The sequence below is a fragment of the Amblyomma americanum genome, chromosome 5 (assembly GCF_052857255.1).
Source record: "Amblyomma americanum isolate KBUSLIRL-KWMA chromosome 5, ASM5285725v1, whole genome shotgun sequence".
Lineage (NCBI taxonomy): Eukaryota > Metazoa > Arthropoda > Arachnida > Ixodida > Ixodidae > Amblyomma > Amblyomma americanum.
The window spans coordinates 89,312,343-89,456,521 of NC_135501.1; the positions used below are offsets into that span (position 1 = coordinate 89,312,343).

Here is a 144,179-nt window from a genome sequence, read left to right on the forward strand (position 1 = left end):
AATTTTGGTTATGCCGGTTATTTTGCGTTTACTTATGAGCTTTGATAGCAATGCCATCTCTATTCTGTCTGTGGGCGTCGCGCTTTTATGCTTTGTCGTTTCTTACATAGGCTTTTTTTCAGCTCAAACTCAATGCAGGTACCCTGTGAAACCGTCCTACCGCCTATTTCTGCGCACACAGTAATGATAGCTCTGATATTATCGTAAATTGCTCGAACATAATATCTAGCATCTTCAGTTAAAACTGAATATTTGTTCTAACGTGAGATACTGCCTTCCTATATTTCCCTATTTCCACTTATTCGTGAATGGGTTCTCGCATGACTAGTTTTTTCATTTCCCTCTTCAATTTAGGCTGATTCGAAATCTTAAATTCTTGTGAAAGCTATAATGCTGTTTTTTATATACCTCCAGATCATGCACAATGCCGGACTTAGCGGTACATTTCTATCACGTATGATTTTAGTGCCACCGTTGCTGATCTTCCACGTCCGCTTCCTGCTTTCGTTTCTAGAAGAAAGTAATCATGATCCGTAAATTATTTCTGGAAACTCTACCATACAACGTCGAGTCCTAAAACCTATACCGCACTCGCCCACTTCCTTATCTCCAGTCTCTTTTTCTCCTAATCTCGCACTGAATTCGCTCATGAGTAATGTGTGCTACGTTATGACTTCAATCACTGCCTTCTCGGCGCATTCATATAACCTTGAGACCAACTGGGCATCATACAGGATATAATCGCACTGGCCTGCACCACCTTCTTGGTATATCTGTAATTTAGCTTTACCATAACTGTCAAATTTTTTATCGCCGCAGATTTTCTTTAAGTTGCCAGGTATTTACTCGCTGAAGAGGAATCCCATGACTATTTTCTTCGGTCTGCTAATCTGCGACAGCATAATAGGAGCCTGCTGTTTATATCTGCCTAAATCTGGTCTGTTCGCCAGGTTGCCACGTTAATTATTCGTAAGTTCCTCGAATATCACCACCAGACTGCTCTCAAAAAAAATCTAGTGTTAAACGTTGCGCGATTTAGTATTTGAAAGCTAGCCTGTCAGGTGTCCGAGATAACTAGCACCCTCCGCTTTGCCGCAGACCTGACCACCGCCCTGCTGTAATGCTTGACAGCCGCTGGGGACGGAAGGTCGAGGGTTACTTGGTTCATTCATATAGGAAAGACAAGTTCTACGCCAGGGTCCATAAATCCTGTTCTGCTTTAGGAGTGCGTTGTTGGTAGCGGTCACCGGCATCAACCTGCACGTGAGGTCTTGTTAAGCAATTCCATCACCAGCGGATATTTTTTATACGTTAGAGAACTGAGCGGCACGGCGATTCGATGCTTCGTCCTCTTCCACGCTAGGCGAATGCTCTGCCTCAGCGTAGCGTCATAGCTGCACCCCTACCGCAACAAGGGCTCCAATCATTTTCGATGGTTCTTGCACCAGTGCAAATAACGTCAGTGGTCACTTCTGCAACTAAAGCAAATATAAATGTAGAGGGAAGGAGCTACTGCACAGGAATTTGCATTATAACGTACAAATGGTAACTCTAATTCATCTCCCTGTTAAATGACAGCTTGAACGACACAAAAGCGATTTGTAATTGTGGGGATGGTGACTGATCTAGGTATGAATGCCGCAACCTGGTTCCAAAAAGTAATTTCCCTGCACTCCGATGCCGGCCTGATAATAGTGCATGTTTTTTAACAGATATAAATCGCAAGGGTTGCTTCATTCTCTTACAGTGAAGTGAATCGCGATTTGCTTTAATATTGAAATGCTGTTCATGACATACCTCATACCAAATATATTCGTGGGGCACGCCGATAATTGCTAAAATTGACTTTTAGGTTAACAATAATGCTTGTGCGCAGTGGCAAAAGCAAACCTGCCGGACGGTATGAAATCGGTGAAATTGTGCATTAGCTGGTGACGTAAACTCCACGTCAACATTTTGAATAACTGCTGAAATGTGTCTAGTCTGATTTAAAACTTCTATCTGCTGATAATATTGACCATATCAATTTATAAAATATCGGAAACGCGGTTTGGCTTGGGCCCAGGAACGTCGGGTCAATTCTAACACACTTTCACACGCGCACGCCGCGATGGCACGCACAGCGACTCTCGCCAGGGAATGTCATTACATACAGCACGTGTTGTGGGACCTTCATACAGATGGCATAGGTGCAGCTGCGAGGAACTGTTAACCCTCTAGCGCAACGTGTAAAAAAATGTTTGTTTGGTAGATGTCCCATATAGTAAAGCGTTTTCACGGGCGTCGAAGTGCGCTCACTGCAAGCGCGCAATGTTCGCATAGCATGAGAAATGGCCAATGTTTCCGTAGCCAGGCCGCTGGATCTCATTGCGTGTGCCAAATTGTAAATACTAACTTGGCTATTCCTAATGCCCTGCTAACAATTTCTACTTTACTCAAGGCATCGATCTGTAACAGTTAAAAATGTGTATTTAAAAGTTGGGATCATGTTTGCAGGTCAAACAAAAAGAGAACGTGTGTCCGTGAAGCTGCGAGTGACATATTACTTCACTGAATAATAGTTTTAACGCCACCCGGATCTCTATACTCTGTCAATTGGTTCTGCTGCGATTTAGATCAAAATATAAATGTTATGGCCACTTCTGGCAGTGCTTTTTTCTGCATTTTCATATTGCCTTCAACTGTATTCTTGTATTTGTCGAATCTTAAGCGATAAAATATTTTTGTGGGGAGAACCAAACGTATGAGACGTCCCGCTATTTTTGTTAACGGTTTCTCTCTACTATACGATTAGCGCTTATTGAATATGCAAGGGTTTTATTAATCCTTGATTATCTTGTTAATATTGCTGGTGAAGACTGTCTGGCCGAAGAATATTAAACTCGTTACCCTACAAATATTTTGTGATTTCTAACATCTCATTTCACGCCTTTCAGTTGTCAAAACTTACGCTCTGGCGGTTACCGAAGTGTATGGTGGTAACTGAATTTTTAAAAAAATATTTATCAACATCCTTTTTGAGAGCCACCTACCACATTGCACTGAATTTTAATAACTGGTTTCTCTCGATTGTTTTTCATGAAGATGGTCTGATTCTAACTCAAATTTATCTTATTGGGTAAAAAATATATGCATATCCAAAAGTATTCTTAGCTTACATTTATCTTCAATTTTACAGACTTGCGTTCTGAGAAATATGCCTTATTTCGTGTAGGTTATTGTGAACATGGGCATGCGCAGCGGGGTATCCACAGTTTCGAGGTATTTGTTAGCTTTGTAGCGATATAGGTGAATTATGATCTTCATCATCAGCAGAAGATTTCCGAGTTCTTCCAGCTCAAAATCTTCGCTTCCGTGACACTTTTTGATGATTGATTACTCAGCGACGACTGTATTTCAATTGTGTAGTTTGTAGCGTCATGTTTCAGACATCAGGCATCTGTTTCAGATATCGCGAGCGCAAACGTGTATATTTCGCTTCTAAAAAACGAGCACTTTTATTATTTTTTCGAGCAATTTATATTCAAGAGAGAACTTCAGCAGCCAAATATCGCCACATGTTACGTTGAGCTGTTTGAAGGGCCGTCATAGAGTAGGAGAGAGAAGAAAAATATTGTTTTTTTAGGCTGTCGTCAAGCAAACGCCTATACACTTGGTACCCCGGAAGAAAAAAACCTCAGTCTCTGTTAGAAAGAGCTACTGGCTCACTGAAAATTTTTAGCCCCAAGGCAGTTTCTACCTTAATATCTGGGCTTCTGTTTCTGAGCCAGCTTAGCTTGGGCGACAACCCCCCGATAGATTAAATATGCACGTAGTGTTAGGTACGGACAAACTTTTATAAAGTAAATGCTGTCGAGATACACGATTGCCTTATGAGCCGCCGAACTATATTCGCAAAATGCAAACAGTAAACAGCCGAATAAAACACAATGCGTGGTAAAGCGCGATATTTTGTTCCATATGGGGCGATACATTACAAGCGTGCAAATAACTAAACTTAGCTGCTGGGACATTTCATATTGCCACGAATCTTTGCAGTGTTTGTTCTTTCTTTAAAACTGCCAGCACGCCGTTTTGTAGCCTTTTTTGTGATGCAAGACACGACACCATGTATCCCGATTGATCGCATCCAGGCAGAGCTGATTCTACGTTGCTCCAGAATGTTGTAGTAACTTTGCACGCCCTATCTATGCACGCACGTCCGAGAGCGGCAGGCATTCTGTTCGATGGCTGCCGAGCATGGTTCTCGCTTCGCCGCCGCCGAGTCGCTCAGTTCTTTGTGGGCGCAAGTAAGCCTAATAAAGAGCTTCGTTTGGAAACCTTTCTCCTGCGCCCTCAACTGCCGTCACCACTATTCGTGGCAGTGTGGCCAGTACGACTAAGTTATTGTGTTTCCATACTGATATTTTCTAAGCAGAGGAAAAAATATAGCTGTGTAAGCTTTCTTTTGCATGGCTACGTTTCGCAAATGCCACACACACTGCCAAAGGAATTATCTTTAGGCGTCGATATAATGCCCGGTGCCCGATGGGGCAGTTGCCACCTGCCACGGTGGGCAGATTGTTATTACATCAGCGGGTCACATGGCCTGCTACGTGACATCTGTCACGTGTCAGCACTGACGCTGCCCTCTCGAAAACCTAGCGTAGGGAAGCTTTCGCTTCAAAATTGCGAAGTTAACATTAAATTATTAGTAAGATTACTTTAAATGTAAGCTTGTTACAACTGGATGCTGGTCTTCTCTTACGCGAAGATGAATAATTTTGACCCCCAGAGTTTAATCTTGAATTTTTCCTAGCCCGAGGCTAAGGGGCAAAAGGCGACATGGCGGTGCTTTGAGAGAAATATCTAAAGAAAATGCTTTGCTCTCTTGAGTTTTACACTCACAAATAGAGTCAGGCTAAAAGATATGATGCAGTGGAGGGCTGCCGGCAGTTTAGACCACCTGAGTTTCTTTGATGTGCACTCACATCGCACAGTACCCTGGGTCAAGCATTCCGTGTCCATCGAAATTCAACCACCGCAGCCAAGAGTGAACCTTTGTCTCTTGGGCCAGCAGCCAAGCGCCGTTACCGTTAAGCCACCGCGGTGGCTTTAGAGAATACGGTTTCATACTTCTCTAAAGGTTAACCTTTTTTTCTGCTAACCAGCGAAGTCTACTCCTCAAAGAAGTCAAGAAATGAGTGCAGCCCATGGCGCAGAGAAATATGAGTTCTGTGGAGGAACACCAAGGAATTTGCTGCTCCTAAAAGCCACCCGCCCAGGGCAGTGAAAAAAAAATGTCTAAAGATGATATCGGCAGAGAAATTAGGCAGAAGTATAAATATTTTTTTTTGTGTGTGAACCGCCGTGCGAATGTCTATATGGCAGGATAAATCAGCTGATTCGACAACTTAATCAGCGATAGGAGCAAGTTTTGTAAGGTTTTCCAAAAATCCCATTCAAAAACTCGTGTTCGTGAGTTCGGAAACCAACCAAAGCTTACGTATTATTGCCAGCAAAAGCTTCTGGGATGCGGGTGTGCGGAAAAAATTTATTCCTGTACAGTCATGCAAGCCAACTGCTTAAATTGCATTAAGATACCAAGTGACTACATGCTTCTTCCTATGGCAACAATATGAGGGGACTGCATACCAAGGTCTGGCTACAATAAATATTTTTCCAGGAAATCGCGGCCCTCCAACTTTTGCTCGCTACTATACCTCCAACATCGCTGATTGAGAAATAACAGTTGTGCTACTAATTCAGAAAAAAAAAACAATTTTGATGAAGGAAAAAATAAAAATATATCATGAGATCAAGCTGCACTAACATCCCGGATGGAAAATTGAAGACTATTCAGGCATAAAAAAAACAGTGCTTTCTTCGTTCCTTATACGTGTCTGTCATTCGAATAAGCTTGCAATGATTTGTTTAGAAGTTCATGAGGCCTCATTCATGTTGACATGTTTATTTATTCCCCGAAATAATTAATATCTTAATTTTGGAATCGCATCAGTTTTCGCACATCAGGATAAGGCCTCCTGCGACATTTTATATTTTTAAATTTGAATATGTTGTAATCTGCTTTTCTTCAGCTCCTTGCACACATTTGGTGAGCGTGATGCCAGGACCGTCGAAAATGTTAGCAACGTCTCTGATTTTGATATTGGTTAATATTATAATGAAGGCAACCATTTAAATAGCTTCGCTTGAACTTTGCCTTCTGATCTCCTGAATGACGGTTATATATAAACATGGTTTCCCAGCTAACTTTTGCCAGGGTTTGAATATATACCGCGGCACTGTACGGTGACGCGACCAAGTGCATTTTGCTGGCAGTTTATGAAATAACCCATACTAATTTTCGTGTTGTGTATAATTGCGTTGTACCCGAGGTTAATTGAAAAACTTCGCAAGAAAACAAGATACAAGAAAATTCCAATGAGAAAGTTGTAGAACGGTCCGCAAAGCGTCCAACTGAAGACTTTCTAACTTGCCATCTATTATGTATCGGCTTTTTTTTCGCTCAGTGAAGATGCCTGCGAAATACAAAAAAAAAACACGTGATATTTCAGCTTGCGCGCCGCGATTGCAGTGCTCCCAAACGTTCCGCGTAGTAGCGAAAAGAATATTTGGCCCGGTGTGCTGCAGCTTAAAAGTTGAAAGCGCAGCGACTCAGCAGCTGCTTTGCGATACAGGGAAGCGGTCTGCCTCCCTTATGGTTCTTTATAGCGACAAGCAGACACAGTCCTTAGCGCTTGCGCTCGCGCAATTCGCAAAGCCAGCGCCTTCAACGCAGTCCAATCACATTTTTAAGCAGGAGCATACCGAGCTAAATGCCCTGTTCGTTTCTACCAGGAACGTTTCACAGCACTACAATCGCGGCGCGCAAGCGGGAATGTCAGGATTTTTTTTTAATTTCGCGGCCATTGCAATGAGGGAAAAAAACTGAAAACGTAGAAGATAGAGAGATAGAAACTGTCAGTTGGACGATTCGCGAACCGCTTTACAACTTTCCCGCTGGACTTTTCGCCTTTCTTCGATGCTTCCAATGTTGGTTTATTAGTCTTGACCAATGATGCCATTAAGCATGATACAAATATAGTTTGAGTTGCTACATACAATAGCCAGCAACATGTTTTTGGTCGCGTCGTCGTAGAGTGCCGCGGCATATTTTAAAGCCGTGGCCAAAGTTAGCTTGGACACCCTGTATGTATATGAAGGAAGCCAACAGTTACCGAAACCAAGGTGCATAGGTGAATTTTAGTATGGTGTGGGTGCGTGCTAGTTGGTAATGGACTGTACGAAGAAAAGCGCGAGAAAAAACATACGGACGCAAAGAAAGACAAAGGACAAGCGCTAACTTCCAACTGACGTTTATTATAAACATCGAAAGATATATAGGCACATGATAGGGGAAGACAAAAAATAACAATGACCGCAGCACACAAAAAGTCATGTCATTCGATTCGCGCTCAGGCAGGTTGTCCCTTTTTTTGAAAGGCGGACTGATGGCGTGCTTAGGCAACCTCTGCCGGTCCTATTATACTCCAGCGCCTCCAATATCTCCCTTTTGATTTGCGAAGGATGCCGGTCGGTAATTACAGATTGTGAATATGATTGTGGCGCCCATTGCGCTCCGGGATTTTCGACAATCTGTGCGGAAAACGACTCCAGCTGAGACACCACTGCCGCTGATCCTGGTCAGCGATGATTTGCGCCATGGTGTTATCGACAAACCACGCTGCTCGTGCAAAAGTTTCTGTACGCATGGATCTGCTGCGCCACAAATTGACAAATTAGCACGTAGTGAACACGGCGGACCATAGAAGACAAGTGTAACACAGTAGCAGTATTACAGTGAAAAAGCTTTAGACAAAAAAAAGTCACGCACGACGAGTTCAATTCGCGGAGCCGTGAATACGTTAGCATTTTTTTATCCCGCTCTGCACGTGCTTTCTGTCTTGAAAAAAAGCACAACCTTCAATCAATATGGTGTAATGCACAAAACTCTGCGTTATTTAGGCATTATAATATTATTGGGTGCAACACGCACATGCGGAACATGTCAGACTTTGCTTTCATTGTGGCTCTCTCATTTATTATATATTAGTACTTTACAGAGCAAGGACACGAAGGCAATGAAAGTCACTTATTTTTGTACTCTGCCTTTAGGAGAGCAAGGGTCGGCCCAAATGCTGCGGACAGCGGAAGCGGAAGGGCCGTGTGAGTGCGACGGTGAGCCTCAGGTCGTATACAGGTGGGGCGGTGCATAAAAAAGAACCTTTATTACAACCCTCATTAGATTCCCTTCACAGAAAGCAATTACACAATTTGCAGGGGGATTGCTGTAATGGATGATTTTATTGCTTGAAGAAACTCTTAATAAGTTATGATAAGCATGCGAGTAAGTTAACTAGCAACACAGTACAAGCCAGAGCGTATAACGGTGCGAAACTTATGATATTTTGAGAAAAACGTACACATGTTTAGAAGCCTACCACCTCGTTTAATACAAATCATTTCAGCGCACCCCTAAAAGCAAACGCCCACACCACCCTTATCCCGTGTCCTACTATTTTGTCATCTGCACAAACTCCGTGATTGAGTTTACATAACTCGCCTCATCAGATGACTTTTAATCTTTCAGAGCAGGTAGCTAATTATGTCTAAGATTTTCTGCTAAATGCATAAGGCACATGAGTAAAGCTCAGAATAGGCGCAGCATTTTTTTCTTTCTTGACGGCGACACAGGAATCGCCGTTGTCTGCCTTTTTGGGCGTGCTTTATTCACATTTTGAGGAGTGGCCTCTGGACGGTTAGGGGAGGGAACGAGTAGAACATTATTCAAGTAGGAAAAAAAAAGCAACGCGTGCTTCTTCGAACGATATCTTGCACGTAAACTTCAGCATAGCAACCTTCTTTCCTTCCTTTCATGCAGGTTTCCTTCCTTTCTAACACCTATCCAAATCCCCAATTGTGTAGCTTCTATTCGGAAGGACTCTATTCAAACAAATGCAAAAATTGTGATGTGAAAGCCGATCTAAATCATATGATCTGGAACTGCCCGCAGTCCCTACCCGCGAGTCACTTCATTACCGACTCTGCTCATTGGGAGGCTCTATTGCTCAGCCCCGACCCGGGGATACAGATCAAGCTCCTCCAGCTGGCTGAAGACGCCGCCGCTGCCCAAGGGATAGGGGCCGCCGTTTAAGCGGGGGGCGACTTCGTGTCGCTCCTCTATATCCGCTGGTAATAAAGTTTCACAACCAACCAACCTTCCTTTCTAATGCTAAGCGGGATACCACGCTTCGCGGCTCACGCGGTTACTCGAACATTTTCATATCTGAGGAGTGATGATGAGGCTAAGTGCACCATATGCCCAACATGGCAAGCTCGCCTATCAGTTTTCGGATTGTGACCGATGACTTTAGACAACATATAGCCAACGAATGTTTGAGCCTGTCTAAAAAGGTATATTTACATAACTACTATTGGTGCATATGCACAGATTCGAAACATGCATTTGGCGTGCTGCAGAAACTAGTCGACGTAAATAGGCATTTAGGAGAGTGGATGGCAGCACAGCGCACGCTTAATGTTCACAATCACCAAAAGCACAAAAGTGCCGAATAGTTTCGACGGACGACGCATCATACTCACCAAATGTGTAGAGGCCACCTAAAGAAAAAATTGGAGGACTCTTAAGCTTCGCCTTTAAGAGTACAACGCGACAGCTTGTTGCAGCACTGCCAGGGAGTCCACGAGACGCCATCGCCCGTTCGGTGCGACGCCTTGCCCGTTAGACAAATCGCTCCGCTAGGTACGGTGAAACGACGCGCGGAGCGGCGAACCACGTAGAAGCGCTGCCAGGCGCCTTGCCGAAACGCGCGGGACTCAAGTTGCAGTCGTAGTTCGTCGGCACACCGTTCTCGACAAACCCGATGCCACAAACACCATCATAGCCTCCGCGCCGAAACGAACGGGCAGCAAGCCGCAAGCTTCGTGGTGAACGCGCTTTAGATGTGCGCTGCCTTGTTCGCCGCTACCGCGTGATTCTTACGGGCCCGCGCGGCCCCACTGCGCCGGAACAAGAGATATGTCTGACGCGTCAATTCCGTTCCTTAAAATCAATTTTCATTTCATTTTCCTTTCCAAACGGCGCGGTTCGGGTGTCCACAGAGATGTGAGACAGGCCTCACTTCCTTTCCTTAAAACCAATTTTCATTTCATTTTCCTTCCATTACTGCGCGGTTCGAGTTCTCGACCGAAATATGTGCCAGGCGTACCTTCCTTTCCTTGCGCTGCCGTCACGCACTTTCTGTTGGGGCAGTGGCGTACACTGGGAGGAGGAGGAGAGTTTTTCGCTCACGGCCGACGCCGACAACACCGGCTTTCCTGCGACACGAGCTCCTTAACGCTGTCGCCTTAAAAGAAGTGAAATATAGTTTAATTTAAAGATTCAAATTATATGTATGCGTGCTTATCCGGATATTGCGAAGAGAGACGCGCGTCCAGAATTCTTGTATGACTCATTGCTGGGTATAAATGAACATGAATCTGGGATCATGCACTTTTAAATAATCATTGGAATCCTGTTCTGACGGACACTGTGCCCGGGCCCAACTTACCAAACTTCTATTTGCATAGCCGACCAGTCTAATGGGTTCTGTGCTCGGTGTGTATGTGGAGATGGGCCAAGCCATATATCTCATTTCCTTCTTTCAAAGGAAGCGATACCTAGTTTTAATGCCACTGCTGTTACTTATAGCTCAGCCATGTTGAATGTACTTGAGCTTTGGTTCAGTTCATAGGGCATGAACTCGATGTTTTGAACGCGATTTTATGTCAAACAGAGCAGAACTTGCTGCTATGTCCGAATAATCTATGGAAGAAGCTGTTTTATCCCGCCATATAGACTTTGGCACGGTGGTTTTGAAATCGGCTTGAGTCACTTTTTTTCACTGCTTTGTAGAGGGTGCCTTTAAGAGCACCAAAAAGCTGGATGTCTCTCCAAAATATTTTTCGTGTCTTCTGCGCTCTGGCCGACATTCTTTGCATGGCTTTCATTTCTTTAGATGTCGACTACACCGGCTAGCAGAAAAAGAAAATTAAAGATATTTAGAGAAGAGTAAAACCATAATCTCGAAAGCGCGTGGTGGATCAGTGCTTACGGTGCTCGGCTAGTGACCCGAGAGAGGAGGGTTTAATCTTCGCGGCGGTGGATTGAATTTCAATAGAGGCGGCATGCTCGACGACCGGTACTGTGCGATGTCAGAGCACGTTACTGAATAACTGGTGCTCAAGATTATCCGGAGCCCAACACTGGAGCATCATGCATGGCCCGAGTTCATTCAGGGCGGTGAACCTCAAAAATAATAAAGTATATTTTTTACATCACTTCCTTAGAATGCCTCAATGCGCATTTAGTCCCGCGTTTATCCTGGACAAGTAAAATTATCTGATTTAAACGTGAGCTGCAGAAAGATCAGCAACCGTTAGGAATAACTAAATATTTACGTTAATCGAAGTACACGTTGTGCATGATCAGCACAGTTTTAGTAGTCGTGGTCATAATTTCGCCCTTTGCGACTGCCTTTAAGTATTCTAATGCACACATCGCAAATTTTTTTCCTTTGCTTAGAAAAGGCCAGTGTGGAAATCCATTAACTCAGTTGTAGTGGACATGCGGAGGATCCAAGGAGATAAGTATCCATTTGGCGTGTTTGCATTTTTATAACCTATGGCCCGATAAGAACGTAATATCTGGTTATGACCCATAATATGCTTTAATCGGCTCATTACTATATATATTGTCCTAATATAGTATGGCGCTTCATAAGCCAGTTGTGTATTTCGACAAGTTTTATATTTGAAATTTTTGACCACAGCTAACATTACGTTATAAATCAATAAATGGGATGTCGGCCAAGCTGACATGACTCAGCAACATGGAAACCAGTATATGTACGTAGAAATTGCCTTGCTGCCAACTTTTTCCCTCAGCCAGTGTGCTTTCTGACAATGAGAAAAACAATTTTCTTGCGGTGTACGAAGTCTGTAGACGTTTTTGCTTTACGAAATCCTCGAAACGTAATATTTTATCATTGCCTCATAAACTTAGACTGCCGTTCAGAAAGTTCAAAGTAAGAGGTGGTGACATTTGGCTGCCAAGTTTTCTATTGTGTCAACTGCGCACGCAGAATCTTGAAAGTATTTTTTTTTGGACAAAACCAGAAAATACGCTTGTGCGCTACCGTGTCAGAAAAAGATGCCCGATGTTCGAAACGTGCTGCTCAAAACTATGCATCTAATATACAGTGGACGCCCCGCAATCATAAAGCACAAAAACTGCCTAAGAAGCGAAGAACTTGAGTTGAACAAAGAATTCAGAATTCTGCTGATCGTCAAGGTTATGGGTCACCTCTCCAGAGACAAGTTTTCCAACCATCTATGAGCTTTGAATATCCGCCTGCGCATTGTGATTTTCGCAAAATAATCTATGAGGCAGGCATTCTTTATGAAACGACGAGAAAAAAAGAGAAAAAAGACATGAATTTTTTGCTACATGGCTAATTAGTTTTTGATCCAATAAGATAAATTGCAGTGCGGGGAGAAGTTCATCGTAAAATTATAAAATAAAATAAAAGTGACGACCATGTAAAATGACGTAGAGAAGTTGAAAACATTTATTTAAATGCAGAGTAATTTCGTAGCGGACCGTCGACAAGGCTGGGCATAACTATTTAAAAACACTTATATCAACATACACTTCGCTAAGAAGCAGAGATTACTGACATTTTAAATGTTTGAAACTCACGCTTAGAAATGACGTAATATCAAAAAGGCACGGAGCTTTATATTCTTCGTGTACAGTAGTCTCTAACGGCAATATCAACCAATTTATTAATCAATAGAAAAACCCTTGCACATTGACCCGGAAGATTAGGTAGCCCTTGCATTTATATCTGTTGAAAAAGATTGACATCAACATCTCCCCGACACTGGCGTACAGGCAATACAGTTTTTATAACCTATGTCCGTGGTTCATACATCGATAAGTCTATACTTATAATGGTCATCCTACCGTCGATACCGATTTAACACTGGCTTTTTCGTTTATTCCCCAAGTATGACAACCTACCTAATTCCCTATTGCCTCCTGTAATGGCTTAACCTCCATGGGAATGTCAGTACCTTTTTCGGTTTGTTCTTTAATAAAACCTACCCTATACATTCCCATGTTCAGCGTTTGTAAGACATAGCCTATCTAAAATAGGCATGCCACAGGGTTTCATATCTCCAGAGGTCAATATTTTGGAGCGAGGGAGTGCGCTTCAAAGTAAGAGCTGCCTGTGCACTGTGCTGTTGGAGGGCAGATTTATTTATTTATTTATTAGTTACCTGCATCGCCCCGCAGGGCATTACAGCAGGGGGGTACAGACTTCATTTATAGGTATAAAGCAATTATTGCAGTGCATGGAAAAATGCTTCCTTAGATGTAATACATACAATGCTCGATGGCAAACTGTTCCAGTCCCGAACAGTTCTAACAAAAAAAGAATAACGCAAGACGTCACCCTTGCATGAAAATTCTCTGACCTTCAAGCAGTGGTCCAGTCGCTTTGATATATAATGAGGTGCCTGGATATATTGTTCGCGGTTTATGCCAGTTTTTGAATAATAAATCTCATGGAAAAATTTCAATCTGATGTACCTTCTACGGTCCTTCAACTCTTGCCAGTTAAGTTTTCGTTTGCTTTCCGCCATACAAACTTGCCAATTATAATTACCAAGAACAAATCTAACTGCCCTATTCTGAATTTTTTCTAATTTTCCTACACACTCAGTTGTGTGTGGGTCCCAGCAAACACATCCATATTCAAGTATGGAGCGTACATAACTGAAATACAGCTGTGTTTTTAAGTTACTTAGTAAATGGCTAAAATTCCGCCGTAGAAAACCCAAACGTGACGCTGCCTTATTCGCAATATAATTAATGTGCTTATTCCATCGTAAGTCCGATGTAAAAAAAGACGCCTAGATATTTAAATGACTTGCTTATGTTGAGTGTAAGATCATTAATTCTATACCTATACGGATGATTTGCACGTTTTCTTGTGAAGGTGGCGTGAACAGTTTTGTTTATATTTAAGGACATGTCCCAACGTACACACCAGTCTGCCACATGCCTCGATCTAATTCCGTCGTTCATACGTAGAGCAGTGTAACCTTCAATAATTATTCTAAAGTCAATAGAGATTTAATACTGCCTTTCCCGTCCATTCCGCAAGTATGACAACCTACCAATGCACTGGTATTTCCAGTGTTGGGGAACCGCTGGCTTGACCTACATGGGCGTTTCAGTGCCTTTTCGTTTATGACTATTATGAAACTTTCCGATTATTTTCGCATTTTGAGCGTTTGTAAGCCAGTGTCTTATCTTAAAAAGGCACACCACTGGAACTTGTATCTTCAGAGGAAAATACTCTGAAGTAAAGGAGCGTACTTAAGAGTAGGAGCCGCACACGCACTGTGGTCTTCAAGAGCATTTCTAAAGCTAAAGCTAAAGAGCACATGGCTGGATAGCCCGAGGAAGGTCAGGCAAGTGTGACTCTTCCTTGGGTGATGGAATAGAGATTACGGTCCCTACAAGGGCTCCCCGTCTTGACGATTGGAAAACCCCGACAAGCGTTCAGTGTGGGAGTACGAGCACTTTTGGTCTGTGTGGGCGGGAAAAGTGGCTGGACGCAGTTCGGTGAAATTATCGAAAAGTGGGCGTGAATATCCTTTACACACCTCCTATAAACCCATCCCGAGACAACAATATAGCTCCTTCAGGCGCCAATTAAATCTGCAGAAAAGAAAAATCTTTTTTTTCCTTAAATGTAGATCAGCAGACTAAGGAGAAGTTATATGCAAAAAATTGCACAAAAATATTTATATTTAAGCATATTTTATTCCCGCCCACATTTGTGGACATAGCGCCTTAAACCGGATACATGAATGTAAACACTGCTACATTGCCTTGCCTTTTCTAACTTATTGTTAGATTTAAATAAATCTTTGTCTGTGAGAATATATTCTTCAGGAAGTGATTCTGTAGTTGATGAATTAAAAAAAACAGATGAAAGCAGTTATGCTCTTACGACAGGCGGAGGAAAATTCGGTATTTCGAGAGCGGTGCGTTGCTTTTAGATGTGCAGCCTTCACGTCGGCACCATTGTGTAAATAACATGTTCAGAAGTTGGGAACAGTGGTTGCTTTCATCATAAGTAATGCTTCCAGTTCGGCTGCATCGAAGGGGTCTTCAGTGATCTGAGCACAGGTCAAAATGGAGAGAGATATAGCATCTTGCGTTCTGTTTTACACATGGCTTTTACAAAAATGAGAAATCATTTTTAAATGTCGTTGTCTGCTCAGTTAAAGTAAGAGACCTGAAAGAAACTTTCCCCTCGCTCTACCAGTGCAGTAGTAGTAGTAAGTGGGTTTTGTAAAAATAGTAATAAAAAGGAAGGAAAAGATATTTCCTACACCGGCATCTGCCATCGATACTGAAGCACCTGAGCTTGTTCAGCGGAAATAAAGGTCAGCAGGCAGAATGAAGAAATGAATTGAAAGTTGAGGGGACCGGAAGAGAGGATAGGGGGAGAGGTAATAAACGCAAAAAATTTACACATTGTGCTGATTGTTGTATTTGTAGCCCTAGAGATGGGCAGCCACTGCCACTTTGTATTTTGCACCGTATCTGGTTCCATAAAAAATGTAATGATTGTTTCTAAAAGCAGCAGCGAAAGTTTCAAGACGGTAGAGAAAAAAAGGTTTTGTCTGCCACTGAAAATTGTTGCTTCCTCTGGATTCATGTATCAGCAATCTAGCACGGTTGGTTTCAGATACAATTTTGAATATTGGTAGGGTGCCTAAGACCCGCCTAGACCTCCCTTACTTTAAGCACTGCTCATAGCGGCTCAGCTAAGTGATGGTCTCTTGCGACCATCTGCGGGTCTTCAATGCTCGGTCGGCGACACTTCTTTGGAGGTGCTTCTACATCGGCTATTTTCATGAAAAACGGTTACGCGTTAGACTCGTTCAAAGTTCTCTTTGTACAATCTTAGTTTTCAACGCCCGTAAGCAGTAAGCTTATATCCTATCGTACGTGCACAAAAAAAACGGCGCGTTGTGGCAAGAAAACATCACTGATATTTTCGACATTAACCTGCGATGTAGACGTATGTGGACACGCGGTTTCGAATATTCATCTTCTTCTGTGATGATGGGAATTGGTGTGTCGTTTCTACATTAACTTCTAGACATATTGCGAGCCCTGAATTGCATTATTCACGAACATTTGTAAATATGGAATGAAAAAAAGAAAGCTATTTTTCATCCCACTAAAGTATGACGTGATTCACATATTTCCTTTTTTTTACAAACGCATTCCACCGTAGCTGCAAAAGATGGCGCCACAAACTTGACAGGGATGGCCAAAATTGTAAGAGAGCTGTATTGAAAGGTGGAAATACGCCTTCTGTACGAAAATATGAGGAGGCGTAAATCGCGTCCACACATCGGTACCAAGTGCTCAAAGGGGATAATTTCCCTGCATATTGTTCAGGCTGTAATGCAAGTACGGTATTCAAAAGCGTCACCCCTTGGTCGGCAACGGCAAATGGGCTAATGCAGAGAATTTAGTCGCGCACAGTTTGCGAAAATATGCTCGCAAAACATTTTTATAAAAGAATTTCTAAAGGATGCCTAATAAATAGCGCAAATTTAAGTGCAAAACCTAGAATAGAATTTACCAGTTTTGCCTTTCACACAATGTCTAATTTTCAATCTTACCTTGCCTTGTCACACCCTGAAATACATATTAAACTTCACAAAAGAAGATAAAAATAGTGCCTAACAGAAGTGAATCTAATTTTAGATTTCATATCAAACTTTCGTCTTTATACTAAGTGCTAGTTTCTTGCCTTTATTCAAGTAAATTTATCCAATAGGTGGTATCTCCTCTCTATGGAAGAAAATACAATTGTGAAAAATTTTTTTTTTAAGGAACAACATATTTCATGCAAAGATGGCTTGCGCTGTTCTGCAAAATGCGTTGAATGCGTGAAACTGAGAATCCTTTTTTTTGAAAAAATAAAAGCAAGCAGTTAATCGAAGTCGCTCCGCATGCGTGTAAGATTGGAGACGTAATTCTTTCATTAAAACCTCATAAATGCACTGTTCTGATAGCCTATGAGTGATTAATTCAGAGACCGCAGTATGAAAAATTCGCTGGAACCAGATACTCCGCACCTTCTGGAACGCCTACAAGTGGCCAAGACGGAGAGACACGGTATGGAAATATTGCCATAATCTGGCAGGCCTGCTGGAGTCGAAGAATAAGCGTTTCTGATACCCATCTTGAAGAAACTATAGACCACCAATGTCTTTATGAACGAGACATGAGATGGGCCGCATGACACTAAACCTCTGCGAATGAAACAGTAGTCAGGATCGGTAAATTCATTTCGCCACAGACGAAAAATAAAGTTATCACCATTCTGGCTGTATTTCTTTGCGAACGACGTCAAGCTAGACATTTTGCAATGATCGTTGGGACACAGAAGTTGTCCCACTGCTTTGTCGCTTTCTCCTTTCCTACCTCACAAAAAAGAAGGTTGGCGCTTAGTCAAAGCAGATATTACTTCAAGAACCATGATCATTTCCGAACGCATCTCAAGATAAAATTAGAGTGGTACTCAGGAATAGAATTTTGCCTGCACGGCTACTGAGTTACGTCACAGTCCTCAGAACGTCATTATTGTGGATTTTCGCATGCGGAGACTACGAATGGCGTCAGCTTGAGCGTGCATGCTTCCTCAGTGCGCTGGTTGTATTCGCTGCCTTGACGGCCACAGGCGATACTCGTTCAGGGATTGTCGATGACAAGAGAAGAGGAACCGACAGGTTCATTATAGTATTTTTCGGACAGTTATTCTAGCAAGAGAAAGACTAGCTGAAAAAAAGGCTACGGAAAAATCCAGCGAAGGTAATGAGTGGCGATGCGTGTAGCTGGGTGCGAGGAATTCGAATATCGGAATTCGTAAAATCAAGAAGAAAAATGACAACATGGGGGGGGGGGGGCTGCTCTTTTCCAAAAATGGGGCTCAGCTAGGGCAAAAAGCGGCTATATGGGACTTGAAGGAAAGAGGGATGGGTGAAAAGAGTGAAAGGTTTCCGGAATTCATGGAGGCTACGTCACATGCTGTAGAGAAGGTGAACGCAAGCAAGGCTTTGACAGCACTAACATGTCAAAGAATTGTCTGACTGCAAAAGGAGAAGGAAGAAGGAAGAGGGAGCCTCATGTTCGGTGCCCCAAACGGTCGAAGCGGAAAACGTAGAGCTTTGTCATCGATGTTGCAAAAACGACTCCAAAGATTAGCGTAAGGTCTGCGGTCATGTTTTTCTTTGGTTTAAGATGAGATAAAAGTGTTAGTATAATAATACGAAAAACATAAAGCAACAGTTAAAGTCAGGATGGAAAATCAGTACTCTTGAAGTGTTTCAGTTAGGATACATCTGGCAGACAAAGAACTATAACACATGTCCAAGCAGCACCATTCAATAAATCGATCCAATGATTCGCTGGCAGAGCGCCGAATACTCTACTCTTCCACGCAACAATGTAGACAGGTCGGCCTGAGCCACAGTCATGTGGTTGGTCCGTGCTTGCCTGCGGTAGCTCGAAAAGACGCGACGCGCTCCTCTGCAATGAACCAATTCTGATTCATTGGTATTTAAGCTTCGCGCAAAGAGAAAGTAAAAAAGAGTAGAATTGCGATTGGTAAAAACTTCCGATCTTTTATTAAATAAACCAATGTTTATAAAAAAAAAACATATGCGAGAGTCATCAATCAAGAATACCCAAATTCGCCGTGAAATAAACAAAAAACAATTCACGACATTAAAAAGCGAGCCACCTTAGGTTCGCGACTTGAGGAGGCAGAGGCAATTTCTGTTTCTTTTTTTATTCTAAGCTTAATCTCAATTTTCTTTCTCTTCACTTGCCTCTTCAGGCAGTAAATCTGAAGCAAGTTGTCCACGTCTGCTGTTGTTTGTTTGCATTGAAACCTAAATCTCACTTTACTCAGATAGTTTCATTTATACAAATGCGCCATACAAACATTCCTTACCTAGCTTAACACCAGTAATAAAATAGCCAATTTGTCGGCTTTGTCTAGGTTAAGGATCATGTGGGTGAGTCAATTTATCACGAATATGTTCGTCTTTGTGTTCACCGAGCTAAAAGTACATTTCATATCTTCAAAGGCAGTGAATTATTACTAGCTCTGTAAAACTGCACGCAGCAATCTTTTTACATACTATTACCTCCCATACTGCGGCAATAGTCTGCCGACGGCATCTAGAGTCTTTTCGTGGAACTACAGATGGCTCCAGGTAGTAATATCATAGGTGGAATTATGCATCGCTCTCAATCGAAACAATCTGAAAAGCAGTCTCTTTAGCCCCTCTCCTATTGGTCTGCCGTAAGCGGCGCCCATTTTGATTTTTTGCGTCACTGGCTTACGTCCTAAAGAGAGGTGTTGACGTTGCTCACCTAATTGTCCGAGCAGATTGAGACGATTTTTGAGAGTGCAAAAAGTAGCCTCGAAGCGTTTGAGGCTGAAAATGGCGGCTGTTTAAATCGCCATATACGCGGGTGGGCGCACGAGCAACAGCGTAGGAGTGTGCATGAAGACAATTTTGATGTGTGGGACGAGCTCTTTCGACGCTTCGACCTAGGCAGGAGACTGCCCAATGACTGTGCGACGAACTCGGCGATTAACTGGGAGGCGTGCGTGTGAGTACGCTGTCAGTGGAGCGGCAGGTGCTACCGGTGGGTTTGAAGGCGCCGTTGGAAATGAAGAAAACGTCGGCGCTGCCCTACCGATTGTGAACAAGTGTTTGCGGCAGGTGGCGAAGAACACTGTCAACGTTGGGTCGCAGAAGGGGTGTGTTCCCTTTCCGGGGAGACCCGAAGAGAAGGCGGCGGCGAAGGAGGGCTACCTTTGCCTAAATTTTCGCCCCGGCATCATCTCCGGCGTCGTCGGGTGTGTCGATTGGGCCGTCATCACTATCAAAGATTCTGGCGGCAGTGCTGCGAATTAGCCGCAAGCGGTTCTACGCTACGAACATGATGGTGAGTTTACCTCGCCCACTGTTTTTGACCGCATGAGTTCAACTACAAGTGTGGGTCACGGCAGAGAGAGTGAGTACGGGCTGTGTGTGTTTTTTTTTCAGATCTGTGGCGCGAACATGCTCATCCGGGCCGTGGACTCGCGCTGACCCGGATCCTTCCACGACGCGGTCGTCTGGCGGCACTCCAAGGCGGAGGAAGGCCTGCTGGACGATGGTGAGTTTTTTTCTGGGTAAGCAGTAAAAGAGCCGTATCATCCGTCGGACGACTTCAGTCGCACATAGTGAGCTCCAGCACTTTGAATTTGCCCGGGTCTGCTAAAGCTACAAGGATGAGTCTGGCTAGTTACTCCAATGCAGGCACGCTACAGTATGATACAGTGTATTGCCGCCCTTTAGTTAATTATAATTGCAGCAGAAACACAAGACACAAATTACATTGTTAAAATGCATATATTTTCCTGTCGAAAAAACCAAGGCAAAATGCACCTGACAGCGCTTGTGTTTTGTAGGCAATAATAGCGCAACATTTATATCAATATTTTGGTAAAACCCTGTCTTTACAGCAGTGATCCCTTATACATCTCAATCCTGCGTGTCTGTATGCTCTTGAATGTCATATTCAGCAAAGCCTAGATGTGGGCTACTTGGCATGAGTCTTTTATTGTGTAGCAGAGCGTCCTGAAAGGCTGTTGAGATCACAGAGAAAGTACATGCTTAACTGCGTCAGTTTGTTTTATGTAGGAGACTGTGCCTACCCACTGGAGCCATGCGCGCTTGCAGTAGTTGCGTGGCATCACAGACCTGGCTCAGCAGAAGGCCTGTAGAACACACCACATGCTTTCACACAATTTGTGGTTGAGCGCTGTAACGGTGCGTTTAGAGGTGCTTGCGGTGGTATCAAAGGCACCGGTTGCACAACTGCCAGTGGGAGAGGACAGTGTGCGTCATCACTGCGTGAGCCGCACTTCACAACCTCTGTTTGGATGCGCCCATATTAGCAGAGGGTGCAGACGACACTTCCTCTGACACAGATAGCAACAGGCCACTTCTAAATGCTGGACACCTTGTAGAGACAGGATCCCTCCTTACCTACCTCCAGGGGACAGCAATGCGGTGCTCTATATTCAGCCTCTGTATCACGATCTGTCTCCAGAGGCAGGCGTACCTAGGGATGCTGCAGCGACCGTTGCGGTGGAAACTAGTGTCTAGTGACGATTCACCATGCTGGCGTGGAGAGTGATATCAGCCACTGCCCTTGTTGCGACTGTCATTGCGTTGTGCCAGTGCACAACACACATCTGCAAGTGTCTGAGCAACTGTGTGATGTGGTTGTGCCCTTGGCCAACCTATGTGCGGCCAGAAGCCTCCACTGACAAACAAGCCTCCCCACCCCCCCGACTGCCACTTTATTGACAGTGTGTTTCCCAGTATGCCTCCGAGTTTCTCAGCAGCGTGTTGCACAGTCTCTTCCTGAGGGCGGAAAAGGTGTTGAAACAGCTCGCCCAATATGCGAAAGGCATCATTTTGCGCTCTCTTTTCCAAATGCTTATGTCAGCCCGCCTTCCCTTTCTATGCTATCTTCTTCCAGCTAGGTGGATTACGTGTGGTCATTATTCGCATGACGAACATGCATAAATCAAAAGTGTAGTGCTGGAATAAGGCACGAAATATTTGTGATGCTTGTTGGAATCAAAAAGCCACATCAAAGTTGTTTTCTAGGGCATCATACATGCAATAATTACAGTTAATTCTTTTAGGCACAGCATTTGACACGACTGTTTCTATTCCAAAAAAACAGTGTACATACAAGCATACTTTACCTTGTTGTGCAATTACCATACGGCATTTTCATGTGCAGTTAAGAAAAAAAATTTTGTAAAATTGAGTTTAAAGTGCCTGTTTTCTTTCATACAGAGCCTACCTGTACACTAAATACTGTATGGTACGGTGTACATAATGCATTTTCAGGACTAGGAAACATTTTGGCACATATAACGTGTGTAAATGCCAAAGCTAGGCTTTTAGCTTGATGGCATGATACTAGGGGCTTCAGTCAGTGCGAAAAGCTGTACCTACTCCAAGGAGACCGCTGTACAACAATACAAAATGAATAATGTAAGGTGCAGTGGCTACAATGACTGCTGAATTACTAGGACATCTTCATTGATAGACAAAGGTGTGTAAACATCACAGACATCATCGAGGAGATTGTGTGTCAGTTGAGGTTATTTTAAAATAACAAAACATGCAACACTTTTACTGGGAATGCTCTACAGGTCGAAGAATATACAGGCAGCTCCATTGCAGGAAATTTTCAGTACTCTGCTATTGCCCCATAACTAACACCTTGCTTGATTTGCGATAACTCAAGACTATGAATTGTTATCCATGATGACACGAGACTGTGACAAGGCCAAATGGTCCGAGAAGCTCCTTATGCTACCGCATATGTGTGACAAGTGTAACTGTTTTCAAGCTACTTTTCTCTAAGTATATACTATCCTAGTCATTTCCAAATGGTTGTTCTTTCCTACTGGAGCGGTCTGCATACAGGGTGCCTCAGATAAGATGAACGACAATCTAAAAAAACGTAGTAGCTGAACCAAACCCACCTAAACCAACATCACTCCGCCTGCTGTGCAAAATACAATAACGTATTACACATAAACTGCCCTGCCCTACCTACCTCATTGCCCTGGATCATACACAAACTTGTACGTTGCCTCTGCACACTCATTGCGGAGAATTCAAGTGCTGTGTACAAGCGAACTTGAATAAACTTGCTCAAATTTCTGCTCCGTTGCTATCAGCCTCTACATAAGCCTTACAAGCATCTTCGTGCCTGGTTGACCCCGGATCTATTAGAAGATCGGCAAACGACGTTAATGGAACAAGCTCGTTCACTCCTCGGTGACAATAGCAAAGTAACCAAATCAAGTGGTTCCTTTCTCTCCATACAAAGTGGAGCATAAACATCGCAATTTATGCACCTTGAACAGGCAAAGAAAAAAATGCAACTGCCGCCACAACTGAACATAACCAAACGGAGCAAACAAAAACACCAACGCCATATAAAGTGCCTAGCCCGATGTGGGCGACATCACTTGGTGACGAGGCAGAAGAATGATTGTTGCCACAGAGGAAAGCTGTGTCAGCTCTTATTTTCCGCAAAGAGATGGCAAGGTATCAGCAGCTGTACCTGTCTGCTCCCGTCTGTCGACAGTTGCTTCTTTGTGATGCTTCATGGTTGACTGGCATTTTCTGAGCAGAAATAAACACAACTACTGGTCACTCGGTCATCCATAGTAGGCGCTGACTGAGAACACAATTGTCTGCGTCAATTTTCGAGCCGAGCGCTCCTTGTAAGTTGATCTCCGCAGGCCCGTAGCATTCAATGTCCTCAAAAAGATTTTTCCCGCACTTAAGGCACCCGCAAAGTACCTTGAGTTTAGACAACACGCAAAACAAACTTGAACTAGGCATGGAATCAGCTGTTTTCTTGCAGGCCGCCATGTTCACGCGATACCTCTGGCTGCGCGCCCTCATGCCGAAATAAGTCACCCAACAGAAAATTTAGTTGCAAAACTGAAAACGCTTCTAATTTTCTCTCGTGTTGTTCAGTTTTCGACACAGTTTATTATAAAAAAAACATTAATCGTTTTATTCATTGCGTTTATATTTATTTTTTAACTGACATGTTAACGCTTTACCGCTGACAGCGCACCTTCACGGCAACAAAAGTAACAGAACAGCAAACTTAATTGCAAAACTGAAAACACTGCTTTCTTTGCTTGGTGCTGTTTAGTTTGAAATACAGTTCCTTAGCAAAAGAAAATATTACTTGTTTTATTCACTTTGTCTTTACAGCAAAAAAATAGCCCATGGTCCCTTGTCGTGAAAATAAATGGCTCCAGTGCGGAGCCATGCTATCAGCCACCGCAACCTTGCTGCTAATTGGCTGATTCCGCTCTCGGCATCTCGGGGTGTCGTCATATGGACCCCACGCTTTCAAAATTGAGACTGTTTTGGAGAGCGATACGCAATTCCGCCCCATATCTTGTTTTATGTTAAGCTGCGGACGAGACAGTGGAGTGGCGGATGTTTTTTTTTTTACAGGCAGTTTTTTCTGTACCTTGCAATCCCAGACGATGGAGTTGGAAAATATCCAAGATGTGATGTTGGCTGGGTTTTATTTACGCCAAAGTACTTACATGCTAATATACTTAGAATATTTCTCTACATACCTGTTAATCTTAGTGGGTATAAACATTAAATAGGCTGGAATAAAAGCACATAGGTTAGTGCAGCTAATAAGCCGCGTTTACGTGAATCCCCCAGCAGTGCATAGTATCACCTTTTCCGGAGTATCGCTCTCATGTAGACAGGAATAATGCGGCAGGAAACTGTTCTAATCTCCCAGTTAGGAGACTGATCGAGAAGTTCAAGTAGACTCGACTGTTGGGGTGAATAAAAACAGTGGTCGGTAGGGCGCCTGTATGTGCACGCTCCTCCTCCCGAGATACGCTCCTAATATCACCTCAGACGGATAAAAAAGCACACCAAACTCAAGATGCGAGCCGCTGCCCGTATTAAGCAGCAGTTGCCACTATAGGCTGCCCACGAATTGGAAATAAGAAAAGAGTAAATACCAAAACAGAGATAGAGGAAAATCGCAACTGAAAGTAGCAGGCACATCTTTCGATGTGTCATGAAGTCTTATTGCCAATGCAATGAAAACGCCGGACAAGTAGCGCCATCATCGCGGTTGCAATGAAGTGGCATTGCGAATGTCGGGGACGCAGTGTATAAGTACAGCGTCATTGCAGATGTAAAGATGTGGCATTGCCAGTGTGGGGGATGCAGTGTATAAGTAGACCATCATTGCAGATGCAATGATGTGGCATTGTCAATGTGGGGGATGCAGTGTATAAGTAGACCATCATTGCAGATGTGAAGATGCGGCATTTCCAGTGTGGGGGATGCAGTGTATAAGTAGACCATCATTGCAGATGTGAAGATGCGGCATTGCCAATGTGGGGGACGCAGTGCATATGTAGACCATCATTGCAAATGTAATGATGTGGCATTGCCAATATGGGCGCAACAGCGGACCAGTAGGACATTCATTGCAAATGTAACGATGTGGCATTGTCAATATGGGGGCAACAGCGGACCAGTAGGACCATCATTGCTGGTGTAATGAGTCGGCATTGTCAGTATGGGCAAAGCAGTGGACACGTGGGGCCATTGTTGGATACGGCACAGACTGGAAATGCCATTATGGAAACAATGCAGTAGCACTGGTTCTATATAAGGCCAGAAATACCATATGCATTCCCAAAATTGGGCCGAGAGTTTGCGCTGCCTGGGAGAATGTACATCTTCTATGAAACAAAACTGTACACACGAGAACAATATCATGGTAAGTAAGCGTATACACACTGAACTCGTATCCTTTCGTGCGAAAAAGAAAAAGCAAATACAGGTCTGCAGGTCGACGGTAAAGTGGTTATGGAACATTAGAAAAGGAAGCACTGAAGGCTGTTAATGCACTGTAATGAACAAAATGCAAATAAAAAGGAACACACAAGCGAAATACAGCGACTGGAGGCGACATTAGTAGAGATTGAAGAAAGCATTCACAAAGGTATGCATTTCTTTGCCGAAATAATTGAAAAAATATTTGTATGCAACCACCACTTGACGATAGTGGCATTGTGTATAAGATCATTAGGCCAGAGATGGCAGACCGAAATAATGTCTGTACCAAAATGCAGTTTGCCAATCTCTCGTCTTTGTAGTTAAGTACAAAAAATGTTTCCTAGCTCATTTTCCAGTTACATTATTTTTTTTACAAAAATTTTGTTTCATGTTCCCAATGAATAAAACCCACAACCTGGATGTTTACACAGCTACATCACTCGCTTTGCCCCTCTTCCGTTCTTGCCATTTTGCAAAACCGGCTAATGGTCAAAGAAAGAATTTTTTCATGTGTACAATTTGTCTACCATGACTGTAACTAACTTTAAATATAAGACGCAGTGTTCTAGGTGAATGAAAGAAACTGACAGCTGTTTAAAACCATGGCGCCACGCGTATAGTAATTTGCTCTGCGAAAGCTGTACCCTCGAAGGCAACGCGAATATACTTGATTTTGTTAGCAGCCCGCATGAAGCCTCCGCCCCGGAATCTACCAGCCGCCACCCGTCTGCCACTTGGTATGGGGATAGCCGTCAACAAACTACCTCCTTTAATACAACTCTTCACCCTTCCTTCGCCATCTTCACTATCAGGAAGTGCCATTCAGCACCTAACAGCCATCTCTAGCCTCTAACGATAGCCATCTAACTTCATTTTACATATTTTCACTCTCTATGATGTAACCTTTAAGAGACTCCTTTGAATTGCCGATTCCTTTCCGCCTTCGTTTTTTGTTACGCTGCTGCGTGGGATTCGAGTGGATGGAGGCCATGCAGCGGGCACAATCCGGTTGAGCATGGAGCAAGGCGTCAGAGGACGTTATGCAAGAGTATTTCATGGAGGAGCGTAAATGGGTGGCAGTGGGAAAAATGGGCTTTCCCCTGGCCCATCGGTTGCGTTGAGGAAATATCTGGTGGATGATGCTTAGAGAGGGCGAAGGATTCACTCTCCGAAACTAGAGAGGTTTGCGCTTTGGTATTGTGGAGCTAGCACTGCTTTTCTAGTAACACTGTGCTGGTAGCACTGACAAATGCACTAATCGCCGGAACGCTGTCTCCGAAAGGGCTTTGAATTCCTAGTGGGCTTGTGATATGACTGAAGCAGATATTTCCCTCAGATTTTCTGGCACTTTAAGTGGCGGTGGTTTCAAGACAAGTATTTTGAATTTTTTTTGTTCCTGCGGTTCAAGCATGCGTTCTGAAGGGACGATAATAAGGAAGCACGAACACACACACGAGATTTCTTCCTTACTTTGCTCGTCCCGCCACAACATACGATTTCAACAGAGTAACAAAATAATGATATTCCAACTAGTACACAATACTGCCATTTTGGGTATCTGCCGCTTCTTTTTCTTTTTTGGGAGGGGGGAGGGTTGGTTAGATATTCTAAGTAGTGATAAATATTGTTAATATTTTCCCTCTGGTTTCAGTTGTAATGCAATTAAGAACTGTCACTTTTTAACGAAGGCAAAGATTGAAAACGTAGCAAGTTAACACTAAGAGATAGCAATAATAAGTTTAATGAGGAACAGCAGAGGGTCAGGAATACTTGTGGTAAAGATGCCTGTAGCTTGTTTAAAATACTGGCTTCCGTAAGAAACTTGAAAATACTTTAAACATCAACAAGGGCTTAATCACCTAAAACTAACATGGCATGCACAGCAATGTATTCATTGTAAAATGATATTTTTCTCACTCCTTCAAGTTCTCCACAGGAAACTGTAGTGTGGTTCACAGTGAGTTCATCACTGGACATTCGAAGAGAGGTTGGTCAGTAAAAAGTTGTACTTAAGGTGTCTGTGTCAGATGTGTGGTCGACATAAAGTAACTTTTGCAAAACTTTACTGATATCTACATGATTTCCATTATTCCAAAACTGGCTTTGCAGAATGCATTTGTTTTTTACCCATTGTTCCCATCCAGCATGCCCCCATTTCTAAGTTTATTGCCATTAGCTCCAGTTTATTCCTGCGTGGTAGGTTCACATGTTGTATGTGACCAAATATTGCGGCACACGAATTCAGCGTATGTGATGCTGTTTTTCCGTTGCCTTCTACTATTCCCTGTACACCTAGAAATATGGCATTGCACAAGGCAATAAAAAGCGATGCGCGCTGCGGCTGCCGGATCAATGTTTCTATTCTGCCTGGAATTATTTCGCTTCCAACAAGCACATCAATTTTGGAGCCATTAGTGTAAAATTCAGTGTGTCTTATTTCTGTTGTATAGTGTAAAGAATTCCTGTAGTATGTGCTCACGAGGTGCTTCTTTTCTGTTTAATTGTGTAATTGCGAAATCACAAACAGCGGCGAGTCTGTACCACGCTTGTTAATATTCTTGATTTCGCTCAGTTTATTTAGGGATTCTAGTGCTGCTAACTCTTCGCTTTTATCTGCAACACGCCGCACTAATATCATGATAAAAATGTGGTTTGTTGTTGAGTAATCTTCTGGACACTTGGTGAGAGTAAAATACCGCGTTTTTTGGGGGAGAGAACAGGTTTTTGAATGTAAATGTGTAAATATGACTCTTCGACTCTCTAGAGCAGGCTGATTTTCTTCAACATAAAGGCTTGTTACCGGCGATATTCTGTATGCTCCAGATGATAGACGCAGACGAAGATTATGAACGGCGTCTAATCGTTTCAGGTAGAATGCTCTTCCTTAACCATATACTACGAACCCGTCGCTTATTCGCTACTATTAGGCACCAATTGAATTTCTGCATTAGCATCTGAGTATTGTCTGCCCGATACTAAGGTCCACAATCTGGCCGTAGATACGTTGTCAATAAATGAAATATGGATAAGCGTGAGGCTTAGCGATCGCATAGAGGTAGAGCGTCCGCCTCGAGTGCATGAGGACCGGAGTGTAAATCCCGATGCCGAGCAATTCTTCACACTGGTTTGAAAAAGGAAAATAATTCCGTGTGTCAATGCAGTTTCATAGCAAGGCCTGGGGTGCCGCCTGATCTCGGTGACCAGAACCGGATTAAAACCAGAATTTGACTACCCTGGTGTACTACTTGGCCCCAACCTTCTATGAATAACGAATTAACCTCCTGCCTTCAGGCCTCAGCGGCTGCGAAGCAACTGACCAAGGCGGCGGCCAGACCTGTGGCGCAGCGTAGGGTGCAAATAATCTCTGCCTCTGAACAGGCCGCCAATGGAATCTGACCCTGGTAACGTTTAACGCTAGAAGCTGATCTCGTGAGGCTAATTTGTGCTGTTAGAGGAACTGGCGGGCACTAAATGCGTTATCATATTGCTTAGTAAAATTTGAAGGACAGTTGAGGCACATACAGTACTAAAGGACGGGCACGTAATGCGCCATCACGTATTAGCGGATAGACGAGAACTAGGTGTAGGATTCCTCATTAATAAGGATATAGCTGGCAATGTAGAGGAGTTCTATAGTATTAACGGGAGGGTAGCAGCTATCGTAATTAGGCTCAATAGGAGGTACCGGCTGAAGGTGGTGCAGGCCTACGCGCCGAAATCGATCCATGGAGACCAGACAGTTGAAAGCTTGTATGAAGACGTGGAATCCGCAATAAACAAAGAAAACTAACAGGACACTGTACTGATGGGCGACTTTAATGCGAGGGTAGGCAAGAAGCAGGCTGGCGACCAGGCGGTAAGCGGCTATGGGATAGGTTCCGGCAATAGCAGGGAAGAGTTATAAGTAGAGTTTGGAGATAAAATAACTTACGGATCATGAATACCTTCTTCCGCAAAGGAGAGAAGAGGAGGTGGACCTGGAAGAGCCTGAATTGTGAGAGTAAAAATAAAATGGACTTCATTTCATTTCATGGACTTCAAGTAAGGTTTATTTCTAACGAATATCAGCATAACGACTTCCCAACTGAACGCTTAAACAAGGCAAATCTCTCCACTATTTGTAACGGTGCCCGAACCTCGTGCCTTAAATTCGACTTTCTCCTCGTAAATGGTGCTCTAAAAATAAATTCTGATCTCTGCTTAGTTACTTCACCAAAACGCAACACCAGAATGAAACACTCACAGCACTTAACAGAGTATAAATTTAATACTGACATCTTTCGTTATTCATTTTTACCGCAAGCGATTAGGGAATGGAATATGTTACCTGAAAACGTTAAGTCTGAATCTCTGAGCAGTTTTCTTATTAAACTGTCATAATTGTTTATTTGAACTTTTTAGTCAGGCATTCCACGAGCCTTTTTTTTTTTGAGGCAATCTTTTTCCACACTGGGCTTTATATTGTGTTGCTTAATATTGCATTAAGTATTTTGAAACTGTCTCCTATGATTATCCCTTTTACAGTGTTTTTTCAGTTGTGTGAACCTTCTTTGTGATTTTGTTTTCCTTTTTGACGTACCTAAAAAAGGAAACCAACCTGTCCCCATTCCTGCAACAGCCTCGAAAGAGGCTAGCAGTATGTTTCAAATAATAAAAATATATGCACTCAAACTGGCATCGTTCAGGATGTGAACACCCTCGGAAAGGTGAACTGTAGCGTACACATAATGGTAACGTATCGAATTAGCGTAGCCTTGACGAGAGAACAGAAGAAGCTAGTGAAAAGGAAGTCCATTAACGAGTTAGCGGTAAGAGGTAAACTAGAGGAATTCAGGATATCGCTGCAGAAAAGATATTCTGCTTTAACTGAGCAAGACGATCTTAAAATTCATATAACGGACGATAATCTGACAGCTACCATTACGGAGTGCGCAGTAGAAGTAGCCGGTAGGATGGTGCGACAGGATACCGGCAAGCTATCTAAGGAGACGAAAGGTCTGATTAAGCCACGTCAAAGCATGACGGCGTCCAACCTAACAGACAGAATAGAACTATCAGAGCAATCGAAGTTAATTTATAAGCGCAAGGTAGCCAATATAAGAAAGTTTAATATGGATATAATCCAGCATGCACTAACAACGAAGGTAGTCAAAAAGCGGAGAAGAGGAAACTAGGCATCGTTGAACACCAGACGTATGCTCTAAGAGACAAGGAGGGTAATGTCTAGCAATATGGATAAAAATTTGGAGGACGCTTAAACTTTGTCTTTAAGAGCGAGACGCAACCGCGTGTTGCAGCGTTGCCAAGGAATGCGCGGAACACCATCGCCCGTTCGGCGCGACGCGTGGCCCGTTGGACACTGTAAGGAAAGGATGCCTGTCTCACATATCGCGGTGGACACCCGAACCAGGCCGTAAGGGAAGGAAAATGTAACGAAAATTGGTTTTAAGGAAAGAAAATTACGCCTGTATCACAATGCTCACTGGACACTCATACCGCGCCGTAAGGGAAGGAAAATTCCTTTCCTTTTTGCGCGGTTCAGGTGTCCACCGAGATGCGCCATATTTCGCTCGCGGCTCACGACGCCGACGACACCGGCTTTTCTGCGACATGAGGTCCTTAACGCTGTCACGTTAAAATAGTTGAAGTAGCCGATGAGTTCTACACAAAACTATTCAGTAGCCATTGTAATCATAATGTTAATGAGAGAGACAGCAGCGGAGAGTAATGCTTCATTCAGCCAGCAACAAAGGAGGAAGTAAAGAAAGCTTTAGTAGCATTGGAAAGGGACAAATCAGGTGGTGAGGATAAGATAACAGCAAATATCTAGAAGTATGGAGGAGAGATTTTTCTAGGAAAACTAGCCACCCTGCATAAGCAATGCTTTATGACCACGACCTTAGCAGAAGCTTGGAAGAGCGCAAACCTTATCTTAATTCACAAGAAAATGACGCTAAGGACTTCAAAAATTATCGACCGATCAGATTAGTGTCCGTTGCTTACAAGGTATTTACTAAGGTAATCGCAAATAGAGTCAGTGTAACCTTAGACTTTAATCAACCATATGATCAGGCGGGCTTTCGTTAAGAATATTCCACAATAGATCTTATTTACACTATCAATCAGGTGATAGAGAAATTTGCAGAATATATCCATCCCCTAAATACAGCCTTTATTGATTGTCAAAAACCATTGTTCTCGATTGAAACCTCAGCAGTCATACAAGCGTTGAGGAATCAGTGTGTAGAAGAGCCTTACGCCAAAATACAGGCGGATATAGGTATATTACAACTGCACAGCTGCCATAGTGCTCTATAAAGTCAGCCGTAAAATTTCAATAAGGAAGGGCGTCAGCCAAGTAGACAGGATCACTCCATTGTTATTCACCGCTTATTTAAAGGAGGTGTTCCGAGGCCTGAATTGAGAAAAGTTAGGGATAAGAGTTAATTTGGAATACGTAAATAATCTGCGGTTCACTGATGACATTGCCTTGCTGAGTAACTCGGGAGACGAATTGCAAAGCATGGTCAGTGAGTTAAGCAGGCAGAGCAGAACGGTAGGTCTTAAAATTACCATGCAGAAAATCGAAGTAATATTTAACTCTCTAGCAAGGCAACTGCAGTTCACAATTGCTAGCAAGATGCTGGAAGTGGTAAAGGAATATGTCTACTTTTGGCAGGTAGTGACAGCTGATCCCGATCGTCAGAGGAAAATAACCAGATGAATAAGAATTGGGTGGAGCGCATATGGCATATAGATCATGAATTGAAGTTTACCAATATCGCTCAAGGGGAAAATCCGCAGCAGCATACCTTACCGGTACTCACCTACGGGGCAGAAACGTGGAGGCTAACAAAAATGGTTCAGCTTATGTCAAGGACAAAGCAGCGAGCCATGGAAAGAAAAATATTAGGCGTGACGTTAAGAGACCGGAAGAGGGCAGTCTGGGAGAGGGAGCAAATGTGGGTTAATGACATCCTGTTTGAAATCAAGAGGAACAAATGGGCTTGGGCAGGGCATGTAATGCAAAGGCATGATATCCGCTGGTCTGTAATGGTAACGGAGTTGATTCCAAGAGAAGGCTATCGTAGAAGGGAGCGGCAGAAAGTAAGGGGGGCGGATGAGATGAAGTTTGCAGGCATAGGGTGGGTACAGCTGACAAAGCACAGGGTTAATTGAAGAGACACAAGAAATGCCTTTCCACTGCAGTGGGTGTAGTAGAGCTGATGATGATGCTGGTGAGCTATACAAACAATGATGGCGGCAAGCCGACGTTCCCCCTTATGTCTGGACTCGCGCTCTCCTTGTTATCAATACCCTTATTAAACTCCGCTGTCAAGAGTGTTCAGCCAAGTCTCGATGATTAAAACCAACTATCAAAGTACAATGCATAACTAACCGTTGGAAACGCTCGCTCACGTGACGTTTGACCTCGCCAGAAATTGAGGTTTCTGCAAGGATTTTAAACTGGGCCAAGAACGTTTGTGCCGTTTCAGCTCCAACATTCTATATGGATCAAGCAGTGCCGCTTCCCAATCAATTCGTGATGCCTGAGATCCCTCGTAAGCCCATTCCCTATTATCTATTGTGCAAGATTTTGTACGAACTCTCATATTTTACTAAAGTTCGTGTTGCAATTAATTGTAGTGCTTCACTTTTTATATTGTGTTGGGGGCAAATGTCGTAAGCTTGAGCTGTACTCTATGGCTGAATGCATACCTGTGCTGAGTTTTCTGTGGGGTGCTCTTTGTGATTTCTTCTTTTTGTGATTTTTTTTTGTGTTGAGAAAACAAAATACGGCGTTTTGATCTACACCGCATTTGCCTTATCAGAATTACCTTGCATTCCTGTGTTGGTTCACCGCTCAAAGTGCTCTAGCTTTTGCTTTCCGTGGCACATAACGTTAGGGATGCTGTGCACGTGGCGCAAAAAACATGCTATGGCCTCCGTCTCCGCCTGCCCTCTCTTCCTGTCTCCTCACCTCTTTCATTTCATTTCTGCATTCTGCCTGCTACCCTTTATTTCCGCTGCAACAGCTCAGGTGCTTCAGTATCGATGGCAGGTGCTGGAGCTAGCAAGTAGCTTTTCCGTTGTTTTTTTTATTATTTAAAAAACCGCTTACTGCTACAACTACTCCGTCTCATAGGCCCCGTGTGGAAAAAGTAATATGTTAATATCCTGGCATACAATTAAATATCATACCTATCCAGAAAAAAGAAAGATTTCTGGCTGCTTTTGGGGTAATTAAAAACTTCCCTTTTGGCGGCATTTGGGCTAATGCGGAAGCCAATTTAGCTTAATTTGGCCGGAGGGATCTCGAAACCCTAAATTATGCTTCTGTGAGTAATTCGTGCTGCGAATCAGACGTGACTGGAACCACCTCCCAGCAGAAGTTGCTGGTATTGAAAATCATGAGCAGTTCCGCGCCAGTCTAGCTAACATTGTATATTAAGGTGCTAGTTAACCTTCTTTTAACAAACTCTGTTTCTTTCTCTCCGTTTTTGTATATTTACCACTAACCCTATGTAATGCCACTAGGATAAAAAAAAGAAGTGAATAAAAAAATAAGCGCTCATTTTAAGGTTCTTTATGCGTGCTGCAAATCGGAGTTTTTTGTCATAAGGGACGCATAAAAACTTGTGTTCGTGTTTATTTAGTTATGTCGTATGGTACAGGCACAGATTAGGATCAACCTGGAGACCCCGTCGCAATGATAATATAACAGCTACCCTTTTTGACGAGAAAACTTAAATCAATTTCTGTGTGCCCCAGCAGGCTATTTTCTATTTGGGTACATATTTGTCTCTCACAAGTAGATATGCTGGAGCAAGTGCACGCTATTTGTACATCGCCTACACAAGTCAAAAGCATTATGAACATGCGTATTATTTTACCTGAGCAATTGATTTTTACGATGAAGTTATCGTGCATAGAATACACTCCGTAGGCATCTGTTGAGTGAAAGTAATAGACTTCTTCTTAGCTCTAATCAGAATGTGCGGTTATCTGGTAAATCGTTCAAGCTGTTAAATGTGCACTCAAGAGGAGTCTGAACTCGTCTTTTTACTGCCGGAAATCTATCTACACGTTCGCGGAATTCTTAGAAACTTCGAAATATTGTGCTGCGCGACCGACTGCCCTAATTAAATTGAATTAAACATCCCGGCTCCCACCTTCTTTTTTAAGCCACCGCGGTAGGTAGGAAGAGTCAACCACTGCGTCAGCCACTCCTGTGGCGTAAATCAAAGCGTACACGTGTATTTTTATTTCCGTGGACCTAATTTGTGGCTACATTGTCTGTGACAGTAACTGTTTATTCAATAAAACCTAAAAAACAAAATAAAAGCGAAAGCGAAGCAGCCACTAGACTGGCACATATGCACTCCACGCGTTGGGTGACTCTGCCTAACTACCGCGTTAAGTTCAGCAAAAGGCGGGAGCGGGACGTTTAATTCGATTTAATTAGAAAAATTGGCCCCACAGGGCAAGAATAAGAAGTTTTGTAAGAATGCCCGGAACGTGTAGATTGAGTTCCCGTGGCTAACAGACGAATTAATATTCCTCTTGAGTGCACCGTTAAGCATCCTGCCGCGGATACCTAGCTCTGTTTGGTCAGGTAGGGGGCCAAAACGCCACGTGGCATCTTGGGCCTTCTATAGGTCGCAGAAGACCGAGATGCAGTTTTGTTTTGTGTATGAACGCCTACCGGTTGTGTTTTCTAGCGGGACAAGGTGATGGGTAGCGGTACATGCTTTTCTAAACCCATATTGATGTATATGTAAAAGTCGGCGGGATTGGAGGACGAAAGTAAGTCTAAAGTTTGGAACGCTCTGAATAGTTTTGCAACACAGCTGGTGATGACTATCGTTCTGTAACCACTATGACTTATTGGTGGGTTTCCGAGTTTCAGAAAAGCGCAACAGCTGTTTTTTTCACGCCTAAGGTATTTTCCACTTACCCAAATTTTATTGAAGTATTTCAACACTGCCTTAACGGGCGCTTCAGAGAGATTGGTGAGCGTAGCATAATGCACAATGTCTGGTCCTAGTGCTGTCTTTTTCTCGGAGAAGAATGACCTAATTCTTGCAATGTGATTGGCTGATTGCAGACTTGATGTGTCTGCTCCGGAAAATTTAAATTTAAATTTGTTTTTTTGGGGAAGGTAATGCGCAGTATCTGTCTTACATCTTGCGGACACCTGAACCGCGCCGCAACGGAAGAGATAAAGGAGACAGTGAAAGAAGAAAGGAAGATAAAGGTGCTCTAGTGGATGTGTCTGAACTAAATCGATCATCTGGGAGATCTTTTACGTCCACTGACATCGCACAGCACACGCGCGCTTTAGCGATTCGCCTTCGTCGAAACGACGCCTCCACGGTCGGGTTTGATACCGGGTACTCCGGATCATTAGCCGAGTGCCCTAACCACTGAGCCACTGCGGCGGGTTGTGCTCCTGAGCGATGTTTTTGTTTTTGTTCTATTGCTTTGTGCTTTTGGAATGCGCTTGAATAGCTGAACGAACTTGAGGCTTCAGCAAAATGCTCGCCTGCCGCCCCGTCGACTCAGTGGTTATGGCGTCGGAAAGACGCTACTTCGATCTCGGCAGCGGCAGTCAAATTTCTATTAAGGTGAAATTCTAGATGTTCGAGTAATGTGCAATGTCAGTGCACGTGAAAGAACTTCAGGTGGCTGAAATTTCTCGAGCCCTTCAATACAGCCTCCTTCATAGCCTGAGCCGCTTTGGGACGTTAATTCTCTATAAACCATAAAGCAAAATGCTCGCCTTTTTTATAAATATGTTTTTCTGCCGGGTGTTGGCAACAACGGAAAATTGAAATGGGTGTTGTCACCAGTGATTTTGCGAACTTCTCACAATGAAAGAACTTTTTCCCACATCTTGATGGATATCGTACCAATATCCCTCAAGAGAAAAGTATACAGCAGCTGTATCTTCCTGGTGCTCATCTACGGGACAGCATTCTTGAGGCTAACAAATAGGGTTCAGCTTAATTTGAGGACAACGCAGCCAGCTATGGAAACAAAAATAATAGGTGTATCGTGAAGAGACCAGAAGCGGCCGGAATGGGTGAGGGAAAAAACACTGGCTAAAGACAGCAATTAGGTAACGAAGTGGATTCCAACAAAAGGCAAGCATAGCAGCAAGCGGGGATGGGGGCAAAAGTTAGGTGGGTGGATGAGATAAAGAAGTTTGTGGGGATACGTTGGACGCAGCGGGCAAAGAACTGGATTAATTATAGAGATATGGGAGAGGCACTGGGCGTAATCAGGCTGATGATTTGATGGTGATGATGACGATGCCACATTTTTTTATGGCGTGGAAATGTTTATAGAGGACACAAATTCCTTGTAGCGACCTGTGGGCTGTGATGAAAACAACGATATCTAACTATGGTCACAATGTGCGGAAGTTTTGAGAGTTGTACGTTGTTTTGTACTTCAAATAGCAAATCGCCACTTGCCATTCTGTTCGTTTTTAACCTGGGCCCAAGGCGTCTGCCGAGGACATTGATAATATGATCAGGGAGAAAATTTTCTGTAGTTTTTCTACTCCTTCATTGAGTACAACATGGTATTTTGGAAATGGTATAGTATTTTTGTGGGAGAATCTTCAGCCTCATATCACCCTCTTTTATGAGGGCTCTCATTCTGTGGAACAGAGATAGCGAAAAATTTTATCTAATGTTGGTTTGTGGTGCCAATCAGCTAGCACTGGGCCGAAAGAAGGCACGGGACAAGAACTTGCAAAAAAGCCCTGCCCACGCCAGCTGTACATCAACGTTATAATAAAACATATAAAACTCATGGCATTTGGTGACGCAAGGCTCAATAAAGGCCGCGTTTGGGTGAGTTGATTTTCCATGCTTAGCGTAAAAGCGCAAGAAACAAGGACGTAGAATAAGACAATAAGACAGACAACACGAGCGCTCATGTAGTCTGTCTTATTCTACGTCCTTGTTTCTTGCGCTTTTACGTTCAGCGACCCAAGGCTATCCCTTGCAGACAGAAAAAAAAAACGAGGAGTCAGTAGGAGGCAGGAAAGTTTTGAGAAACGGATAGGAAATTAAAAGATTGAAAGGGCAGGACAGGAAAGGGCTAACTGCCGATTTCCCTCGGTTGGGTCAGGCTGGAGGTGCCGTATACAAAAATAGGGGGCCAAAGTGGTGTGGTGACTCCACTGAGGGGCTTTAAATCTCCAAACTCTCAGCATCGCCTCAGCCACCAGGATCCCCCTTTCCCCGGAGACGGCTGAGCCACGTAGGGAAAAACGTGGGTGCTCGGGTTCGTGGTGACATACTGCTTAAAACCATCACCTGGGGGGATGTCCATGCCTATGCTCAGGAACCCGTGGTGTCGCAACACACCAACTTATCAACATCTGCATGTAGAGATGTCCATACTGGGAAGTTAGCACTAAGAAATATCCAACATCTGATAATTAAAACATATGGCAGACTAAGCTACAGAACTCTACAAAACAGAGTTTGTTGCAGACGCAATCGGAGATCCGTCTTTTGAAAATGGATAAATTTAGCGAACAAATCTCATATTCGTCAACGACAAAACACATTCTGTCTTCAGCTTTTGAAGAAAGCAACATGAGCTCCAACGCCTGTTTACAAGCCCCCTGCCATGCATTCAGTCATTTTTTATTTATGCGGCTGTTAGCTTTTAAATCTCGATCTGTCGCATTGTTTGTTATTTATGCAGTTCGTCCGCAAACAAACACGTTCTACGACGTCCCATATCGCGTATATATATGACAATATCTTTGTCCGTGCTGTCGTTTTCTTTTTTGGCTGTCTTTTCTACCGCCTGACAAATTCTTCTTAGCTTGTTCGGCGTAAACAACAAGACGACAAATTTGTAACCCACAGCCATCTTCTTAAACCCATGAGCCGCGCTATGAACGTAAAGAAAAACAACAAGTTTCCTCTGATTTCTGTCCTCAGGAGCCCGCTTAGATTGTCAGCTGAAAATGTTAGACCACTGTAGTCATCCTCTTCAAAGGCCAGAAATTCACGCTGTCAGGACAGCTAGCAGTTTATAGCCGGAAGACCTGATTTTTAGGCCTCCGTTCAGCGCACAGCTACACGATTTAAATAATGCCGCTGTTATGCTTTTATGAGTGATGCTATTAACAAGTTTCGAGTGGCCTCGAGTGAAGTGCAGCAGTGCTATACCTGACCTCTGTTCGTATTATCAATCGCCTTGGTACGGCGCAAATTTAAGAAGGTAGAGAAATTATAGCACGTTTCCTTCATAGACCTCAAGAAGTATAATTAGGCTGAATGCTCTTTCCTTAAACACCTTTGCTTACTCTACTATAATGCTGCTGAACGTGTCTTCACAGCAGAATCTACGTAGTCGTCGACGAACTTGAACACTTTGAACACTATTTCGACGTTCGAATAAACGGTTCACTTACTAGCGACACGAGCAGCGCAGGCAATGACACAATGTTGGAAATATATTGGCAAAGACCGGTCCTAAAAAGGGCCAGAGTAAAACCATCCAATTACATTGTTACGCCGATCATTGCTCTTTGTGGAGTGCCTGTTGAATAGGCGTTCCTCACGTGTCTCGTCTTTTTAGCGGTGGGCTATCGACGATTATGAAGATCTTAAAGGACAGCACTGCGAACATGCTTAGGAACGAAGTGTAGAAGGTAGGGACTGGTAGAGATAATACTGCAGCGGTAAAAAGTGTCATCACAGAGGACGAGCTAGGCCATCCAAGAGTCGGAAGGGTCGGAAGTGAACCTGTTGATACTGTGGCGGAGCTCTGCATCCTGACGCCTTTTTTCGCAAATGTTAGCAAATGCGGAGAGCTAGAACAATCCGGCACACCTGTTACTGGAAATAGTTTCAGGCGTGGTAAAAGCAGGAAGCAGGCATTTTTTTGACCCCGACAAGACTTACAGACCACCGCGTCAAAATACTGTTGCAGCCGTAAAGGAAAGCGACATGGCCGTTACGTAGGGTGTTTCAGAGATGAGAGCTAACAAAGTGAATGGTTGTGTCTGAGAACCGTAAAAGGGCGGCTTTGTACAGAAAAGCGAAATTTCCGAAGTGTCCGCAGCAGTTCAAAGACGTTTCCTTCGGTAAAGGAGTACCTGCGCTCTTACGTAGAGAGGAGGCAGCTGGTCTAGGCGATGTACGGTCAAGCCCAGATTTCCGCTTAGAAAGTACAGCGTCTGACTGCACCGATCCCTTGCGTCAGTGCGGACTTGAGTGGAGGCGGCTACAGGGAAATGTGTTTAGCCTGGCCAGGTGGTAATCTCAAATATCAGCCCGGCGCAGGCACTTGCTTGGTAGCGTCCCCCTGTAGAAATCGACGTTCTCCTTTAGAAGATCCGTGAGAGGGTGTGCGATGTTGGCAAAGGCATATCAGGAAAGCAGCGTTTTATGATAACTAGAGTCAGTGCGCTACTCTTTGAAGCTAGGACAGGGTGTCTTAGAACGCGCAGCTACAAAAATAAATTTAAGGAAGATGACACATGTGCTGTGTGTGGTAAATCTGTAGAAACAATAGAACACCTCATTCTAAAATGTGCTGGTATCCATCCCGATGTCGATGCAGACACAGTCCCTCTTCCTGACTTCCTGAGGCCCTAGGGTTAGAGATAACAATGGGCAAGTAAAAAATCTGCGGTGGAAATTAGCAAAAAGAGATTTCGAGATTTGTGGCTTTAAAGCAGAGAGGTGATATAAGGTTAAACGTGTAGGAAGGCGTACTAATATAAAATGACGAATTTTATTATTTATAACAAAGTTAAACAAAAATAAAGAAAAAAAACAGCATGGTGGCAACCACCATCACCCTATTTCATAGGGGACGCTCCTACCATCCATCGATCTATCCATACATTCGTCATACACGAATGGACAGTAATACGAGGACAGCCTTACGAATTTCTGGACTTCGTTACAGGATTGCGGCAAAGGGAAATCTTTCATGGCCCCAATTTTAGCTGAATTAGGACCCTTCGAGCACAACAATAGCTTGGTGCAGGAGGATGGTACTGTGGTAGAATATGTAAACAAAAATTCCACATTGTATTGACGCGACGCACTAAGGGCTGTAATGAAATCGCTGGCCATAATTGTCGTAAATACGGCCGTTGCAAGAGCGGGACGCCGGTAATGTATAGCTGGTGCCGAGAACAAGGCTGGTGTCAAATGCAGCGGCTATGCAAGGCACAAGTGCATACATGCAAATATCGGATTGGAAAACCAGGCCTACTGTGTTCGCTTAGACGGCGGAGGCGGTATGGGGTAGGGCAGCGTTGGAGATGTGGAGGACATTAATAATATGTACGATAAGGTAATCTCCATCGAGAGGAAGACATGATTGAGAGGGTTGCGTCAGTGCTCGAAGGTTTGGGACGCAGGCGAGCATAATCTCCCAGCGCAGATTATGTTCGTAATAAAGTATTGGGAGCCCCAGTGTAACGACACCATGCTTGTGGCCGGGGAGGGAGGAACGGTCGAACAGACAATTAATAATGAGAACTGAACCAGGGAATTGTCAGGGTACCTGTCGCGGTGACTCAGTGGTTACGGCGCTCGGCTACTTATCCGGAGTTCCCGGGTTCAAACCCGACCGCGGCGGCTGCGTTTTTATGGAGGCAAAACACTTAGGCGCCCGTGTGCTGCGCGATGTCAGCGCAGGTTAAAGATCCCCAGGCGGCCTAGATTATTCCGGAGCCCTCCACTATGGCAACTCTTTCTTCCTTTCTGCTTTCAGTCCCTCCTTTAACCCTTCCCTTACGGCTCGGTTCAGGTGTCCAACGATATGAGACAGATACTGCGCCATTTCCTTTCCCTAAAGAGCCAATTTTTATTATTATTATTATTAATTGTCAGGCATAGTCTAGAGGAGCAGTGCGCGTCACAATTCGCGACATGTACTCTGCACGTTTCAGGCATGAGGACCTTGAGGAGACAAGTGCAAATATCAGCACTCAACATGGATACGCGTCAGTAAGTGCTCGGATTGAGATATCATCCACTGTTGTGTGCCGTAAGCTCGGTCCAGTGGTGACCAACTGATTTCAGGCCCGGATGATTTATGCAGGGTGATTTCCAGCAGCTGCATCAGCTAGGTTTTCCAACTGGAACGGACCGCAGGGTGCAGCAGTCTGAAGGCAAGACACCTGCGGAAAGTGTGAGTGAATGGCTTGCGGCAACGGCTAAAGGGGAAATTGGCTTGGTGGGCGGACGGCCACTTCTGGGGAAGTGCTTGGCGCAAGAAATGGCAGGGAGAGTCGGGATGATTCCAGAAGAAGGAGTCGGCTCGGCGGAGTGGAAGAGGAAGTGCTCTTGCAGTGCCGAACGAAGTGGCAGATGCGAGAGGAGCGAAAGCAGATTGATTGGTCGAACGCGATGTGCAACCGATCGAGATTGCGTTAACGCGGAGAAACAATAGATGGGACGGAAAAGGAAGGTAGGTGCCAGAGAACCGGCCGGGCTTCCAATGGCGCACAACGGCGTAGGGAGGTTCAAGTTTTCCGTTTCTCGCCGCTCGACGGCCGCTGTGATCCAGCTGACGGAAAGAGAGTGATCAGAGGTGTTCGACCGGGGCTTCACACGCGCAGATGCCTCCTGTTCATAGCCGCCGCGGTGGCTGAGTGGTTATGGCGCTCGGCTGTTGGCCCGAAAGACGCGGGTTCAATCCCGGCCGCGGCGGTTGAATTTCGATGGAGGCGAAATTCTACAGGCCTGTGTACTTTGTGATGTCAGTGCACGTTACAGAACACCAGGTGGTCGAAATTCCCGGAGCCCTTCACTACGGCGTTTATCATAGCCTTAGTCGCTTTGGGACGTTAAACCCCTATAAACTAAACTAACTCCTGTTCATGTCGAACAATCCGTATTATTTGCTCCTGACACCGTGGTATCGGAGTGCTCGCCTGCTTGTAGTCGCTATTTCTCAAGTATACAAGTGACGGCCGTGTTAGGGAGCAGAGAAACTCTTGTAGAATGCGGCGATTTTTAACTTTCTGGAAGCTACTGCATTACTTGATAGCAGTGCTGAAAGCTGTCCTGTCTTTGCAGACTTGCGAATGAAAAGCACAGTCAGCAACTCCTTTCGAAGTGCTAACCAACTTATCAGGCTCTGTTATGGCGTCGTGCACATTGCGTCCAAGGGTGAAGACGCCTTGGATATCGGCGATGCAGCTTTCCGTCGAAGATAGGGCGCGGGACACATGTTGCTATTTCGTGAAGAGGTTCCTGTGATTGAACCATCCAAAATCTGCAGTTTTCCTTTATTGGTGGTACAACGTGTTATTTTAACGTCACATGTTTCGTGCCACACCATGGACGTGCCCTCACGGTGAAAGATGACATTTGTCAGCATTGGGGAAGGGTCACTCTCGCTGTAGGTGCTGACTCTTTCGTTCAAGCTGAGCCAGTCGGCGACATCGGCGCTGTCAGTGCAAGCAAATATGCCGGGTACACACGGATGAACCATGACCACAAAGGGAATGACCTGTGAGTCGCCAGGAAGAGCAGTAGCCGCAGTCCTATCCTGAAAGCCGCTGCTAAGCTCCGCGAGGTGGCGAGCGTACACCCGACAGGCGTGGCAGGCATCGATTCAAGACTAGGCGCAAGAGCTTGAGGAAACTTCAACGCTAAAACGTCACCGCATAAAAACCTGCAAAACACAGCGCATAAAGCACGTCCAAGCCTAACGCTTCCTTGTCACAATTGTTCGAATCATTTTTTCGATACATCACTGTCAAAATACCTGATATGTCTTCGTGTTGAGTGGGCATGCAGCCGGGCGGTAAATCGCGCTAAGACACACCTTTATGAGTGCTGCGCCGCAATGGAAATTAGGAGATGTGCAAATGAAGTTATTATTGTTTGCGAGCTACAGCCTAACGTAAATATATTGCTCGTTGACATTGTCGGGTCAACACTAGAGATGTTTCTTAATAAGCTCTTGCTGCGTTTATTGCAGGCAAGCAGACTTTATGGCGCGAAGAACTGATGAAGCTGAGTGTATGCAAGGCACTGAATAAACTTCACCAATGTTTCGATATTCCAAACCGTTTTGATCGTTTTTACAATGTTTAGATATGAACTCCGGTCACCATAGTTTCCAGACAAGTTTCCTTAGAAACCGTAAGCAATTTCTGACTGTATGAAACAAATTACATCATTGTAAGAAACAATAATATCACTAATCTGTAGAAAATCATCTGTTTGAACAGCAAATGATCCATTAGCACAACAGGTTTCATGGGTGGAAAAGGCAGATATATTGGAGAAAAATTTGCCATGTCTGCTAGCGATAAAAATTTCCTTCGCTTTTACTGTGTTTCATTGCGCTTGCAAAGCATAGGGGTCATAAATTGTGTTAGCGATAGAAATAAAATACTCTTTAAATGTATAACCAATTCTTCATCCTTAACAAGCTTTTAATCAATTCTAATAGGCTTTACGAAAGAAAGTTAGCGCTTCCATTGCGCGTATGCATTTCTCTCTTAGCCGCTGGCGTCGAAGGTTCTGCTCCGCGTCTTGAGAACTTCTAGGCAGCACGATAGGCTGACTTTACCAAACGCTTGCTCATTTTGCATGATGGCTTCAATTTCCTGCTACTCTTTCTCTTCTTCATCTTTTTATCCCCTGATATTCTACTAGATATTCTTCCGGTAAACCTCCCTTCCTTTCCTTCCTCCTCTTCCGCGATTTTAAGAGTGCGTGCTCTTGATTTTGAGCAACGATAGAAAATTTTTACTCCCGTTCATTTCGAAATTTCTTGTGATCAATGTATTTTTCTTTGATTAAACTTTGGCACTCAATTTATTGAAAAGTTTAAGCATTGTGTATTGTTTCATTGCTTGCGAACCTTTCTTTGCTGCTTCTTCCCTATGTGTTAAAAACAGGTATAAATGCTTAAGAATCTTTGAATGACATTCATACGCTATTTCAGCAAATTCATTACGCAACACTGATTAAAGTTCCGCTGATGATAATATATTTGACAACTACTGGAGAGTACTATAAACTTGTTTGAACACCTGACACGATCACGTCTTGCAGCTGGGAACTTATTCCATATAGAAATATTAACGGTATTACTGCAAAACTGTTGCACATGCGAATATATAAAATGCACGATCCAAAGGGCATATTGCTAACGTTTGTGGGGAAGTGATCAGGTATGATCGACGCTTTAATCGAGTGCGTGTCACTTGTTTATGTCTCTTAGTGAAAGACGTACTTTATAACGCCTACTAAAGCTCAGATAATTGCGGCTGGTCAGCTAAAGATTTATAAAGGAATCTCTTCCAAAATTTAGCCGACACTTCTCATTATTAGAAGGAATGTAAGAAGTGCGAAAGGAAATGAACGTCGCGACGTTTCCGCCGGGTATTAGATATATTACAGAGATAAAGCACTGTCTACGAATTACGAGCCGGTCTACAATGGAGAACACTTTAAAATGCCCGCTCCTGTTGGTTGCCGGCGACGTGTTGAAAATTTGCATAACGGGAAGCTGTAATGGCGCCACGGATGAGAAAAACAGATGGCGTTGAGCACCTAATTACGCCCACAGTTTTAGACTGTTTTTGCGAGCGCGGAGTGCCCGTCTACAAAGTTTTAGAGGAAAAATGGCGGCGGCGGCATCTGCTGTCTATTAGTGGCGGAGGCGGCAATTTCGGCGCCAGCAACGACGAATGACTTGTGGAACGAGCTGTTCCGGCGCTTATTTCGACTGAATAAGGACAAAGTTGAGTGGTTGTGCCGTGAACTTGCCTACGAGCTGGGAGGCGTACGGACGACCGCTTGGTTGGTGCGTCGGCGGTTGCTGTGCGCTCTTCGTTTTTTTTTTTTTTGCCTCCGGGGTTTTCAAGTGTGCGTCGCCAACGAGTACACCACCGGCTCGCACAACCGATGGTCAGCAAGTGCGTGCGGGGTGTAGCTGAGGCCATTGGAAATGTCGGCGCACCGAAGGGTTGGATGCGTTTCCCTGTGCACTACAAAGAAAAGGCGGCGACGAAGGCCACCTTCCTTCGCCATGGCACCATCCCCGGTGTCGTCGGCTGCGTCGACGGCACGCTGACTGCCAGCGCCGCTGGGAGACCCTGCAAACAGGGCAGCATTCCGGAGCCGCAAAGGATACTACGCGATGAACATTTATGATATTGAGTACTCTGGCTTTTTGACCGCATGTGTTCGAAAGCCGCGACCTCAACAATAGAAGTTCACAAGAAAGTTTGTCTGCCTGCGTTTCTCGCAGATCTGCGACGCTAACATGAGGCTGCCTGTGGTTGAGCCTCGCTTCCCAGGGTCTTGTCATGATGCGTTTTCTTGGCGGTATTCATGACTACGTCAGAACATAGAGCCCGGGCTGCTAGAAGATGCGGAGTTTCTCCTGGGTAAGCAGCTTGCATTATCAGGCCACTTCGACAGCATATTTTAAGCTACAGTACTCGCAGTGGCTCATACGTAAATGAGGGAGGTTACATGGAGAACACGTAACAGTATGATGTATCGTATTGCATTTTTGTGTATTTAAATTTATTACCAAAGCAGAGGCAGAAGACACATTGTTAAAATGTAATTCGTATTTCCTGCGTAAGACACTAAGGTAAAAGGGGTGTGCGCATCATAAGTGTTGTGCAGAATATCACGGCACATCGTTATGCTAGAAGACTGTGCTTACAAAGGTACCATTTAGTCATGCATCTTCTGCATGCCTGTGAATGTTATGTTCAGCATGATGGCTGTAGGCTAGCTTGGTATGAATCATTTATTACATAGAAAACAACACGCTTCACAGCGCATTTTGGTTCGGGAGGAGGCAGCAGATATCCACTAGAGCCCTGGCTGCTCACGCCAGTGTCAGGGTATCCTGGTGCAAACAGTTGAGTTGAGTTGAGCGGTTGTAAACTACCGGTGGGATTAGCCTTGCAGTTGCTGCCGGCAATTGCTCCACCGTAGCGACACCTAAATAGAAATCACAGAAACACTGTCCGCAAAAAAAAAACAAATAGACACTCCTGAGGTCACCATGTGGAGGCCAAAGCCGTGTCCTGCAGGTATAGTATAAGAAGGCGAGAAGCATCCCTTCTACTCGACTGGCTCCCGCGCGGGAAAACAATGTCCTGAAGAGAACTGTGAGGAACTCCTGCCTTCTTGAGGGATTCGAATAACACAGCCCGTTCCGCGTTGTACAAAGTACAGCACAAGAGGTAATGCTCTATGTCACCACACACACCACACGTTGAACACAATGGTGACAACGCTAGGCCAATCTTATACATCCACGCCGGCGTACGAGCAGAATCCGTGCGAACGCGGTGCAGTAAAGTGGCTTGGTACCTTTTGAGAGCCTTGGTCACACATGGCTGATGAGGAGAGCTCCACAAAGAACTGAAGCGGCAAAACACCACATCTCTGAACATTTGCTTGACTTCATGAGGGACTCCATGTACTGGAATCCCGGAGAGAGCTGTATGGGCGAGGTTGTCTGCTATCCCGTTGCCTAAGACACCTATGTGCGAGGGCACCCATTGAAAACGTATAGAGAAGCCTTTGCTATGTAGATTCTGCACCCAACGTAGGGATCTAAGACTCAAGGCATCAGTGGGGAACCCGTACTCTAAACTTTGAAGGGCAGAGTTTGAATTCGTAATTATGACAGTAGGTTGAGGCGTACAACACCGTAGCTTCTATAGAGCAGCCTCAATGGCAACGCTTTCGGCCATTGTGGAGGACACGACTTTAGTAAAACGAACAGACCAATCGTACTCCAAAGACGGAATATGAAAAGCAGCTGCACTAGATCCTCTGACCTTGTCCACAGAGCCGTCTGTAAAAATTTGAAGATGGCTGGCATATTCGGTCTCAAGATGTTCCAGTACGAGCGAACGCATGGCCGCTAAAGGAGAATTCCGCTTAGTGCGAACGTGGGGAATTATCAAGGAACAATCGAGGCTCGAAAAGGACCAAGGTGGCTTCAACGTCTTAGGTCGATCTCGAAGGTCGAGACCCAGAGAACGAAGAGTATTTAAAGCCAAGTACGCCCGGGACTCAGATCTCTTTCGAAGGCGCTGTAGAAGCGCTCTCCCGGCAACAGTCTCTCTGAGGCGGCCAATGTGCAGCAAAAGTCTTTGTGAAGCGGCTAGCCGAAGAGGTTTCGATTGAGACTCACAGAATTCCATTGTTTCGAGCAGCCTGCGGAACGCCGAGAGCCCTCCTTAGTCCCATTCTGTGCAAAACCTCAAGGCGTTCCAGCTGCGATACCGAGGGGGAAATTAAAGGGAGCTGGTACATTATGCAACTTGTCACCAGGGCATCGTGAAGCCTGATCATTGAAGCAGGATGGTTTCCCCATTGCTCACTAGCAACTCTACGAAGCACATTGAGACGCGAAGATAGTGAAGCCACAATCGAGTCCACAGCTCGTCGCCACTGTAGACGTGAGTCAATAGTGACGCCCAAAAAACGTATGTGGTTAACCTGACGAAGGCAAGACTGATCAAGGTCTATGCTCAGGCGCGCATACCGTCGTCCCCTACCTGGAAACAGGACGAAGCCAGATTTTTCCACCGAGAGAGTCAACCCAACACCTTGAAGGTAACTTTTAACTGAAAGCATGGCCTGTCGCGCTAATAGAGCTAAGCGTTTGTGTTGATATCCGGTTAACCAAAGACAAATGTCGTCTGCATATATCGACATATGGACATGCCTACAATGTTTTTGCACTTTTGCGGGAAGACCAGCCATGCCAACATTAAAGAGCGTTGGGGACAGGACACTATACTGAGGTACCCCTCGCGATACCGCCCTTTCGGAGCTCATTGTACTGCCTAACCGCACTCGAAATTTACGATCACTGAGAAATGAGCGAATGAATCGCAGAAGATGCAAACACTGCAGAAGGGCAGTAGCGAGAGTGAGGAGGTTTGGGACGGTTGGAAGAATGAGACATCTGGTGTATCTCTTTAGCAACTAGTTGAAAAACGTTCTCTAAATACTCACGAGATGGCGCTAGCATATCGATAGCCTAGCTGTAATGACGGACGTCTTTGGCGGGTGCAAGTTGCTGTGGAATAAATTGTCTGATTCACGTGGAAAAAGTAAGTATCTGCTATTTCAATTACCGATTTCTCATGTATGAAGTACTCAGAGGTCACTAATACAATTTTTTCTCCGGGAACGCGCATCGGTGTCTTATATCATGCAGTAAAAAGTTTGGGCCTTAGGAGAAAACTTTCGCTCTTGAAGGTTTCTTTGGGCGATGTAGATTCGGAGGAATGGGACAGTTAAGATGAGGGTGGAACGGGACACTGTGCCATTCCTCCCGGCAATAAGACTAGTGCTGGGACTAGGGACTCTGCTGCAAGGCTGAGCCCCATTAGCCCCGAAAACAGTGTTTTTCGTTTATTTCACATTTTGAGCTTATAAATATTCAGCGCCATGAAAAAGGCATGAGATAAAAGACAGGCTGACTAGATAAAAATTCACGTTAGTACATTCTAAATGGAGAACTAAAGATGCATGATAAAACGATCATATTGCCTCCTTCACGAGCACTGATTACTGCAGTGCCCCTGCGAACGTTTCGGGAGATGGGCATGAATGGTAGGCTATAGCTATGGTGCTGTTTAATGCATGCAACGAATCAACCCAAGCCAACTTATTAGAGCTTTGTGAGGGTGCTTGTTTGCATTTGCATGATTTTGCTTCATTTGAATTTCCAGGATGTTGCAAAGGGTATACAAAAAAGCATACCGAGAGGGCTCGGACATCGAACAGTTTGATGCTGGATGCGTTTAGATTAGTGTGCAAAGAAAAGTATAAGGGCCGTGGCAGAAGATCTTAAAGTATCAAAAACATCGCTTGGTCGAGCAGTGAAGAAGTTCAAGAGTTGCAGTCAGAGAGACAGTATCTTCTTCAGCTCTAACTTTTTCTTCGGTATGGTCTTCACTGCAGAAGATGAAGTACACTTGAAAGAATATTTGGTTAAGGCAAGCAAGATGCATTATGGGCTTACAAGAATGCAGGTTCGTTCGTTGGCACGGCATATTGAAACAGCATTAAGTCGCAAGTGTCCATCATCATGGCAAGTGAACAAGTTGGCTGGACGAGACTGGTTTCTTGGCTTTATGGACCGCCATACTGAGCTATCACTTCGATTGGCGGAAGCGACCAGTCTCTGCCGGGCAACGAGCTTCAACAAGCACAACGTCGATGCTTTCCTTTCAAATCTGAAAAGCGTCTGCGACCGACACAAGTTAACTCCAGACCGCATCTACAACTGTGAAAAAACGGGCTACACAACTGCCCACAATCCGCCAAAGATTGTGGCAGCACGTGGAGAGATGCAAATTGTTCATCCCGAGCTACCTGCGTGGTAGAGCGATGTGAGACAGTATCACTGACCTCTTTGGCACAACTTGTCCGTAGAGGCAAGCACACCTGCAGATGGCGCGGCGAGTGACAGCGGCAACAGCTCCAGCGGTGCCAAGGGCAGTAAGCTCTACACCACATGGAAGCTGTGGCTGCAGTGACTCACCGTGATGGCGTAGCGAGTTCTCGCAGCCACTCTTGCTACTGGCAGTGCCGTTGCCTTGAGATAGCGCGTGAGCCCCTGTCACAGGTAGCCACATTCCAGCATTTGTAAAATGCTTTGTTTCTTATGTATACTTGAAAGAATGGAGTGCCAAGATATGAAACGCAAACACCAGCTGCTCTTTCACCGAAAGTGTTCACCAGTATGCCTTTAAGTGCATCAGCATGTCTGCTACGCAGCTACTGCACTTTCTTCTGCTCAAGTCGAAATACACGCCGAAACAGCTCGTCCGCCAAGTGAAATGCCTCCGTGCACAGCGTGTTTCGCCGTTGCTTACGTCGACCTGCCCATTTAGCTATATAGTTGCGTTCGGTCACTACGTGTTTGATGAATGGGCATGAAGGAAAACTGTAGGGTGGAGACTGCAAGGCACCAGTAAAAGGTTTGTTTTTGCATCACATTTATTCATTCGTCACATAAAATGTTTTTCGCCACGGCTGTTCATACAAGTTTCCCTACTGTAGAACAAAGCAGGGAAACGAAAGTATGCAACATTAACAGTAAATCGCATATGCCTTGACAAGTGCTGCACAAATTATGCTGGGTTGAGATTGCACGACAACAGGTGTATCTTACAATCTGGCCAAACGGGCGTGTTGTTTACACATGTTTAAGGAGGAATAGTGCGAAAGACATAGACGGAAAGCAAATGAAACACAGGACGAGCGCTCGTCCTGTATTCGCTTTGCTTTATACTAAATCTTACGCGCTGTTAGCTCTTAAAAAAGCTGGATATTGGCTGCAAGCTTGAATGCTAGTAAGTACAGGCTTGGCACGTTGTGCACACTTAGTAGGCCCAGGTTTGCACTTAACTTTTCTGCAACACATTACATAACTGGCAGAATGCGCAGCAAGTGTTACACAAGGCTGCCCTTTGTGCATTTTACTGGACTAAAAAACCATGTCACGTGTACAGGACACACGAGTATCACAGACGATGATGTCCATATGGCTGCTTTTGAAGTTGTAAAGGGACCCACAAACGAGAGCCATTAACGTTGTTGCATCATACCTTTAAAGGCGGAGCTCAAGCGTCCCCGAAATTGTTTTAGCCTGCATTCATTTCAAAATCAGTTCATAAGTGAATTCGGGCAAATGCTGAAAACCTCATTTTTCTTCGGGTCTCTTCAGAATAGAACATGTTACAATGCTGCCGCGAATTGGTAGCGCGTTCCCGACTTTCCCAAATAGAACGCTATCTCGTGCATTTTCGAACAAGAGATGAAAAAAAAACACAGAGATTACACAAAACAAAGCAAAGGCCTTTTTGTAATTTAAACGAAAAGGGACCATTAAGAAACACAGGCGCCAACAAGAAAAACAAACACTCAGGAAGTGAACAGATCTACAGAATAAAAGGGAAGAGTTCACCAGGTACTGAGCGCCCCAGGTGAAGCGGGGATGCCTTGCAGACAGGGCGGACACGAGAGGTTGTAGTGCGACGTCTCGCTGGCGCTGCGTCGAAGCAAGCGACGGAAAGGAGCCAGGTGGTATTAGGAACGAAAAGGAACACAGGGAGACGCCGGTGGTCTCCCGTCACGAGCCCGACAAACTTGGCAGCAGCAAGAAAAACGTAGCCGGGTCCCGTCGATGGCGTTACGTAACGCCAGATGCTCAAAGCAGGCTATCCAAGAGTGCCTGGCGGCAACACGGACCCTCGGTCTATCGGCTGCCACCAGCACACTTGCAAAGAAAGCAAGAGGCTTACGTCAGTTATCCAAGGGAGGTCACGGCAGCACGGACCCAACGTCCGACGGCTGCCACCTCCACGCTTGAATGACCCGACCTCCGCTGCGCTGCCTTCCTTTACACCTCGGTTTCCTGACGCGTCAGCTCTCCGCTCCTCGTGCTCGCCACGCTCTTTGTCGCCGTCGCCTCGCAGACACCCTTCACACGCACACACGCGCACCGCTGGGCTGGCACGTGCAGTGCTCCGCTGTCCAACGCACTACTGTCAACGCACCGCGTTCGCCTATCCTCCGCGGATCTTTTGTGCACCTCAAATATGCCCCCCAATCGAAAATGTTTTTTGACAGACAAAAAAATGCCTTTCGTGCACACAACACTTATGATAATGTGGTAACCAGACAAGTTAAACACTGGCGAAGACACCGCAGGCACTTTACACAGTAACACTTGGAGGCATATGGAAATGCGCACTGAGGAAACATGTGGTCAATAATAATACATCTAGAAAAAGTGAAAATATAAACCATAGAAAACATTGGGCGCAAACTTTGAACCAATCTTCATCATAAAGGTGAAAATTTTCACACTGAACAACATATAACTGGAAAACGAAGAGAAATATACAACTTTTAGACACTCCTAGACTACATTTGCGCAGGTAACCCTTGCAAACACACCGGATAGCAGCACTGTATGTAAACTCGGCATTACCCGCCGGTGATTTACAAACCACTCATGCAATCAGCGCCTATGTTTCGTGATCCTGCCAACTGCTTCGATTACAACGAAAGAAGAAGCCTGCATGGTCTCTTGGGACTCACGGTCTTCGTACGGTTTGAGCACATTGATATGAACCAGCTTCTTTGTGTGGCCCAACTCGATAAAATAATCCACGTCGTTCTTTTTTCTGCAAACCACAAATGGATCTTTCCACTGCAATAGAAGTTTATTGCGGCTACTCCAAAAAAGCATGAGGGCACGGTCTCCAACCCTCAACTGCAACTTCTTGCTGTTCCTGTCATAGTATCTCTTCTGAGACTGTTACGCACGCAACAGATTTTGATGTGCCGCTCTCACAATTTGCGCGAGACGTTCTCTTAAATCGAGAACGTAGCCATATGTCGTCTCCTTGTCTTCTCCCAGCTCTTCCCTTGTCCAGAGGCCTTTGAGCACTGCGAGTGGTCCTCGCAGATGTCGTCCAAATATCAACTCAAACAGAGAAAACCCCAGACTCGCCTGAGGCACATCTATGCATGCGAAAAGAAGCGGAGTGATATAAGGGTCTCTTGTTTTGGGCTGCTCCCTACTGAGCTTACGCAGCATCTGCTTGAGTGTGCCGTAAAAGTTCTCCATCGACCCATTACACACTGGATGGTAAAGGGTCTAGCTAACATGTTTCAGCGCCAAACGATGATTGAGCTCTCTCATCCTTTCGGAAGTGAAACAGGAGCCTTCGTCACAAAGGATCTCTCTCGGAAAATCTATACGAGAGAACATCTCCACCAAAACTTCAGCCACGGTTGCTGAATCTATCTTTGGCAGGGCCATGGCGTCGGGCTACCGCGAGGGCAAAATGGACGTGAGTGAGAGAATATCAATTCCTTTTTACCGATGTGGGCGACAGCGGACCGACAATATCGAGAGCGACCTGATCAAATGGAGTGTCGATAAGAGTCATGCGTCCGAACGCAGCTTTCCCTACTTTGCCTTTCACGTCCTTTGACATGAGTCGCATGAACTGACACACCTCATAATCTCCTCCTGCACTCCCGGCCAGCGAAATTCTTCTAGAACTGGATCTGTAGTCGTCTTAATGCCCTGATGCCCCGTCAACGGGCTATCGTGGGCAAGACTTAACACCTGCCGTCTACAAGAGTTTGGAAGTACTAACTGTCGAACCTATCTGCCAGAGGCGAGATGTTAGAGGCGGTACAGCAAACCGTTTTTAACAGCACACAAGTGCGAAGTGCAGTGCTTGCCTTGGAACGCCTTTGCTACTTTCACCCAACTCTCCTTTAACGACTCATTGTCTCATTGCTCTTTTTCTAGCGTTTCCTTGGTGAACCTCGTGGGTCCAACCCTTAAAGCAGTATTTTCACTCTTTCGTCCACAAAAACTTCCCAGCCAATACAACTTTTGGATCCTCGCCTTCATCATTTTCACTGGCAAGCTCGTCATTATCTATGCCAGGGCATAATTTAGCAGCGTCCTCCGACTTCCAATTACTGTCCGGATATAATGGCTCACGGGGCTCCGGTATATTTCCAACCATGACGCCGTACAACAGCGTCTCATGCATTTCACCAGAGCCGTGCCAGTGAAGTAAGGGGAAGCGATAGAGGACTCTGCCTCGGGAACTTCCAGACTACTGCCATCAATGAGAAACACCGTAGATGTCGAGCCCGTGAGAGCCGAGTCAGGAACTAGGGTTCTCCGCACCACCACTGTATTGCTCCCCGTGTCCCGTAAAACACGTACGGGTTGGCTTCGGAGCTCGCCCTCTAGTGCAGGCATGTGTTGGGCATATGTAGGCTTTTTCCGGACAAATCCGACCACCAGGTTATCATCAGCTGGTTCAAGGCTATCTGCCGCTGTGGACACCGTTTCGGGCGCAACACAATCTGGCTGAACACAACAGGACGATTGATTCTGGTTTTCATGCTTTGAGCAGGAACTTACATCATGCCCTGTTTTTTGTCCATAAACGCCATAAAGTTGCTTTGGCTTAGATAGACATTCGGCAGCCTTGTGTCCCGGTCGGTTACAAATACGACACATTTCTGACTGTCTATTTGATGGAACTTCCTTTTCTCTCGGGATGCCCACCTCGAACGATCCTTTGAACGAAGAAAAATATCTTTGGCGGTGGGCCTCTAGAAAGTTTTCTGCTGCCTCAGCCATTTTTTACAGCGTCTTGCACTCTCTTTTCGAGGAAAACCGCCACAACACTATGACAGATCCTCACGAACTGTTCCGCCTCCACCCAGTCATGTAAATCATCGTACGTTGTGGCCGTTCCCGACATCTCGACCTATCGGTCGAAAGGACTGAGCAAACATGATGCGTATTGCTTGCCTGTTTCGTTATAAAGCGGCTTAGTTTCACAAAACCTTTCGCTATAACCTTCTGCCATAAGCCGAAAATGTTGGAGCAAGGCTAGTTTCACCTTATCATAATCCAATGAATCTCCTGGGGACAGTCGACCGAACACATGGGGAGCTTCCTCAGTAAAAGACATACTTAGTGCTGTCGCCCATTTTTCCTTGGGCGAGCTGTGCCCTTCTGCGATACGCCGAAAAGGCTTTAATGTATGCATCTAAGTCATCCCTGCGATCGCCAAAAGGCGGAATGAATTTGTGTGGGCTAATTGGTACTGAGGGCCCCGGTGCGTGTTCTCAATTACCTCCACCAGCTTCTGCGAGCCTTACTTGGAGCTGCAATCTACGCTCTTCAGCCTCTGCCTGTCTTTTCATGCTCGCGTAGTGCCTGAGCATGCTCTTGATCGGCTGCACGCGCAACGCGTTATTTCTCTTGCTCATCGGCATCCCACGCACGCAGCTCGGCATCTCTCAACCCCAACTCTTTTCCTAATTCAACCAAATCCTTTAGAGTTGTCATCGTTTCTTTTTATGGACCTACGAAAGGGGACAAAAAATCTCACGCCTTCGTCCTTTCGTGGACGCCAATTGTCGCTAATTGGTAGCGCGTCCCCGACTTTACTAAGGGGGAACGCTATAGTGTGCAGGTTCGAAGAAAAGAACAAAGAGATCAAACAAATCCAAACGAAGCTGTATTTATAATTTAAAGGAAAGAAATGAAAAATAAAAACAGTATATGAGGCTTCCACACCTGGCAGAGCTTATAATACATTATTGGAAGAAAATAACAGTGTGTGAAGATTCTGGGCCTGCAGAGCTTACAGGAAATAAAAAAATTATGCACAGCACAATGCAGGGCTGATCTTGAATAAATACAAAAACAGAAATCTTGCATAGAAGCAAATATTGTAAATAAAAAAAAAACATAAACCAGCACTTCAAAAACACAAAGTAAAAATTTTACGTCTCTACAATGGCACAGAAGGAAAAAATGTTTTTAATGAATATAAACATATATAGCTGTTGTTTGATAAACAAAAAAACACGTAAATAATGATAATAAAAATGAAAAAAATTCAATGCGGTGCAGGTGGCTCAAGCTGCTTTTGCAAAATCACTGACATTATATTCACGGTCCAGCTGAGCAGCCGTTGCTACCCATTTGACGCAAGCACAGGAGCCGCCACCTCCCGCATAGCCTGCATGTAATACAGCTGCCATTACAAATTAATAGTGTTAATCAAAACTGAGATGTCACTTCAGTTTTATGCTAAGGGTCGGGTACTGAGATATTTTGGAAAAAGTATGGTGTAACAAACTCCTGTCAGTTTCTTAAATTCAGCTCTCCAAACCACCCCCCGCAAGAGGCGTTAAAACAAAAGTTGAGGTGTTGTAAAAATAGCAATGATATTTATGCTTAAGATGACAGTTTCTAGTCTGCAAAGTGCAGTGTGCGGGGTGAATACACACCTCCAGCGAGCTCTGCTGAAAGTCAGCATCCTGACTGTTCCGGGCCTCAGTAAGGTCCGGCAAATGCCGCGATTCTTACAGCGTCTGGAGCAGCACCTCATCGACCTCATCGTCGCTTCCCAAGAAGGCTAGGCGTTGCACGCGGTGCGTGCTGTTGTGGCAGCTCTTGCGTGGGCTGCCGAGGGGGCTCTGGTGTGGGCTGCAGTGAGGGCTCTGATTTGAGGGCTGAGGTGAGGGCTGCGGCGACTGCTTTGGTGTAGCTGTCAGGAAAACAAATGTGCTTATCATGCAATGCGGTATGGCGGGAAATAAGCAAAGCATTTAGTACAGTGTATTGGATGACATGACATGAATACATAGGGCAGTAATCTGGGGCAGCATTGTTGCAGCATATTTCATATGCAGATTCGCTAGACTACTAGGAGATATCGCAGTTTCACTGCAAGAGAAAAAACATTCTACACAGCGTGAGAAAGCGAGAGAGAGACAGTTTTGGGAATAGTGCAAAATCACTGCAGTTATTTGGCTACTGCTGCAGACGCTGCCAGAAAGGCTAGTGCTATTACTTGCAAGCAGATGCCAGAAAGGGTAGTATGCAGCATGAATAATGGCAAGTCAAGTCACTGTCTCTGGGGCTCAGTGTGTCTTGTGGACAACTTTCTCAGGCTCTCCGTTCATCTCCTCTGCTGTAACAGGGTAAAAGGTCCGGCTAGTTGGTACTGACAAACCATTAAACGAAAAGAGCACCAGCAAAAGAGAAGAAATCAATAATGCAGTGCATCAACTAGTTTATGCATTGCTGTACCTCCTCCGACACTGAAATAAATCTTAGATGAAGTATGCAGTGTTTGTAAGGAGCAAGACGCACATTAAGTTGTTAAAGGGTCTATCTACACGGGGTTGCGCACGCAGCCGCCCGTCGCCGCCATGGTTCCAACCAGCACCCTGCTGGCCAGATAGGCGACATGCTGATCGAATGGAGACTGGCCATGTGCTTACGGGTGTACTGGCGGCGTGGTGCTAAGTAAAGTCGGTGACGGGCAGCTGGCGACCATTGGCGACGGGCGGCTGGTCCTCCTATGGCAAGAAGCCATAGCGCCATAAATTCGTACACGAGCGCCTTAACGTTCTTCCCAGCAGGAAACGTTTCAATTGCCCATGACGTCGTTGCGGTTTACAAACGACAGTGTAGAGCCACTTCAGTAGCCTCAGCATCGAAGAACGACGGCCTGACGCCTATGGCGCTGTCCGTGCCTACAAGAGGGATAATACGGCCTCCCCGGCCGTCAAGCACGCCTCCTCCGGTGTGCCTGTAATAGGATGCGGCAAGGCATGTTAAACTGGCATTTCACAGAAAGACGTTAAAAGACTCACCTGGCCTGTTGGTTTAAGCGCGCTAATGCTGCCCTTTTTCGGCAACAAAGCACTTGCGAAAGGTGTCGCCAAACGTCTGCGGTGTTCATGGCCGGATTCTCGTTGTTGTGCATCAACGCGAGTAAGTTCCACATCTCACGCTTTTCAACAGCTGTGTGTGCGTTTGTTAAGTCTCCAGAAGCCGTATTAAGATCAGCTCTTTGTCGCTCCGCATTCCTTGTTTTGGCGCCATTTCAAGACTAGAATCCCGCGTCAGGAACTGCAGCAGCGAACACAGCGGGGAAAACAGACCAAATTTGTCTAGTTTCTCAAAAGCAGGGAATAACAGAGAAAAACTACGCTCTGGGTTCGGACTACTATGTTTTCACAGGAACATATGCGTGAGCTGCGCTGCAGCAACTTGTAGCACAGTGAAGAGCGAGCGAAAACAAGCAAGGTTGTTAGTGTACGCCCATCCACCTTACTTGATTCTTGCTCCTTTACAACTGAATAATTTGTGTGTGAGACGTTTATGCGGACAAAAATGTTTATGTTACCCAAAGAGCCGTGCTTCGTGGTGGTCTTGTATTTAATTAAGTAAAAGGATCATAACCCCAATTACATACTTGGCATATGGCACCTTTAACCCAATAACACAGGCTTATCTCAAGTTGTCTTCATCAAATTTTCGGGCCTGACGTTCGTTGCAGGTTTCTTTCTGAAGGCTCGTGGCCTTCACTGGCTTCGATAACTGTTCACAGCGCACTTTGGGCAACCACATAAAACCTTGATTTCAGACGACGCGTAAAAAACCGGGAAGACCGCTATGTTGACTGTTCAAAACTGCCAGCGCGCCCTAACGGCACGAAAAAGCTACCCACAAAAGCAGCCCTTTGGAAATGTGAATATTCTTCTTGTTTTGCTTCGCGTAGGTGAAAATGAAAGACATTTTTTCTAAAGAATAAACCAAACTTTATTTTATTAGCTGCGCGTTTTTGTAGAAAAGATAACATACGGTCTCTTCTCGTGCAAATAAATGCTTCTGAGGCAGCACCCTACAAGGCATTGGTTGATTCCGCGTTTCGTCACCCATTGACGCCTCGCCTAGTCGTCATGCTGCCGTCATTTTGACGTCACACTTTAGAACTTTACAGCGAGTTCCGTAATTCGGGCCCTGGTTACGTAATAACATCTAGGTACAATTATTACTGCATAAATTTCGTAATACTTCAAGAAGAATTGATCAATTTGTTACCTAGAATAACCCTTAGAAATACCACATCTCTGCCACCAATTTTCTTTCAGAAAGTGCGTGGAATAGCCAGGTACATCAAGGACTGCGTAGCTTTCACGGTATCATATCTGTGTAATCGTTTCCTCGACAAGAAAATAAAATCTCTTCTGCAGACCACTCATTTTATCTTCCTTATGGTGAACACACTGAATGCTGAGATGAAGAAAAATAATCAGTCTATTTACTGTAGCAAGATGTGCTCAGACTGCGCTGTTTAGAGTGTTTGATATTTACAAATGAAAAAAAAAGAACGCCAAATACTCCGCAACCTTCGACTTCGGCCATGTTTTATTACCCGCTGACTTCATCTGAAAGCCAGAAGAATATTCCCTGTTATGTGCAAACGTATTTTTTCCTGCACCGATTATAATCACCTGTTAAACTATTTGCATGTTTAACGGTCAAGGACAGAAGTTTATTCAGTTGTGAGCTATGCGCTCACTCACGCGCTGGGCTTGTTGCTGACCCGGCAGAAACTGCCTGCTACCAATCGTGCTTTAAGTGCGAAAGCGCTACTTATCGATGTCTAATCGGCTCGCTGAGTTTCTGTGAACCGTGGCCTTGAGGGTGACCATAGGCAAACCATAAATAAATATATAAAGCAAGTATTGCCGCCCTGGGACTGGAACCTACGGTGGTGCAAAACGATCAGTTTTGCTGCCACTGCACGAGAGCCCTGTTGTATTTTTTGAAACATGGCATTCATTGCACTAAAATGAAGCTCTATTTACATTAGCTATTCAGAAAGGTTTTGGATAACGCCAAGAAAAACATCTCAGAAAGACAAAGCAGCAAGGAACTAAAGAGTAGGTATGTCTAAGCACATCAAGAAGAGGGAGTGGCAATCCGCTTTCAAGTCTATTCAAACGCTTCCATCAGAAGATCAATCAATTGGCACAAATAACATTTTTTCTAAAGAACTGGTTAAAAGTGCAGGTTCAATATTGTAGTTTTCCATAAGCTTTGTAGATAAATAAGAAAACATATGAACAGGATCATCAACATACTGCACTCTTTCGATGTATCGTGTGGTATGAGAAGTGAATTAAATTCGTTTTTTCAATGGTTGTTGAAAGACATCCGAGAACAGAATTTCCTCCTTACAACAGATGAGTCCCGTAGACTTGTATCAGGAATATCACAGAGATGGCAGCTCAAAGATAAAACAGAAATGTCCTTCTTTTTGTGGATATTGTGGTTCCTTGATGATATTGTGTTTTGATAACGGGACAAATTTTATAGTACAGTGTCGTTTATGCAAACCCTTGCTTTAATTCTTGTGCTTTGGTGGGTAATAAATTAGCCGTAGCTTTTAGCACTGCTATTGTTATGTCGCCCTTTTAGATCAGCATGGGCTCCGCTCATACTGTTGTAGGGCCTACTTGTCAATTGGAAGCAACAGAAGGGCACTATGGTTGCGTCGGCGCAAACGGTCTCAACGCGCGGCTTCGCGGCAACCCACAATCGAACCTAAAAAGCGCGGGTTCGAGTCCGATTCAGAGGTATACGTAACCACTCGTGTTTTTTTCGGGTTTTCGTGTGGTGTGGACGTCCGGCTGGACGCACAAAAATTTTGCATAAGGGGGGCGAAAATATAGCAGTTAACTTTACTCCCGCATGTAATGCAGACTTCGCTTCAAGGCTACATCCCGCTAATATCGCCAAATGACAATAGGTCCTTAGTTGAGCGCGTAAAGCACATATAACACCGGTGGTTGTGCTATGCGCATGGAAATGTGCATTAGATCATGATGCAATATCTCCGAAATAAAAATCGAAGCCCCGGTAAATCTCCTTAGCAGTTCTAGCGGGCGCAGAGAAAACCTAAAAAAAATCGATGTTTAAAATTTATGTTGGTTGGAACGCTTGCTTCGGCAATTTCAAATTTTTTGCAGCTCACTGGTGAATGGTCTCTTCTTGCGTGGTGAAGCTGCGACGTTGATGTTGTAACCATTAATGTGCGAGGAGGCAAGCGCAAGATGCCAGTTAGACAAGGAGTGGGCAAGGCAGGTGGGTGACACCTGTGGGGGAGAGGTGGATGGGTCTGATTGGACATAATGCACCCTCCAAGGAACGTTCTTGGGCACTGAGGACCCAGTTCTATCTGTGGGCACCACGCTTCATAATCAAACCAACTTAACATTTCAGCTTAACACTTTTTATTCATGTTGCCCAGAATTGTAATGGCTATCAAAATTTTTACAGCCGACCTGGTAAAAGCCCAGTTCTGGCTGGAGCTCTCTTTTGCGCGTACTGTCATGAAAACTATCATGACCAGATGACGGAGTGTAGCGTATCAATGAGGCAAAGTGTTACGACTGGGGTCCAGGCGCGGAAAAAATTCTTTTTCAGATAGGAGATGGCACAGTAACTGTCTCACTTCTCAATCGGCGCCTCAACCACGCCACAAGGATGGGGTGAAGAACAGAGCGAAACAAAAAAGAGAGAAACAGCTGCCATTGTGAAAAGCTTCAGGGAGGAGGAGGGTGATAGAGAGGAGGATCACAGAGCGTGGAGTGCCCATATTAGTTCCTTGCACGGTGAAATGCTGCTCTCTCTTCCTCCTGCTGATCGGACAACACGCTTCATTACTATCGAATGTACTTGCTGCGGCTGGTGTCAAACCTCACCTTACTTGCGGCGATCTCCTCTTTGGAAACCTGCCAATTAAGGCCCTAATTAAGACTCCTATTAAAGGCCACCTCGCTCACCACAAGGGCACTTCGCCGCCATTAAGGTTCGACAAGAAGGAGTCGTCGCATTTGCTAATTAGGGAGCAAAATTTCTTTCAGAACTTGTCTCCACTTTGCTTTTTTCCAGAAACGCAAGGAATTCATGATAAGAAAAACATATCGCGAAGTCGACACAAAACCGAGCTGCGCTACAACTTCGTGTTATAGTTATATGCGTAAAGTTTTGTCGATCTTTTTCGTCCTTAAATCCTGATTCCTAATGCACTATATCTTTATCAAATGTAAAACCAATGAAAATTTCTCTTCTTCTCATACCCATGCTTAACGGAATAATGGCGCTGATCAAGTGACAGGACAGCAGAAGAGTACAAACACACACAAGCGCCAACTTAAAACTTTATTGTTTGGCTGCCAATATGCCGAATATATACCAAGCAACACACCCAAACTGCGACCAATTATCAAACAGTCACGCACAAGGAGGCAATGTGCGAAGTGGCAAATCATGAAATCGCACGAGGCAAACAACATGACGTGTGCACAAAGCTCTACCGCAGCACGTGGAACATCCCTGTCTCAGATGACTAACTGGCAAAAAACAAGAGGTAAAAGACGGGACGACACAAGCTAAAACCTAAACTAATCACTAACATATCACTGAAGAAAAATTATGACGGCAGGCCACGTCACAAAACCAGGGAAATGACAAAGGAGGACTAAAAGGGCTAAAACCATGGGAATGAAACCTGAAACGTCAACAGAACACGCAAAGACTCAGCCGTATTCTAAAACGCTCCTTACCTTACTAAGGGCGCCTCACGCACCGTAAGGCTACCTTATGTCAATTCTGAAACGTCCCTTACAAAGGAGCCCTAAGTGAGGGCCGCCTTGGTGCTTCCCCACGCTAAGGGAGCCGGCATGCTACCTTCATGCTTCCTAACCCCGCTCCTTTACCTGAAGGGTTGCTTTCCCACAAGGGTGTGTACACAGTACCGCTCGCAGCTCGTATGCACACGTCCCGCAGCAGCTCTGCGCGCGCGTAGCGAAGACAGCCGTCGAGCCAGCCGAGCAGGCGCGAAGTGCCTGCCCGCCCCGTCGTCTTTCTTCCTGTGGCGCGTGATTGTCGTCGAGTGTGCTTCCAGAGTTCACGACAATGCTGTCACGCGCGTACGTCTCGGACGATGGCAGCTTTGAAGCCTACGGAAGGATTTTACGACGCGCAGCTGGACTTCTGCACGGCGATGTTTATAGACCTCCGGTGTCGCCTCGGCTGCGGAGTCTCGCAGATCGCCTCAACCCATTGGAGCTCTACAACGACCACGAATTTTTAGCACGCTACCGCTTTTCCAAAGAAGCTGTGAAAGCCATACTGGCGGAGCTGCAAACTACGGACATGGCAGACAACAGAGGAGCTCCGCTGTTGGAGTGTGGAAAAGAAGGTTTGCGTGTCTGAGCAAGCAAGAAACTGGAAACCAAACTTGAAAGAACAACTGCAATCATCACAGCATGCGCAGCTCTTCACAACGTTGCCTGCTCTTTGAGGGACCCACTTCCTAATGGAGATGAGCCAGAACTTGAAGAGGATGATGAAGCAGGGCCAAGTGTTCCTGATAGTCATCTGGGCACGCAGCATAGAACCCGCCTTATCGATCGTTGCTTCACAAGGGACCAAAGTGACGCAAACGACAATGAAATGGATTCCGATTAGAGGTAATACTTGGCGATTACTGCAGTGTAAAAGTTTTGCCTGAACTAAGGAGGCTGAAAAAGGTATTATTAACGGAAAATCACATGCAAAAAAGCACAATGGAATGTCCCTGAGTCCAGTAGAAATTTATTTTGCCCTTTATGGCATCTTCAAGCCGTTGTCGTTCGTGCTTTTCACTGCTTCAAGCTGCTTGGAAAGAACAGCCTGTTTGAGTTGCTCAGTTTTTAGTTTCGCTCTCAAGACCCTAATTTTCAATCTGTAAACGGCACTTCTCTTGTGCCTTTCATCCACATATTGTTCTTGTTTTGCTGCATGCTCATCAGTAATCATCTTCATTCTTGACTTGTGTTCGATGCACCTTTGACATTTGTCATCCTCCGCAGCCTGAAGACGAGCCTCGAGCTCAGCAGACAGCGCCTGCTAGACAGCAGCAGCTCGATCTTTTTGCCTACGGCGCGCTACAGGCTCTGATACTTCATCCAGGCTGCATGGTGGTGCAACTCTTTCATCCTCAGTTGACGGCCCAGCAGCACTAACGTCAGGTGCTGGTGAGGCCAGCAGCGTGGCATCAGAAAGTCCGTCTTCGCTTTGGAAGATCACTGTAGACTCTGCAAGAATTGTAAATAAAACATTCTATAGTCCAGTTTGTTGCAGATTATTATTAGGAATTTTTTGTACTGTGCACGACTACCAACAAGGCAGGCAATACGAACTTTGTTGTCATTGTTTAAGGCATAGCAGCTTGCAAACTGCGAATTCTGGCCATCAGCAGGCAGAGGGCATGCAGTACAGTGGTGCACCAAACAAAAGCTGCAGTGGTATAGTAAATTTGTAAACTTAAGCGGTTGACAACCGAAAGGCTTCCTTCTCACACCAGAGGTGCCCCGCCGTATGCGGTCTTTCGACGATTTACGATGTCAGAACAGAATCATGACTTGAAGTTTTTTATACAGAACATTAGTTTCCAGGCTGCATGACGCGCCCTCCAACTTCGGCAAATAAATACTCGCCCTAAACGGCACGCAAAAAATAAACATTAAAATTATTTAAAACCTGCGAAATTCCTAGCAATGGCCTCGAAATGACTGGTTTCATGTTACGCGTCCAGCCCAACAGCTTCCGTAGTGTACTGTCATTCCTTCATGAAAAACGTAAACGTACAAACATTCCTCGTCGTCTGAACTGAAGGAATTTTTCTTGAGGTTGGTTGACCTCCGGATCTCCCGGTTGTTGGGCATAAAAAATTATTTGAGGGACTGCCGCCGTCGCTGACAACAGTGGCACCTGGGCCGGCTCACAGTTCACACAAGGAGCTAAGCCGTTCCGTCGCCAGCGCTTTTCTGGCCCTTAGGTTGGCACGACCGCTGCCAATTCGTCAGGTAGAAACACTCAAGGCGCTTTGTTAAGTGCACAGACACTACGCGAATGCTCAAGCGAAGTGAGCTCGCATGGCAGCCATGGACAAAGGACCGCCGAAGAGCGCCTGATCCAGATTCGCACACCGCGAGACACCACGCCGTTTCTAGAAATCGGCCCTTTCAACAGCCACCTGTTCAACGGGCTGCTCTTTGCTTTCGACGGGGCGCTTCTGGCATCGCGGTAGCCACTGTAATCGCAGTGACAAGCGGAACTGAAGGCTGCGAAAAACTATTCGACTGAAGACAAGAACGCATTCATGTCGCTAGCCAAGCGGGCGCCAAAAAAAGATTCTTCGAATATATCGACAGCAGCAAGTGTTCATCAGAAGTGGCGACCATTACACTGTTCACAAGACAAAGTAATATCATTATAATAGCACCGCCAACTACAAAATTTCCTGACTGCAGACAAGTATACTTTGGCGAACTGCATTACATAGGGATAGGAAAAATGTGCAGCTATGAAAGCAGCAACAGTAAATATATATATATATATATATATATATATATATATATATATATATATATATATATATATATATATATATATATATATATATATATATATATATATATATATATATATGGTCCAAGGGGATGACCGGCTCGACGAGAGTGACGGCGGTAAGTGCAACTTACTGCGCTGCTTTTAATATATATATGTATATATATATATATATATATATATATATATATATATATATATATATATATACATATATATATTAAAAGCAGCGCAGTAAGTTGCACTTACCGCCGTCACTCTCGTCGAGCCGGTCATCCCCTTGGACCATGCTGGCGATTATATTTTAAACGTCGGCGCTGGCTCGAGGCCGGTCACTGTCAAAAGCGTTTGGTGCCGTCGTAGCGATGTGCGGCACTATCGCTTCTATTTGTGAGAGCCTTTCATCCACCGGCTTTGATGGAGGACCACCACCTGTCATGAAACATGCACACTTCGAATTAGTACTTATCATTTGCAAAAAGCACGGAAACTTACCTGTACCCATAACTCCTCTTGATAGCCTGGCCAGTTCTTTCTTCGCCTTCTGCTTCATGTTGTCCCACAATTTCTTCAGTTGCTTCACTTCGCGAGGTCGCACGTTCGGCATGCTGTTATATTCACAGCACAACCGCTCCCAAGCTCTTGATTTTGCGATGAGTGAATCTCCGTCGGTTTTCTTACATTCAACTAAATGTTTGCATTTTCCAATCAGCTCTTGAAGAATATCTTTCTCTTCCTCGGTGAAATACAACTTCCCGGGGATATCGGCGTAAATAATAAACACAACCCGAGCACAAACGACACACACACGAGAATAGCGAAGACTGCGGCCCTTGGTACACTCCGCCGGTGGCAGCGGTTTTTGTTGCCAGACTCAGTTTGCTTCGTTGCCAAAATCAGACGTTTTAAAACAGTCAACGAAGTTTTTACGAACTAGATAGACACTGTGCTGACGAATAGCAAATAAAGGTAATTTTATGAGCAAGTTCATTTTAATTTTCGCAAATAGTGCTAAAATCTTTAAGAGTTCTTGTGCATAATCTCGACACAAGTATGGCCATGACACCTCCCTTCCTCCGTAAGGAACTCCATTCGTGAGGAAGCCCTAAGGAAGCCTTCAGCATTCCGAGCGGCCATCTTAGGCCGCCTTACATTTATGCAGCATGAAGGCCTCCTAACTAAAGGTAAGGAAATGGTGTAAGTTAACGAGCGTTTTAGAATTCGGAGTGGTATGTTCCGCTCCTGTCAAACTTTCTGCCCTTTGTAAGAAATCCTGTCATGTCAAGAAAGCGAAGCCAGACTGCATAATCAACCATGAGAACAAAATCGTAGCCTGTTCTGAAGGAGTCGTTTACAAGCTCTCTCTAACATGTGGTGCCAGTTACATGGGCCAAACAGGAAGGTGCCTCAACGAGCGTCTGAAAGAACATCGCAGGAAGTTACGTCAATTGGCACTTGAAGGCCATTTAGCCGAACACTGCAGGTCCTGCAAGTGCAGGGCGCTACTCATTAAATGCTCTGTTATTTACAAGCACAAAGATCAGCTCACCCGGGAAATTGTAGAAGCGCAAGAAATAGCGCGAGCTGAGAAGACTTGCATCAGCGCGGCATCAATCTGCCTAACGAGAAAAGAATTAACCTTCCTCACCGAACGAGAGCACTCTGGAGGTGGCAGACCTATTTGAAGGGTTTTGATTTTGTTCTCCTTTACACGTCATACAGGGCCCCAAGGTCGTGTCAGCATGTTTAGTATGTTTTTTGCGTTTTTATACCAGGTTCCTTGTTATTCACTTTCATCGAATTTAGCCGTGTTTTTGTTGGCTTTGTAGTTTTGTTTTATGGGTCTTGTTTTACACTGAGTATTTGCGTGTTCTGTGGACGTTTCAGGTTTCATTCTCATGGTTTTAGCCCTTTTAGTCCTTTGTCATTTCCCTGGTTTTGTGACGTGGCCTTCCGTCATAATTTTTCTTCAGTGATATGTTAGTGATTAGTTTAGGTTTTAGCTTGTGTCGTCCCGTCTTTTACCTCTTGTTTTTTGCCAGTTAGTCATCTGAGACAGGGATGTTCCACGTGCTGCGGTAGAGCTTAGTGCACTCGTCATTTTGTTTGCCTCGTACGACTTCATGATTTGCCCCTTCGCACATCGCGTCCTTTTGCGTGACTGTTTGATTATTGGTCGCAGTTTGGGCGTGTTGCTTGGTATAAATTCGGCATATTGGCAGCCAAACAATAAGGTTGTAAGTTGGCGCTTGTGTGTGTTTGTACTCTCCTGCTGTCCTGTCACTTGATCTGCGCCATTATTCCGTTACGCATGTCTGACCAACTTGCCCAATCCTTTACGCTTCTCATACCCACTCGTGCAAGAAAACAATCTCGTCTACATCGCGCCATTCAGGAGTGGAAATGACCTAGCCTATCGTGCCTCACAAATGGCAGACTGTGCTCTTTCCCTTGATCAGCATAAAAATGGAGAGTGGAGAGTTTCACATAGAGAAAGACGGAGAGCGGACCTAATTTAGCCTTTGAAAATTTAGATGGATGGTTTGCTCAAGACCGGAAACCACTGTCGAAGGCAGCTCTCGAAGCCTGTCCTATCAGCCAAGAATAAAGATTCTTTTCTGGATAGTAAGAGAAAAGGATATTTATTTTTTAAGGTTCGGGCAGTCAGTGTCGAAAACTACCTCGTATATGCCTGTATCGTTGCAGGCGTCGGAGAACGCCTCGGAACACTTCGTTGGCATACCGGTGCAGGCAGCAGGAGTGGTGAGCAGCGCCATACACCAGATTCCTGCAATATAAAAGCGCGCATGCGTCCCCTAAAAAACTTTTGCCAGCCTGTTTGCTTCAATTCAGATCATAGCCCACTCTACTATTTTCAGGGGATGCAGATGGTTCGCCTATAAGAGCAGGCCACATTATTGTTAATCTTTTTTTAAGTGTTTTGTGGAACCATGAAGCGTCTCTTTAGTTTTTGTTAATTTGGCTCATCTAGATGTAGGCTGCATATTCTATGCTATTGCCTTGAGGGGCGAAGTTCCTCTCTGCGAATTCGCGATAATCTGATAAAAGTGCAAATATATTGAACATTAAAAGCCAAATTTTTCTCTAACTGAGAATAAGAAAGACTATATTATATTGAAAGCATTGAATATATGCCTTTGAAAATTAGGAATCTCTTGGGTTTTGTGTTAAAGTACGTGCTCATTCAAGGTTATCCGCCATTCCGCTGCAGTGGTCTTATCTTTTGCTCGTTAGCAGCAATATGGACATTTCAAACAGTCACGCAGTGTTATCTTTTAAAATACAAAAATGTCACTGACAAGCTGTTACCAATGTCAATACACACAAATATTTGCATGAAAGCCACAAAACAGAAAGAAACACTTAACATCAATAAATAGTGCTTCATAAGAATACAGCAAAACATAAATACTTTGAATGGCGACAAAAAATTCGAAAAGAATTTCGCTGTTCTCATTCTTTTATGTACCCTTGCTGGCTAACGGTACAATTGCGCCGTATACCTAAGGTATTTTAAGGCTGCAGTTGGCTGCAAGTGGCGAGTAACAAAAGATTTGCACAAGTGCGGCATCAACGCAGAGGTGGATTTGCAACGCATGGCGGTGCAACAGCAATACAACTAGTTTGTTCGGACAGCAGAGTTTAGGAGAGTCAAGGAGACGGTCACAGGAAGTGCAAGGATGTTTTTTAATGAGAACCTAGGTTTTTAACGCAAGCGGTAAAGTTTGTAGAATACTTCACCTCTTTTTATCAATATTTCCGTAAAAAATTGGTTGCAGCTGTGCGATGGAAAAATAGCTGTGATAAAAGAAAAAGACTAGCCTGGAAAAGTTGTGATTGGGTGCTGCAGAAAGCAATAAAACCAGCAAATATACGTGGCAGTTTATGGCGCGATATTTGCGTCAGTTGTCAATGAAGCCAGTAATGTTATATAACTTTCAGGAACTTTCCTACAAATTAAGACATCACTGCACACGACGATCGGCCTATAAAAATGTTATTTGCAAAGATATGCTCCGGCCAGCGCTACATTCAGCCCAACAGCACTCGTACAATTTTTAAACTATGCGTTTGAAAAAGACTGATTCCAGCCTACCTCTCGCCAGCTGCAAATATGGGTTTATCGCTTACGCCAAATTCACGAACCGCAGTGCTGTACGCTGTCATTCCGCTGCTCTGGTCGTCTGCCGCTTGTGCTAATTTGTTTACTTGCTTCTATAACATCATTTTGCCCGCCGGTTTTTCCCACTCTTGGGCAGAATCCGCAACATAAATTTTTCCAAATTCCTGTAATTTTAAGCCCCCTAATGTCCAAGGTACTTCCGTGGAAACTCAGGATATAAGATTATCTCAGAACGGTGGAATGCTCAGTCGTTAATAATTTCTCTCAACGCGCTAACACTAGAAATGTACTGAATAAAGCATAAATATGAGTAGTGTTATTTCTTGTTCTGCAACGATTCCTGGCGCGTTTCAACTGTTCAGGCTAAATTTGCGACACCTGTTTTGAAAAGTAGTTAGCATATACCTTTTCAGACATTCGAGCCGATGTTGCTAAGAAAATATTGAAAACGCTTTACACTAGTGATGTCCTGTGCGCACATGTGTATCATCTCACGCACCGCTGTATTGCTCCGCAAGCAGGCCACAGAGCTGTCTTTGTAAATGTTTGCATAAAGCATTGATAAAATCCTTCAATCGTTGAGGTAATTGTGAAAATAATATGACAATTACCAGAAATAGAGAGAGCCTTCTTGTACAACCAATTTTGTTTCACCTTATACGTACCTCCCCATATGCCGGGCAGACTCAAAACTGAGCAGTTTTCATAATCAGAAAAAACGAGTGTGTAGTTCCTCGGGTGCCATGTTTCTGTTAGTTATAGAAAGGATAAAGAAAGCACAATCTTGAATAAGATAAATATTTAAAAAACTATGACTCATAGACAAAAACAAGGACAGATTCTAAGCATGCAGCAATAGCAGCATTGTTTTTAAATTACGTATTTATGTCTTTATTAATTTCTGGAGTATAAATGAAGCAGCCTCAGTGCACGTCTTGAATTGTGTCCAAGCGAGGAAATAAAAGCTGCGCATGATCCTCAAGGTGCAAAAAATCGCAGCTCGTTAGCTGCTATGGTTAACCGCAATAAAAAGCTAGTAGCTTGTGCGTATCCGTGAAGGATAACTTTGTCAGTAACTTCAAGCGGAGAGCTGCACCTTTCTCACTAACAAGTAGGCGATCATTGTTTCTTTTCCGAAAATATCGCGATTGGAAAAATATTAGCCAGTTATAAATCTTGTCTTTCATTTAACGTTGCAGGCAACACTTGAGTTTCGTAATATTTAGGTACGTTAATTCTTTGTTCGTAAGAATGCACAGCAATTGTTTTCATGCTAATGTTCCTAAACTTTTTAATCTAGTGATTGCGATAGCTGCATATAGTAGGAATCGAAGTGAAGTTTCAGACATGTTATTGGTGTAGATATTTGTCACAGACATCACTTAATGGTTGCAGGAGCAATATTTGAGTCCTTATAACCCTTTTAGGCGCCGATTGTGACTTACGTGAAAATCTTTTTTTTCCTAATACATACTTTGAAGGTACAAACAAAGCCACTGAACTTGGGGATCCAACACAAACCTCCACCATTCATTTTATACAGGTAAGCAAACAATTGTGCACAAAGCGCCTTGGTGGTCACTGATTTTCACAATTAACATGCCCTGTATTCAGCGCTGTTAGATTTTATATTGAGCTCGTCAGGCTCTCTGCCATATGGCAACCCGTGTTAGAACAAAAGCATGGTACAGCTTTAGCTAGTGGCTAATTGCAAATGGAATGATCAGTCTGATATATCTCATTTTTTTATTGATTTTCATAAACAAAGATGCCAGATTGAGCTGCCCGTCTCCTTAGGCAGGCTAGCACCTCCTTTGAAAATCTTTCGAATTACTTCCGAAGATTTCAGCTGCACGGCAGAAGCCGACACTTTTTAAAATGTGCCATGCAATACCGCAATGCTTGGGCCCACGCATGACTTCAACTTACACTGCAGAACAAACTGCGCGGCGGCTTCTATTCATTCAGCATGTGTCACTACAATTAGAAAGCTTTGTTCTGCATGGACATTTTTCTCAATTATTTATTTGGCATGAGAGCACCTGGCTGACACGTAATAGCCACTGTTAGAACTTCTTCATCGACGGATGCCGATGTCATCATCACTTGCAAGTTTCCATGGAGCTGCGCCTCTCGCACTGCAGCGCTTCATTTTCATTTTAAAAAATGCTTCGTTCCTTTCTCTCACGGCCTTCATGGCCCCGCTCCTTTGAGGTGTCCACACAACAGCAGGTAGACCCTGAGGTCTTTCACATGGTGCCTAAACCCGGCATCCTCACATGACGCCACCCTAATCAAAGCAAGACAGAATTAGTAAAGTCGACAGGCCCAGCCTGCGACAGTGGCCAAAAGGTTTCCTGCTGTAAGCATGGAACGCTATCGACGACGATGATAAAGCCTCCGAACCAATATTGGCACTAATATTGCCGAAGCGGACGAAGAGCTGAGCCGAGAATCAGAATTTATTCGTCGCGAGGCGAACGTTCTTCACGGGACTGAAGTGTTGTACCAGCAGATAAACAACCTGGATGAGATCTTCGAGGAGACTCCGGATGAACTGATCGCAGGCGAGTGTTCAGACGCTGCGACGGTGATGAGAACAGCGAAACTCCATCTCCGGCTCCGGACCCAAAATCTACCCAGACAGTGCGTCAAGTGGACGAGTCGCGGACGTCCCAAGCGAAGTGTCGAAATGATTGGAAGGCTGGTCAAAATTTTTAACTCAGTCAGCGATCGCAGGTGTTCAGCCGACTACCGACTCCTACAAGGACGCCATTAAGTTGCTTCAGAGGTGTTTCGTCGATTGCAGAACCTGCAAGGTCTGTTGGATCTAAAACAGATGTTTTTCATCATCCTACGTTCGTTCACAGTGCAAATAAATGATGTTGTGCAGGAGCCTATGCACAGTTTAAATGCCCAAGGAATAATTTCAGCAATGCATTGCACTATGCTGCGGGACGCTTTACTGAGAACACTTCTATCTGGCATGGTACAGCGTTTTGCTGACCTGCACAATCCCAAACCATCAACACGCCGGCTGCCTTCTTTAAAGTAAGACTCTTCTACACAGGGTTTGACAGAGGCGGAGCAGGATCTACGAGTTCTTGCTTTTTTAGGACGTGAACTGGAATGCATAGAAGTGGTGGCGGAACACAGCGCCGAGTGTCGGTAGTTTGTAAAATCGCCAGACGGCCAGAAACCAGCTTTCTGGCGCAGTACGTAGAGAGTGTGAGCCCTACAAACAACCACTGTGAGCCATCTGCAAGCACGTTTTTTTCTGTGAATCCGCACAAGCACTTATCGGACAACTGCGACTTGCCTCACATCATTGTAGCACAAAAAATAGATTTGCTGTAACATAACGACCGGAGCTTCCGCTGTTTAGAGCAAGGTCACTTTGCCGGGAACTGAAAAAAATATATAAGATGACCTAAAGGTGCACTAAGGCAAGCCATATCCATGTTAAATGCTGAGAAACCTCCTACCGAATCTAAAAACAATATATAAGCGCATGTCAACCTTGCAACTTAATAATACGGATGTACAGTGCTCCTACAGGCGTTGAAGGTTAGCAGCTCATAAATTACATTATATGGTCACTAGCGATTTCTACATGGCGGGAGTCAAAGGAGTTTTATCACTGCAGTCATACCGCGCCAAGTGGGTTGCGATATTAATGAAGAGATACTTGACAGTGGCTGTATGTCGGCAATCGAGAGGAACGAAGCATAAAAAGAGTTCGTGCAAGAGCTCAGTATAGTAGGTAGACGCTCAAAATGTACGCAGTATGCAATAAGCACATTCCTTCCCCTCCCGAAGAGAGAGGTGCAACGAATGGGTTTAGCCCCAGGTTTATATCACCTTTAGGCTTTCAAGTAAGGTAGGTCTTTATTTTACTGGGTCTGATTATTATCGGGAGACTGTGACCGGCAGAGTGAAATATCTCATGTTAAAAACGGTGGACATAGAAAAAAGAGTAGGCTGGACTGCTGAAGGCCCACTGCCTTGCTCAATCAGTGTGATATATCGTCGCACTTTCGGCGAATATGAGTAAATCTCTCATGCACTCAAGAATTTTTTGGACCTGGAGAGCATTGGCCTCAACGAAAGCGGTTCGCAAACGACAGCCCCCATCAAGGAATTTGTCAGTCCGGATTTTGAAAGGAACATTATGAAGACCAAAAGTTGTTACGTGGTAGCTTTTTAATGGAACGCGGGCGTAGAGTAAGCCAAGAGTCCTGCTTTAGCAGCCAAGCACTCTAACGCTTTGATCCGGAAGCTAAACGGCGACAACCAGTTGTTTTAAACATATGACCACACCATTCGAGCTTTTTAAGATGACCATGCCGAGAAGGCACAGCCGGCAGAACAGAACTCTCCTGACAGGCAGCATTATTTTCCTCATCGTGCGGTCATTCGTGAGGATCGAACTGCAACCTAAGGTCCCCAGTGTGTTCGACGCCTCATCGCATGAGAGGAGTGGGAAATAGTGGAAGGAGAATCTGTCGGCAGGTCCAAATTTAAATCCTGATGTCCTAGCGCTGATGCTTCGGTTCCGACAATACAAGGTAGCCCTGACAGCTGACGTCGAGAAGGCCATTCTTTAGATAGCGTTACAAGAGGAAGACAAGAACTCACTGCGTTTCCTTTGAATGAAAACACCATCAAAAAGTGATGAACACCTGCCAGAACAAGAGAATTGGCCAAGACAGCTTGCGTCCTCCATGACTCCATGCACAGTCTGTGTCACCCTTGTGTAGAGCGCTCGAGCAGTGTGGTCTATGCAATAAAAACTAAAATTAGAAAGTAGCCCACGGATTCCAAACATAGTGGGTTTTGCCATCTTGCTTGCAGGTCTATGGAGGTCTACTATTGAGCAAGCGTCACTCCTAAATTGTACAAGCTGCGGCAAGGTGTCGGTTTTCCTGGGGGAGTGTGCGCCTCTCGAGCGCTCTACACAAGGGTGACGCGGACTGTACAGGAATGATCTCATCAGAGATCCAACTGCTGAAGACGCACTTTGAATGCAGAAAGAAATTATCGAAAATTTTAGGGACGGGTGTCTGAACTTCCTGAAGTTGATATCTTAGGAGCCGGAAGTGGCAGCGGTCTTAAAAGAGAAAAGGACGCCAGAGGAAAAGGCATGTGTTACCCATCGAAAAATTAAATGGTATTCGTACTCGTCTGAAACACTATGACAGATACATTCTAATTGAGCCTCCTCAGTATGCTCAATTTTATCGACCAGCACTAAACTACCGAGAGGTTCGCACTTCTCGCTGTCACAAAATAAACGATCCGTTAGGGTTTCTTTCCCTGTTTTGTTACAAAGGTTTTTTCTAAAAGACCTCTGGAAGGCGCACCTTGATTGAGATGATAAGCTGCCACCACCTCTTCACAAATTTATTGTTCCTAGGTTTCAGGGTGGAGACATGCAACGTAGCATGGAGATTCGTACTTTTGCGGACGCACATCTGAGATATACAGCGCTGTAGCGTACGTGTGTACACATGAAGGTAACAGAAAGACTCGCAAACGTGCTGTTTGCGAAGACAGGAGCTGCACTGCTGAATCCAATAACCCTGGCGTAGATTTAACCGCTACGTTAACAACCTGATGAACAAGAAGAAGGCGATTGGACCACATTCGGCAGCACAACCTAAGAAAGCGGAGCATCACATAGTTAACAACGACCAGCAGACCCAATTTGAAGGCGAGGCAGATTCGGTTGAAAGAAAGCCACATTTTCTCTACAAAGTCGTTCCGATAACCTGCTGATGTTGTATTTTCATAACGATAGGCTGCTACGAGTCCTGGGGCGAGTGATAAAAACACAAATTCTATGCCTGGAGCACGGCATCGCATCCTTTTGACGAAGAACTCTTATTTTTTGATTAATCGTCGAACAAGTACACGAGCAGGTTTATCACTCTGGCGTTTGAAATACTTTAACACAAGTGCGCTAAGGTACTGGATTCCTCCTGCTAAGAAGCTGCTTAAGAACGTGGTCCGATGATACTTCAGCTGTCAACGACTGCCAGCAAAGCCCCTTCAACAGGCAACACCTCCACCACCCATCTACCCCACAACTAGTCTTCCCCTCTCCTTGTGAGAGGAGTCGACTTTGCCTGACTTCTGTGCACCAAACATGCCGGCCATGAGATTGTGTACATTACACAATTTACATCTCCCGTAACAAAATGTGTACATTTGGTACTTGCTGGAGATTTACAACAGAAAACTTGCTGTATGCCGCGCAAACATTCGTTCCTAAACACGGGCTTTGTGAGACAATGTACAGCGATAACGGGAAGACGCTTCCGAGGTCTGCTAAAGAGGTAAAAATGCAGTCGGAGAAAATTAAACATCCTAATGTTCACGCGAACTTCGCGGCTCATCATGTTCAATGGCAGCTTATCTGCCCTGGTGAAGTATATCCTATAACGTATATAAAAATGTTTCAATTGCGCTCACTCAGTAATGCTGCACTGAGCACGTTCCTCACATTAACTGTTGTGATAATCAATTCACGCCCATGATATACGCCTTTATGACATTGAGAAGCATTATACGGTGTCCCCGACCTGTTATAGTTGCTCGAAGGCTGATGGCGCTTCCACCCTTTCCGGCGTCATCTTCACAAAACTGTTCTCCAGCCAGATTGAGAAGGCTTTGGCGAGAACAGGATATTGAGCTGCAAGTTTTTTGCCCACACTGGGTAAAAGAGTACCTGCGTGAATTCAGAAACTTGCAAGAGATCAGGGAAAGCAACCCAACCTGTTGAAGTCTGAAACAATAATTCTTTTTGGCGACTGAAAACGTCCAAGCCTTCTCTGGTTTCTTGGAAGAATTAGACTTTCATCAAGGGCGCAAAGGCAAAATGCGCTTTTGCTCCCTACGGTTGCACTGAGGACCAACGTCAATCATCCGCTCCAGCTCGAGTACCCTATGGAAGTTAGCCAGTGTCATTTTCAGCCGGGCAAAATATTGAAGTTCCATCGACGGATGAGGATGTAACCATCATTTGAAAATTCGTGTGGATCTGTGCCTCTCGCGCAACAAAGCCTAATTTTCATAAAGTAAGAAAGAACGCTTCGTTCCTGTCTGTCACAGCCGTCTTGGCTCCGCTCGTTCGGGCCATTCACGCAACAGCAGGTGGACCCTGAGACTCATCACAGCCACATTCGGCTAATTATTTGACTGTTTTCTAGAGTCTAATGTGGCCTGCTCCAGGATCTGGTAGAGATCGTGTTCTCAAGATATTTTTTAGCCCTGTGGATATTTTAAAATGAAATGATGGCGGGAAAACATCGTGAAAAAAACATTGGTGACTTTCACCATGAAGGCTTTCACCCTAAATGCAATTACCATAAGGCTTGCATTTTATTGGCATTTGACCTCATATCACTTGAAATATATGAATAAAACCTCATAATTTCATACCCGCTGTCTCGCTTGCTTGAAAGCTGTTATATAATCCGTCTCCACATTCTGAGTGGTTGTCGACGTGCGAATTGTAAAATTTTCCGATGTATTCAGTTTTCCACCTGCGAAAGAAAATAGACTTAATGGCATTTTTTGTCCTAGTTTTTTATATAAAACATTGCAAAAACTGATTTTTGTGCGATTTATACTGAAAAAATATCCGCCGCGGCGCCTCAGAGGTAAAGACGCTCGTCTATTCAGCCGGAATACCCGGGTTCGGGCCCAACTGCGGCGGCAGCGTTTCGATGGGCGCGAACCTCAAAACGCGCCCGTGTGCTGTACGTTGTCAACGCACGTTGAAGCTCTCCAGGTATTAGAGATGAATCCTGAGGCCTCCATTATGGCTTTTTTTCTTTCTTCTTTCACTGCGTCCTTTATCATTCCCTTACAGCGCGGTTGAGGTGTCCGCCGAGATGTGAGACGGATACTGCGCCATATCCTTTCCTCAAAAAATATTTTTCATTTTGAAAAAATAAGGTTACACAGCATTTTCACCAATACAGTCTTAAGACTACACTCCCATCTGCCGTTCAATAAACCCCTGAATTGATAACTTTGGCACAGATATGGTACCTTAAAAAACACCGCCTCGACCTTTTAGGCATATTTCGAATAGCGTCACCCTAACTGTTGCGGGGCACCTTCCCCTATCCTGGAAAATATTCACGATGCTCTCCTGTCTGAGACTTGCTTCATAATCGTGTACTTGGGCTACTCGGTGGATATGCTAAAACATGTCGGGAAAACAGTGCATTCATGAGGGACACGGCAAGGCATGGATATTTAGGGCCATGTCAGCGTGCTGTTTTCCGGTCATAGTATAGTCAAAATGCTCAGAAATACAATCATGACCGGATAATAGCATATCCATGCTATAACGTATTGTGCTTTGTTTCATTCAGAATAGCCCAAGACTGAGAGCGTAAACGATCGTGCTCATTGCGAGAACTGCTTTCTCAAGCTTGTGATTCGATACCACTGGCGCAGAAAGAAACAACGCGTATATGAAGGCTACACATGCATGTGCAGCTTTTCGCAAAGAGAAATATACCCATCGGGTTTATTGCTGCGGCTTGCTGTCGTGCGCGACTTTCATAGCCAGCATTCCAAGCCTCTTGAAGGTGGAATGGAAGCTCATACTCCCTCCTATCAAGCTTCAAACCTCCATCTACGGTGGAAAGCTCCAGTACGTAGCTTATGTTCGAAAATAGCGTGCTGTGTAGTTTAGATCAAAAATATAAAAGTCGTTCCGTAGAGCGCTTGTTGTCGGAAACATTTTCTCACCGTCTTGCCCAAAACGGTTATACCTTCTATCTGGAACTACATCAAATGCTTAAGGAAAAATGATTTCTGAACACCGGTAGCACTTTCAAAACCAGGTATTTTTAGTGTCAGTAAAGAAAAAGCAAAACGTTTTTAAATGGCTTTCTCTGTAGGCTTTCTTTCCCAATGCGCGGGAGCACAACTGGAAGTTTGTTCTTGCCCATATCGGTTCTTTTCTGGTAAGAAATTTTCATTAATCTTTTATCTTTGTAATGTAAGGCGTTCAACAACAGAACGCGTTCGGGGTTTACATTTACATTTTAATACCGTTAGCTCTTATTAATCACGTTTCTCGATTTCTTGCGCTCTGCTACCACTTCTCTTCGGCGTGAAATTTTCTGTCCGAGGAATTCAAGATGGCGGCCCCCACAGTAAATCGATATAGCAACCGAATACGTGATTCATTGGTGACATCATTAGTATATCGAAATACTGATTGATTCTTAAGGTCACTGATTTCGTGGCGTCCTAATTACCTTCACGTGACTAAGTTTAATCGCTTATAACTCAGGCATTGCTATTTTGTCATGGTTATACTTGTATTTATTTGCTTATAAATAAAATAATTACCTGATAACGCTATGATCTAACTAGTAGCAATTCGTAACGGGCGCGTTGAGTAGAACATGTTAGAGACCATTATTGCCTAATTAGGTTAATATTTAGTTGTGGTTAGGCATAACATGGCGGCCGTGACGTCAGCACTCGGAAGCTCACAATTTCATACCTCAAGGTGATGGGGCACCTACAGCTTTGAGGCAAGAAAAATGGCCCCCCAAATAGTCGAAAAACTTTTTCGCCGAAATGGTTAAAAAATATGCAACCTCAAGGTGGTGGGGGCCCGCTCACCCTGAGGTATGAAAAAAGCCTATTGTCACAAAGTGGTGACTGCACTCCGGAGAGCAGAAAGCCTGAGAAAATGGTGTGGAAACAAAACTCTTTATTTTGGCTCACTTGCGCCCACAAACGACTGAATCGCTCAGCGGCGGCGTAGCAACAAAGGTGCTCGGCGGTCGTCGAACACAATGCCCGCAGCTGTCGCTTGTGCTCAATTTATAGCTGATAGCGAACTTTCGAGATAAAAGCGCAAAGTTACTAGAACATTCCGGAATTACGTAGAATTAGCTCTGCATGGCTGCGATCAATCGAGATGAATCTAGTCGCTCCTTGAGTCGCAAACAAAGCGATAAAGTGGCGTGGCGGCAAATTTGATAAGGAACAAACACAGCAAAGATTCGCGGCATTACTCCTCTCTCAAAAAAGCATCGACCCGATGTATTGAAACAAATAATGCTATTAGCGACAGATAAAACGGATCGCGCGAAAATAAACACAGCGTGAGGAAATGCAGCTTCCTTTAGCACGCATAATAGGGCTTCAGACGAACGACATCGACAACTTCTGGTCGTACGCGGCGTCGCTGAGATGCAGTCATTGCGTCAGGGATGACTTCATATGCCAGTTCACCTAGCCGACGAAGAACCTTGTAAGGGCCGAAGTAGCGTCGCAAAAGCTATTCACTCAATCTACGGCGGCGAATGGGCGTCCAAACTAAGCCTTGTTCCCCTGGCTTGTATTCCGCGTTGCGTCCTCGTAGGTTGTAACGTCTGGCATCGGTCCGCTGCTGCTCTTCGATCCTTAATCGGGCAAACCTTCGAGCTTCTGCGCGCTGAAGGTAGGCGACGGCGTCGACGTTCTCTTCTTCGGTAACGTTCGGCAGCATGGCGCCTAGCTTGGTCGTTGCCTCCCTGCCATGGACGAGCCTAAAAGGCGTCATCTGTGTGGTCTCCTGCACTGCGGTGTTGCAGGCGAAGACGACGTAATACAGGATGCGTCCCAGGTCTTGTGTTCGGCATCGACATACATGGCGAGCATATCGGCGACGGTTTTGTTCAGGCGCTCGGCCAGCCCGTTGGTCTGCGGATGGTATGCAGTTGTCCTGTAGTGGCTGGTTTGGCTGTAGCGCAGGATGGCTTGCTTTAGTTACGCCGTGAATGCTGTTCCTCTGTCCGTGATGATCAGATCGGGGGCGCTGTGTCGCAGAAGAATGCACTCCACGAAAAATTTGGCGACTTCTGCTGCTTTTCGTTCGATAGAGCTTTTATACCAGCGTAACGGGTCAGGTAGTCGGTCTCTATGATGATGCACTTATTTCCAGACGTTGACTTTTGGAAAGGACCAAGCAAGTCCTTGCCGATCTGCTCTAAGGGCTGTGAGGGGGTTCAATGTGGTTTAGAAATCCTGCTGGTCGGGTGGGAGGGGTGTTTTGTCGCTGAGAACCTCGGCAGGTTTTCACATAATGTGTGACATTGCGGACAGTCGGCACCAGTAATATTTGTCTTGAATGAGGCGGAGGGTACGAGTAAACCCGAGATGTTCAACTGTGGGCTCGTCGTGTGAAGCCTTTAGAATTTCGCGGAGACAAGTAGGTACAACAAGGAGGTAGGCTCTTTTGTTCGCTGCAAAGGTCTTCTTCAAGAGGACGACTTTCTGTACACAGAAGGAAGAAATTCCTCGCTTGAATGGGGCAGGGGGTGAAGAAACTTTCCCTTCCAAGTACTCGATGAGGCGTTTTACATCGGGGTCCGAGCGTTGCTGATGGGCAAAAAAGCTGGAGCTGATGGGTCTCAGGAAGGCGTCCTCATCGTCGTCCGCCGGCGGAGCATCTACAGGGGATTGTGAGAGGCAGTCGGCGTCAGAGTGTTTGTAAACGACGGTGACGTCAAACTCCTGGAGGCACAGACTCTATCGATCGAAGCGGCCAGAGGTGTCCTTCAGATTGGCAAGCCAACACAGCGCGCGGTTATCGCTGACTACCTTAAATGGTCGTCCATATAGTTAGGGGCGGAATTTCGACGTAGTCCAGATGACGGCAGGCGCTCCTTCGCAGTCGTCCAATTGTTAGCCTCGGCCTTGGAAAGGGAACGGCTAGCGTAAGCGATGACTCTTTCCGGCCCGTCGCTCCTTTGAACAAGGACAGCTCCTAGGCCCATGCTGCTTGCGTTGGTATGAACTTCACTATCGGCGGTTTCATCAAACTGCGCGAGAATCGGTGGGGACTGTAAACGACGGTGAAGTTCTTTGAAGGCTTCTGCTTGCGGAGCTTTCCATTTAAATGGCACGTCTGCCTTCGTCAGTTTTGTCAGGGGCTCGGCGATGCGGGAAAGTTTTTCACAAATCGTCGGTAATATGCGCACAGTCCGAGGAATATGCGGCAGTCGTGGCATAGTGGTCTGGGTGTCTGCTTCGGCTGCGGGAGGTGGTTGGTTCGAAACCCACCACCGGACGCCCACCGTTAAAAATAGGTACAAGTCAACCCCCGTCCCGGCGGCCGGCTTCTTCAGGGGTGTGTGCTTGGAGGAGGTTCCGCGAACCCCGCTGCGCCCTTTCGGGGGCAAACCCAGTTTCGAACAAGTTAGCCTGCAAAGGTGGTTCGTCTTTAACTCTCAAGTGAAGAGTTCGACTCAAGCCTCATACGCTCTAACCAGCGTCAATTTCAATGCTGAAATCTTTCGTCAGAAGCGATTCAGGGTATCACTGCGGTCGTGGGCTTGTCTGGTTTTTCGGCTGTTCGACTTTGTGAGAGAAAAAACCGCAATCGTGGCCTTGTGCTTGAGTGCTCGCCTGGGCTAACAGAGGTCGGGGTTCGATTCCCGCGGCCGCCGGTATACACATCCGGTAAATCGAATGGGAACAGGCGGTCCCCCGGCCTACTACTCGGCTCTCCGGGGGTGCTCCGCGTGGAAAGGACAACCTGCGCCTGAAAATTCTCGTCAAATGTGGACAAAAAAAAACCGACTCCCCGAAGTCCAAACCAACACTCGCACCTTGTGCGTTACAAAACATACAACGTTCACATCTGAAAGCCTCACGCGAGATGTGCACTGCACTCTCCGCTCACAAACACCCCTGGAAAAAAAAGTTGGAGATTGTGTTGTATAAGATCTTCGTCTCATCAGCCGGGCTCGGTTGGAATGAGCCTGTAAAGCAAGCCAAAGGCTGGCTGAGGTTGGGTTCTCAGTAACATGGGTGTTCTCTCACCCGAGGCGACCCTATTGAAAAAAGGGCTAATCTGTAATCTCTAAATGTGGTACGGCGCCTCGGGGCCGACGGTTTTTGGAGGGGGTGAACCGCGGCCCCAACCAGAACATTGGCAGCTTCGCTGATGACGGGCTGGATTGACTGGGCCATCTGGGCTCGGCTGCCGAACCGGAGGGTTTGGCTACCTGGTCGCAGTCTAAGTCTGCGACCGGGGCTGTGGAGTACTAGATTTGCTCCCAGGCCGGGTAACACTGGGAGGGGTAGCGTTCTCCTGTAACCAAGCCGGGGTGTGCTTCGGCGATGAAGGCCCTAGGCGTAACGCCAGAAGTAGTTACATGCTCCTGTAAACCAGTGAATTGGGGGCGACTGTATTTGGTGACCGTGGGACGGGCTGTGGCGACCTTCTCCTTATAACCTGAAGCGAGAGAGTTCATACGCAATGGCAGCTTAGGTATAGGCTGCTTTGGCCAAATTCAAGCAAAAACTCTCCAGGGGAATCCCCGCCGGCTAAAGTCATCAGGGGTAGGGGCGTCTATGTGTAACCCGAGCCCTACCATCACTTGGAAGCGCTTCTTAGGTCTGCCCTTTGTCCCTTCCGGGAAATCAGGGCCATCTCTGGGAAACCGTGAGGCCTACAGGCATCTCACTAGGCTAAGAGATCCAGGGCGAAGCGAAGGCAGAACTGGCGCTTGCGTCCTTTGAGTCTGTGAGTAGTACCGCTGTGAGACCATTGGGGTGTGGGATGAAGCCCACACTCGCGCTTCCCGGTACGTAGGCGGTAGGTCCTGACCACCAGGACCGGCGCCAAATTCAAGACGCTTAATAAAACTTGGTACAATCAGGAACTCGCTTGTGGCGCGGCACGAAGAGATTACCCGTAGTCAAGGGCACCTCGGCGTCTGGCAGGGGTGCGCCGCATGGAAGCGCACCACGGAGAGTAGCGACCTCGCCTATCCGAAGCTCCTGGGTTTGACGCAGAGAAGACCAACGGGGCTGAAGAATAGGATCAGCTCACCACGCTTGATGGGAGGGCTTTCGGGCCCGAGGATGACCAAACCTAAGTTGGTACAAGAGCAGTCTCTGGTGTGGGGTCCATCAGTTGTCGAGCTTGCTCCAACTTATGGGACTCGCTTCTTGGGAAGTGGTCTGGCCCTAGCCTACTCCGCGTGCGTATGGCTGGGGGAACTTTTGTGGCAGACCGAAAACTTCTTACAGTTGCTCTGACGGATCAGAAATAAGTTCCGCCGTCAACAACCTTAAATCCGCCTCCTGAGGCAGAAGCCCATTTGTGGCCCTTTTTTCTCAAGGTGGGGTCAAAGACAATTTTTCCCAAGCATTTCACCCTAAATAAGCCGAGCACCAGACCAGGGGAAAGCTTGTAATCATTGTATCACCGGTGGGCACCCGGCGGCACTGGAGATCGAGCCCCGCACCTCCCGCATGCGAGGCGGATGCTCAACCACTTCTGCACTGCTGCAGTGCAATGCTTTCATATCAGCTGGCGGTGGAAACGGTTCAATAGCAGCTGCGTTCTGCGCGTTTGGGCGTACTCCTGTCTCGTTAACGATGTGGCCTAGAAACAGAAGCTCTTCGTAGGCAAAGTGGCACTTCTCTGCTTTAAAGGTTAGGCGAGACGACTTGATGGCGTCTAGTACTTTTCGAAGTTTTTGAGGTGCTCATCGAAGTTCGAGGCGAAGACAATGACGTCTAAATATACCAGAAAAATTTGCCACTTCAGGCCTGCCAGTACTGTGTCTATTACTCGCTTAAACATCCCATTCGGAGTGATGAATTCCGTTGTCTTGCGTTCTCTTTCATCGACCTCAATTTGCCAGTAGCCACTCTTGAGGTCTTTTGATGAGACATACTTGGCTTTGCAGAACCGGTACAGTGTTCCGTCGATGCGGGGGAGTTGGTAGACGTAATTATGTTGTTCAGGCGACGGTAATCAACGCAGAATCGAAGTGCTCCGTCTTTTTGTCTTCCTAGAACAACCTGTCTCGTCCATGGGCTGTTTGATGTCTGGATGACGTCGTCGCGAAGCATTTCTTCCACTTGATCCTGGATGGCTTGTCGTTCTCACGGCTACACGCGGTAGGGGCATTGCAGAGAGGTCGGGCGAGCTGGTCGGTTATAATACGATTCTTGGCAATCGGCGTTGGTCGGACCTTCTGCGATGACGATAAACACTCGCTGTAGCTTCGAAAGAGATAGCGGATCTGGTCTTGTCTCTTCCTGGGCGTGGCCGGGTTGTTGTCGAAAGTTGGTGAGTTCTCTTGGTCAGGCGAATCTTCTTCGGATGGGTCGGATAGGGCGAAGGAGTCTCGTACATAGGTTATTTCGTCAAGGAAAGCTATCGTCGTTCCTCTGCTAATGTGCCGTAATTCTTCGCTGAAGTTAGCAGTACTTCGGCCTGGCATTGCGGAAATGTGCGATGCCTCTTGCAATGGTGATTCTTCGGTCTAAAAGACACTGCATGTTCCCCTAGGTGATTGCTTCAACGTTAATGGCTTTAGTGTCTCCTATGGCCATGATAACGCTAGAACGAGGTGGGACGCTCGCTTCTTTCTCCAGGACACTCAAGGAAACGCGATTTTCCAGAGTTTTCTTCGAAGGGATGGCACCGTTCGTCAAAAGCATGATCAGCTTGCATTTCAGGTCGGTGATCGCCTGATGCCCATTAAGGAAATTATGCTCAAGATCACTTCGCGGGATCATTCCGGTAGCACAACAAAGAACGCAGGAAAGGTATGTCCTTTGACTGTCACGTGCGATATGCACCGCCTAGATGTCGTAATGAGGTGGCCTCCTGTGATGCAAATTTGTGGGCCATCCTAAGCGGTCATGAATTTCCTCAGTCGCGCAAAGAATGTTTTATTTATCACAAAGTAATTGGCTCCTGTGTCGAAAAGAGCGGTAACTTTTCGGGCGTCGATAGTCACTTCTATGATGTCCTGGCTCTTACATTGCAGTTCGGCCTCGGCGTCGGGTCACGGCTTCGTCATGTATGCTAATCGCGGGTGGGGCAGGTCGTCGAAGCTTTTCTGTGTGGCGGCGTTGTTTTGAATGCAGGTCGCGTCCTGGTCGGGTTGTCATTTTAAGAGGCGTCAGAGCAACGAGTGTAGCTTCTTCATGCGGCGTAGCGGGTGCAGCGTCTTCATGGCGTGTGGTCGCTGGAGGATCTTCGGCGTTTCGCTCGTGAGCAACCTCACCTCTGGAGGTTGCTTCTTTAGTTTTCTCTACTGGGTCTGGGAGAACTTCTTCGTACCGCAGCTTCTTAGCTGCGGCGTGGCGATGCAAATCGCGAGGTTGACGGCGATGGTGAACGCGAAAGGCGGTTTGGCGTGTACTCTCGACGAAAGTGCTCGTCCTATTCCTCTGGACGTTGGCAGAAGCGTGGTCGTGGGGCATCAATGGCAAATCTTCAAAGACCGATACGTCGGCACGGGCAGTGACAAAGAATATTGCCGACCTCACCGCAAGAGAAGCACAACGGCAGGTGGTCGGAAATACTTCAGGCGTTGCATTTCCGGGGGCTTGAGCGTCGCTCATAGGCTGCGTGGGCGGGGGTAGGGAGGCGGCGTTCGGGAACCAGTGGTTCATGTCGGAGAAGACGTAGGAGTTGTCCTTGGGGCTGAGGAGTGCGTACTGCAGCGGCGTAGGTCGTGGCTTGGGGTTGTGCGGCCGTCGGGGTGCCAAGTTCCTGTTGCACTTCTTCCCGTACCACATCCATGAGTCACTGCTTGAGGCTGCGAGGAGGATGGCAGTAATTGGCATAGCTCCTCGCGGATGATTTCGTGGATCACTTCCCTCAAGTTGTCGCTGGTGGTGGCCGTCGTGTCCAGACACATTGCACCGACAGAGGGAAGGCGGTTGTACTGCCCGCGCTCGGACGTCGAGGGTCTATTCGGTCGTGCAGGCTTCATGCATGAATTTCTCCACTGTTTTTGGCGTCTGGCGGGCGAGGCTGCCCAAGAGTTGTTCCTTTACGCTGCGCATTAAACACTGAACTTTCTTTTCTTCGGTCATCCCGGGGTCGGCGCGTCGCATGAGGCGCTCCATTTCTTCCATGTAACCGCGGAGGGGCTCACTCGAAATCTGGATCCTGGACTCGAGCAGTCGTTCAGCTCTTTCTTTCCTCACGGCACTGGTGAATACCTTCAAGAGTTCCTTCTTGAATAGCTTCCATGTCCTTAGGGAAGACTCGTGGTTTTCATACCCCATACGTGCTGAGCCCTCTAGTGCGAAAAAGACGTGTAGCAGTTTCGCCGCATTATATCAATTGTTGAATGATGCCACGCGCTCATATTGGTCCATCCATTTTTTGGGGTCTTCGCCTAGGGATCCTGTGAAAGTTGGCGGCACCCGGGGCTGCTGCTGTGTGATCGGGGTACATCTTTGGAGAAGTAGTGGTGCTCGTAGCGGCGTCCTTTCGCTGTCTGGTGCGGTCCGGCAGGGTCCCGAACTCACGCTCCTCTCCCTGGAGACGTCGGCTGGCTCGCTGAGCTGCTGGCTCGTCCTCAAGTGCGAACCCATAGGGCTGGCAAAATGAATTGAAGGGTGCGTCCGGAACATGGAAGGCTTCCCCGAACCTCCACCAGATGTCACGAAGTGGTGACTGCACTGCAAAAAACAGAAAGGCTGCGAAAATGGTGTCTAAACAAAACTTTTTATTTTGGCTGATTGCGCCCACAATGGACTGAATCACTCGGCGGCGGCGTAGCAACAAGCATGCTCGGCGGTCGTCGAACAGAATGCCCGCCGCTGTCGGCCATGGTGAATTTAAAGCTGTTAACGGAATTTAGAGATAAAGCATGCAAATTTACTACAACGTTACGGAACAACGTAGAATCAGCTCTGCCTGGCGGTGATCAATCGCGATAAATCTACTCGCCTCTTGCGTCGCAAACAAAACGATAAAGTGGCGTGGCGCAGATTTGGCGAAGGAATAAACACTGCTAAGATTCGCGCCACATTCACGTGGTAATACTTAGCATTGGCTATAGATAGCGCTGCCAAACAGCTAATGCTTGTTACTTTAACATCTTACAGACGGTGGCGACATTTTTTTTCTGTTACATTACTTCTCATCGTTATTACGCACTGGCGTCTTTTTCACAAATCTTAAACGTGAAGAATTTTTCCTGAATTCATTCAGCAAAACTGTCAGTAGTTCCACAACCTGAACTTCAACTATTGTCACTCGAACGCTTGCTACTAAATAAAATTTCTTCCGCGTCCTGTAGAAGTTAAAATTCGCTTAGAAATCCGTACAACAGAGCGGAGTAACTAAGCAGAGATTTAAGCCACTGTCCTGATGACACGGCAACATACTCGGACCTGCGTTCTTCTGTCTCCAACACACCCTTCATATCGTGGTACTTTTTAGGGTTTAAAACAATGCTCCGAACCTAGTGATGGCTTGTTATCCCAGCCAACAGTATCACAAGAAATCTTTAAGCCTATAGCTGCATTGAAATTGCCCACATGCCTGTATCAGCGCTGCTAGAGGGGTGTTAATATATTGGGCAGTCCTATTACAAAACAAATTGTGCCGTTACATTTCACTCAGTCGTTTCCTAGTCCTAAGTCCAGGTTATTTGTGTGTGTTTAGTTCAAGTAGTGCGGATTTCCAGGAAGCTGATTTGCATCGTATGCGCTCAGTATGAAGCAGACTTTAGCTTTCACAAATGAGGGATTCCGTGACTAAAAAATTCCTTACAGACACCAAATATTTCTTCTGTAAAGAAGATACGATTGCGCTGCATGATATATGTTTGCCGAAACGCCTTTGACGCATATACTGGTAAAAAAATTTGCGCCGAGTTGTGCACTTTCACCAGCATTGCAACTCTTGAATCTAGAAGAGAGACTTAAAGGTTCAAAATTTCTTTCCTAAAATTCATGCTCACGTGAAGATAAGAAAAGGCAGAACTTAAGAATCTGCCTAAATTAAACAAAATGCATCGCTATTCCATCTACTATCGGGCACTAAAGTTTCCGGGACAGGTGAATTCCAAATGAGGCGCATATACCTGCTATAAACCGGTGGCTCAAGAGACTTCTGAAAATGAAATTCGAATTCACATGCTGTGAAGAATTACTGCTAGTAAAGTGACCTATTTTTCTAGATGACTTCCCGTGTGTCGTGGAGGCTTCTGTGGTTGACAGCACTAGTCTGTAGATTTTTTTTGTTGATTGTCGTAAAAAGATCTTTATATCGGAAGTAATGAACGGTACAATCGTCTAGTAAATATCAATTCCAAAAAAAATTCTAAATGCCTTTCTTCAGAACCTGTGATTAGAACAAGGTCTACATCAGTAATGGCAACCATGCCCTTTTTGGTTTTGTCCTTCACCTTCTTTTGTAATTGTTAGGGGATGCTTTTGTTTACATAAATATAAATCCTCCCGGAAGCCAGTAATTTTCGATTGCCTTCAAATCAACAACACATTTTAAAGCCTGACGTTAGCGGTAAACTAATCTAAATTCAATCAGCTGCTATTGTACCGCTCCGTAATTCCTTCGAGATTAGAGCCCGATGTAAACCATCCTTGAATGCTTTATTGCGCATTGCTAGCAGTAATGTAGGTAACAGAACGTGCCTTTTCAGCCGCCATGTAAGGGGTCACGAAAACACTAGATGTTACTGAGTAATAGAACGCCATATTTGCTCACGTGATCATCACATATTTAAAGAAAAACAATTATCTCATAACTTTTGTCGTGAGTTCAGTACCGTGTAAAACGTCCTGAAAATTTGTGGGAGTTGTCAACACGAAAAAATTCAAATTGATTGAATAAATGTCACACTTGGTACGACTGGCCGTTTAGGCAAAGTAAACCACACTTTCCATCAAGGCTATATTGCTGGAATGCACAAGCAATAGCTTGTATTTTAAACTGTATTGTGTCAGGCGCGTAGTGCCCGTAATGCAGTTCAAAAAGAACACAGTTGAAGTTGGCTCCAGCACAACATATTTCCATGTTAAGCCGACCCTGCAACGTTTCTACAGTACTGAATACGAGACATCCGACACAGAAACAGTTCTATGCAATACATGGTGCCTTTTGGACCTCGGATTGCTCAAGGCACATTCTTTCATATATATTCTTGATTGCTTCGGTTTTTGAAAAGACTACACCAGCTAGAATTCGTTATTACCAGCAGCAGAGCGCGACAAAAAAAAAATGACTGAGTTTATTACGCGATTAGACAGTGCTTCTTGAGAGCCTATGCAGTCGATGCGTTAATTATGCTGGCGAGTTCCTCGCACAAACAGCTACGGTACTATTGACAAAAAATTGTTGATGGTGTATACTATATTGTATCACTCACCGGGTACCATTTTCCATGTAGTGACTTGAGTAGTTCATGCCAGTCTTATGAAGGTGTGATACATTAAACAAAGTACAGCTTCTGTTCTTGGTATGTGATCTGTTGAAATTAACGGCATAGAGCCAATAGGTATCTGTTATGTTAAGTGCCTGAAAATAAATAAAGAATACTTGGTTACGGTTTATAATACAGTCCTGGGGTACGATTACGCTGCCAGTCCTTGCCCCAGCCGGAAAAAAAATATGTGGTTGGGTTTTAACTCATTTAATCCGAGGAGACGTGCGTATACATATGTGTTATTTTCAGGCAGATCTTTTGAGGCATCTGCATATGCACACTGCAGCGCTTTTTGCTCCTCATCTTCCTCTCTCCACTCGGCGGCAGCTGGCGCAACGCTCTCCTTCCATTGGCTACAGCTCGCGTGACGCTGCTCCAAATTAACTCGAGCTTTCTTGAGTTACTTCGATCACACAAGGCAACATTCTTGCTTGGGGTTGGTACGTCTAGAGTAGTGCTACCGCACTAATTCCACCGCGGAAAAACTGCACAAACGAGACAGTGAACAGAAACACAATGCGTGAGGGTTCTCTTTTTATAGAGATTCTCTACTGGCTGTTGTAAACAATGCCTTTCTAGGGGCAATTGAAAGCTGCTTCCTCCAATAAGCGCCTAGCTTTCCTTGGGACTCAGATACATATAAGAAATATATAACGGGCACCTGGCTATCAAATAGCAACAAAATGCAGAAGATTCCCGTTTTCTAGAAACTAAAGGGTAAGCAGATATGTCTTGTTTTCTTTGCTCTCCCGAAGTTCTATTGCTGAAATCCAACGGAATGTATACCGAGGAAAATTGTTTGACCAAAAGTGGTGCTGCTTGTAATGGTAAAGTAGAGAATTTTTTTACACATAATGCTTTCGGAGTCACTACGGAGCTGCGCTGTGTTTGCCTTGGCAGAGGGCTTGTTTCTACCTTCAGTCCTGGCAACTTTGTGTAATTTTACGCCACATAACTTTCCTTGGAGGCATTGGTGAGGTCAGCAGTTGACCTTAGCAAGCGGAGGAGTGTACTCAGGAACATAATGCGCGGTGTTTTGTCTTGCAGCCTGCTAGCTACGGATTTAAGAGTGTTAGCCCTTATTCATCACGTTTCTCAATTTCTTGCGGTCTGCTACCACCTCCCTTAGGCGTGAAATTTTCCGTCCGAGGAATTCAAGATGGCGGGACCCATATTAATTCGGTATAGCAACCCAACTGGCCATTGATTGGTGACGTCACTGAATTTGTGACATCATAACTACCTGGTCACATAACTATGTTCAATCGCTTTTAACTCAGCAATTATTGCGGTCATCATAAATGAATTAGATACTTGGAATGCTCTTGATGAGTAGAACACGCTAGACACCAATAATAACTGAGGTAATATTTATTAAGGGTTAGGCTTAAATTGAATTGCTCATAATTATTTAACCAAAATTTGTCATGATATAACTAATGGCATATTTGTAACGAGCTCGATGAGTACACCATGTTCGACACAAATATTGCATAATTAGGTTAATATTTAGGTAAGGTTAGGCTCAAAATGACGGCCGTGACGTCAGCACTCGGCAGCTCAGAACGCGGTAGGCGCCCGCTCGCCGTTAGTTATAAAAAAGTAGACTAATGACATCGTAATACTTCGCATGGACGACAAATTGCACTCTGAAACAACTAACGCTCGTTACTTCACCGTCTTCCAGACTGTGGCGGCATAACTTTTTGCCTTCTGTTATATACTTTTGAATTTCTCTTCTGCGACACTCCAGACCTCGATGACCTCACCCGTACAAAAAGAAACTAAGAAACGGCGCAGTGTTATGGGAGCCGCAAGCGAATGCCCCCAGCTACAAAAAATGATAAAACAATTATGCAAGCTTCTGGGAGTACATTTATTGCGCAGGCCATCATATAGGCGTCTGCAAAGAATTCAGGCTACACTGGTTGCGCACTGATCGAAAGTGAGTTGATCGGCGACGAAACCTAAACGGCGCTCTTATGGAGACAAATTCGAGCTCATCTCCGCCCTTACCACTCCGCCACAATCTAATACAAGGGGCTTAAAAAAGAAAAAATTATCAATACATCACCAGCCAAAAGGCCAGTTAGCGAAGACTGCTGCATTTAACGCCACCATGGGACACAAGCCTTGTAAAGAAATAAACAAAGTGTTCAGTTTTGATTGCCTCTTTCTCAAAATTCTTACAATGGTCTGCTGCTGAAGATTGCGGACCTGAACTCGTCACAGCTGTTTATTCTATTTTCAACCCGTCCCTTTTGTTTGACTTTCTATACAAACTCTGGTATAATCAGAAATATCTGATAGTGTGAGCCGTACAGTTCTCGGTTCTTCGCAGTACATACTGCATGGCAACAAAAGTGCACAATATAAGAACCAAGGATTTTTGTTGGGCACAAAATAAGGTCTTCGTGACGCTAAGCATATAATCAGAAATCCAGAGAAGTCAGCACCACTCTTCTACCATGCTTTGTCATGTCTGTAAGTGCTCCATGAGGTGTACAGGTGAAAATATTTGTTAAAAAAACAATCGGCAGGTTTACTGCACAAAGTTAAGTGCACTGGGACATTGAAGTATTAATGAGATACCAAAGAAGTTTAATCAAAAATTCATAAAAAGTTTGCATGGAAGTCTGCGCCGCCACTGAAAACGTTACTTTCAACATTGGTACGTCACTCGCACGTAGGAGCCGAAATTTAAAAATCCTGCGACAATACACACGGCCATACTGCAGGCCAACGGAGGCCACTTTCAATCCATGGGAGCTATAATGGCCACTATAATACCTCAGGTGCGTGCGTTCTATAAACAATTCAGTCTTCACATTAGGGGTTTTAATAAGACTTTCAGAGTTGCCCTTGTGGTATTAATAGCAGATGTACTTGAAACCATTTGTTTACCGGAAAGAGCACTACCTGTGGCAACGCGACTGTGGGAAAGGCAGTACACATGGGATGCAGTCACAGCTAAACATGTTCCTCTTTTGATGCTTAGTTTTGTTATTCGATCAAGATATGTTAGCAGATGGTGCAGGCGCACCAGGCCTCGAACCCATGAAACAGCATAATTCCCTCGGCAAAACTTGCAGGAAGTTTCAAACGCCGAAGAGTGTTCTCTAATGGTTTCTGCCTCTGCATATATAATGGTGCGCGGGACATTAGTGCATTCCCAGAAACAAGTAGGCGCACAGCCTAGCAGCCGTTGCGCCTACACCTCGTGGACCCGAGCACCTTGTGCCAACAGCTCAAATAGGAATGAAAGAAGTTCACAAAAGGTGCCCACCAAAAGATCAGACCTCAACCTTCTCTTCTCTCGGCCGCGCGGCCCACGTCTTGCTAAATAAGGCACGATCGGGCACCGCAGTGACGAAGGAAGTGTTCAGCAAAGAGGCATAGGAGAACTGTGTTCATAGAAAATAAAAAAGAACTGCCTAAACCAGACCCTTACCCCCACTGCGCCCAGTAGCTCTCAGTCAAAGCCTGACATAAAACATCTCATTTTGCATTGGCCGGCGCTCACCGCAGCACGCAACTACGCCAGTCCCCATACATTCAATGCAACGATGAGTGCATTTAACTGAATCAAAATTCCGCTGCTGTCGAAAGCCTGTGCACTTCTCCCGTGCATGCAGGCTGCAGCTCATAATAAATTGTGCAGGGGTGTGCAGCACTCGGACATGTTCTGCACTGCATTAGGTACTTAAGGCTCTCCTTACCTCCCTTCTCCGCCCTGCACTACCCTTACTCACGCTCTTGTTTATCGCGCTCTATATTAAAAAGAATTTATTCATTCACTCACAGAAATATTACGCGTTCCACGCGCACTTTGCATACTCTGAAGATAGCTCGCTGTCCTAAAGCAGGCACGTCCAGATTTGGCTAGATGACTGGATTGGTGAACTGTCACGATATTGAGACCTGGACATTATCCAAGAACCCCAAAGCGTCATTATTATTTAAAACGTTATTTATTCGAGCCAATATTTAGGTGCTGAAAAGATGGGAGTGCGAAAAGCAATCTGAGTCAGGTATTTTGTAGTGATATATTTCCAAACGCTCTATTTCCGTAACTACCACAATGAATGGTTGTGACACAGAAAACAATTAGTAGGCCTTCGTAAGCGGGTAAGAATCTCTGAATATTTATCGAACAGAGGAAACGTAACACCATGTATGGCAATGACAACTTAAGAAAACGCTAAAGGAAAGCGAAGAACACATCATTTTCATTATGGCAGAATGACACTTAAGCAAAATTACAAACAAATCTAAAACTAAGAAAAATGGTGGCCACTGACTATTACAAAGTATATGTTATAGCATTGTTAGTATGGCGGCAGTCGTAACAGGCACAACTCGCACCAAGACAAACCAGAAGCAGCTGATCATTAAAAGTATGAAAGGAAGTAGCCAAATCTTTAAATTAATATAAAGGACAATGCTAAGCAAAACAACCTAGACGCAAGAAAGAGCCTCTAATCTCAAGAGACAAAAGACACCGCCTGAGTCTCGTCTTGCCTTTTTATGTCGTCTACAAATTTTTTTTCACTTTGCCATCCTTGATAACAATTCCACATATTTGAATATTGATACACATGTTTATGTGTACCATGCATGGATGTGGCTTGGTCTGGGGCGGGCTTGGGGAACGGAGGGGGTAGTTCGGAGGTCCTATCTTCTGGTAACGGTATTAGAAAAGGGTAGTCGTCTTATATTTAAAAAAAACACAGCACAGAGCACTATGCAGAATACATTAGTTTCAAGTGCATGAAAACTGCACACTATTGCGAAGATGTGGGGGGGGGGGGCGTTTTTGAATGCTGGATTTTTCTAGGGTGAATTAGTGCAGTATATTTTCTTGACACACTTAGCTGTAGAGAAAATTTGCTCCGAATGAACTTAGTGCAAAAATTAAGGTCTACCACTGTCAACTTGGATGGCTGCGAACTGGGCGAGTTGGTACTGATTCATATTTGAACAGCGCAATAAAACAACGTAACACAACGAAGAATGGGCACCACAAGCGCTGTGGTGTCCATTGTTTCTTTTGTTCTGTTGTTTTATTGCGCTGTTCAAACATGAAATTGTATGGTATTTGAAGTGTTCAAAGAGTAGAAGTTTACAGTATTTGATTATATTTTCTGCATTGTTCTTGTACTTCAATTTATTAGGCTCGGGTAAAAAGAACTTTTAATTGAAACAGACCGAAAAGTGCACCCATATTATAGATAAAATTATTTTTGGCATTTGTATTTCATTCGCCGCGGCATCAAAGTAACAGAATCGTTCGCAAAATATGAAGTGCAGATATCCTAATATTCTTCTCACAAACTGGGAAGCAAGTGCTATATCAGACTCCACCGTATTATTTGGTGCAGGCCACTGCTGCACACTTTGTATTTTTAGCTTCCTGTAAAGTAACCAGAATTTTCCCTAAATAACTTTATGTCCATGTACACGTTGTGATAGCTGTGCCTTTCCGCTGAGTTGCCCCTTGTTGGTTTTATCCGTTTTACCTATGCAAAGGGTCAATATCTAGAGCGGCTCCTTACCGAACAGTTGTGTATCGACGTGACCCTTCGTGCAAAGTACGTATTTATTTCTTCCCTACGCTAACGAAACCTGAGAAAGTTTTTGTACACCTTACCCATCGTACAGACGAGTATTATGTGAGGTCTACGAACTCGGATTTCATCACCCTCAGGAAATCATGGAAAATGTGGTGATTCAATTTTCACCCGCTAACAACGTAACACCTGAAGCATCTTTCATTCTACAGAACAAGTCCTCGTATTTTCTACAAGATGGCCGAGAAGCATCGCCGTCAAAAAACATTGCTTTTAAGAAGGAAACCTTAGGAAGCTTTTTCATTTTTTCCTCCGAGATAGTTTTTTAAAGCAAACGTAAATTCCTCAACATGAGTAGCCACAAATATTAGTTTTTATCACTCGCAGTTCCACAAGGTGGTGCCGCCCTGGATAGCTGGCTTCATATCGTACTCCGTTTTCACCTGCCCTTGGTCGGGTGCAGGGTCTCGCCCGCCCCTGTATTTACTCTCCATCGTTTCACAAAGACTTCCGAGGCACGTGGACACCTTCGCATTACGGTCCGCCGCCGAGCTGGCCCGCCAAGCGCCTCTATGACCTTAAAATGGCGCGCCTGCACCTCTGGAATGCAGCGTCTGACCAAGCCCCTGCACCCGAGTACCACAGATGCCTCGCCGCTCGCCCCCTCTTCCGACGCCAATGCCGTTGTGCCTGCAACGATCGCGCTCAATGTTATGAGCGACGCCAAAAATCCCAGGCCGACAGCCATGTCTCAGCCGCTTGCGTTCAGCTCCACCCATGCCACCATGCTCAATACTGTCGCATTCAACGCTGTGATCGACGCTGAGAGCTCCGGGTCGACAGGTGCGGCGCAGACGGCTGCGTTCATCGCCGCCGCAGCGTCCACTCCTACAAAACTCCACGTTGTAAGCGAGTGCGAGACCTTAGGGGTCATAGACGCGTCACAGCTGGCTGCGTTCGTTGCCGCCGCGGGTTCCCGCGCCAACTCCAACCACAGTTATTATTGACGACAAGACCTGCAGCCAAGCACCCGCATCGCAATGGCCGTCTTTGATGCTGCCGCTCCTACCGGGTTTAGGGCCTCGCCCATGTGCGCCAGTGCAGATTCAAAGTCCGCCGAGGATTTTCCCAGTCTTCCGAGCCGAGCTATGCTCCGCCCGTCTCTACCTGTTTGCCCACTGCGTTTAGGGCTGCCGACTCGTCTGCAGACAGGGATCGGCCGCCGCCTCCGGTAAACAATATATCACTCCAACCCCAGAACAAAAATTGGCTGGAGCACCAATGGTGCCAGCCGAAAGCCTGCCTACTCCGCCCGACTCCCGAAGCCGTGCCGAGCTCATCACTGTTGGCATCCAACTTCCCCCTGCTACCTTCACATCCGAGCTGCCTCACTACGACATGCTCGCCGCAATCCTCTCCGCCCCACATCTCTACTCCAAGACCAGTGCAGAAATCACCGTTCATACCAAGCCAGCCCAAAGCATTGCATTTTTAAAAACTCTTTCTCCTCCCACCGCACACCTCCTGCTTTCTCTCACGCATCTCCAGCTTCACCGTAAGCCCATCAGTATCAAAACATATGCCCCCAACTTCCCATCTCATGTCTCGGCGCAATCCAGAACGTTGGTAGCGACTTACCTCTGCGCACATTATGCATGGTAATGAATCTTTCTCTACAGATATTTTTGTTGCTCGCATGGTGAACACCACTCGATCCGTGCTCATAGCTTCCGCTGACACCGTCATCCCATATGTTGTATATTTTAAACACGTTGCCTTCAGATGTCGCCCTCGTAAACTCAAGCTACCCTCATGCATTCTCCCGTATCGCTCCGGGACATCGTGCTCAGCAATGCACCCAGCGCAGCGTTTCGGGCATGTGCCGCCGCTGTGCGGCTCCTCCCCGCCAACCCTACCACTCATGTACGTGCCCAACTCTGATGCGTTCATTTCGAGGGAAATACCCGACCCTACCTCGACCCCACATAGCCCCCTTCCTCCTCGCTAAACAACGCGAGTGTGGCAAAGCTGTGTACCTCCGTCGCACAGGTTATCGCCGGGCCACGCAGCCTACCCCCTCCTCCTTCTCTAATCGTGAAACTCACTCTACTTCGTTCCCGTCACAAATGGGCTCCTACGCCACCACAGTTTAAGGGTCATCGATTCCCGTGTCTCTTTCTTGCACTATAACCTCTCTCCGCCTCTGACTGACGAGAGCCGCTCCTGCGATCTCCGGCTCGCAAAGGCCAAGAACGTGCATGTGGCCAAGAACGTGCAAGCCCTCCACCGTGCTGTCACCACCTGTCACTCTCACTCACCTGCGGCGCGTGGTCCCTCGGCGCTGGGGTCTGCTCAAGAGTCATCTGTGCCGAGTTGCCCACGCGCTCGCCTTCAACAAGGGCTCCTACTTTGTACCTAATGTTTCCTTCACTCAATCTCTACGTTCTCGAGATTGCCCTTGTAGCGAAGAATGTGGTGGTGGGGAAGTTGCTTTGACATAGTGACTCTCGGAATGCTCAGGCAAGTTTCAATGCGAGCCCTGATGGAGGAGCAACCATGGCGCATTTCTGAAGGTGAGCACCTACTAACAAGGTGTAAGACATCAGTTCACAAGTTTATAGATATGAAAACAATGTATACCTTAAAGAAGATTGCCTATCCCTCTTATCATTCGATAAGTACGGCGGATTTGTTGTCGTACCGAAGGGGATGTTACAGTCAGTGGCGTCAAACGCCCTCACCGCAGTTTATCGAAATTGCAGAAAGGTGTCTCTAACTAAAGTCTGAAGCACAGCCAAGAAGTTGTGCAAAAGGGCGAACTTGAAGAAACTAATTAATGCAATCGACTCTGACAAAAAGCTTACCTTAGGGGTGTTTTTCACGGCTAAAACTCCCAAACCGGAAAGCTCATTACGGGCCCTGATATCAGAAAATGGTTCAATGCAAAAACAAGTTTCCTTATTCCTCCAGCAACATTCAAGTATGTTGCCGGTTGAAGACGCTTTTCGCGTAAAAAAATTCAGAAGTAGTGGTGAAATTTTTGACGCAGAATTGAACCAAAAGGATGTACGCCCATTGAGCCGAGAGCAAAGACCTTTACTGTTCAATACCGCAAAAATAACTGATAGATTATGCCAGCAACAGTATTGATAAATATAGAGCTCTTGCCTTCCAGAATGCTAGCGCTCTAGAAGTAGAATCGTTCCTTGAGGAGTTGTCTGCCTACTTAAAGTCAACTTATATGGAACGGAATGGGGAACTTATTCTACAGAAAAAAATATATGTATGGGCTCAGCTGTGGCCTTCGTTTTAAGTGATCATTTCCTTGAAAGACAAGCTGTTAAAACAGAGCTTGCAAGAAACGAATGTGTATCAAGTCTTCAGATTTGTTGTTTTTTGCTTTGTTTTCAATTGTGACGAAGAGGAATAGTGTATCAGAGTGTCTTCTGTTCTTTCTGCATTTAATAAAGCTTTGTCCCCTTTATTCTTGACTCAGGAGCTTCTGGTTTTGAATGTTTTAAAGCTTTTAGATTTGGAAATTCACCTTTCTCTCTGTTTGGTTAGCTGGGCTTACAAACAAATGGCGAGCACACCTATCTTACTATTTATTCATCCCATGCCAAAGTGTGAAAATAATCCATTGTGGAAACTTGAAAATTTATGCTCTTTACAAGTCATGCGAACATCTGCTTTTCTTTTCAATATTTAGGTCTCTTGTCTTTAGCATCTTTCGATATTGTTCGTATATATAGCGCTCTTTTTTATGTATGCAATGATTTTTCACTGCCCCACCCCCTCTATAATGCGAAAGCCCTGAGGGTAAAATAAATGAAATGAAATGAAAGCAGTTTCCAATATCAGGTCCGCCGCCTCAGAGAGTTGGGTTATCCTCACGATGTCATTTCATCAGTCACAAAAAAATGCTCAAGAAGCTTAAGAAACAAGAAGATGCACACAAACTTCAAACAAGACTTCCTAGAACTAAATATGCTGTGATTCTAAATCCAATCTAAAGAATCTAAAGAAGGTAGGAGCAAGGGCTGGCGTAAAAGGGCTTTTTTCAGATTGATGTGGGCAAATGTAATCTCGGCCCGTAGAGAGCCGATCTGTGGTAAGAATCATGACCAGAAGCACGTCATTTGAGATAAGAGAGTAGTATATTTCATTCCACGCAACTGTGGGTCCACATACGTTGTGCAATTGGGAAGATTTGTAAATGATAGGCTGTATGAGCACCAATATAAGATGGACTATGAGCATTCTGTGCATATAAGTATTCACTCCAAAAAGCATGGATGCTAGCCTGACTTGAGCAAGACTTCCGTACTGACTAGAGCGGAAAACGAAATTACCAAGGGAAATATTAGAAACTATGGAAATCAGAAAGCGCGGTGAATCATGCATCAGTAATCCTTCGACATCGCTATCGTGAAAGGAGTTGGCATATCTAGGGATGAGCTCATGAACGGCGATGGTATTGCGGGTGTGCTCATGTTCTGTGCATGAAGACATTTTTCATGTTTTTTGTTTGGCTGCTGTAGTTTATCTGTGCAACAAGAAATAAATTGTCAGTTGCTAATGCGCCTTACGTGTGCTGTTCTTAACATTCTTTGTCTCGGTGCTGGACGCTTGAAATATGCCTATGTGGGCCTCACAAGGCAGCTCTCAACCTTTCTAAAACTACCTCTATCAATAAGGTCTTTACCGAAGGCCTCTTTTATAATCTCCGTTCTCCTCTAACTCTGCACCATGACTCACCGCTTCCGCGCTTTCTTTTACCCGTCAGGGTCAGTGGTTAATCTATCAGGTGGGTACCTCTCCATTTCTTGTCCCGTCACAACCTTTACCTATCCTATTCCCACGCCGGCTCACAATTTTCGTATCGTCACCTTCCCGACCAACATGTCCCCCCGTCCTGCACGCTGGCAACCGTCATGCGGCCGCGCATCACAATTTCCCTCTCTGATACCATGGGTGTGGCCTAAACGGACGCCTCTTTCCTGCGTCCTCGAGTTTCCCGTGGCTACGCCCAGTACCATCCCCACCTCCCTGCGCCCGAAACCCACACCAGCGGGCGGCACCAGCGCCTACCGGACGCATTGTCCCTCGAGGTCCTCGCCATTGCGCATGCCCTCCAGTCATTTGCCCTGCTTCCCTCTCTCCAAAGTACACAGTCTATTCAGACACTTATGCCGCTATCTGCCACATACAGAACCACTCCCTGTCCACTTCACTCCAACAGGAGGCCGAAAGAGCGGTCTACGCACTACAGCCTTCCACAGTTTTGCTCCCTTGGGTGTCTGGCACTCAGGGATTGACGGAAATGAGCTAGCCTATCAGCTCGCCCATCAGCTCGCCGTTGATCCCTTGGCCGAAGCCCTCGGAAGACGGTGGAAGACTCACCATGCGCCCCGCCATGAAAGTCAATTACGAGCTCCGCCTTGACAAACGTCTTTACCCCCCCCCCCCTCATCAATGTGCCGGAGGCTCGCTTTCCTCAGCACATTCAAATGAATGCAGTAATCACCCCTTCCCGCCAATTCTTATACCGCTGTTGAACGGGCCCTTCCTATCCCCACTACCCCTCTATCCATGCAGACCTGGCCCATTGCCTCTTCTATTGCCCAGCCGCTCTGCAGTCTCGTTCCTTCTCAATCCATCGCCACCTTGCTGGGCTAGCTTGGCACTGAAGAGAAAGAAGAACAGCGACGACTGGTCGCTCAAGTGGTCCACATGCTCGGCCTGTAAATTATAGCCAAATGAAGTCTTAAAGCTACTGCTATCACTCTAAGCTGCACGCGCATAGGGTGTATACGAATCCATGTCCTCTGCCGTTATCTTGCCGTGCATGTTTTCGAGGGCAGCGAGTTTCTGCGAGATTTTGAACTCTGAATACAAATCAGGAATGAACACAACAATTTGTGCTGTGTCAAATTCGCGGACACATCCACATCTAAATCCAGAAGATAGTTCGTGAACGTGTTATATCTCTGCAATTTGTTAGACATTAGCTCGCCCCGTGACGTAGTTTTTGAGTGGAACAGCAGTAAATGTATGCTAAAGTTTCTTAGTAATACTTTGTGCGAAGCAGCCACGAAGCCACTCTGACCCCAAATTCCTTTGCAATTCTACCGTCAGTAAAGCACATCTCCTTTTTGGGCACCCATGCGCCATGTCATACTTTGCCAGCCATTATACCTTTATTATTTCAGTCCTCTCGATACCGGATCTCGTTGTGATTGCACAGCTCGTATCAGGGCAGCGTACTTGTCCACACGCTTTGGTCCAACCAGTTTCAATTATTTTATAAGCTTTCCCCCGTAGTATCGACAAAGGCTGTACTCCTATAGGACCGCAACGGTTTCCTTAAATAGAAGACATGATTTCTTTTTTCCGCATAGAATGAAAAAGCAACTAACTCCATGTTCATTTTTGAGCATTTGGCACGCTCTGTCTATTTTTCTTCTGTGCCTGTTTGCCTCTAAAAGAAAAAGTGAAGGAGCACTGTGAATATCTGTATCTGTCACCTCATCGTTTATTTCTACAAATTTTGTGGGCGCTTCCAACACCAGTACATTTGTTCGCAACTAAAGGTAAATAAGCCAATCATGAGGTTCTCCTCTGGCTCATGCACCTCCCTGATGTCGCATGCTGAGGCCTCGATGCTGCGTCCCGAATCAGCGCCGTTTCTGCTCTTACAAGGAGGTCTAGCTGTGCTCGGACTAGCGTGATGGGGATTGAATAAGTGTTATTATCGAGGCTAGCTTCAAGAAATTAGGCGACAGGCAACTAAGAGTGAGTATTTTACACCGTTTATTAGGTCGTGTAGTTTCGCGAGTGAAAAGAAAGCAAAAAGACTCGGCCCCAGCGCGCCTGGGCTTATATAAGCGAACTCGAGAAAGATTCGGCGCTTGCTCTGATATGTTGGCCGGAGTTGCCATTTGGTGCGTCGCGCGCTCCCCAAAAGGTTGTGTCATGAGACTGTCATTTCATTGGCGCTGCGTTCGACATGATGGCGTGATATTGAGACTACAATAAAGCTGGCTCTCAGGCAGAAGCGCAATTGCTCAACGCTTTGGCAGAAACCCTGTCTCAAGGCGGTGGCGCAGAGGAGGCCCTGTAGCGTTATGTAACACCGCAATAACGAAGGGTGTCCGTCTATTTGTGTTAACAGAGGGGGCTTGTGCTTGAACTAAATAGCGTCAGTAGAAACAAATGAAAAAGAAACATGGCAGAAAAACGAAAATACTCCTGCCCATGGCAGTCGTATTGGTGGTCAGTGCATGTCGTCGGGGTTGTACATTCTTCTTTTTATGTACCTACTGGCGATGGCACGTCAACGCGTCTTTCTTGCTCTTTATTACTCTGTTTTTTTTGTAATAATTATCTGTTAGCCATGGAGACCCAGAGAACTTTGGCTGCACAGAGCTCGAGCGCAGGCTGTTTTTCGGTCGGCAGTTCGCCGGTGCCTTCGGCACTTGTTTGTCGTCCCGTTCAGCTGGAATTTGTTTTCATGCGAAATCATTGCATGGCTCATCAGCAAGGCAACCTGGTGGCGCTGACTAACAAAAGTTATAACAAAGCTTCTTGACATCACCATGGTCTCGCATGTAGTCATCAACAGATCATAAGAGGGTAATTGTTGATCATAAGCAATGAAGCAAAGACATTTGACGATAATGTAGTCGTTAGGGATAGCGACATCTAAGTGATACTTTTAGGGATACTGGAATGGTAAAGTACGTTAATAAATAATGGTGATGGTCATTAATGAAAATAAAAGTGATAAAAGCCTTTATGTCAGTGACCGCCAAGGTAAATGCGTTGAGGGGAATAGCCTCAAGAGCTCAACGCCCAGGATACGGATGCTCTCACTGTTCGCAAGTTGCAGAGCATCGCTGAGGCGTGCTTCTCGCCGGCCAATTAAAGGATGTTTACTTTTTTTACCAATTGAGGTCGGCCCCAGACATCCTGCCCTACTGTAAAAAAGATGAAGGCAAGGTTGGTGGCTCGCTTCATCACGTAGATACAACGTAGTGTCGTCGGCTTAAGCGGATTCTCGTAGTGCCTGACAACTAGGGAGAGGGAAGCCGATGATGCCTGGTAATTAATGACGTCTCTATGAAAAGGCTGCAAGCTAAGAGCAAGCAGACGAGATGAGAGGGCAAACGACGGGTTACAGAAAAAGTGGAACTTTCTCACCCGTCCACTGCCAGTATGTCTCATACCTGCTTTTATTGAGACAGAAAATTCCGCGAAAACTTAAAAGCTTCAGGGTACCGAATATGTAGCCATGCTCCAGCCGATCGAAAGCCTTATGTTGATCTAAATACACAGGTATGCCAGTATCAAAATGTCTCTGTAAGGAGTCTCTAGTGTGACGCGTGATATACAACAAGCTCTGGATTTCCCTTCGCGGTGTAGACCACACCAGATGGCAACCAATGAGGGAGGCCATCACACCCCTCACACGTCGGACCAGAATGGCAGCAATAGCATTGTAGTCGACATTCAGAAGTGTGATCGGCTGCCCTTCCTCCCGATGAGACGACCCGGGATAACTCCTTGACAACAAAACTATCCGCTTTCTCCCAAAACTGGCAGGGAAGTCTGACTGCTAAAAACACTGTCGAAGAACACTGGGGAGTTCCGGACCGATGATGCCCCAGAAACCTAAAAGAGTTCTACAGGGGACCCATCTGGCCCAAGCTCTGACTCACGCTTCATTGACTGCAGAGTTGCCCGTACCTCCTCTAAAGTAAGAATAGCGAAAACTGCCTCGCACACCAGCCGCCTGACCACCGGCAACCCGGCCAACATTGCATGCGTCCGTGTAGCCCACAGCCCATACATCAACCGAGATGTCCGAACACGCTCTAGCTCTGAAGTTCACCGAAAAACGCATGCAGTCATGGGTTTGATGAAGAGCAGAGGAGGGCATTCCACTTAACGCCTAGCTATGAGTGTAATAACGCCGCGCAAAGTGCAGCAGTTCCGGTTTCGCAACGGGGCGACAGAGGTACCGGCTGTACAGCTCGTCACACCATGCAGGCATCACAGCGGAATTCCAGTCTGCCCTTTGCGCAATGCACAGCTTCGCAGCCATGTCTTCGAGTTCCTGAGACACGCGGCGACACAGCGCACTGTACTTTACTGAACAATGTATACGCCAAAGTTAATTGAGCCTATCCCATGAGCTGTCGCCGCCGCCATCTATCGAATCATCCAGTGTACGCGACAAGCTCTAGCGTGAACGCGAATTGTGCAGTAGACGCACATCGAAGCGTTATAGGCGAAATGTGGCAGTGTCAAGGGTAGAGTGGGTGAGAATGGCCGGCCGGGAGTCAAATATAACCAGGCGTTAATGGGCGAGGCAACAACATTCATAGCCGTCAGGTGTGCAGAGAGCACCAGCTGCATATACTCGCGGTCAAGGCAGCTCGCCAATAAACACCGACTCGATGTCCGGCAGAACCATGAGCCATGCACTAGCTCGTGCGCGTCATGAAGCGCAAACAGCTCAACAAGGCGCTGCACGCCACGTGCGTTCCAGCTAGACCGACCCGAACCGAAGCCCTGCTCGTGAGCGTTCCAGAAATGACGGAGCCAAAATCGTCCACTGTTATGACATAGCAGCCGTATAGGTGCTATACTACCAAGTCCCGAAAAAAATCAGTGCTCTGAATTACGTTTTCCGGCATATAAATACTCAAAACACGCAATCTTAACAAAGAAAAGACGCAATATAACGCCAATACACGCCAAAACCCGTCATACATGAGATGATGGTCTCGCAGAAGCCACTATTAAAACTACAATTTCCTCCTCACCTGAGAGCGAAGTTGCGAAGGAAAAGAAGCATTCCAATTGCAGCATGCGTTTGAACACCAGTACATCAGAAAGGATTGTAAAATTTGTCACCTGCAGGCATAAAACACCGTACTGGGCTGTTCAAACTAACTCAATTATTCCAGTCTTCTTCCATTGGCTTCGATGCCCTGAGAAATCAAAAAATTAATTTGAATCGGTACATAATTTTTATACGTTAAATATTTTTAATCGTTAATTACGCTAGAATAGGCCAATGTGCATATGGGCACGTCATTTTTTTCAGCCTTACCAGGGCCTATTTGGGACCTACAGAATTTCATGTGCTCAGGTTCTTTTGGGGTAGGAGATATTGTCACAGCATGCGTCAATATGGCTGCCGCTACTGCATTCATGCCCCAAAGCGGGACCAACGTGGGCAGTATTTGGGCACGCCCGCTTTCCAGCCCTGCCAAGGTTTGCGTGAAATCTACAGCGCTTTTGTTTGTGCGGCCCCATTATGCTAGCTGTTGTTTTTTTTTCTACACAGAGCCCACATGGACGTTACATCTGTCCTGATGTACTAAACAAGAGATCCATGGGGTGTAGATGTACGAATGCGGTCTGAGGTACGCCTAGCAACAGCGTTATGGGCACCATGCAGAATCAAAGGTGAAGGCCTGTTTGGGCTGTCCCACTTAGTTCCCAGAGGGAGCCGGCGTCGGTGCTACATAGGTATGTAGGGCCCCTTACTGTGTGCTACTTGAGTACGAACAAAATAACCTGCTTTCACTGCCGGCGGTTTCATCGACACACGTGCTGTAGCAGAGGTCGGTAGAGCCTAAGAAGACACCGCCCAGACGCATATGTCAGAGATGTTTTCCTATGGCGACGAAGGCGGGAAACGGACAAGAAATAACAAGACTTATCGGTAGGGACACGGACACACAGAGCATGGTGGTCCGAAGGGGTGTGGTTGAGATAAAAACGGCCAGCTGGGAGGCCGACTTTTATCAGAACGATCGCTGCCACCCATACTCCGATCGGGAGGCTCCCGTGGGCCGGCTGCGGCCTACGCAGTGTAATCTTGAGAGCTCTGGTGTTGGGCGTCTGCTCATTAAACGACTAGCTTCTCGCATCTGGGGGAACTTTTTTCGGACAAATAGGTTCATGACTCCTAAATTTTATGGGTGTCCATGCCGGCTTTAGATTACGAGCTAGCGTCAGTTTCACCTTGGTTTAGGTTTTCGAGTGAATTTGGTGAGGAGATAAGCTAAAATTATGTCATAGCTCAAGTGCGCACTTCATTGATATATCCTTTGCACCGCAAATGCCCTCCCGCGACGGTGCCAAGCATTCTTCGTTTTAAGTCTGATTCTAAACCCAAATGTTTCTAATCCGAATTCTTCGGATTGCAGTGTAAATACAGCAAATAGCCCATCTGAATAATTTCACATGCTTTAGGAAATTCGCATTGCTTAGTTTTCATTTAAGGAGCCTTGCAAGGGGTTCGACATGAAGTTCAAGTGAATGTTGCAAAACAATATCGAGTAGTTTCTGTGCAATAATTCAGATTCAGAGAATGCATTGAGCCAAATTGCTCTGCAGCCGCAAAATAAAACACAAATGACGCCATTATATTGATTCCATGATCGCGTGACAAGTTACAATATGATATAGGCAGAAAGTTATGAGAGACAAGGCAAATATGACACAGCAAAAGATAGGACGAGAGAAATGTGGAAAGAGACAGCATATTGACAGCACATATACCCACGCTCCCCAAATAATGCACCAGAGAGACAGCGGAACTATGGTTTTTTGGAAAAATTCAAAATGAGAAAATAAACATTTTCTTTGGTGTTCCTTGCTTTTTCGACTTTCAGTACATTCTAATTCTTCCGGAACAAAATTAATTAGCTTTACAGCAATTACTGAAATGATGACACCGGTTAAAATGTATCCAAGAGCACATTTCTTTTAAACGTTAAAATCACAATCTTTCTGAATGAATTTATCCAAGATACACGAGGATATTTCACAGAAAGGTTAAGGTGAGCATGACTTTCCACGCTGGCCATCAGATGCATCGCATTCTGAAATTATTACTTCAGTTCACCAGAGCAGAAAGACTTTTTTTAAGAAGCAATTCAGATGCTTTTACCTTGAAGATGTCTTGAGCAGCGGAAACGTTTCTCTGGCAGTTGTCATTTGGAGGCTCTGCGCATACAGGGTAGTCAGTAAAGCTTAGGAACAGGTTAAAAAGAGCTGCCAATGAAAGTATACAGAAGATCATTCTGAAGGGATTTTGCTCTCAGAATATCAAACTCCTTTGCCATGCAGCTTCATGTTTCTTTTATCTCAACGTTGACCCCGGTAACCTGAGGTGAGCAGAAAAGTTTGCCGCATCACGTGATGTTTTGGTAAGTTAAAGGACTAAACCTTTGTTCAAACAGATGAGCTCTCGCGATGGCAGGCGTCATACCAAGGAACTGTCGTCGTGCTAGATTGGCGGCTTCATAATATTTCTTTTTCTGTCTGCTCATTTTCTTGTAAGGAATGTTCTGAACTCAAAAGCAGATGGTTCAGCGGAACAATTAACAATGCGAAAAAATATCTGCCAGAGCGCACAACAGATGGTCGAAGACTCAGAGTGGGGGCTCATGGCGCTAACTTTCAATTGCTTTTCATAATAATTTTTTTATCGCACGTCTACAAGAGTAGAAGAGCGACGAATGGATATAGATGTTTTAAGTCGAATTTGAACTCTAGTAAGAGGCGTTGATCCTTGCCTAGGCGCACATGTAACGTTTTTTTTCTTTTCACAAAGGAATCTTGAAGTTCTAGCAGGTCATGAACATCACAAATGCAATTATTCAAATCCTGAGCGTCCGTCAACTACAATACCTTTCATGGTTTATGTGGTTTAGCGTCCCAAAACGACTATGTCTACAAGGAGCGCCGCAGTCGGCGGCTCCGGATAATCTCGACCACTGACGTGCACTTACATCGCACAGCAGACGGGCCGCTAGCATTTAACCACCATCGAAATGCGACTACGGCGACTGTTATCGAATGCGCGTCTTTCGGGTCAGCAGCCGAGCACCATAACCACTGAGCAACCGCGGAGCTTCGTACGTAACTTCTAAAGGACCTGAGATATTAACAGAGCAATATCATCTTATTTTTGTATGCCGCGCCTTCTGAGAGTTCTAAAATATTCTGTGCGCTTCCTAATGCCACGTTGACACATATATGCCACGTTGACGTTTTCACACATATTTTCAACATTTTAGCTCAGTATATATTGTAGTATTAGGAGCCAATAATAACGCCCGTCAGCACAACGAGCGAGTAGTTGTATCCGGGTTATCGGTGCTAAATAGTTGCATCCAGATTGTGTTGCATGCTAGAAAACAATCGGCTCCGTCACTGTCCCAGCAATGTTTCAGAAGGAATAAATGTTGAGCGCATCCGGCGGGCTCAGGAAAAAAATTATCAGCGTCCAACAGTACAATAGCGACTATATCACGGATGCCTTTTGCGGTGTGTCCAGGCAACTGGTACTGGACGCGAAAGGCGCAGATGTGCTCCATTCAGGACAAGGTATGACCTTTACTATCACCACATTCTTGGGAAATCAAAGTTGTTTCCAGTAGCCGATATGAAAAAAGGACATACGCCTGTTGATGACATTTCGGATGCGTAAAAGTAATGACGATGAGAATTTAGGCTTACATATTTTTAGAAATAAGCGCCAAGTGGTACGTTAAATGCAGCTGTGTGTATGCTACCTAGCCAGAGAGACCCAAAGTGACATAATTGTCATTGTCAATCACCTAATTGACCAAAACTCACAGATTAACTTCTCAGCCTCTGCTGCTACTGTGAAAGGTTGTGTCTGAAAGATAATAGCGGTCGCATTTTGTGACTTCTCCGTTTGGTGTATTTCTTCTAGAACTTGCGTGTTCTGAGAAATCCGCCTCTAGAGTCCACTGATTTCGCTCAATTACGAAGTCTAGAAACTGGACGAACGCGAAAAGCTCTTCACCAGTGTGACGCAGCTCTTGCGCCGGACGTTTCTTTCATTTAGATAGGCGGAACTGAAGGAGGAACAGTTGCCAGCTCCTGCGGTCGCTCTATGGCGTTTGGAGACGAAATGCCGATCGTCACAGCCTTGCATGCGGTAGTAACAACATTGAGCGCAAAGTTTGTATCCAAATATACAGAACTAAAGACGCGCTAGCCTAATTTCACCTAACGCAACTGTTTACAATAATACTCCATATATTTTTCATTGCCAGCATGTCCACTGAGTGTAAGCAGTAGAAAATCTATTAATGGATGCTGCTTATATATGTGCATGACGGTAACAATATCCAGTTTTGCGTGCCCTTGGCCGCAAAACTTGCATGCAGAGATGATTTCGCATACATCGATGCGGGTAATTTTAAATGCGGAAAGGCTAATGTTTATCATCGTATATGATATAAGTTGGTATGAAATACCTTACAGGTCCAACAGGCATGTGTAAGGGGAGCGCCAAATTCGGGCAGTACATTATAGCACAATAAGCAGAACAATATGCAAGAAGTTCAATGCACAGTAAAATTATTTGAACACATGAAAAACAAACGCAGTAGTAGACCAAATGAAGGGAAAATAAGAAAAATATATACTAACTCTGGTTAAACCAGAAAAAAAATAAGATTCACGTACGTTCTGTCACTGTGAGTGCGGAATAATACATACGTTGATACAACATAGTTCAGTGTATGTTGCGAAAAAACTGGACAAGCAGATTAAACATAAAGCACGAAATACGCAAGAGGAAAAGATAAGTGCAAAAATAGCATTCAAATTGAACGTAACAGGTGCAGCAAAAGAAAAAAATGGATAAAAACATATGATCAAAGGCGTCTGAGCAACGCCTTCAGTTAATTGCTTTGAAATTTGTGCTGTTTTTGTTTTTCTCTTTTGAAGACTCCTGGAGATATCATGTTATGCTTACTTGTATGTCATTTCCTATTCATACAGTGCTTAGGGTTACGAAGGCGTGTTTAAAAGTTATGCCTAGAAATATCTTGATACTCATTTGACTTTCTCGCGTGTGTTTTAGTAGCTACTTTTTCTATGGCCTTCTTATAAGGGAGAGACCACCAAGCTGCTACGATGTGAAGTACCCTGTCACCTGCCAAGGTAGGTACACAGTAGAAGCAGCTGAGACCTGCCTGGCAGGTTCCGAACTGGAGAGTGGGACACCCACCTTTATGTTTGCATAATACGTTGACTTGTGCATTGCAGCCCAAAGCAAGGTTCTTATGCTGGTGCATTGTTACAGCGATTGGTAATTAGATATCCTTGAAATTTTAAAATAAAATTGAGCCTTTCATAAATCTTCATTGGCTTCTCATAATCACCCTCAGCCTGACTTGGCCCACAGCAGGTGAAAGGCTTAATCTATCCGAATAAACGCGATATGCGTGCCTAAATGGGCACCGCTCAAGCTACATACCTTAAGGACGTCTCGCCGACGTAATTGACAGAAACACCTTCCTTTGAGTAGGCACTGTGCTCACGAGGCGAGCACTCTCGCTTAAGCATTTTGTGGAGACATTACATTAGGAAAAGAATGATGAATACTCTTAGAGCAAGTGGATTTCTAAAGAAAAGTTGATTAATTCCACACTAAGAAGCACCTTCCTTTGAGTCGGCACTATGCTCACGAGGCGAGCACTCTCGCTTGGGCATTCTGTTGAGACATTGCACTGTCCCTTTCAGTGGGCACTATGCTCACGAGGCGAGCACTCTCGCTTAAGCATTCTCAGGAGACATTACAATAGGAAACGAATGAGGGATATTCTTAGAGCAGGGCGGTTTGGACAGAAAATTTGATTAGTGCGATACTGCAAGCACCTTCTTTTGAGTGGGCACTTTGCTCACGAGGCGAGTACTCTCGCTTGTTTAAGCATTCTGTTGAGACATTACATTAGGAAAAGAATGATGGATACTCTCTTGCAAGTGGGTTTCAAAAGAAAATTTGATTAATCCGATACTCAGAAGCACCTCCCTTTGAGTGTGCACTATGCTCACGAGGCGAGCACCCTCGCTTTAGCATTCTGTTGACACAGTACATTACAAAAATAATGATGGATACTCGTTGAGCAAGTGAGTCTGTAAAGAACATTTGAGTAATGCGATAATGAGGGCAATAATTTGTTACGGATGATTTGTTATCATGGGTTAAGGTAGAAATCTATTTATTGTTGCTGTCACCGAGCTAACAGCGAGAAAACAACACTGCGAAAAATGACGTGCTTTCAAAGCTTTGATACCCCAAGAGGAAGAAAAATGATGGAGCACAGCGACAAAACTACGCATGAGGCCCGTCTTAGAAAGTTAATTTATGGTGGCTTATAGTCACGCATGGCAGATAGTGCGCCACATTTTTGCCGTTATTTTCAAGGATGCCCTCACCGGTACTGAAAAATATGAATACATTTTTATAAACATGTTCTGACAACCGAAACATGTGGCAACCGAACCCGTGTACCGAAGCTTAGCCGTGTCAGGCAGTCAAAGGTCCGGGAAAAAGGGGTTCTTGGTAATTTACTCGATGCCGAGTGTTTGTACATATAAGGCCCCTCGGCGGAGGCAACACACAACTTTGACCCAAGCTTCCCGCTGACGGTACCTGCGGGCGGACCCAACCGGGGCAAATAACCAGTAGCCTTTTCCTGTCCACCTATCTTCTTACAGCTTTCCTGTCTCCTCCTCCTTCTTATTTATTCGATTTATTTTTCCTCAATACCGGGGTTAACCATCTGTGGCTGACTACCCTGGCTTCTACCATATTACGATATTGTTGTGGTGTAGAAATGGCCTGAGCAAGCCTTGCATTGAAGTTCCTGTCCCGTTTTTTTTTTTGAGCTTCTTGGTGGGCGGCCGGCACTGTGCCCGAATAACCGATGCACTATATGGCGTCCGAAACTTACTCAAGTTATTGCTCTCTCTAAAAAGAGTGGAAAGAAACGGCAGATATCTTCATTAAAGAGAAGGTAATATTCTACAAGTTCCACATTCCAAGTTCCACCAAGCTAGGATCCCATTCCTGGCCCTTGTGTCGAAGTGCTTAGCAGATGCCTTGGGCCCTGGCTATAAGTTATTCAAATCGGCTAGCGACGGTTTATTGCTGGAACTCCGTGACAATGCCAAAACTTCAAACTTGCAAACATTGTGTCTGTTGGAAAAATTCCTGCCTCCGTCACAGTACAACGATCCATCAGCACTGCATGGCTTTATTTAAATTTTTATTTATTTATATACCTACAGTCACAGAATGGCCATTATTGAGGGGGCGAAACAAAGGTAACAAAACAGGTAGCACATTGCAAACATCAAAACACTGTGCTATGGGTAGAAACAACACAACATTCAACAAACTATTAACCTCAAATAAAGTGTATATAAACAATGCAAACAAGATCAAATGAAAAATAAGACCAATTTTAGAAACTATCTACAAAAATGTGGATATTAATAATAGAGCTGTCTCAGCATATAAGTGAAGCAGAGAATGATTTCATACATCCGACTGAAAGAGAAATGCTTGGAGGGCTCACCCAAAAAAATGTCACACATCTTCACCTAATAAAAATTCCGAAGGATAACAAAGGAAGAGATAAGAAAATACACGGTACTCACATTCAAAAACAGACTTTAAACCAGAAAAGTGGGATACTTGGAAGTAAATTGTCAGACACTAAATTTCTATCTCCCAGAGTTGTTTCAATCGGTAGAGGTTTGGCAATGGCTCAAAGCGTTGCCGCGGCCACACCTCTAAATGCGTTGCGATGGATAACTCTCCGCAGAACTGCCATGAAGGTGCGCTACAGTGTGGAAACTGTGAAGGAGAGCACGCTGTCTACTGAAACTTGTGCCCAATATGCAAGAAGAAGAAAGAAATTATAACATGAAAAAACAAAACTTAAGTTGCGGACAAGCACGAAGCCGACTTACAGAGGCATAGAACACATTCTCATTCAGCGCAAAAATGAACTTCGCCAATGTGGTGTGTGGGCGCCGCACACCACACCTACCTATCCCACCTTCCCAGCTCACACACAGTGAGGAGGAAGCAGAGCCACCCACAACTATGGTAGACGCAGCGAAAGCTCCTATGCCAACCCCCGCTAAAAGGGCATGCCAGCCACGTAGCCGTCAGTCCGCAAGGCTTCCCCCTTCCGGAGAAGACCCGCAATGCGTCACCCTGTGGGTCTTATGCAGAACCAAGACAATCCACATAGGCGACGGACGCAAATTGAACATCGCCTCCGCTGCAGCAGAACTAAAGCTTTCTTAAGTGGACAGAAATTCTGAGGACACTTAAGTCTGCTTACGTGGAAGAATGTGAAAGCGTGTTTTGGGGAAAGGAAACGGCGTTGCAGCTCTCAGATCTCTGAAACAAAGTGGACACCTCAACCGCGTCTTAAACATTTTTTACCCATGACTCAACACTTTTCTGTGACCCAGTTTGTTCCCATGACTTAGCACTTCCAGTGACTCACTTTCTGACCCATAATTTATCCCAGTCTGTGATCAATTTTGTGACCCATGGCTCTTGAATCATGACATTACTTTGGTGACCTATGATTGTGTACTTTTCGTGACCATGACCAGCACCTTTTCTTTGACCATGACTCACATGACAATTACGGTGTACTCATCACCATTCTACACCAAGTGTCACACACATTCGGTCATGACTGCTGACGCCACCAGCTGATGATGTTCCATCAGGCAACACATTCTGCAGACGCATTTTGCATCCACGTTTTGCGGACACTTCTGGTGCCGACTTACCCTAATAATGCTTTCGCATTGAAAGAGAAAACTCGTCACCGTCCCCAAACAAGCTGGAACATACGGCTTTAAATGCATCCCCCAAAATTATCATGGCGTTTCTAATCCACTGTAGCTGACGTTTAGGTACCATTTAGGTACCATTTAGGACCATTTAGGTAAGCAGGCGCTCTTCCGAAAAAGAAATTTTTAATGGCAGTTAGAAAACGTTCGTAAGTTGTTTGTCTTAACAAATAAATTTTTTCTTCATAATGAAAATGTCATACGATATAAAAAATAAACGTATTTTCTTTTCTTTCAAAATATACAAAGTAGAAATCTGATGCCGGCAGTCGCAATCAGCTTGACGCAAGCCGAATTTCTTTTCTTGTTCAATGCATAAAAATAAATCTATGCATTGAGCTATGATAAATTTGACACAATCAGTTTTCATTGCGTTAGAGTTGAATTACCGAAAACAGAGTTTTTGAACGTGCATATTTTCAGAAAAATGCGGCACTAACAAAATAAAAAGTACGATTTCATTTTTGTGGTTTATTTTATATCTAGATGGACAAATAGTAACTGTACCAAGTTTGAAAGAAAATTTTCACACAGGGATAATGCTACGATTGCTCACCTAAGGAGGTATTGCAAAAAAAGTGTGTTTCGAAAAAAACAAGAAAGAAGACTTGGAATAGCTACGCATGGCCTAAGCCAACATCCCAGATCCTTAAAATCGACCGCATTAATTTTGTAGCTGAGTTTCTCCTTAGTCTTAGTTTTTCTTGATTTGAGTGAGACTTCCAGATACGCGCGGTTCTGACGCGACAGCGTTAAAAGACCAGTTGAGTAGAAAATCCGGTTGGTTGGTTGTGAAACTTTATTTCCAGCGGATATAGAGGAGCGACACGAAGTCGCCCCCCGCTTAAACGGCGGCCCCTATCCCTTGGGCAGCGGCGGCGTCTTCAGCCAGCTGGAGGAGCTTGATCTGTATCCCCGGGTCGGGGCTGAGCAATAGAGCCTCCCAATGAGCAGAGTCGGTAATGAAGTGACTCGCGGGTAGGGACTGCGGGCAGGTCCTGATCATATGATTTAGATCGGCTTTCGCATCACAATGTTTGCATTTGTTTGAGTAGAGTCCTTCCGAATAGAAGCTACACAATTGGGGATTTGGATAGGTGTTAGTTTGAAGTTTACGCAAGGCTTTGGCCTGTTGCTTGGAGAGCGTTTTATCTGCTGCGGGAATCTGAGTCTTGCAAGCCTGTAGTGCTGCAGGATTTCTCTGTAAGAAAACAACCTCTCCTTGCCAGAGTATAGGGCGGGTGGGCTGCACGACCCAGCTCGGCGGGACAGTTCTCGAGCTAGGTTATGAGCCGCATCATTACCAGCAAGGGAAGCATGAGCAGACGTCCAGATTAGGCGAATGCGCCGCGTGGGCTGATAATTTAGCAGAATCCGTGCTGCTTGTGGGGAGATTCTTCCAAACGTGTAGTTACGTATAGCCAATTTTGAGTCGCTGACAATGGTTTCTGCCGAGGATCCCACAATGGCTAGAGCAATGGCTGTTTCTTCTCCAACATGTGTGTGCTGAGTGCGTATAGTGCCCCCAGTTATGAGTGTACCACGTTCCGTGGTGACCACAGCTAGCATCTTGTAAGCCGAAGAATCTGCCGCATCTACATATACCACAGAGGTATCATTAAGAAAGCGTTTGCCTAATGATTTGGCTCTCTCTGTACGACGTTCAGCGTGGAAATCTGGGGGCATGTTCCGATGTAGTGGAGGAATGACCAGAAGGTGGCGTGTATGTTTGGGAAGGTCAGTTGTGGGTCCGCCTTGTCGTTCGTATGTTATGCCTAGTGTGGACAGAATGTGTCTGCCAGTTGGTGTGGCCGATAGTCGTTCGTACTGCGAGACGGTTACCGCTTCAATAATCTCGCTCAGGGTGTTATGAAGACCGAGACCTAACACTTTCTCAGTCGCTGTGTGCATGGGTAGCCCAACTGCCTGTTTTACGCATTTTCTGATCATGGCCTCCACGTTTTCTTTTTCAGCTGACTTGAGATGTAGGTAAGGGCATACGTAAGCTATGCGGCTTATCACAAAGGCTTGTACTAAAGGGAGAGTATTGCTTTCCTTCAAGCCCGATTGGCGTTTACTAATGCGGCGAATGAGTCGCATAATTTGCTGCGAGGTTCCCTGAAGCTTCCGAATTACGTCACCATTGAAGCCGTGTTCTTGTAGAATTAGGCCCAAGATTTTAATTTTGGGCACTCGAGGAATGGGGACTCCGCGCATACTGAGTTCGATGGCCGGTGGGGTTTGCGCAAGAGATCTGATGTTGCGGAATATGAGAAATTCAGATTTGGCTGGAGAGCACCGCAGCCCCATAGGGTCTACATAGTTCCCCACGATATCTATTGCATGCTGTAGTCTCTCCTCGATTTCGGCATCATAGCCTTCGGCGGTCCACAAGGTGATATCGTCAGCATAGAGGCTGTGGTGGAGTTGCGGAACCTGCGCTAATTGGTGTGAAAGTTTCAACATTGCAACGTTGAAGAGAAATGGTGATAGGACCGATCCCTTCGGGGTGCCCTTGTTGCCGAGGGGGAAGTCATGCGAGTGGAGACCTTCTACTTGAAAATGCGCCTTTCTACCTGAGAGAAAGTCGCGGATATAGTTGAAGGTGCGGGCTCCCACCCCGAGTTCATGAAGGTTCTCCGGGATCGCATCATGTCTGACATTGTCAAAGGCCTTTTCCAGGTCAAGTCCGAGAATTATTCTGGTGTCCCGCGTTTTTGCCTCAATAATCTGATGTTTGAGCTGAAGCATTACATCCTGCGTAGAAAGTTTTGGTCGAAATCCAATCATGGTTGGAGGGTACAACTCGTTCTCCTCCATAAACCGGTTGAGGCGGGTATGAACTACGTGCTCCATGAGCTTACCTACACAAGACGTGAGCGAAATTGGCCTGAGGTTCTCAAGGCTGAGTGCCTTCCCTGGCTTTGGGATGAGAATGATCTCTGCCGTTTTCCATATTTGTGGGATGGAGCCCTCCGACCAGCATTTCTGCATATACTCAGTTAGTGATTGTAGCGACACTTCATACAGGTTGCGGAGGATCTTGTTGGAAACTGCATCTGGGCCAGTGGCGGATTTGCAGTTTAGCCTGGCAATCTCTGCCCTAACCTCATCCACAGTAATGGGGGAGTCGAGCTGCGTGTTTTCCGGGCCAGCATAATCTGGGAAGGCTTGGATAGGAGCATTGCCAATATATCTATCTTTAAGTTCAAGGAAAAGGTCCTCTGGTGGGCCTGCATACTCATGCACAAGCTTCTGCAGGTTCTGCCTCTGGGTGGTTCTGCTACCTGTAGGGTCAAGTAGATGACGGAGCAAGTGCCAAGTCTTAGAGACTCCCATATTGCGATCCATTTGGTTGCATATGTCATCCCAGTTTTGTTGAGTAAGTTTAGCTGCATGATCCTCGATCTCCTTGTTTAGCCTAGCTATTCTTCTGCGCAGATTGCGGTTCCACCGCTGTCGTTTGAGTCGGTTCTCGAGTCCTCTCTTTGCCTCCCATAGGTGAAGAAGCCGGCTGTCCGCAATCTCCAGGTGGTCAGCCGGGTCTAACGTATGGGTGACTGCTTTGGCATCTTGACAAAGATCCTGTGCCCAGATATCTGTCTAGTAGTTCGGGGGTATCAGCTTCTCGGGCGGCTCTTTTAGCGCGGAACGTGTCCCTATCGACAAGGGTGGGGCTTGAGCGCTACGGCGTTTGGGGCCAGTTGAGGTCACTATTTCCAATATGTAGTCATGCTGCCGAAATATTGTTGAGTGTTTATCCATGTTGGAGTGCCCGAATTTTTAGCAAACGTCAGATCGGGAGACGTATCCCTGGAAACACTGTTACCACAGCGGGTGGGGACTAGTGGATCTGTAAGAACAGTCAACCCACACTATTGTGCGGTGAGCCACAGTTTTCTACCTGTAATGTCCTCCTGTGCGTAACCCCAAGCCGGGTGTTAGGCATTAAAGTCTCCCGTGAAAATGACGGGGTGATTGCCGGCGAGCTTCAGGGTCGCCTGAAAAAGCGGGCCGAAGCTTGCTTTCCGTAACTTTGGGCTGCTATAGACATTCAGCACAAACAGACTGTGGTCGGGTTTCCTAGGCGGAATTAATTCGACTAGCACGTGTGTGACATTTGTGACTGGGGTATCGTGCTTTACTACCGTAATATTTCGTTTGACAAGAGTCGTGACTCCAAGCGTTCCACCCCCCGAAGAAAAGGATTGATACCCAGCTAGCTTGGTATTAGTTTGTGTCTCTTGTAGTGCGATTAAGTCCGGTCCGTCCCTATTGTTGACGAATTGTTGGAGTACTGCTCGTTTGCGGCTAAATCCTCGGCAGTTCCACTGCCAGATGGTGTAATTGGGTTTTGGCGCCATGTTGTTGCTAGTCGGATACCGCTTCAGAAGAAGCGGGTTTGCGAATTTTGTGAGGAAGGAGCCTGCTCTCTGCTTCCTGCTGCCTAAGTTAATTAATTCCTGCCGGTGTCTGCATAATTCTTCCATGATGGAAGTCATTGTAAGCTGCACTTGAATGAGGGTGCTGTTAGTCTGCGTTTGCGCTTCTTCAATTTTGTGAGTGGTGTCGGCTAGTGTTTGGCCTTCGGACAGGGAATCGCCTGCTTTTCTCTTAGGCGGGGGTGCCCGCGTTGATTCAGCATGCATGTCCGCTCCGGCGGAGGTAGAGGGGGTAGGGTTATTCGCCATCGGTCGTAGGCGGTGACCCAGCCTGCATTTGTTGCTGTTTTAGAGCGGCATTTTCTTTCTTTAGGTCCTCGACCTCACGAAGAAATTTCCCTACCAGCACTTTCAGGTCTGCTAGTTCAGAGGGGTTGGAGTTAGATTTCTGGGAGGCTTTATCTGCCCAGCCTACCTTTTGCATGCCGACGGCGTCCTGGTTCAAACCGGGGTTCCGTGGCTGGTGTGAAGGAGTCCTGGATTTGGAGGCGGACCGGCCTCTCGATTCCAGTCGTGGAAAGGAGCTGGATCGATGTCTATAATTTGTTCGTCCCCTGCTTTTGGAGCGGCGGCGTCGCTCTTTAGACTGCGGCGACTCTTGGCTATGCTGGGTCAGATGTTGGCGTTCCTGTTCCCAGCGGCGTTTGCTGACATTGTATGGAGTGCGGTAGATTTCGCGGCATTTGTTGCTGCCCAGTTCATGGCCCTTACCGCACAAGGCACGCTCAGGCTCATAGCTATGTGTCTCAGGAGGATTGGCCACGCCGCATCCGCGGCAGCGAGCGTTTTTCGGGTCCGTGCAAACGTCTCTGCGATGTCCGAGTTGTCCGCACAAAGAACACACTTCATATTTTTTTGTAGAGGCAGCAGCGAATCATGCCACCACCGAAGCTGATCCAACGGGGAACTCGCTCACCGTTGAAGAGAATGAGGACCGTCTGCGACTGCGCACCCATGCGCCGGACTCCACATATTGGAGGATTCCTTGGATGCTTAAAGTTCGCAAAAATGTCAGCGTCCGGTAGATGTATCGGAACGCCTTGGATCGCTCCTTTACCACTGCCATCCGGCGTGGCGACATACGAAGTGATGGCGATCTTGTTCTCGCCGTAGATGAGCTCCTTGATGTTTAAGTAGCGTTCCACTCGTACCGCGGAATGGGTGGCCACCAGTATGGTGTGTTGCTTAAAGTTGAGTAGCATGCAGTCTTCAGATGATTCTGCCAAGGTGAGGCCCGCGGCGTTCCGGATGAGTTGAAAGATGCCGAGTTGGCCACAGCTCTCGAGTATACGGAGGCCGCCCGATGGCCGGAATATCACCTTGGTTAGGCCCTTGGGTAGGAGAGGAAGGTTCGACGCCACCGATTGTCGAGCAAGTCGTCGGCCAAGCTTTTTCGCAGAGGAGTCGGCAGAGTGCCGCATGCTGCCCTGTCCTTGGGCGCGATCGGTTCCATTGTGTGCCGCGGGGTTATTCCTTTGGCGTTCGTGACCGGAGCGTTTCGATTCACCGAAGGTGAACCAACCATATTGGTGCGAAACTTCTTCGGGGCTAATGTCAGTCCCCTCCACCGTGACTTCCATGTCCAATCTTGGAGGAAGATCCCACTCAGATAATGCGGCACAGCCCCGTCAGAGTGGGGTCGCTAGGCCTGGCGTGGGCCTAGCGGGCCGTGCGTACCGGCGAGAGCCGAAACGCAGAATAGTCCGCAGAAACAGGCAAAAAGGGACTTGCCGATGCGTCCGACGGCGTTATCCGAGCTTCGAAGACGAAATCCAGGTAAGAGCGGTGTTGACCGTCACTGAATTCAGCGGTGGGCATGGGTGAAGCGAGGAGCGTTCGCGCGAGCGTCCGATCCACGCCACGTCCCTGAGATGTCTCCAGAAAATCCGGTGTCGGCGTTGTGAGCGAAAAATCACGAGCATAGCAGTCGCAGGATCTCTCCAAAGAACAACCTATTAGGCAGGTGAGCCACATAGGTATCGTGACTTTGCGGCGTCATAATAATCTGTCTGTGGGTACTGCACAAACTGCTTACCTTGACAGGTGGAATTTAAAAGCAATCAATGGTTGCTCGGGAAGAGCAAATTGGGTCGCAGAAGGCCCACCACTGGGAGTACCTGCCATCGCAGGGCAGTGATGTATCGCTTAATGTCTGCACCACTGCTTAAGGAGGAGTATGAGGACTCCCATTCATATATGAATATAAAGTATAGAATTACCTTCTTCATAAATGGGAATTAACATATTGCACTATCGCGGCATGCACTCAAGGCGGAGCTTAAGCGTCCCGCAATGTCTGAAAATTATTACAATACGCTCAATATATTCTCGACCTCATCTATCTATAGCACTCTATGATCAAGAAGGAATTTTATTGAGTAACCAGGGATATGTATGGCAGTAATTGACTTTAGGCGCACTTCCATTTTAGGGAAGTACTGACAAATACTGCAGGATTCATTATAGAAGGTACTACATTTCCGATAATATCTGCCTGCTCAACACAGGCAACCATAATTTCTGCGCCGTGAACTGGGGTAAGATAAGCTATTTAGATCTTTCCTTTAGTTCACCTTTTTTCACTGCTAATTTTAAGCAGCAACAAAGGATAATCATGCAGCGGCAATCGCCTTATCATCCTGAACCTTAGTCCTCCCTTTCATGCTGCACCGTTGGAAACCGATGACCTTAGTGTCGACTAACCAAACGAATTATTTGCAACCTGGGTCATCAGGGCTGCTTGTCTCACTATTCTGCCGTCATCGAGTGTTCTACGACAATATAACAAGGTCCTGAATGGTGTTGCAACCCAGGTAAATACGAAGCTGTTGCAGGCACCGGACTTCATGTTAAAACGATCACAATATGCGCTACATATCTTATGCCGAACATAACAGTCACACTTTATGATTTGGAAACAGTTCTAGAACAGCTAGCGGAGCGATACGTGATAGTTCCAGATTTTAAACCCACTCCGGTTTTTTGTAGAAGTGAACATACGTATGCTGCAGGTCATATGCTTGAAGATTTTATTCTTAGCAATCATGTCTGCCTCCTAAATACAGGCAGAAACACACACTGCTCTCCGAGCATGGTTAAAATGGGCTGCACAGATTTGGCTTTTTCTTCACTGTCTGTTCTATCTATTTTAAATGGGATGTAATCGACCACCCGTATGGCAGCGATCAACTAAACATCTGCACCAGAAGTTACCACAACAAAACTGTGCCATTGACAGCTTTATTTAACGGACTGGAAAATTTTTAGAGCAAAAGCCACTTTAGAAAAAATAGTTTTAGAAATATTAACGTCGATGATTATATTGAAAAAATAACCCTGAAGTCCAGTACAGTCTACGTCGAAGACTTTGAAATAACCTGCCCGTGCTCCAACTTAGCGGTATGCAGGAGGCAAATATAGTGAACTATAAACCAACTAGCGACATGGGAAGACAAAAATTGATTCCCAAATCTGAAGGCAGAAAATAGTGTCTTCTGTTCTTACTCAAACCAGTCCTACAGTGCGACCCCACAATACACCTAAACAAAACTGACTAAATTATAAAAATGAAATAAATACCGGTAAATGGTGTTTGAGGTTGCTAGTAATACACTTGCATTATATAGAGTCTAGGCCTTCGAGCGTTCATGCAACTTAGGAAACCTCAAAACCGAGCCTACCATTTACAATATATCTTTCAAAGTTCGCGCTCCCACGCCTCGAGGCGACCAGCAGTGCTTGGCTTTCGCTTGAATCCACCCGCAATGTTTCATGCTGCACTCGCTACGTCTGCAGGGGAGGGCTATCATTCGTTCGCCGTGCCAGCTCTTTCTGACATCACGCAGCTACCATGGCCGCGGCCGGAAGCTCCACCCCCCCGCGGAACTCCAACGCGGGTCCGCAGCCGGCAGAGGGGTGGAGTGGATGGGCCTGGTGGGTGAGCGCCAACATTTCAGTGTACAAAAGTGACGAGAAAAGAGAGAACGGTGCGAAAACGCAGAAATTCAAATTTTGATACAGATAGCTCCGCTTTCATAAAACGGAATATTAAGATTCTTGCTGGAGGATTGTTCTGAAGCGGCGTCCTTTAACATCCTAGTCACACTGCGAGATTATTCACAGCCCCTTTCAGAGCCTCTTTATAGCACTGAAAAATAAATCCTCCCGATTCTGAAGATACGTAAAAATACTCTGACCAAAACACTCGGACTGCGACAGGATTTTTCTTTATACATTATTCGCTCTGTAGGCTATGGAATCATAGCTTTATGGGTCAGCGATACTATAGTAAATTAAAAGAGCGGATTCAGTAATTAGTTTAAGCTTGCGTCTTTCCGTTGGTGATACAGGACGCCGCTTATCAACATTCTTCACGCAGATACCAACGAACCACCACGTACTGACAGAAGAACCATGCTCACATGCTCATGCATTCTAAAACTCTGTTAACAACCAAAATATATCTGTTACCCAATAAATAAAAAAACGATCATTTGAACACTTTAATAAAAAAACTTCAAGCCAATCCCCTCTTGCGAATTAAAGAGATGTGCCAGAATCTCGGCCTACTGGTCTCATTACCTGGTGTCGCGCCAAGACGAGATCCACTGCCTTCATGGTGCCATTTTCCTACAATGTGTGCTTTCACTCTTACACAGTTCCGCATAAAACAAATTCCTTGCACTCGAGGAGAAATAGGTGGCTTCACAGACTAATAGAGCCGTGTGTCAAACACAAATGTTTAGAGGGGCAGACTCCCAAAGTGCGCATCCGTCTACAGTGTCGAATGCCACGCATTGTGTGTGGCAATACAACAAATTGAATATGTGAACCTCACAAACAGTTGTATATACATAGACTCCCTAGGCGTACTTAAAGCTCCTCACTCTAAGCCTGCAATTACTTCGCTGCTATCCAGTCATACCAAAGTTCAACGCAACGATAGAGCAGATTTGTGTGCTGCTCAAGCTTGTGGCAAGCAAATAAGCAAAGTAGACCTTTAAGGATTGCACGAAATTGGTAAACGGTGAGAGAAGAAAAAATGGAAGTTAGCTTGGAACAACGAAGTAAACTACAAATTACAGTTCGAAATTTTCTCTGCGCCCTTCGCTATGCGATGCTGCAATGTTGCGCCCGAGGTGTAAATGCGTATTGAACTGCAATCCCGCAGCGCATCACAACAGAATAAGGACGTAGATGTCCCGACGTTATACGCTTTTATATATAAATTAATTTTTTTCAACTCTGCGGTAGCAAGCGAGAAAGATCATTGCCATGCTAGGAAGCGGGTAGTTGCGCTAGCAGCTCTTATTTTTGTTCAAAGTAAACGAATGTGCACTACTTTCGAGGATCGCTGACGACCACATCACCGCATCACAGAACCTAACGCCTGGTATTGTGTTGTGACTGCTAAGCTTGACAAACTCCAAGCTAGCAGCATGCTTAGAAATAAAGGGTAATTCCTGCAATTAAATAAATAAATACTAAATCCTCCTCTTAATAAAGCCAATTACGTTCGTGGTCTCTTGCGCTTAACACAACGCAAGATTGGCGTTGATCAACCCCCCACCACAAAAAAACGCCACTGTGATTGACGTTACCTGCGCTGTTTTTGTTATTTTACGGGCTTTGTCCTGCGAGAAGAGAAAATTACTCAATGTGTCCAGCGTGGCATTATTACTTTGAAATTCCCGCTTTATTTCCTTAAGCATCATGAATCTCGACACAACACATGAGAGCGCATGTTTATTTTCTGCGTTCGATTTCCTTGGTAGTAAAAAGGCGGCAATGTGTGGAGATTTTCCAAGGATTGTGACTTTCCTAAAAACACGAGCTGAACGAGAAGCGAAAAGTCGGAATGTCTCGGCTCAGTAGCAAACGTTTCAACAAGAACTGTTTTCGTCTGTGCAAGTGTAGTCACAATTGGCAGGAAGAAATACATTCTTCACTGCGAGGAGAAAACAATGCAATGCAAAGGGGCGAGAGCACGCAGTGGAGAGGAATGTAAAGATGGTGTGATGGCGGGCGTGAACTTGCTGAAGCTTTTGTTCAGGCATGGCAGCTTAGTGCGCTGACGTTCATGACTGAAGGTGTGGTGGCAAAAAACGAAAAGCAGAAATGGCAAGCGGCAACGATTGCAAAACAGTGTTTCTCTACGAATGCAAAGACGTAGAGAGACGTCGCAGAATATCGCTTATAGCGAAAACAATGGTGGCTTAGCAGAAGGCAGAATATCTGCGTGTGATAAACATAGCGTTGACAGGAAAAACCTGCGGCATGGTAAAAAAGATGAAGGAAGTGCGTCGGAGAAGTTCGGGCGTCGTTTCTAGCACCGTCGGAGAAGCTGGAAGAATGCGTAATATGCCCTTTCTTGATCCGCACAGGGTATCCGTACAGTGCAATAGCCCATTGTCACAGGATCCCGTCTGCATCAAAATATGCTTGATATATAGTTTTATTTTAGTAAACTTATTCGTGCAAATCGAAATTTGTTCGATTGTGCATTAAGAATGACTACGTCTATTTTTTTTGTGTTCAGCACAGCGAACGTGAATAATAGAAATTATGGTTCAACCTCATCAAAGCTATATTCAGGATGCCTAAAATCATCCTCTGAGTTTTATTGATAATAATAAATAGCGCTGTGCTTTGTGCACTACAAAGATGATAGAAGAGCGTGTTGGGACGAACACGTTAGGCACGTTTCGCGCGGAAATCATATCAACCCTACATTGGTTAAGGAATCTGTTCCCCTACACAAGAGAGTGTGGATTTTCAAATTCTCTCGGAATTATCCGCACAAACAACTAATCAAAATCAGGGATTTTTGCTTCAAATGATAACTTCTATAAATTATTAGACGGTATGAAACATCGACAATATACCTACCGCTAACAGTATGCGGCGCACGCGTCCAGAGGTACACTCAGCGAGACCTGGAAAGATTTTTGTGCCTTTTACTGAGGAGAGGCTCAAAGGGAGCAGCGACCGGTAAATACCAAATTTCGTGTATTGCCGCTACAGCGAGCGGGAGTCGATGCAAGGGCGCGCACCACAAAAAGAAAAGAAAAAGATATCTTCTGAGCATTCCCGAAGGCACGTGCGGCTGAAAGCGCATCCCAGCACCGGGCGCAGGAAATCCTCCAATGGCGACCTTGCCGAGGTGGGGCGCGCGCGGACTCATATTTTTGAGAGTTCCGACACTTTCGAGAAAACAGTTCTCCGTGAAAGAAGAAATCGATGGCCGTCTCCCATTTTTGGATCTGCTTGCCACAAGAGATTCCTCTAGATTACATTTCAGCGTTTACCGGAAACCTACACATACCGGCCGTTACCTCAGTTACAGGTCAGGCGGGTTCCAGGCGGGAAGACCAAGCGGCTGAATCGAAACACATACGACGTGATTTGACGACCTGTGGTTACCCGGTGCACATCATCGACTCCATGCAGCGAAAACTTGACCGCCCTAGGATGCAGCCAGCCGAAAGCACAGAAAAGCGAACGGCTCTCCCATACGTCCCAGGCATCAGTGATGCACTTGCGCGTATCTTACGTTCATATGGTGTGCACACTGCTCAAGTGCCATCTCAAAAACTGAGAAGCCAACTTGTCAATGTCAAGGACGGGCTTAAGAAAGAAAGATTCCCTGGCGTTGTTTATCAGGTTCCATGTGCCGACTGCCCATCAGTATACATAGGCGAAACAGGAGATTTTGCACGCAGATTACGTGAACATAAGAATGACGTGAAGAACCGGCGCGCAGAACAAAATGCGCTTGCCGAGCATTCAGTATTTGCCAGCCACAACATCAACTTGGCAGAGGCACGTGTGGTCGCCAAAGAAAAAGACAGGAAATCACGGCTCTATCTTGAGTCGCTGATCATCGAAACAACAGCGCATACTATCAATCGAAATGACGGGAATTTTCCACCTATCTACGCGAGATGCCTGGGATCGCATATACGCCGCATAAAAAAGGCACCACTGCAACGTTTTGCCTCATTGTGAACAAGGCTCCCGTGTGGGAGCCGAAACGTCATTCCATCTTAATTTTTGGTCGCTGCGACTCAGTAGTATCATGAGTGAACTGAACTCCACCAGCAATTGGTTATATTTTGAAGATTTCGTAGAAATGTTTTTCAAGTGGTTCTGTACGAAAAACTGTTTTGAACTTTGTATCGCACAGCTCCGCACGAAAAGATAAAAGAAGAAAGAAAAGCGAATAATACGAGCTTAAATGTGTGCGTCGCAACAATACCTTATTCAGAAAAACAGCACTGGCACCAAAAGATAGTTTGGTGAGGCACACGACTTACTTTCAACGCGAGGGCGTTTAGGAGCTCACAAGAGGAAAAGCCGGCGTCGCCTCAGAATAACGTAGCCGCGGCTCAGTCGCGCCATTCACGACGAGAAATCCCAGGAGCACTCGCGGCGCACGCTTTGCGCCAATACTCCACCAAGGCGTGAATGCGCCCCTCCCCATTCTCTTCGTCGATCAGGGGTGCCGATAGCGGTTGACCATAGGCGGTGGACGTATACGCTACCACGTTCTACTACTAAAGGCGAGGCTTAAGCGTCCTCCAAGTTTTCTCTTTAAATGCGAACTGTCCGCAATACATCACATTTGCCTATGTGGGTGGTTGCCCTTAATAATATCTCACTTGTCTTCTATTACATATCGGTTTAATTTTCTTGCTATAGCTTAGAAGCCTCGTTTTAGTGAAAACAAACCGTGTAAGCCGTGGAACAATGTTGTAGCCGGGAACATATTTTGAGAAGACTTGTAGGTTCATACAGTTATCAGTTGGGTTTCAGTCAAAGTTAGTCAGTTAAATATCGTTAATTTTCGGTCGTATTAAACTCTATCGACTGTGTTAGGAAATAGACGTGTCATTTATTTATGGTTTTTCATCGCTAATGTTTGATTGCTTTCATTGAAGAGAAGAGAAAATTTGTTTAGGAAGCCCAAGTATACTGGAAATAGTTTGATATTGCCTAGGTATATTTTTTGAAGGAGTTTTTCACGTGCTTGTCATCGTCTTGTTTTCTTAAGTCAGTGTTGCGGAACCGCTCAAATGCATTTTCAGAATTCAAACCAAAGTGAACACCGCTACATATGTGGGGCTTGAACAATCAACCACACGGTTGCAAAAGTTTTTTCCACGTAAAGTGTTTTGGTGGTGTGGTGGTGTATAGGGGTTTAACGTCCCAAAGCGACTAAGGCTATGAGAGACGCCGTAGTGAAGGGCTCCGTGAATTTACACCACGTGGAGATCTTTAACGTGCACTGACATTGCACAGTACACGGGCCTCTAGAATTCTGCCTCCATCGAAATTCGACCGCCGCGGCCGGGATCGAACCCGCGTCTTTCGGGCCAGCAGCCGAGCGCCATAACCACTCAGCCACCGCGGCGGCTCGTCAATGTTTTGCATTTTTCAAAATTGCAAGCACGGCCAAGTGTTTCTCAGAATCTGACGCTTCTGTGTATTTGCATTTCTAAACGTAGAGAAGAACAAAAAATTTTTGAACCCTCTTGATTTATGGCTGAGATTTTTTATCTAAAGTCCCGCCCATAAGAGGTTCGAAAAACATCTTTGTGTGAGATGCGTCAAGCAGCATTCCTTCTAGTAGATGGCTCTACCACTTTAGATCAATTGCTTTCCATTGTATGGCTGGCTGTGTTTGCTGTTGAGTTCTCCGTCGCGGCGTTCACGACGGAAAACCTCAGGAGCTGCCGCGGCGCACGCCTTGCGCCGCTACTCAGTCAACGCGTGAATGCGCTCCCCCCCCCCCCCTCTCTCCGCGCAGGGCTGCCGATAGCGGCTGACCATAGGAGGCGGACGTATACGCTACTACGTTCTACGATTAAAGGCGAGGCTTAAACGTCCTCCACGTTGTCTGTTCAAATCCTTAACTGCCTTCACTACAGCACAAATGCCTGTGTGGGTTGTTACCCTAAAAAATTTCTCACTTGTTCTCTTCTATCTCATATCGGTTTAATTTTCGTGCTGTAACTTAGAAGCCTCATTTTAGTGAGAACCATCCGTGCGCCGGTTATGTACCACCGGATCGGAATGCGACATACAGGTATTTATTTCGTCGGGGGCGCGATTTGAACCCGCGGTGGTGCGAATTGATTAGCTTCGCTGGCCTCTGCATTCAAGGTGTTCCTCAGGAATCGGTTTTAAGTCCTCTTCTTTGTTAAATATTTATGAATGGTCCATACTAACAACATTTCAAGTAAAACAGGCTATATGCAGACGACTGCTCTATCTACCGCAACATTTCTTCGGAAGCAGATGCAGCTATTTTACATCATGACCGAAACTACGTGTTCTCTTGGTGCGAAAAATGGCATATTGCGCTAAATCTCTCGAAACGTAATCTCATCCGAACCACGAAGAAGAAAAAAAATTTCTTATAGACTATTTTCTTTGACGCTGTAACATATCTGCTGTTTGAACTTAAAGTACTAGGAAGTCTTTTTCTCGGCTGACCTCTCATGGAATGCACACGTCATTTATATATCAACTAAAACCAGCCCCGCATAAGCTTCCTCCGACGGAGCATTAGGGATGCTACAATTCCACTCAAGGAGACATTATTCATGTACAGCGTACGCCGTGCAATTGAATACACTTACACCGATTGGTGCCCTCACACAGAACAGAATATCGAGGAACTTGAGCATGTCCAAAAACAGGCTGCTTGGTTTGTCTCTGGCGATTTTAATTTCCAGAAAAGCTCTGCCGGTTTGTGCGACAAGTTGTGGTGGTCGTTACTTGTAAAAAGTAGAAAATTTTTGAGACTCTATTCCTTATATATTGTGCTTAATAGCAAAGCTGATATTCAAAGAGAAATACATACTTGGCCCAAGTTACATTTCTGCCCGCACCGACCAAGCATTAAAAGTGCGCGAGTACAATTCCCGAATTTACACATTCAAATATGTTTTTTTTCCTACGACCAATACATGATTGGAAAAGTCTGCCTGCAAAAATTGCTGCTTCTCCAACATCTTCTTACGACTCTTTGCAAAACCACCTGTTAATATAATCGTATTAAGTGGAGATGTCCATTAGTATCACTGGTAATATCAGCGCATCAATATTTCTTATCCTAGTGCATTGTGTCCTAGTCTTTTGTTGCCAAAACACTGCTGTATTTTCAATGTTATTTTCTCCGTGTCTCTCGCAGGCGTGTTTGCCATTCTGCAACGGTTTCATTTTTATCTTTCCCCCTCATAGCCTATGGGTTTCTCAGTGTTTTGCGTTTATGATGTTTCCCCCCTGCAACAATGCCCAAGTGGGGGCAGCGTAGGTATTTTGTATAAATGAATAAATCAAGTTTCATTGGCTCACAAACACAATTTGAAAAAAAGGTAAATGGGCTGATAGCTATCGCTGCGTGCCCATAGCGCTCTCCTGGAAATATTGCCGCCTTCATCAACTTTAATCCAGTTCAAAACGCAATGTGCAAAGCAGAAAAAATAAATAGTCACCTCACGTCATGGAGCGGTACGGAAAGGTGCGAGATTGGAACCACTATAAGAGGGTCGCCTAAAACATCCCAGAGTGCTCAAGCCAAAAAAGTGGTAAATTGAGGGTGAAAGTTCTTGTAATCTTTGAGCTAAAACTCTGAATGGAATCGTTTCTACTGTGCCTATTTGGTAAGCATGAGTTATCATCAGCTTCAGGAGTGCTCGAGCACCTTCCATTAGACTATCATATGGGTTATACAAAGCCGGTCCACTAATGCAAAGCTTAATTCCCACTACTCCACGGTAATGAATTTTCTGGGGCTGGGCTAATACCAAATATTTTAGCTCCTTTAGAATATATGAGAGCCGGCCTACTTCAAAATTTTTGGGCCGTTCTCATTTTGAAATTTGGCGGTGCTTTATGATTGCAAAGGAGGGAGAACTGATGGTCCTTAAGGGTAACAGAGTGCTTTTTATGAGAAGGCAGTAGTAGTTGAGGCCTGCAGAAAGTTGGGTAGAAGGCTGACGAATGAGGTAGTCAGGCTGATTGTAATGATTGGGCCACTGGTGGCCACGATGTGTTAAGGACGTCACGACACTCTCAATCGCATTTATAGATCGCGAGGAGTTCCCATAACACTAGTGACGCATTATGCAGTGCTTAAGCGATGCGCCAAAGCCCCGCCAGACGGTTTTTCAAACGCAACCACCACTGGGGCTAGTGAGATCGAAGTTGCTCTTCACGATATTCCAGTAGGTCTAGTGCGCAATGCGAAAGAGTAAGGTGCGTAAGGAAATTACTGCATTGAATTCGCTGCACTGGACCGCTGGCTTAATTTCAAAGGGCATGTTCACAGCTGCCACGGTGGGCAGGTTCCAATAACATCAAGAGGTCATGTGACTTTTCTCGACTACCCAGACAGCACATGCCATTGGCCCGACATTTGGAACGAGCTGGCGAATCGTGCGCCTCGACAACTCGTCGGCATGTTGTCGCTGGCGCTTCTCGTCGTGCCCGGGCGCTGGTGCTTGTCATCGTGCTTGTGATGGGTCCTCGGCGGTTTTTGGCGGCTGGCTGATGAGGCCGCAAAGAGTTGGTAAATGAGGGCGTGCATTAGAAGCTCAACCTCCTTCTTGGTCATCTCGTGGTCGGCACGACTAAAGAGGCGCCTCGTTTCTTCGAAGTAACCAAGGACGGAATCATGCGGGCGCTGGGACCTGGTCTCGAGGTGTTCTTCGGCTCCCTTTCCTCAGAGCACACGTGAATGCCTTCAATTGTTCCTTCATGAAAAGGACCCATGTCAGTGAAGCTTCGCGGTTTTCATACCACGTGCTACGTGCTGAGCCCTCCAGCGAGAAAAAGACGGGGCCGATTTTTCGCATCATCCCAAATTTTAACGATGCCACGTGCTCACATATCTCCAATCATTCTCTTGGCGTTTGCCTGGGGAAGTTCCATTTTATTTTGGCGGCATCCTCTGCTACTGCAACACGTTCAAGGTCGACGTCTGTGGCAAGGTGATGGTATACGTTTCGGCGTCTTTTCGTTGTAAGTTTTGATCAAGCAGAATCCCGAACTCAGGTCCCGCTCCTTAGAGGCGTCGCCTGGCTCGATGAACAGATTAATCGTCCACCAGTGCGAAGCGCACAGGGCTGGCATAACCACTTCCAGGGGGTGTCCGGTTGTTGGACAGCAACCCAGCACCTCCACCAGATGTCACGTAGTGGCGACGGGCGTCCAGCGAGCAGGACGACAGAGAAAACGGCTTTCAAATGAAACTATTTATTTTACCAGTCTCGCGTCTGCAAATAACTGAACGACTCGCCAACGGAGCAGCAACAAGCGTGCTCGGCGGTCGTCGAGCAGATTTCCCGCCGCTCTCGGCCGTGCCCAATTTAACGCTGATAGCGAACTTTCGAGTTTCGGCGTGCAAAGGTACCACAGCGGTTTGGAACAGCGTAGAATCGGCACCGCCTGGATGCGATCAATCGAGATAAACCTCGTCGCGTCTTGCATCACAAACAAAGCGATAAAGTCGCGCGCTGGCAGCTTTAGATATGTTAGAAACGAAGAGTAGAGGATGCGCGACAGTGTCAAGTGGCACCATTTGCTGAAACAGAGGGTCCAATAGATCACCACAATTCACGTATGATTTAAGAGAAGCAAACGAAATCTCTCCAAAGGAGCAGACATGCGTGGTGCGGCGTTGTGTTTTATGAAGGACACTGTTATCACCGGGTAAGAGTGAAGGATATTGCACCGTCGGCTGAAGGATTGTGGCAGTATAGATAAGAATCTCAAGACTCAGTAGCACCTCTTCCAGAAACGTTGCATATTGTAACACCTGCTTCTTTGGAAGAAAAAATGCTCCACCAGATGCATTTCAAGCATCCGGCGCTGGTGACCCCACTCACCCATGTGTAAAATTTATTTTGCCGACAAAGTAAATAACTAACGTTCTTTAAGGTCCTGAGGTTGACGGCGAAAGGCGTTCTTTTGTGTTGTCAACCACCGCAATCAGAAATAGGGATGAAGGGCCGCTGATTCTGCGGCAAAAGAGAGCTTATGTTCTAGGTCCTTGTTGCCCCGAGTGCGCATAAGCGCAAGGTATACGTCATCTTCTTGCCAAAAACGAAGGTGTGATGAAAAAAAAACTGACACGGCAAGCGAAATATTCGTCGTCTCTCACTAATTACACTCTATTCGTTTTCCCTATACGTCACCGCCTAAGCGAGCTTCACCTGACGAAGATTTGACTTAGAGCGGCAATTGTTTTTAACTTTCGCGTATAGTTAAAACAAGTTATAAACTAAAACTGTGCTTTCGATGCCGATACTTTAATGGTCGCCTTTTTAGCAAGCGATACCCAATACCGGCACAAAAAATATTTTGAAAGATAGTACCCAGGATAAATGTATCTTCGATACTGACTATGCCTGGAGCTCAACATTGTTGAGATAAAACTCTTGAAGGTGAATAAAAATGTCTTTAAATAATAATAAAATCTGTCCATTCCTTAAAGACCGCTAAAAATGGGCGTGAAGAAGGCTAGACTGAGATTGATGAACGTATTGTAGGTTCGCGCCTTCGCACCCAGAAAAAATTTGAACCAAATTCGATGAAAACACAAGGAAAAATTTCATCACAGTGGGGGATAAAAAATCCGTGCACATCGCTCCGGTGCTAAGATTTATAACAATGAGTGTTTCTTGTGGAGGAAATAACAGATTGCTTCGTTTGACGTATCAGAAGCATATCAACATATCGAATCTTTCTTGAAGGCATACGCGTATAAAATATTTTGCAATCTATAAACAACTCTCTGAACAATACCTGCTATTCTTTCACAATTGTTCCTCGCAGAAAAGGTCTGCTTCGACAAAAACATCCGGAATTCCATCACTGCTTAACAGTCGATCCAAACATCCTCGGTCTTTCATTTGACTTTCGCACGAAATCAGAATTCACAACTCTCTGTCTGATTATAAATACCTTATCATAGAGCTCCATTCAGGCATATGCGCCCATAATAACGTGAAGAGTTCGAAAACAACACAAACAAACAAAATACAAAGATGGGCGCTGCTGTGAATGCGTGGCCAAATGACACTGGCGACAACGAAGAGGCCAATCCAGGGGCCTTTTGGTGGTTTTACTAATTTGCCGTGAGCTGAGAGATGGAATGTTATGGAAGGAATCGGCAACTTTGTCTCGAGCATTTCGGCAATAACGCACACAATTGGTCTGGGTTTCAGTGAGCCATGCTTCCTACCCGTGGCTCACGGTGATTCTCCCTGGGCGGCTCGTCGAACTAACTTTGTCTCGAATACCTGTTTGTAGTGGCAGAGGGCCAGGCTGTGACAAAGCTTTCCATCTTTAACAAAATAAAAGGACAAAGAAAGCAAAGAAGGAAGGTCAAAGTTCATCAATACTGCACGAGGCAGTATAGATCGAGTAAGGAGGGGTATGAATGCCTGGAATATACACTAGGAGTTATAAAGGGAATATGAGAGTTAGCCACTTAACGAGAAGTGTTGGATTATTTTGTTTGAAGGGCGTGGATAATAGAAAAAGTACCAGACTTTTCGTAAAGACCTTCTTGAATAGGATTAACATTGTGGATAAAATAGGATTCACGTTGTTCGCGTTCTCGCTTGTTTTTGAAGCCCCCTTGAATAATTGTTACCTTTAGTCGGTCAAATGAGTGTCCTTCTGAGCTTGCATGCTAGGATAAGAAAAGATTTAGGAGCGACTTGGAGTGTGCGCAGTGAATGTTAAACCGAATGCGGAATGCAGTGTCTATCTGTCCTAAGTATTGCTGGTTACACACGGTGCATTCAAGGAGTTAAATATTGTGTGATGAATCGCAGTCAAATTTGCCGTTAATTGAATGCCGGAAACGCGACATCGTACTCGCTGCGGAACACGTAGTCTGCGCGTGTTTCAAACCGAGACCCCTTATGTGTATTCTTACCCAAGTGCTTGTGGCAACGCAGTCCATTCCTTCTCTAACATTTCAGCTCGGCGCTCACGGCAAATTAGTGCCCACCCCCCCCCCCCCCCCCCAAAGAAAAAAGAAAGGCGCCTGGTTTGGTCTGTTCGTCACCGCCAGTGTCATTTGCGCAGCCGCACCTCTTTGGCCGCGCATCTACAGTGACGCCTATCTTTGCATTTTGTTTGTTTGTTTTATTTTGGCATTCCTGTCGTTGCCGCGCTGCCCATGTCCCCCGACCGTCTTCATCTCCCGTTCTCACGTTCCGGCTTCTTTTTTTACCGTCCTTCCTTGCTAGCTTTTTTCTTTATTTTTCGTATTCACTTTTTTTTTCAAGAAATTCAGACAACCAGTGCCTTGGTGCAGAGGGCAAAAGGCGAAAATAAATCCGCCTGACACAGATCCAACATATGTATAGAAACTAACTGTGTACCTAGGAAATAAAACAAATGTGCGAACAGTAGAATTATTTAAACAGGAGAAAATAATTGTGCATTTTCCACAAAGTAACTTTCCGCTCCTTTACGAAAAGCAAAAGAAAGGAAGATTTCAAAGACTGCATACTATAGTTCTAGTTCTTGGATTCTGTATATTTGTGCTTCTAAACTCATATCGTGTTTGATCTGTCGTGTATTTAGAAAAAAATTCTTGCCGATTGGCTATGAGTTCCAAGAATGCCAAGTGAGACAGTCGCTCATGAGGTAATGTTTGAATAGGTGGTATTTGGTTCTTGCCTAATTAGGAAGTCAAATCTGGATAAATTTTAAATAAAGGGAATAGATTTCTTTTGCAATAAAAAAGGCTTTCATGATTAGTTTTTCCAGTGACTCCCCAGATAAGCACACAATAGAGCAACCTGGACTGAAATGCTGTGAAATAAAGCTGGCGCCTTTGTTGGAGTGGTGGAAATGGGTGTAGACTGTTCAGCATTCCAGTGCATTGTGCTATGGTACGCTTAATTCGCAGAATATGTGGTGTCCAGCGGAGATTTTCGTGGACTTGTAGGCTTAAGAATTTTTCTTCCGTAATACACTCGAAAGGTCGAGACTAAAAATTATCGGATTATCGAGGTGCATTGTTCTGTTGCTAGAAGAGAATACAATATATTTCGTTATATTAACATTGAGTGCTATTTCGTTGGCTACAAGCGAGTGTGACAAATTTCTCCGCCATAAGTTTATAGTAGTAACTGCAGTTAATAAATTAGGCGTAGAAAAGAAAAACTGGTGTCGTCCGAATGCAGAATGATTTATGGCTTGCCTGGTACGCATACAGTGTCATTAATATTTATGAGAAGGAATAACATAGGGCCCTATATAGAGCCTTGCGGTACGCCATATTTTATACTTCTTAATTCAGATTTACCGTTGTTGGCAAGCACATGTTGGGAACGATTTGAGAGATAAGTTTCTAGGAGGGTAAGGGAAGTACCTCTCACACCACAGAAGGGGAGTTTTTTAATAGGTACGTCATGGTTAATGGTGTCGAACACTTTGCTGAAGTCTAAGAATATGTTCAGTGGATAAATATGAGTTTCTTTGTTCTGAATAGGTGTTTTTATATTTAGTAAAGCAGATTCAGTTGACTTATGCTTCTGGAACCCATATTGACTGCTACATATCAAGTTATGTTTCTGTAGATGACTAGTAATGTGAGAATTAATAACGTTTTCAAAAATGTTTGAGAACAGCGGAAGTACTGAAATTGGCCGGTAATTTCCAAGACCGTTCACCGTGCCGCATTTGTAAAGAGCAACCGTCCTCGCTATTTTCATCTTCTCTGGAAAAATGCCCTTTGTTAAAGTAAGATTTGCTCTATGACACAGCAAATGACATTATAAGTCACAAATTTCTTTTATTGGTGCTGCTCTGATACCATCATACCCAGAGGAGATGTTGTTTTTTAAACTATATTTTATGCTGCCCATTTCTGCAGGGCTAGTTGGAGACAAAAACATGGTATGTGTGAGCCTATGCGGTAAGTATTTCTCAAAATGTCCGGAGTCAGCCCCATCGAAATTTCCAGAAGTTAAAAAGGGCTTGTTCATTACAATGGCAAGAGCTTCACCTCTTAGGACCTCTCCTTTTTTCCATTTCAAACGGGATTTGTGTTCGCGGTTTTTGCAGAAGTTCCTTTATAGACCAGGTTTTCTGCGGATCAGAGTAAATTTGCGTAAACCTCCCACTGTAGTAATGGATTCGAGATTTGTGTATGTTCGTGTCTAATTTATTCCTAACTTTTTATACTGTTCTAGAATTCTCAGATATTTCGTTTTTATACAGCTTCCAAACAGATGGTTTCGGTCTCTTATGCGCTTTAAGGAATCAGAAGTAACCCAAGGTTTTCCCGCTTTTTTGCACTTGGTTAAGACTACTATAGGAAAACCGCAATCGCACAACTCGAATATTTTTTCTATAAGCATATTGTATACTAGATTAAGGTCAATTTCGCAAAGACAGTCGTTGCAATTTACGTTGGAAACCAAGTTTCGTACGTGTTCAATTCTTTCCTACGGTATATGTTGAACCGTAACATCCGAGGATTTAGTTGTAGTGATTTGTGCACGCGATCTTGGAATAAAACAAAAGGTTGAGAGGCGGTGACTAAAATCGCTTAACAAGACACCTGACGACAGGCCCTGTACGTCGCAATTAGTCAAGCATAAATAAGTTAGGGTACCACTCGAGCTAGTAACACGTGTAGGCGCATAAATAATGTTAGAGAAACCATATAAAGATATGTCGCGAAAATAACTTGTTGCCGTTTATTGTGCCAAAACATTTATGGTAAAATCTTCCATAAGTACACATGGTTTTTTATCAGAGGACAGCATACCAAGTATATTATCAACAAAAGAACAAAATTTTTGGAGAGACGAAGGGAGCCGATAAACAACACCGAACACAAAATGACTTGTTTTGATAAAAAATGTTTCATAGTGCAGACTTGAGAAACTGTACTCAGGCATAGCCTGATATCAAAGAGTATTTTAATTGTACAGTGCAACTCCACCGCCTTTCTTATTTTTCTTTGGCATTGTTTCGCACCTGTATCCTTCAAAATGGATGATGTCTGCAGTATCTGCATACTATGCGTCCCTGAATGCCAATACGTCAACACCATGGTTTAGAGAAGATAAAAGAATGTTGACCACCTCATCTTTATTTTTTAAAATACGCACATTTGCGTGATAAAAGGAAAATGTACACCAGAGTTTTGCGGCCGATTTTAGAACATCGAAAGAAGTAGAAGCGTGATAAACACAGTCTCGTGTCACGAATGGCATTCCGTAAAGAGCTCGCACCAAGAGTCATACAGCTATTCTGTCACTCCGTTTCACTCAGGTCATTTTCATCTTGGATGCGAATGACGTTCTGGCGTGCAGCCTTTCGCGCAAGGATATTCCCGTTCTTCTGTCCCACGAAATCGTAGCCATTTTGTTTACCCTTTACAAGTGCCAGCCGCAGTAGCCTCTTATTCATGGGTGTGAGATTATCAAGAAAGTTTACCTCTGGGGAGTCAGTTTGCAGGCGTGAGCGACACTTTATCCACATCTCATTCAGATGTGTTGAAACAAATCGGACAAGTATGCTATATTCTTTACCTTTTTGTTGTGGAAGACGATGCAGAGCGTTAAGATCACTGTTCGCCAACTGCGGAAGCACGAGCTTGCCGGCCAGGCCGTTCATCTTGTCAAGCAGGTTTTAATTTGCCTCTACCTTGAAGCCATGAGCCGCAATATTCTGCCTTCGACTATACTGCTTTAGTTCATTGAGCTGTTGTCAAAGATCTGTTGTGTCTGGTGCATTTCCCTGCTCAATAGCCTCAACTTTCTTCTGCGAAACGCAACGTCGGAGGCCTGCTTGTGAAGCATATCTAGTATAGTATCAGACTTGTCGGACATCATTTGTATTGCTCCGTCAATGCCACTGACTTAATGAACTGGCTGTGCAAGGTCGTTGACCTTAGCCACAAGAGGTAGCAATAAAGCGAACTTTTCATTTAACTTAGTAAGCCTGAGCACGACATTAGATCCTTGCGTTTCTTCGGACACATTTCCTTGCTGCTTTCGAGCTGACTCACAGTTTGGGCAATTCCAGGCAGACATAAATGTTTCTACATTGCTTTTGAGATTCCTCGGCGTTATACGAGAACATTTGCCAAGGTGGTACAGGTAATCACATGAGACGCAAGTTAGAAAAACACTGTCATCAGGTACCAGGTTGTGACAGTTCTGACATGCCATACAATCCATCACAGAGCAAAATAGAACCGCAGCAGCAGCAGCAGTAGGAGTAGAGACGTTACTAGCTAACAAAAGAAGTGAAACGCCAGCAACCTGCGAAGGATAGCAGACGCAGTTTAAGCGTGTTGTCCAGTGTCGTCCCCTGCCGCGGCGTGCGAGTGCCAGCGGATCGCTCACGTGCTCCTTTCAAATGCTGGGCTTGGGGACTTGGCCAGCGCAGACCACTTGATACGCGGAATCCCTAGGAAATGATCAGGCCGGCGCACTTGTCATTCGGCTTGGAAATACTTCGGAGCTTCCAGGTTAGCCTGCGAAGGACAGTAGACGCCGTTTAAGCGAGTTGTCTAGTGTCGTCCACTGTTGCTGCGAGCGAGTCTTCTCTTCCTGCCCCTATCTTGTCCGTGTCTGCTGTCATCACCCCCATTTTTCTTTAATTTTTTCCAACTGTTGCTGCTATTTGCGTACTACATTCCTTTTTGCCCTAAGCTGCAGTTAAGAAAATGAAACGCCTATCTGACGCGATTCCTCAACCAGACCGCACAGCGGCCGGAACGTTGACAACAAATGTGCTTCTGCAGAAGTGCCTACTTCTCTTAACACACACACGCGCACACACACACGCGCACACACGCGCACGCACAAACACACACACCTATATGCTGCGGCACCTCCGAAGAGCACTGGACGCGATATTCGGAGGTCGTGGGTTCGGATCCCACCGGCGGCATGGTTGTTTTTTCTGGTGCATTATAAGTAATTTTCTTTAGAAAAAAAAACTAATTGATTCGCACTAGATATTAAAAAAAAGAATCATTCCCCTATGCACCTCGATTTCGGTGACTGTTGGCTTCCTTAATATGTTTGTCAAACGAGCCCCTAACTTCATTTGCCTATATATATATATATATATATATATATATATATATATATATATATATATATATATATATATATATATATATATATATATCTTACGTTATACATCTTGCGTGCGCCACGGATTCAGAGGGCGTGGAGCGGTGCGAGGCAAAGGCCGGTGAGGGTGAGGCACTGAAGGAGCGAGCGGCGGCTCAGGAAAGACGGTGCAAGGTGGCGCATAGGCAGGAACAACCGGCTGAGGTCCTGGCCGGACGACAGCTTCAGCATAAGTCAGCGGTGCAGTGACAACAGGAGGTGGATTAGCGGGCGGCAGTACCTCTGCAACCTGCTCCTGGATGACACGCTGAACAGAAGGCGACAGCCTTGGCGTTGGAGCGGGTGGGCAGGTGACCAACGATAGCTGGCGGGCTACCTCCTCCCGCACAAACTGCTGGATCTGCTGAAGAAGGGTCGACTGATCGTAAGCAGGAACGCTGACAGCCAAGCTCGAAAGGGTGTCGTATGGGCAAATGGTGCGGCGGGTGACAAGACGCTTTTTCCGATGCTCGTCATAGCTCTGACAAAGAAAAGACGTCGGAGATGGTTTAAGGATTTTTGGACACTAACATTTGAAATGCATCGTCCTCAATCCCTTTAAGAGTGTGTTTGATTTTGTCCGCGTCGCTCATGGATGGATTGAGACGCTTGCATAAATCAACGACATCCTCGATACAGCTTGTGAAATTCTCGCCGCTCTGCTGGGCCCGACTACGCAACCGTTGTTCGGCACGAAGTTTTCGGGCAGCGGGGCGGCCGAGGACACCGGTAAGGCTTGTTTTGAGGACCGCCCAGGTAGAAAAATCGGCTTCGTGGTTGCGAAACCACAAGTTGGCCACGTCGGTGAAATAATAGTTGACGTTTGTCAGCTTGAGGCTGTCGTCCCACTTATTATAGGCGCTGACGCGTTCATAGGAGGCGAGCCAGTCTTCGACGTTGGTGTTGTCTGTGCCGCTGAAGTTCGCAGGGTCGCGCTGACGCACGGGAGCGGAACAGACGACGGCGGCGGAAACAGTGGAGCCAGGCTGGGGCTGGGTGTCAGTCATCGTGGTAGAGGCTGTTAAAGGGTGTAGATCTACAGGTCCGTAGATCCGCAAGGTCTGTAGCTCCAGGGTGGGAGCATGCAGCACCTCCACCAAATGCAAAGACGCAAATCAGACGCACAAGAAATGTGGACAGGGAAAATCTTTGTCGACACAGCGTAGCTCCAAGCCAAGAGTTCGAGAGCGTCAGCTTCGTCTTCTTCGCCAACTGAACTTTGTATACATTCCTCTCTAAACGTGTGGCTCGCTTTCGTGTAGATACCCACTTGTCTAACCCACACCACCTCACCCGTGGCACTCCTCAAGGTGCTGTTCTCTCTCCTACCCTTTTCAATCTCGCTATGGCCCCTCTCGCCTCCCAGCTAGCTGAAATTCCCGACCTGCATCAAATATTTTACGCCGATGACATCACTCTCTGGTGTTCATCTGGCTCTCCCGGTCACGTACAGGACACCCTGCAACGTGGCCTAGATCTCATCGACTCCTTTCTCACCACCGCTGGCCTCTCTCCTGCTCCTGAGAAATCCGAGCTTCTCCTTCTCAACCATTCCTCCTACCAGCGCTCACACAACCACTTCGTCTCTCTCCACCTTTCTGGCTCTCCCATTCCTGTCGTCACACAGTGCAAAGTTCTTGGCTTCCCTTTGCATGCGGCTAAGAATGTGCAAGCCCTCCACCGCGCTGTCACCACCTGCCACTCTGTAACTCACCTCCTGCGGCGCGTGGTCACTCGACGCTCAGGTCTCCACGAGGCTCACGCGTGCCGCGTTGCCCACGCGCTGGCCCTCAACAAAGTCTTGTACTTTGCACCCTACGCTTCCTTCAATCAGACTCAACTTAACACTCTCGAGACTGCCCTTGTGGGCCTCTACAAGGCAGCTCTCAACCTCCCTATCACTACCTCTACCACTAAGCTCTTTGCCACAGGCCTCTTCCATCCTCTTCGTTCTCTTCTCAGTCTCCATCGTGACTTGCAACTTGCCCGGCTTTCCCTTACCCGTCAGGGTCAGTGGTTATTGACTCAAGCGGGTATCTCGCCCATTCCAATCTCCCCGTTTACCTCTCCTATTCCCACCCCCGCTCCCAATCTTCGTATCCTTCCCCTCCCGACCAACATGTCCCCCGTCCTGCACGCCGGACGTCGTCATGCGGCCGCACAGCACCATTCTCCTCTCTTTGATACCCAGGGTGTAGCTTACACGGATGCCTCCTTCGTGGCTCCTCGAGGTTCCTGCGGCTACGCCCTGTACCATCCACACCTCCCTGCTCCTGAAACCCACACCAGCGGGCCGTATCTACACCCTCCAGACGCATTGTCCCTCGAGGTCCTCGCCATTGCGCATGCCCTCCAGTCATTTGCCCTCCTTCCCTCTCTCCAAGAGTACACAGTCTATTCAGACTCACAAGCCGCTATACACCACATACAGAAACGCACCCTGACCCCTACTCTCCAACAGGAGGTCGAACGAGCGGTCTCCGCACTGCAGCCTTCCATCGTTTTCCTCCGCTGGGTCCCTGGGCATTCAGGGATTGACGGCAATGAGCTGGCTCATCAGCTCGCCCGCGACACACTTTTCCGGGCACCGTTGATCCCCTGGCCCAAGCCCTCGGAGGACGGTGGGAGGCTCACCCTTCGCCGCACCATAAAAGAGGTCTACCTTGAGCTCCGCCTCGACAAACGCCTTTACCCTCCTCCTCATCCATCACTCACGGTGCCGGAGTCTCGCCTTCTTCGGCACATTCAGATGAATGCAGTTATCACCCCGTCCCGCCTCTTCCTCTATCGCTATCGATCGGACCCTTCCTGTCCCAACTGCCCCTGCATCTATGCGGACCTGGCCCATTGCCTCTTCTATTGCCCGGCTGCTCAGCAGTCGGGTTCCTTCCCCCCACCCTTTCTATCCATCACCACCTGGCTCGACTGGCTTGGCGCTGAAGGGGAAGAAGAACAGCGGCTTCTGGTAGCCCAGGCGGTCGACATGCTCGGCCTATAAATTATGGTCGAATAAAAGTCTTTACTACTACTACTATATATATATATATACATATATATATATATATATATATATATATATATATATATATATATATATATATATATATATATATATATATATATATAGATATATATATATATATATTGTAAGGTAGGACTTCAAGAGAGACGTTTATTCGAGCCCGCTGGCAAAGACGAGCTCCCAGCGAACAGCACCAAGCGATGACGATGGGAATGTACAGTGCGTGAAAAGAAGATGAAGTCGCAGCCAGAGAGGCGACGACGATAAAAGCGCATAAAGTGCTCACACTAACTACCCACGCGGTCAGAAGCGGCCAGCCTGGCCGCGATTAGTCTGATGCAAAGCGCCGAATGAAAGGCTTCAGGCGGGAAACGTGGACAATTTCAGTCCCGCGGTAACGGCGGTCCGGGGGAGGATCAACAGGGGTGACGCGGTAGTTCACTGGTAAAGTATGGTTGAGCACCAAGTAGGGACCAATGAAACGAGGCTTAAACTTGTCACAAAGACCAGGCGTTCGCAAAGGGGTAGAAAGCAAGACTTCGTCTCCAGGGTTGAACGACACAACGCGGTGCGTTATGTCGTAGTCACTCTTGCGATCCTCCTGGCAGGTGTGAGTGTTCAGGCGAGCAAGGTGGCGGCATCGGGCCACGCGGGAGAGAAATTGCTCGGGGAGAGACGGTGAGGAGATCGCAGGCGTCGAGAAGTGTAGTGGGAGAACGGCCGTACACGAGGAAAAACGGGGAGTAATTAGTGGTTCGTTGCAAGGCGGAGTTGTAGGGAAAAGTGACAAAAGGAAGGACTGCGTCCCAATTCCGGTGGTCAAGGTCGACGTACATAGCAATCATATTTGAGAGGGTGCGATGGAGCCGCTCAGTAAGACAATTGGTCTGGGGATGGTAGCTGGACGTCATCTTTTGAAGTGTAGAAGAAGCTTTACAGAACTTCGGCAACAACGGTCGAAAGGAATTTCCGGCCGCGGTCACTGAGAAGCACCTGAGGGGCGCCATGGCGGAGCACGATGGATTGGAGAAAGAAGGAGGCAACTTCGGGCGCCGAGCCATCAGGCAAGGCTGCGGTCTCGGCTTAGCGTGTGAGATGGTCGATGGCAGTGACTATCCATCGATTACCTCGTGCAGTGCGAGGAAGCGGGTCATACAAGTCGATGCCGACGACGGCGAACGGCGTGGCGGGGCATGGGAGAGGCTGCAGATGTCCAGCGGCAGGTGAAGTCGCCTGTTTTCGGCGCTGGCAGAGCGGGCAAGATGCGACGTATTTAGCGACGCTGGAGCAAAGGCCAGGCCAGAAGAAACGGCTCTTGACGCGGTCATACGTTTTGTGAAAACCGAAGTGACCGGCT

At 45.6% G+C, this 144,179-nt stretch overlaps 1 protein-coding gene and 1 pseudogene across 4 annotated transcripts; one reads left to right on the forward strand and one right to left on the reverse strand.

The window, feature by feature from the left end:
- Positions 1–39,899: 39,899 nt before the first annotated feature.
- LOC144134866 (uncharacterized) lies at positions 39,900–107,768 on the reverse strand. Of its 4 annotated transcripts, XM_077667678.1 has the most exons (8): positions 107,425–107,768; positions 105,375–105,451; positions 89,827–89,975; positions 77,081–77,184; positions 70,303–70,386; positions 68,175–68,281; positions 61,070–61,190; positions 60,922–60,993 (listed from the first exon to the last, which is right to left on the reverse strand). In XM_077667678.1, the coding sequence occupies exons 3-8, from the start codon at positions 89,862–89,864 to the stop codon at positions 60,974–60,976; spliced, it is 474 nt and encodes a 157-aa protein (XP_077523804.1). In that variant the 5' UTR covers positions 89,865–89,975; positions 105,375–105,451; positions 107,425–107,768; the 3' UTR covers positions 60,922–60,973. The 4 variants fall into 4 exon arrangements, with proteins under 4 accessions (XP_077523803.1, XP_077523804.1, XP_077523802.1 ...); XM_077667676.1 differs by lacking the exons at positions 105,375–105,451; positions 107,425–107,768 and adding an exon at positions 105,284–105,367 and having other exon boundaries at positions 60,923–60,993; XM_077667675.1 differs by lacking the exon at positions 105,375–105,451 and having other exon boundaries at positions 60,932–60,993; positions 107,425–107,707.
- LOC144133638 (uncharacterized) lies at positions 41,577–50,050 on the forward strand (annotated as a pseudogene).
- Positions 107,769–144,179: the final 36,411 nt, after the last annotated feature.

Coding starts and splice junctions, on each gene's coding strand:
- LOC144134866 (XM_077667675.1), bottom strand. CDS start 107,556: ATGATCTTCTGTATACTTTCATTGGCAGCTCTTTTTAACCTGTTCCTA. Junction 77,185..89,826: donor TACATGGAAAATGGTACCCG/GTGAGTGATACA, acceptor TTTCTTTCGCAG/GTGGAAAACTGAATACATCG. Junction 60,994..61,069: donor CAAGAAGAGACCATTCACCA/GTGAGCTGCAAA, acceptor GATTTTTTTTAG/GTTTTCTCTGCGCCCGCTAG.